This window comes from Conger conger, chromosome 11, assembly GCF_963514075.1.
Source record: "Conger conger chromosome 11, fConCon1.1, whole genome shotgun sequence".
Lineage (NCBI taxonomy): Eukaryota > Metazoa > Chordata > Actinopteri > Anguilliformes > Congridae > Conger > Conger conger.
The window spans coordinates 10,243,075-10,378,107 of record NC_083770.1 but is presented as its reverse complement, the minus strand read 5'-3'; the positions used below and the strand labels follow the sequence as shown (position 1 = coordinate 10,378,107).

General features: G+C 46.2%; 6 protein-coding genes across 8 annotated transcripts; 1 reads left to right on the top strand and 5 right to left on the bottom strand.

Moving 5' to 3' along the window:
- Nucleotides 1-37,464: 37,464 nt before the first annotated feature.
- rasef (RAS and EF-hand domain containing) lies at nt 37,465-52,153 on the bottom strand. Its single transcript, XM_061261191.1, has 17 exons — nt 51,567-52,153; nt 49,843-49,989; nt 47,886-47,976; nt 47,105-47,206; nt 46,792-46,869; nt 46,007-46,122; nt 45,192-45,260; nt 45,008-45,092; nt 43,673-43,746; nt 43,311-43,530; nt 42,918-43,058; nt 42,486-42,633; nt 41,530-41,611; nt 41,128-41,242; nt 40,158-40,277; nt 39,545-39,621; nt 37,465-39,270 (listed from the first exon to the last, which is right to left on the bottom strand). The coding sequence occupies exons 1-17, from the start codon at nt 51,893-51,895 to the stop codon at nt 39,165-39,167; spliced, it is 2,100 nt and encodes a 699-aa protein (XP_061117175.1). The 5' UTR covers nt 51,896-52,153; the 3' UTR covers nt 37,465-39,164.
- A 691-nt stretch (nt 52,154-52,844) lies between these two features.
- LOC133140538 (mucin-2-like) lies at nt 52,845-67,485 on the bottom strand. The gene is made up of 18 exons (XM_061260551.1): nt 67,421-67,485; nt 66,828-66,860; nt 65,973-66,206; nt 65,551-65,636; nt 65,307-65,468; nt 64,475-65,256; nt 63,925-64,036; nt 61,793-61,866; nt 59,330-59,394; nt 58,525-58,669; nt 57,381-57,544; nt 56,973-57,176; nt 56,634-56,803; nt 56,317-56,506; nt 55,854-55,981; nt 55,612-55,728; nt 54,382-54,489; nt 52,845-53,291 (listed from the first exon to the last, which is right to left on the bottom strand). Exons 1-18 carry the CDS (start codon nt 67,445-67,447, stop codon nt 53,165-53,167), a joined length of 2,928 nt encoding a protein of 975 aa, XP_061116535.1. The 5' UTR covers nt 67,448-67,485; the 3' UTR covers nt 52,845-53,164.
- A 361-nt stretch (nt 67,486-67,846) lies between these two features.
- Nucleotides 67,847-107,457, bottom strand: frmd3 (FERM domain containing 3). Of its 2 annotated transcripts, XM_061261264.1 has the most exons (14): nt 106,945-107,457; nt 93,712-93,816; nt 92,439-92,481; nt 90,292-90,370; nt 86,835-86,932; nt 86,326-86,449; nt 85,338-85,425; nt 84,386-84,474; nt 84,206-84,269; nt 81,764-81,852; nt 81,480-81,554; nt 80,874-80,942; nt 79,920-80,044; nt 67,847-72,491 (listed from the first exon to the last, which is right to left on the bottom strand). In XM_061261264.1, the coding sequence occupies exons 1-14, from the start codon at nt 107,047-107,049 to the stop codon at nt 71,815-71,817; spliced, it is 1,830 nt and encodes a 609-aa protein (XP_061117248.1). In that variant the 5' UTR covers nt 107,050-107,457; the 3' UTR covers nt 67,847-71,814. The 2 variants fall into 2 exon arrangements, with proteins under 2 accessions (XP_061117248.1, XP_061117249.1); XM_061261265.1 differs by lacking the exons at nt 93,712-93,816; nt 106,945-107,457 and adding an exon at nt 91,164-91,191 and having other exon boundaries at nt 92,439-92,482.
- A 340-nt stretch (nt 107,458-107,797) lies between these two features.
- LOC133140947 (probable gluconokinase) lies at nt 107,798-114,246 on the top strand. The gene is made up of 6 exons (XM_061261266.1): nt 107,798-108,043; nt 108,659-108,689; nt 108,776-108,862; nt 111,089-111,132; nt 113,103-113,490; nt 113,743-114,246. Exons 1-5 carry the CDS (start codon nt 108,006-108,008, stop codon nt 113,455-113,457), a joined length of 555 nt encoding a protein of 184 aa, XP_061117250.1. The 5' UTR covers nt 107,798-108,005; the 3' UTR covers nt 113,458-113,490; nt 113,743-114,246.
- A 513-nt stretch (nt 114,247-114,759) lies between these two features.
- On the bottom strand, nt 114,760-125,256 carry LOC133140573 (ubiquilin-1-like). Its single transcript, XM_061260592.1, has 11 exons — nt 124,847-125,256; nt 123,076-123,227; nt 122,383-122,498; nt 121,504-121,748; nt 119,574-119,705; nt 118,552-118,741; nt 117,961-118,100; nt 117,311-117,394; nt 116,849-116,964; nt 116,504-116,648; nt 114,760-115,740 (listed from the first exon to the last, which is right to left on the bottom strand). Exons 1-11 carry the CDS (start codon nt 124,964-124,966, stop codon nt 115,594-115,596), a joined length of 1,587 nt encoding a protein of 528 aa, XP_061116576.1. The 5' UTR covers nt 124,967-125,256; the 3' UTR covers nt 114,760-115,593.
- A 908-nt stretch (nt 125,257-126,164) lies between these two features.
- On the bottom strand, nt 126,165-132,427 carry gkap1 (G kinase anchoring protein 1). 2 transcript variants are annotated; one of them, XM_061260893.1, is made up of 12 exons: nt 132,349-132,427; nt 130,918-131,153; nt 130,584-130,718; nt 130,009-130,086; nt 129,564-129,696; nt 129,244-129,272; nt 128,855-129,007; nt 128,361-128,447; nt 127,885-127,948; nt 127,007-127,077; nt 126,620-126,700; nt 126,165-126,418 (listed from the first exon to the last, which is right to left on the bottom strand). In XM_061260893.1, the coding sequence occupies exons 2-12, from the start codon at nt 131,140-131,142 to the stop codon at nt 126,377-126,379; spliced, it is 1,098 nt and encodes a 365-aa protein (XP_061116877.1). In that variant the 5' UTR covers nt 131,143-131,153; nt 132,349-132,427; the 3' UTR covers nt 126,165-126,376. The 2 variants fall into 2 exon arrangements, with proteins under 2 accessions (XP_061116877.1, XP_061116876.1); XM_061260892.1 differs by having other exon boundaries at nt 132,312-132,417.
- Nucleotides 132,428-135,033: the final 2,606 nt, after the last annotated feature.

Below are 135,033 nucleotides of genomic sequence, written 5' to 3'. Positions count from 1 at the left end.
TTTGAAAGGCAGCTGATAAAAGGGAATATTAAATGGTGTGTTTTATACACACCCACTGGCAGGAACTCGGGGAGAGGAAGAGAGAATGGAGTGGAAGAGAATAACTGCCAATGTATTCTTCTTCTTCTGTTCTTTCTCTGTGCAATACTGTGCATTCAGTCCTTAAGCACAAAAGAACAAAACATATTTTTGTGTATGTGTGTGTGTGTGTATTTGTTTGTGTGCGCACTGCATATTCTAATCACTACAAAAGATCCATTGTAAGAAGTCAACATTATTTGAATTCATCCGTTTCAAAAGCATTCTGAAAGTGTAAACACTCTGTGGCCTTTTGCGGTCCGCATGGGCAATATCCCGAAGTTCAGACAAATTATTTATGAAAGACCCAGAGCAGGAACAGGGACAGAGGAATACTGTTTTAAGTGTTTGGAGAGTGCGGTCGTTCCTGAGGGCGTGATGTGGGGTTACCACAGGGCAGAGAGTCCATGTGTCTGTCCTGTAACCAGTGCAGGAGCAGTGTCAGTTATCCAGTGCAAGAGCAGTGTCCGTTATTCAGTGCAGGAACCGTGTCCGTTATCCAGTGCAAGAGCAGTGTCCATTATCCAGTGCAAGAGCAGTGTCCGTTATTCAGTGCAAGAGCAGTGTCCGGTATTCAGTGCAAGAGCAGTGTCCATTATCCAGTGCAGGAGCAGTGTCCGTTATTCAGTGCAAGAGCAGTGTCAGCTATCCAGTGCAGGAGCAGTGTCCATTATCCAGTGCAAGAGCAGTGTCCATTATTCAGTGCAAGGGCAGTGTCCGGTATTCAGTGCAAGAGCAGTGTCCATTATCCAGTGCAGGAGCAGTGTCAGCTATCCAGTGCAAGAGCAGTGTCCATTATCCAGTGCAGGAGCAGTGTCCGTTATTCAGTGCAAGAGCAGTGTCAGCTATCCAGTGCAGGAGCAGTGTCCGTTATTCAGTGCAAGAGCAGTGTCAGCTATCCAGTGCAGGAGCAGTGTCAGCTATCCAGTGCAAGAGCAGTGTCCATTATCCAGTGCAAGAGCAGTGTCCGTTATCCAGTGCAAGAGCAGTGTCCATTATCCAGTGCAGGAGCAGTGTCCGTTATGTCGTGCAAAAAACAAACAAAAACAAAACCCAACAGTGTCAGTTATCCAGTGCAAAAACTGTGTCAGTTATCCAGTATAGGAGCAGTGTGAATTATCCAGTGCATGAGCAGTGTCTGTTCTTCAGTGCGGGAACAGTGTCAGTTATCCAGGAGGTTGCAGGTTCAATGTCAGGTCCTGTGCGGTGGTTCTCTGTTAACAGCAGCTGTCTCAGTGTAAAAATCCAGACTTTTAATGGGAAGTACAATAACCAGAGATTATCTTATGTGACAGTCATGGGAAAGAGCTGTTTTCTGAGATATCATGGCTGGTTTCAGGCTTACATAAGCAGATATATAATAAAATAAATAGGGAATCTCAAGCAAGTAAGGTGTCCTTATTAAAGGGGGAAATATTCTCAATTGAAAACCGGCTGAAACCAGACTGAATCCAGACAGAAACTTGACTGAACTTGACTTGCCTGAACCCGCAACCAATCTAGGATGAATCTCCAATGCAAACTTAAAAAGGCTGTCAGTCCCAACCCCTGTCACTCATTCTGTATTTACTTCTGTAATGAGAGGTTCAGAGTTCAATGATTCCCCAGCTTTTAGAGGTGAGGAGAGGACACACCCTATCAAGGCAAACTGTGACACAAAGCCCCAACAAAGCATAAATTACACTCTACACACTAGAACCTGTACGCTGTACCCTGTGCCCTACAAACTATGCAGTATCCTCTGTGCCCTACACACCACACTATACATTACATGCTACATAATGTGGTCAACACACTATAACCTGTTCCCTCTATACAATACCCTGTACCTCAAATATTAGATCCTATGCCATAAAAACAACACACTACACACTACACCCTGTTCTCCACATAATACAATATGCCATATGCCCTACATGCTGAACCCTATACTCTGTGCACTACACACTATTCACTACACACAGTACCATACACAGTGCACCATACACACTGTGCACTACCCACTATACACTACATCCTGTGCCATGCACACTACACCCTACACTCTGTGTGCTACACACTATACACTGCATCCTGTGCCATGCACACTACACCCTACACTCTGTGTGCTACACACTATACACTGCATCCTGTGCCATGCACACTACACCCTACACTCTGTGTGCTACACACTATACACTGCATCCTGTGCCATGCACACTACACCCTACACTGTGTGCTACACACTATACACTGCATCCTGTGCCATGCACACTCCAGCCTACACACCACACAGCAAATGCTCCAGGCGTGCCCATCCTTCTCTTCTAAGATGGCTGGACTTTAGCCAGAGTCTCACTCTCCCTGTGAAATACTGCCCGTGTGAGTCTGCTCTCATTATAATCACTCATGTTATAAATGTATTTCCAACTGAATGTTGTTACATAATGATGTGTAAAATAATGTTCAGGGCCACGGTGGCGCACAGCTAAAGTAACAGACCTTGAGGCATCAGTTTGTTACAGTTGCACACCGAGGACCGGGGTTCGATTCCCGGTCCTGTCAAAAGCTGAGTTCGGCCGGCTTTCATGGAGCGGCATAATTGGCTCGCTGCTCCAAGGGAGGGACTCAGCAGGGACTCAGCAGGGACTCAGCAGGGACTCAGCAGGGACTAGTGGGGATCGCCGCCTGCATGCACCGCGATGCGCCTCGGAATCACGGTCGCAGGCTGTGAGACGAGACGGCTTGAAGAAGGCGTGCTGTTCTCCCTCTGGGCCGCCGAAGGGATGGGGTCATAAGCAGTGTATCCCCAGCTAACACTAATTGGATTAGATAGGGTACAATTGGCTACCAAATTGGGAGAAAAATTCCCCAAATTGGGAATAAAAAATAAATAAATAAAGAAATAAAATAAAATAATGTCCAAAAACACTTAAATTATTGTCCAGGGTAAATGTTAATACTAAGTTCAGTGTTACTATGTGAATGTGTACTAATATGATACACACACACAGACATAGGGATAGGGATATGGGAACCATTACACACACACATACACACATGCACACACACACACACACACACACACATACACACACACACACAGGGATAGGGGAACCATTACACACAGGCACACACACACACTCATGCACACACACACACACACACACACACACACGCAAGGATGGAGCCATTACACATGAGGGACTATACTCACAGAAGAGGAAATGACTGGTGTAATTATGTGAACATAATTCACTCACCCTCACAGATGAGTCAGGGGATGTTAGAGCAGAGAAGCTGGCCCGCTGGGGAGAGAATCGCATATAAGAGCCCTGATCAGCCAACCACCAAGTACAGACCAAGGGCAGGCATCTCATTCACACACACGTACGCGCACACACACACACACACGGGCGCAGGCGCGTACACACACACACACACACACACACACACAGACACACACACACACACACACACACACACACACAGACACACACACACACACACACACAGACACACACACACACGCACACACAGACATACATACACGCATGCACACACACACATGCACAGGAGTGTACACACACACACACACACACACAGGGATAGGGGAACCATTACACACACGCATACACACACAGAGGCACGCACAGACATACATGCACACACACACCCACACACATGCACAGGCGCATACACACACGTGCGCACACACACGCACACGCACACGCACACATGCACAGGTGGATACACACACACACACCCACACAAATGGGCACGCACCCATTGGGCACGCATCCCTTGGAGCACACTCACAAACACAAACACAAATAGTATTGGGACCTCTCCCTCTTTCTCCTTCCCTCTCTCCCTCTCTATCTCTATCTCTCTCCCTCTCTCTCCCTCTCTATCTCTATCTCTCTCCCTCTCTCTTCCTCTCTATCTCTATCTCTCTCCCTCTCTCTCCCTCTCTATCTCTATCTCTCTCCCTCTCTCTTCCACTCTCTCTATCTCTCTCTCTCCCTCTCTCTCTATCTCTCTCTCTCCTTCCCTCTCTCTCTCTCTCTCTCGCCCTCTCTCTCCCTCTCTCCGCCCGTGTTCAGTAATGCGCTCAGAGATGCTGGGCGTTATTTATGTGGAAAGTGGGAGAGATTATTTTCACAGCGCATGAACATTCCGGGAGCTCGGGGTGAGGAGTGGAGACTGCAGCGGGCGTAAGGAGCTTGTGTCCGGTTATTAAACACTCCGGCCAAAGAGGCTTGTGCTTTAATTCTGCTGCGTCCCACCAAATCCATCAGCTCACATTAGATCAGCTGCACCAAAGGGCAGGCGAAACCTCTCTTTCGCTGAGTTGCTGATTCATTTAATCAATAAAGAGGGGCCTCAGGATGGGGATCAGGGCTGAGTGTGTGTGTGTGTGTGTGTGTGTGTGTGTGAGTGTGTGTGTGTGTTTGCAATCAGATTAGTGCTTTTCAGCTATTAAAAGAGAGGGAGAGATTTGTTTTTTCATTCCAGATTTGAGAGGAAGAACAGAGAAGTAAATAAACAGCAGGTCTGAGAAAGAGAGAGAGAGAGAGAAGGATAGTGTCTGTGTGTGTGTGAGAGAGTGTATGTGAGAGAGAGAGTGAGAAGGAGTGTATGTGATAGAGAGAGAGAGAAGGAGAGTGTATGTGTGTGTGTATGTGTGAGAGAAAGAGAGAGAGAGTGGGAGAGTGAGAGTGAGAAGGAGAGTGTATGTGATCGAGAGAGAGAGAGAGAGAAGGAGAGTGTGTGTGTGTGTGTGAGAGAAAGAGAGAGAGTGGGAGAGTGAGAGAGAGAAGGAGAGTGTATGTGATCGAGAGAGAGAGAGAGAGAGAAGGAGAGTGTATGTGTGTGTGTATGTGTGAGATAAAGAGAGAGAAAGAGACAGAAAAAGAGGTGGGCCTGGTACAGCGTTATGTAAAAATCTGACCGGTAGTTTTCCAGGTGGGTGAACCGAGAGCTGACTGAGGTGGGAAGAGAGTGCGGGGACTCCAGCTGTCTTTCACCTGGATGAGCCAATCTCACTCACCAGAGAGCATGCTGGGATTGCGTAGCAGCCCGTATGAACAGCACCACATACAGTCGATGATGTTTCCATAGCACTCATACGAGACTCTGGGGGAGACACCAAACACCTGAAGGTACACACAGGCGTTGGGTTGAGTTTGCGATCTCCTACTCTAACACCGAAAAAGAAAACTCAAACTTTATCAACGGCTGCCGGTTGCTTTCACCGGGTACACAGTTACAACTGCACTGACAGGAGTACGTGAGAAATCTGCAGGTTTTGGAGACGCTCAGGACAAACAATACATTTTAGAGAAGAAAAAGAAAAGGAAATATGCCTGGGGCTTCCGAGGCGAACCCGTTTCCACCCCAGGCCTGCGCGCAGCAGCGGAGCCGGGGAGATTTAAGATCCTCCGCCCGGGCCCCGCTCAGCGAGGCTCAGACCTTGGCAGGCTCAGCGGTAGTGAAATATTGGACTGGATTAATTTCATGCAGATTATGAAACCCCCTGGTCCCGCACGATAATCAGGCTGATTTCACTAGGCTTTCTCATGCTTCTTTAAGGCCGTAATTCTCTGTGAAAACGCATTACGTGCCTGCCGAGGCTCCTCCTATTGGCCTACGGGACGGCCAATCCCAGGGCCGGCACGGGGGTCACGCGTCTAATTCCGGGAATGAAAAAAAAAATCAGGGCTTGATTAGCATGCCTGTCACCTGACTCGGAGACGCAGGGGAAAGGAGCCTCGCTCTAAAGACATCAGAAACGTTTTCATCTTGAAAGAGCGATTGCTTTTTTTTCTGCGTCTGACGTGTTTGGCAAATTGGCCTCGGTTCCAGCCAGTTACACCACATGAGCGCAATTTATACCCAGAGAGCTTCCAGCCCGACCTCCTGTCAGACTGACACGGTGTTAAAATAAAAATAATATTTTTAAATGACACTAAAAGATGTAAAATATATACCTCTGGAGATCCTGGAGAGCTGGGCCTGAATTTCAGCGCAGCTGCCAGTTTGCCATTAAATCACAGGGGTTGTTTTTCTGTGTTATAAAGCAGCTATTCATGGGTAATTACATGGTTATGATTACAAACACAACTCAGAGGCACCGGAGAGACAGTACCTCGTGTGAAAGACTGAGAGAGAGAGAGAGAGGGAGAGAGGGAGGGAAGGAGGGAGAGAGAGAGAGGGAGGGAGGGAGGGAAGGAGGGAGAGAGAGAGAAAGAGAGAGGCGGAGAGAGAGTGAGAGAGAAGGAGAGAATGAGAGAGAGAGGGGAGAGAGGGAGGGGGAGAGAGTGAGAGAGAAGGAGAGAGGGAGGGAGAGAGAGAAAGAGAGAGAGGCGAGAGAGAAAGGGAGAGAGAGGGACAGAACGAGAGAGAGAGGGGAGAGAAAGAGGGAGAGGGAGAGAGTGAGAGAGAGGGAGAGAGGGAGGGAGAGAGAGGGGAGAGAGAAAGGGAGAGAGAGGGAGAGAGGGAGAGAGGGAGGGAGAGAGAGGGGAGAAAGGGAGAGAGAGGGAGAGAGCGAGAGAGGGAGGGGGAGAGAGTGAGAGAGAGGGGAGAGAGAGGGAAAGGGAGAGAGTGAGAGAGAGGGAGAGAGAGAACACTCATGAGAGATCAGGCAGAAGGGAATTGTACAACCTCTTTATAATGCATGAATATCCAATAAGGATCACTAGTAGATTTAAATTCCCTTCCCCTTTTAACAGTAATCCCTCCAACAACACAACCTACTTCCCTCCTACTATATTATTCCAACATTATCCAACACTGTTGATGTTTTGTTATGTTCTCGTGCTTGATACTGTTGGGGTTATTGTACAATCTGACTGTAATTCGTCTTTCCTGTCAGTTTAATGGCTGTAAATTGTTATCACTATTTTCTGTGTCATTGCTTTATGTTGTGTGCCGTGCAAATGTCCCAGAGCCTGGGAGGTGCTGACAGGAGTTTGGAGAGGCTGCTGACAGCCTGCCCCTCCACCCCCCCATCACCACCCCCAACGCCCCTCTCCCCTCACCCCTAACACCCCCCACCCCCTAACCCCCCGCCAACTCCAGTACACTGGGAGGCCTGTACAGATAGCAAGTCTGAAGCCTAGTGGCACTTTGATGAAGTGTGAACGACATAGAGAGGGGAACGGAGAGGGAGTCACACTACTGTGGTAAGAGTTCAGGCACAAAATGGCTGCCGTTGCATCACCCAGGTGGGTGCTGCGCATTGGTGGTGGTTGAGAGTTCACCCTCATCACTGTAAAACATTTTGAGTGTAAGAAAAGCACTACATAGTATATCTATGTATCTATTTATTTATCTATCTATCTACTGTATCTATCTATCTAGCTCAGCTGTTGTGGTTGAGACAGGCTTACAGCTGGGTTAAGCAAAGCAGTAGGGTAACCCACAACGGAGAGCTGGGAGCCATACATCCCCCCTCCGGCAGAAAACCTCCTGACCAGCAAGTTATCAAACACCACCAGGTGATCTGGCATGATGAGGTCACCACCCTGCCCCCGGATTCCATGACCTTAATTAACACAACCTCATCTCTGTCCAATCCAGGATTAGCTCCAATCAGCACTGTTTCACAACCTTCAGTGAGTGTTGAGCAAAGGCCCGGATCTACTACACACGTACCCTGGGCCCGGTTTAAAGCCATAGTTCGTACAAACTCACTAGAGACTATGGGTGGAGAAGCAGGAAGAGAGATACCCACTGGGTGATGGACTTGGTTTCCCCCACCAGTTTACACTCACGGCTGGCACATGCTCAGAATCCAAAGGTCCAGCCGTACGTAAACAATAATGAGTGCAGTAACGTGTGTAGTGCGGTTAACGGGCGCATTTAATCTGACTGCTGTCAATGTCAGTGCAAAACATGATATACAGGAAGTGCGTAATATACAGGAACCGTATTATAAGGAAGTGTGATATGCAGGAAGAGTAATATACAGGAAGTGTGATATACGGAAAATGTGTTACACAACATTATACAGGAAGTTTAATATATATACGAGATGTGTGATCTAGAGGGAGTGTGTTATATACAGGAAGTATAATTTATACAGGAAGTATTATATAAAGGAAGTTTGTTACATACAGGAAGTGAGACATACAAATGTGTCATATAAAGGGAGTGTAATATATAAGAAGTGTGTCACACACAGGAGGTGTGATATACAGAACGGCACTTTCGAAGAGTTCCCCTCACAGGCTACAGGTGGCATAATTAGCTTGTGTGGCTAAAACAGGCAGCGTCGCTAAAGTCTTTGTGCTCTATTTGGGGAGCGCTAATGGGGATGAGCAGCTCAGTGTTTCCATTTCGGCCCGCATGTCGTAGAGCAGGGGAGGGGGCTGCGTTTTATCGCTCGCTCTTTAGCGCGATGCGTGGGCCTCCCTGCAGCTCGTCCACCGCTTCTGGTGCCGGTTACACCGTGGATCATTAAGGCAATTAAGGGCAGCTTATCCACGAGCCAGACGCCGGGCATTAGCTGCTGGTACCTTTAATGAGGAAGCATCGGTCCGGCTCTAACAGGTTCACCTCAGAGAGGGAAGCCCTTTCCATGAGCATCTGAAACCAGGGCTAAATTTATCAGGCCCGGGATAGGCACTCAATTAGGAAGGCTAATGCCATATGTCTGAGTTACAAGTTTAGCACTCCCTGCTATGGGTGTTAGCTGTTGAGGGCAGTTACTAGTTGTTGAGGATGGTTCTTAGCTGACAAAGGTAGTTGTTGAGGGAGGTTGTTTGTTGTTGAGGGCAGTTGTTAGTTGTTTAGGGCAGTTGTTAGCTTTTGAGGACAGTTGTTAGTTGCTAAGTTAGGTTATTAGTTGTTAATGGGATTAAGGATGGCACTTTTATTAGTTACTGAGAGCCAAACAGATTTTTTTTCCCTGCTCAGTCACCTTGACCCTTTCAGTCCAAACTGAGACACTTGCAGTCCCTCCACTGGCTGGCCCAGCTGCAACAGCGCCCCCTGGTGCCAGAATGGAGAGGCCTGGGTCCTTCAACACAACTCTTTCTCACATATTGCCCTACTGTACTGCTCTCAGATCAGTACAGTCGACCAAAAGCTGGAGAGATCACATCCAAACACTGACCTGACCTCAGCAGTCACCTAGACAGACACTGAGGTCACAGCTTAGCCATATGTGGTCATTAATACTGAAGTGTGACTGCCCGGCACGTTGTCATTTTCTCTCGTTGTCAGACTGAAGTGATTAAATGCAGGTACTGAGTGAAAGCCCTTGAGCCGCGGAGATAAGAGCTGGTCCCCGAGATACGACGGACAATCTGAGGAACAGAGACATCCCTCTGTCCACCCTGCCGTCCGCTTCCCCATCTGGATTTAACCTTTATTAATATCTGATTCAATCTGCCAACACGGCGAAGTTCTGGAGTAATTTGGCAGGACGGAAAGGTTACACTGTCTCCGAGTTATGGAAATAGAATCGTGAGATTGCCATCTTTACCTTCTGAGTAGAAATGCATTATTGCTCCGGTAACCACGGAGACAAACCACGCCGTGCTGCACAGATACATTAACATGCATTAATACGCTGTCCTCATAAAACATGTCCTCGCACGGTGATATTACAGAAACACTCCGGCACCCCTGGGCCCGGCGTGTTTATATTACAGCACTGAATTCATAATAAGACACTGCTTTAATAACAGCTACAGCTGCTTTGCCACGCACACTCAGACACACACACACATACAAACACACACACACACACACACACACACACTCAGACAGACACACACACACACACACACACACACTCAGACACACACACACAGACAGACAGACACACACACACAGACAGAAACACACACACACACACACAGACTCAGACACAAACACACACAGATACAAACACAAAAACACACACGCATACACACACAGACAGACACACACATACACACACACACTCAGACACACACACATACAAACACACACAGATAAACACACATACAAACACAAACAAACACACAGACACACACACAGACATGCACACACACAGATACACACACACAGACACACAGGCCTGCGAACACATACACACACACGCACACACACAGATACACACACACGCACACACACAAACACAAAAACACACATACAAACACAAACACACAGACACACACACCTGCGAATACAGACACACACACAGACAGACACACACACACGCACGCACACAAATGCACACACATTGCACAGACATATTCATTGTAGGTATGTACTTCTTGATTGAGAGGACTCTCTCTCCAGCCCAGCATTGTGGAGTCAGGACCATGTACGGACGACAGACAGACACCATGTCCAAATTAAAAGATACACACCTTCAGCCCACAGACACAGGAGGAACTCACCCAGAGAGCCGAGAAGTAACAGAACAGGATATTTCCCACAGCAGTGGAAACCGCTGTTTCCCGAAGCGGTTGTGCGCAGAAACGCGCGGCCTACAAACTCACTAAAGCCAGCGACACACACACAGCACAGCCCGACACGTACGGGTCGAATTAGATCCCTTTTTCCAGAACCAAAGAGACCGCTCACTTCTCACAGCAGGACATCTGGAGGATAATGTTGGTCAGATCTGAAAGTAGGGCAGAACATTTTTTAAATTAGCAACATGTTTTGATTAGTCTGTTCTCTTTCATGCGTTGGAGAAGGGGGAGTGCGGTCTGGTTCCAATGCAGGCAGTAAGTGAAAACAGAGCAGATCCTGCATTCCAAACCAGCATGTAACAATACGACCAAACTGCTGTGCCTGCTAAATCCACCCCCCATTATCTCTCGAGTGGCTAATAAATACAATCAGCATGTTGCCGTGGGATCAAAATGCATTTGCATCATATGCAGCCTCTTCTATGTGCTTTACTGGACGTATGCCTACACAGGGTAACTGATTATTTTAAGTGTTATTACAACATGTTTTTCAGCTTCAGAATGGAACAGACAGCTCTGTACTGTAAATGTTCACTGACGCACCAGGACAATATGCTCTCCAGTCAATAAGCTGCTCCGGAACTATGTTTCAGATTAGGGTCTGAAGCAGGAACTGTGTTTCAGATCAGAATTAGAATGCGTGCATACACACACACACACACACACACACACACACATACACACACACTCACACACACACACACATACACACACACTCACACACATGCATGCAGGCACACACACTCACACACACTAAAACGCATGGACGCACACACACACTCACACACACGCTCACATGCATGCATTCACACATACACACACACACATACATACACATTAAAATGCATGGATGTACACACTTACACACACACACACCTACATGCACACTCACACTCATACACACTCGCACACACACACCTACATGCACAAACACACTCATACACACTCGCACACACACACCTACATGCACAAACACACTCATACACACACAAACCTACATGCACAAACGCTTACACACACACACACACACACACACACACACACACACACACACACAGCATCAAACACGCAGAGAGCAGCAGTCTCAGTCACACTGCCCATAGTAAGCAGCAGAGAGCCTATAGTATGTGTGAATTCATGAGTGCATCACGCAGAGAGGACACAGACCCCTGCAGGGACAGGCCAGCCATGTTTCCCAGCATGCTCTCTGTCCTTAAATCACAAGCTGAAGCAGGGAGCAGAAATGCATGGATACTCCCAAATTGGGCCACGCCTCCCCCTCACCTCCCCTGAGGCCAGTGTGTCAGACCACCCTCCCTGGCAGGATCCCCGCTGTCTCTCCACTTGATAAAAAGTGTGTCTAACACGGAGCCGAGAGGCGGAAAAAGTGAAAGAGACAGAGCGAGAAAGACAGGCGGGGAGACAGAAAGAGGAAGAGTTTCTCCCTCACGGTGAGGAGCAGTCAAAAATCGTTCAGCAGGAGTCAGATATCTCTTCAGCTGCATACCCCGTCGGTTCCGTAAAAACAACAAACAAAAGCCGTCAGCTTCGCTGGGGAGGGACCGACCCCACTGTTCTGATCCGCAGATCTTATGAATGTGTTTGTGTCTAATACGTGCCGAGCCGGTGGGGGGTTCACAGAGTCTGTCCTCCTGACAGTTACGCCCTTTCCGACCGACGCTAACCAACTGCATCCCGCTTGCTATACAGCACACCCATTCCACCAAGGCATTCACGTTTTCCATTTTTCCAGTTGAGCCAGTTTGCTTACGGCCTGTTAAATGGCTGATTTAACAGATCAGTTATGTCCCTGTGTGCTAGACCAGTATTCCCCACCAGGGCTGCTTTTAGAGACCCAGATGTTTCTCCCGCTAACAGCTAAAGCATTAAAACACTGAAGCTCTTTAGCTGGGATTCAGAGAGGCGTCCATTTTAACACAGCCTGGGGCATGAACCCTAATGTTACCCCTGGGGGCGCTGTGCCTGCAGGTGTGCCCCCTGTCCACACCCCCAGTGTGGACATGTGAAGATATCTGTCTTCTCCCAGTTATTTTACCAATATCTGCACCAAATAAGACATTTTCAACCTTGACATTAGCTGGTGAAACACTGCCCACTTTTAGTAGTGCTAAATCAGAGAGCGCTTTCATAAAGTCAATTAAAAATGAAGCACACAAGGAACAAAACCAGAGAGCACATTCATAAAGCACATTACTAAAACATGGAGCACACAGAGAACATGAATGTATGAATATATAATTCTGCTAAACCCATCTAACACCCCAACATTCACTACTAGGGCTCCCAATTGGTCTCCCAATTGGATTTCCTCACCCTTTGGATCATGGGATGTGACATGCAGCCAATCAAAGTGCCACAAAGAGCCCAAACATATTTCTCTAGGTGCGCCTGAGCTCGGGGTTTTGGCCCAGGAACACCACAGCTCAGATTCCCCATCTGCACTTACTACAGGGAGGGAAAAAATCTGTTTTATAAACTTTTAAAATGTATTTGATTGAGATATAATTCATTGCGGGTTTTCCTTGGAACAGTTTAACTCTAGTGTAAGGAATTTTCCAAAAAAGGGGTTTAGTGGTTTTTGGTGCTTGTGTTGTGAGTATGTGGGAATGGTGGGGGGGGTTGTTGGGGGGTTAGGGGAGGGGGGAGAGTGTTTAATCACAGGCCAGGTCTGCAGCTGGTCCTGCAGTAGCGGGCTGTAATGCATTACAGGACTGTTAAAGCCAGATTTTCCACAACTGAGAACAAAGCGAGGACAGTTAGCGGGAGGACAGCCTGTGCTTGTTGCTAATGTGTTTTAAAAGTTGCTGTGGCTAAGTTGCTGTGGCTAATTGGGAACAGATCAGCAGTGCATTCTATTTCAGGGTGTAGGGGGGGGGGGGCGGATAGGGGTGGGAGGCATTTAGGGGTTCTGGATTTCTGTTCAGGGTTAAATGGAAACCAAATGCTGGGATACAGATTATGAGCTGATAAACCAATACTTCAGTGTTTAGGGATTTTTACCACACTCCTGTCAAATACTATAGAATTAGACAGAGTTTGTCTTCTTTACAAGACTTGGATGCAGTTCTTGCCTTGGTCACGGCCTGCAGTACAACTTTTACATAACTGGAAACATTTTAAATTCTGATCTCCGTGGCCTCCTCACTTTTTATCACATTTAGAAACCACTTTTAAGAAACAAACAGCATCTTGTCTACATTAAAAAGAGTCTAAATATGTCTGCTGACATGGACTTACAGTGGGCTTCCCTGTAGAGACAAGAACATTATGACATTATGAACACTGTGCAAAGGTTTAAGACAAGTACCTATTAAAATACTGTTAAAACACCAAGATACACATGGCATTATCCGCATTTACTAAATTAATTTGGTGATTATATGTTTTGAAAGCACTCAGCACATTTCAGTAAATTAGTAACTGAGTCGTGTTTGATGTGTTTTGGCAGATGTGGCCAACTGTTGCATGTTAGTGAAACAGCACTGCAACCCATTACACACACACATACACAGTGAGCACACATAAAGACACACAATACTGCACAATGATGTGGCAGTGAAGGGGATATTCATTCTCTGTCTGATGATGAAAAGGTATTCATCAGAAAGAGCTGCTCAAGGTCATTAAGGCTAAAAGGTTAGCGCCAATGTTCACAGTGAACCCAGCCTCATGGTGCTATAGAGCCCAGTCACATGGTCCAACACAGCCAAGTCACATGGTCCAATACAGACAAGTCACATGGTCCAATATAGCCCAGTCAAATGGTGCTATAGAGCCCAGTCACATGGTCTAATACAGCCAAGTCACATGGTCCAATACAGCCAAGTCACATGGTCCAATATAGCCCAGTCAAATGGTGCTATAGAGCCCAGTCACATGGTCTAATACAGCCAAGTCACATGGTCCAATACAGCCAAGTCACATGGTGCTATAGAGCCCAGTCACATGGTGATAGTGCCCACTCACATGGCCAAATACAGCCCAGCCACATGGTCTAATACAGCCCGGTCACATGATCCAATACAGCCCAGCCACATTGTCCAATAGAGCCTTATTGTCCCATTTTATTGTCCAAATAACATTGCGCTATGGATCCCATCCTTCTGCCCAACGTATACAATCCGACAATAACTAAATGCAAAACATCTTTACATTTGGAAGGATTCACAGCCTCAATTCAACACATGTTCTATGGGAGCTGAAAATAATCAACCCTCAGTCTGAGACAAACCCCACTGCACATGTGCTGCTGACTCCTCATGAGGAGAGTAATGAGAGGACTGCATGAGAAACAGGCAGCAGCCCCCACTCTTCCCAGCGTGGGCTTGATAACGTGGATGTGTGGTATGGTCTTTGGACCAGAGACAATAAAAACAAATCTTTGGAAAATCTGCAAACATAATAAAAGCAAACAGCTGTCACCATGCATCCAGTCTGGTTGGAATTAAACACTTCATTCCTCAGCTCTGTGGTGCTTTTAATGATGTAATATCATTATTAGTTCCTGATTACTATTCGACCAAATAGGGCTAAAACAATATACATTACCTCAGACAATGTCCTGATGCATTGTGGGAGAGCTGCAGCACAGTGTCCTGGTGCATTGTCAGAGGACTGGTGCACCGATTTTGTAGTCAGTATAGAGCAGAGCAGCAAGTCTCCAGTTTAATATCTGTTATTCAGAGATTAACATCAACATCTATTTACATCTGAATTATAATCAATTCAGACATAAATAGAATATAACTCAAATCTCATTGCAGAGATCCTGGGACTCTAACTCTAACCCTAAACCTAACCCTCTGAAACCCTTGGTTCTGAAACACAGTGAGTCTCTGCCATCAAACACAGCGAGTCTCTGCTCTGAAACACAGTGAGTCTCTGCTCTGAAACACATTGAGTCTCTGCTCTGAAACACAGGGAGTCTCTGCTCTGAAACACAGTGAGTCTCTGCTCTGAAACACATTGAGTCTCTGCTCTGAAACACAGGGAGTCTCTGCTCTGAAACACAGGGAGTCTCTGCTCTGAAACACAGTGAGTCTCTGCTCTGAAACACATTGAGTCTCTGCTCTGAAACACAGGGAGTCTCTGCTCTGAAACACATTGAGTCTCTGCTCTGAAACACAGGGAGTCTCTGCTTTGAAACACAGCGAGTCTCTGCTCTGAAACACAGCGAGTCTCTGCTCTGAAACACAGTGAGTCTCTGCTCTGAACCACAGTGAGTCTCTGCTTTGAAACACAGCGAGTCTCTGCTCTGAACTACAGGGAGTCTCTGCTCTGAAACACAGGGAGTCTCTGCTCTGAAACACAGGGAGTCTCTGCTCTGAAACACAGCGAGTCTCTGCTCTGAAACACATTGAGTCTCTGCTCTGAAACACAGGGAGTCTCTGCTCTGAAACACAGTGAGTCTCTGCTCTGAAACACATTGAGTCTCTGCTCTGAAACACAGCAAGTCTCTGCTCTGAAACACAGGGAGTCTCTGCTCTGAAACACAGGGAGTCTCTGCCCTGAAACACAGCGAGTCTCTGCCTTGAAACTGCTGTAGGCAACAGAACAGCAAAGAAAAATGACAAGCTTTATTTTCTGAACCATGCATTCTCACAATATCTTCTCTATGAACAAAGTTATGATTTAACTTTGTTAACGGCTATTTCCCTTCAAGAAGCATAGCGATGCTCATCAAACAAATGCAAACATCACTACTGCCATGAGGCAAAGCTGGTGCTTTCACGTAGGCCTGGTCTGACTACGCCCCTCTAGAAAGCAGGTCAGCAGTTTGCCTTTAAACTGACTGTAGATTAATATATTACTTCTGAATTTCACATATTAAATTAATCGTATCATAGCCATTGCTTGTTTTTTGTCGATTGCGTAATTAAAATCCACACAACGCAGAGCAGGGTGGAGGCACCGTGTTTGTCCTTCGTGGCGAGCAAGACAATCACGATCAAATAAATAGATTCAGGATTAAAGAAAATGCAAATTTTCTCATTGTCTAGAGGAAATTAAAGAATGAGCCTGGCTGCTTATTCTTTATCAGCATATAAAATTAATGAATTCACCCTCGGAATTTACATTTACAGAGAAATCTTTTTATCTTACAAAGTCTATAATAACATGGAGTTCCTTGTAATTCAAAATGCACACACAGAGAAAGAGAGAGGGAAAGAGAAAGAGAGAGAGAGTGAGAGAGGGAGAGAGAGAAAGAGAGAGAGAGCCTCAGGGCAATGATAAATATTATTCCTTCAAACAATAAAGCCATTTGTGTGGGTATTGGAAGAAGAAATAACTGAATGCGTGTATATTTATGAGTCAGTCGTTGGTGATAATATTTAAAAAGTGGGCCCCAGGAGAGCTGGCTGTAAGACTCCTCCTCACCAATAGGGGGAGATATGGGGCAGTGAGCATGATATTGACCCACTGCACAGGAAACAGCCTGCCATAATCACACACAGTCACACAGTGACTGTTAACAGATCCAAGCTACAAAATGAGCAAGCATCAAACCTATTTCTGATTGACAGCCTTTAGAGAGGGTTGGGTATGAGGCTGAGGAATGAGGGCGGGGTCTGCGTTTCGTTTCCAACCGCAACCTGGAGAGGATTCAGCACCAACAGAGGAGAGCTCATAAATAATTCAGCAGCTTCAGGACAGCGAATCAAAGCACAGTCGAATAGAGTGTTTTACACTTCTGACAGATCTGGGCCAGAACTTAAGAATCTACACTGTCTGGCAGGGGAAAGGGGGGCGGGGGGTCTGTCCTGTGGACGGGGTGAGGGCGGCCCAGTCGACCGGGCGTGGTCAGTCCTGTTTGGGGAGTGGGGTCTGTCCTGTGGAGGGGGTGAGGTCGGTCCAGTCGACCGGGCGCGGTCAGTCCTGTTTGGGGAGTGGGGTCTGTCCTATCAGGAAGCAGCATCAGTGCTGCACTCATGAGCTATTCCCCGTCCACGAGTGGGGCATATAAGTATCTCCCTGCTCAGGTAAAGAGCAGTAACTCTGCAGACAGACCCAGTATCCGTGACTGAAGCTGAACGGGGGACAGGTTTAAAAGGGTGCATGAGCGTGCACCGCCGCGTGAGAGATGTCCTTTCCTGTTGAGTGGCTTTCAGACGAGTGGATGTGTTTTTAACGACCAAACGCTGCGCCGTGTGTCCACTGCGCACTCACTGTGCTTCAATTACCCTGAGATCTGGCATCAGGAATTAACCCTGTGTGTGTGTGTGTGTGTGTGTGTGTGTGTGTGTGTGCGTGTGTGCGTGTTTGCGCGTGTGCGTGTGTGTGTGTGTGCGTGTGTTTATATGTGTGTGTGTGTGAGTGTATGTATATGAGTGTGTGTGTGTGTGTGTATATGTGTGTGTGTGTGTGTGTGTGTGCGTGTGTGTGTGTGCGTGTGTGTGTGTGTGTGTATATGTGTGTGTGTGTATATGTGTGTGTGTGTGTGTGTGTATATATGTGTGTGTGTGTGTGTGTGTGTATATGTGTGTGTGTGTGTGTGTGTGTGTGTGCGTGTGTGTGTGAGTGTATGTGTGTGAGTGTATGTATATGAGTGTGTGTGTGTGTGTGTGTGTGTGTGTGTGTGTGCGTGTGTTCATGTCTTATGATTAATTGATGGCATATGTCATGATAGTTGTGTTTTCATTGTCTGTGAATGAAGCCAGCTATATGTAACTGAAACTGAAACTTTCAACATTGGATAGCTCAAGACTGCACAATTCAAAACATTTTTGACAAAACCCCATTATTTTGGAAGATTAAATGCATTACTGGTGTTGATCTTGTGCTAATAGATAGATAGATAGATAGCGTTGCTAACAAAAATACTAGTAAGTAGCTAGCTATGAGAGTTAGTTAGCAACTGAGGTGCATTGGCCTAGCACAGGATTGTACAATATGAAAGCTTATGTGCTTTCATATTGTACATATCACAATGGCTAGCTGTTCAGTCACATTACAAGCGTAGTGACCATGGTAACTATGGCGATATTCCTTTCTTGAAATTCAATGCTGTTTGTTGTCATGAAAATAGCTCGCCAACTCACACAAATCAAAGGTGCTGGCCTTCCTCAAAATCACATGTGGACATCATCCTCGGTGAACTCCATTTCGTTGAGGTTATCTTTATCCTTTAAAATGAAACGCATTTAACTGCCAGTGTTTTAATTCGAATAGCTCTGCATAAACTAGCGCGGGAATGGCATAATCTGGCATGATAATAATCAGCACTTTGTATATATTCATATTAATTCCTCTCTCTTTCTCTGGCTCGCACCCCCGCCCCCCTCTCCGGCGTGTGTGAAGTGGTTGACAGAGTCTCTTTGCAGGCACTCACTCTCCACAGCGCCTGTCATGTTTCAATGCTGAGCAGAGCTCAAGAGGGTTACGAACCCACAATGCAATTCACGCCTCAATGGGCCGTTTTCAGGTAAAGCTGAAATAATTTACCGCTCTTACCTTGTAGTCCAGCGCGGGTTATCATAACAGTTATTACAGAAATTGTTTGGATGGGTTGATTTGCATGGAGTGAAGTGGAGCACTTAGAGCCACTGAGATGTGCGAATAAATCAGATAACGCTCACGCTCGTAGACGCGCGTACGCACACGCGCGCGCGCGCACGAGTTCACGAATGCGCTGTGAGTGTGTGTGGGTGGCGTGCGGTGTGTGCGCGCTTGTGCAGGTGCGTACAGCGTGGGCTCGTAGTCTCTGTGTTTAGTGTGTGCGTGCCTCTCATGTAGTGTCATTCTTCTTATTTTTTTGTTTGTTTGTTATTATTAATAAGAACCAACCTGGTCCTGCATATTTTTCATTTCTTTTTTTAAGCCCTCCTACCACACTTACAGGCAGCCAATCAAAGTCTGCCCTTCATTCCCTTTGATGACAAAACCTGATTCAGTTCAGGTTGGGGAAGAGAGGAGAGAGAGAGAGAGAGAGAGAGAGAGAGAGAGAGGGAGAATTGCAGCCAGACCCTGACATGAGTGGGGGAGAGAAGATGGATACCCAGACACCAAACGCATCCACACACACACACATACACACACACACGCATGAAATGGACAGAGGGGTGAAATGGACAGAGGGGAGCCTGAAGTATCTGAGATCTCCCAGCCACCTGCTGCAAGGCCACACAGACCTCAGCATCACATCCAACACCGCTATCAACCGTTGGGCAACCATGAACATTAAACCATGAACAAAAAAGGAAAAACCATGAACTATAAACCACAAACCATAAACCATGAGCTATGAACTACAAGCCATGAATTATGAACCATAAACCATGAACCGTGAACTATTCACCATAAATCACAATCCACACACTATAAACCACAAGCCATGAACTATTAACCAAACATCACAATCCACACATTATAAACCACAAACAATGAACTATTCACCATAAATCACAATCCACACACTATAAACCAAAAACCATGAACTATTCACCATAAATCACAATCCACACACTATAAACCAAAAACCATGAACTATTCACCATAAATCACAATCCACACACTATAAACCACCAACCATGAACTATTCACCATAAATCACAATCCACACACTATAAACCACAAACCATGAACTATTCACCATAAATCACAATCCACACACTATAAACCACAAACCACGAAGCAAAACTATGAACACATAACTCACAAACCATTACCTATAAACAATGAGCCATAAACTGAACAATAAGCCACAAACCATAAAGTTTAAACCATGAATTCTAGACATAAATCACACTGACAGATCAATCCCTATCCTGTACCTTCTGCGGACTCCTCCTCTCCCAATACCACTATATTACAAACCACTCTTCCCAGTGCCACTCTATTACAAACCACTCCTCCCAGTGCCACTCTATTACAAACCACTCCTCCCAGTGCCACTCTATTACAAACCACTCCTCCCAGTGCCACTCTATTACAAACCACTCCTCCCAGTGCCACTCTATTACAAACCACTCCACCCAGTGCCACTCTATTTCAGAGCACTATACTGTACATATCTGAGTGGCACTCTATTTTAGAGGCAGCAGCACATCTAGCAGGTAAATATTTTGACTGAATGAGTAAGATAGTAATAGTAATATTATTCCCATTCTCCTGCTTCTGTCATTTTAGTCAATGGCTTGTTTTCAGCATCTCCCAAGAAACAAAAACACAACCGGGTGCAGATACACTCACACACGCACACACTCACACACAGACACATATACACATACACACATACACACACACACTCCCGTACACATACGCACAAACACTCCCAAACACACACACACACACATACATGCACAAGCCTGCACACAACAGATGCATTTGACTGCATGCGCGCACAAGCTAACTCCGAGATTTAATGATGATGTCACACAGTAAACAACACTGACAAGATCATACAGAGCCTGCATCGGCACCAACACCACTCCGATGAAGCCATATGGATCCATTACCTCCTCTACATCCGCACAGGCATATGAAAAATAATAAATCCATCTATTATGCAATAACCTCTCTTGACATTCTTTAGCCAAGCCTATTCTGTCAGAGTGAGGGCTCTCAGCCTGAAATAAATATGCTCTTAAATGAATGATCTGTAAAAACATAAACCAATCAGAGTGTGGTAAACAGCAGAGACCCGGGCCTCACGCGCAGGTCCTCTGTTGGCCACAGAGGGGCGCTGCGTCACACACTCCCTGCTTCCACAGACAACCCACTGAGAGGTCACTGTGGAGTCCAGGCTGGCTCAGTCAGGGGAGAGATAAAGATGGAGAGAGAAAAAGAAAGCCAGTGAGTGACAGAGAGAGAGAGAGAGAGGATGAGTGAGGGCGAGAGGGTGAGAGCTCTGTGTGAAATCGTTTGGGTTTTTCACACTTTAAAAGCCTCTCTGGGACAGCAGAAGTGAGAGGGATGTGGAATTGATGTTCCCTTTCTGCAGGGAGAGAAGAACAGAGGAGAAGAGTCCACACACAACCCTCACACTCCTCACAGTCTACACACAGAGTCCTCACAAAGTCTACACACAGAATCCTCACAAAGTCTACAAACAGAATCCTCACAGTCTACACACAGAATCCTCACAGTCTACACACAGAATCCTCACAAAGTGTACACACAGAATCCTCACAAAGTCTACAAACAGAATCCTCACAGTCTACACACAGAATCCTCACAAAGTGTACACACAGAGTCCTCACAAAGTCTAAACACAGAGTCCTCACAAAGTGTACACACAGAATCCTCACAAAGTCTACACACAGAATCCTCACAAAGTCTACACACAGAATCCTCACAAAGTCTACACACAGTCTCAAATGTAGCTTTTGTCCTTTCTTTTATTTTGGGCCCGGTACAGAAATGTTATTTTGGCTCTGTCAGAATGCGTCCTCTCCCCGTGGGTCAGTAGGGGTGCTGGGGCGTGGCAGGCTGGGTCACACAGAGGCAGCAGAGCGCTCACTCATGTCACACTTACACACGGGGGACCAGAGGGTGCACACGCAGCGCAGCCCCTACATTAGCACACACCCGGCCACACGTCCCAGGTGGGATGGGGCGGGATGGGGCAGTGTGAAGGGGGGTAGGGTGGGGCAGGGCAGGGTGGGGCAGGGCATGGAGCAGGGCGGGGTGGGGCATGGAGCAGGGCAGGGTGGAGCAGGGCGGGGTGGGGCAGGGCATGGAGCAGGGCGGGGTGGGGCAGGGCATGGAGCAGGGCAGGGTGGGGCAGGGCATGGAGCAGGGCAGGGTGGGGCAGGGCATGGAGCAGGGTAGGGGCAGGGCAGGGCATGGAGCAGGGCAGGGACGGGGCCATAGTTCTCTGAGTGCTGTGCTGCACTGAGACTAATTTCTTCTGTGAATCATGATTCAGCACAAAATAACTCCCATGATTAAAAGACAAATAAAACCATGGGGGGGGGTCTCTCCGAGTGGAAGTTCCAGGGGTTTCTCTGAGCAGAAGATCTGGGGGGTCACTCGGAGTAGGAGATTTTGGGGGGTCTCTCTCCATTAGTGCTGTTGTTTTTGGCAGTGCAGGCTCCCAGCCACATGAAAGGTTTCCAATTTCAGCCTAAAAAGCTTTCCTGAAGGCTGCCGGCCATCCAATCATCAGCCTGCGTCAGCATTATCTCAGCGGCGGCCTGCCTCGGCTGGCCAATCGGCCGCCTGATCGCTCCTCCAGATGGGCTCCTCTGGGGTGGGGGCGGGCCAAGGCCCGGAGGGTACAGAGGCAACCGGGACAGGCTTAAATCAGCATGAGAAAACACAGCGCTCCCAGGGCAGATAATTTACTGCCCCCGTCAGAATGAGTTAGGAGTCCCGGCACAGGCCCAGGACAATAAGGGGGTTCTCCAGCCCGGTGCCACATGTGGGGGTGCTGCACGGCCTAGTCCCACCGCAGCCATAAATTACAAACACAGCTCCGACCCAGTTTGATCCTGGAACATCTCCCCACCCCTCACTGTGAGATGAAAGGATCACAGCTCACTTTACAGAGGGGACTAATATGTATGTAACGAATAGAATATGTATTGGAACTGCGCTGCATAATTAAATCTTCATGAGCAACAACAACAACAACAGCAACAACAACAAACTAGCAAACTGTTATTTTAGCAAACAGCAACTGTGCCAAGGTCAGTGAGATCTGGACTTGTTTTTGTTCAAATGCATATTCATACATGGTTCTGGTTCTGGGTACAACATATCGTTATGGGAATTCACTCGTCCCCAGCTTCAACATGCACCAACATGCACGTTTGACCTGTGGAACACTGCCAAGGTTACTGTATTAATTTAATATTTTTCATTGAATAATTAATAAATCACCGCCTGCACGTCATATTATTATCTGGATATGTAGCATGTACTGTATGCCTGTTATTATGTATTTTGTAAGAATATAGTCATGATCAGAACACATTGGTCTGTCTGTGAATTTACTGCATAAACCCTCAGGAGCTGACAAGGCCAAAATAACAAACACAATACACTCTCCGAGAGGTGTTTTGTCCCAGCATCACAAAACAAAATGCATACACACTTCTTTCCTGACTCCTTCTCAATCAGAAACAACATGGCATCACAATCCATTACTCTCAGTGGTTCACCAGTGAAGACTAATATATACGTACAAATATTTACACACAAATATAGTATGAACACAAACCTTTACAATAATCTACAATCAGCATACAGAGCAAATGCGATGGGAATAACATCAAAGCAAGCAAATGTCATACATGATTCACAATCAGCAAAATGGATTTGCAGAACTTGGAGTCAAGAGAACAAGTGTTAAGGTGGTAAGGGTCATACACATATTATAATCAGCAAACAGAGCAAAAACAAACCATACACCCAGTCCAAGGATGTTCACATCTGTTCACATGCCCAAATCTACCCACAGGAGAGAACCAGTAGAAACAAAACAACTTATGACCAACAACTTATGACCAAGCTCATAACACTTTGTATGTAAGGGCATTTGATATACACTCTGTGACCACTTTACAAGGTAGGCCTGTAGCTCCTTAATGCAAATATAATCAGCCAATCATGGGGCAGCAACTCAATGCATAATAAAATGCAGACGTGGTCAGGAGGTTCAGTTGTTGTTTAACAAACATTTACACTGAATGGGGCTGAAATCTAGAACAGTGTCTAGAGTTTACAGAGAATGGAGAGCGGTGCAAAAAACACAAAGTGTCAGTGAGAGCTGTTCTGTGGGCAAAACGCCTTGTCGAGAGGTCAGAGGAGAAGGGCCAGACTGGTCAGAGCTGACAGGACGGTGACAGTAACTCAAATAACCGCACGCTACAACACTAGCATGCAGAAGAGCATCTTTCAAAACAAAACGCGTTGAACCTTGAAGTGGATGGGCTACAGCAGCAGAAGACCAAGAAAATATTTAACCCATAGAATCCCCATAAAAAGGCCAAGGAATCACAATGCATTTCAACGGTCATGTGTCTTGAAAAACAGTCATATGATCAAATACAACACTGTGCAGGTCACATCCGTCTGTTAAGGGAGATGTAACGTGCAGGTCACATCCGTCTGTTAAGGGAGATGTAACAAGCAGGTCACATCCGTCTGTTAAGGGAGATGTAATGCGCAGGTCCATCCGTCTGTTAAGGGAGATGTAACACGCAGGTCACATCCGTCTGTTAAGGGAGATGTAATGCAGCCATTGCATCTGTCTATTAAGGGAGATATAACGTGCAGGTTGCACCCACCCAAGACGTTATTTAGTTGAAAAGATGAATTGCGTGAATGCATCGTTTCAGAGTGCGGGTGAGCGTGCGGTGAGTGTATTTGCAGCGACACTGATCAGCATGACATCCTGTCCTGATAATGCCACTTCCTTCTAAAGAGCAGATCAATATCCCGTTCCTCCACCAGTCAGCGCAGGACAGAGCGTTTAGCTGTTAAATTGGTGGAAGGAGATTTTATGAAGTCAGTGTGGATCCAGACCCAGCGCCGCCTCATTCTCCCTCGATATATCACAGACATGACTGGGAGGCCTGACCGTTTCTGTGCCTGATGTCTCGTTAATGATCTTCTGAGCTGCGTTTCGCTCTGTAACGCGGGTGACAGCGGGGCTGGAGAGTTTTGTCAATATTTAATGGTTTAACGGTCCACTGAAACCAAACGTTCTGCCTGAGTGCGTGTGAATGAGTGGGCATGTGTGTGTGCGAGTGTGTTAGTGTATGTGTGCATGGGTGTGCTATTGTCGTTATCTATACTCACTATTGTTTTTGTCCGATTGGAGTGTTTGTGCAGTGCTCATTAACAGGATTAGATTTGTTAGAGATGTTATCAGCCCCGAAATACTCCCCAACTACTCAAGACCACTCCAAACTACTTCCAACCATTCACACCTACTACCAACCACTCCGCACTACCATGGAATATTACCAACCATTCCCATCGACTCCCAACCACTCCCAAACGCTCTCAACTACCCCAAAATGGACCCAAGAACACACAACAGCTTATAATAAGTTATAGGTGCCTGGACAAACTCCCTGTTTTCTGTACTCCAAGTTAGTGTTTTTTTTTATTTTTTATAAGGCCGGTCTGTGTACTGAGGGCTGTCTGTACTGATGAACATGTGAACAGGGCATTTGCGGAGGCACAACTAAGCAGATTTACCTGTGCTGGAGGGGGACGAGGGTCCTAGCTGCGGCTCATTCTACGATCCCCTTTTAACCAGAGAGATCGAGTTTCATCAGCGCCAGTTTTATCAGTCAAAGGCAAGGTGACACCATTCAGGGGAACGCGGGGAAGAACCGGACCTCACACAGATGGCCAGAGGCAGAGCCGGCCCGTGAGACTGACCCAGGATCAGCTGTGACATCACTGCCGAATGACCTCACTGCACTGAGAAGCACAAACAACAGCTTGTGCTCCGGACCCCCATCTTTACGCCCGGCCCCTTGGGGGGGATCTCCGTATATTACATACAGAACTGATGAATATCATATTTCCGCCTGTAAATATGACTTCTAACAAAGTTCCTCACATACTACATTAGACATACAGCTCCTGATCCATATGGGAAATATATTTTCATTTCGTTTGTATTTTTGGGCCCGCTCTGTAAGACAGACAGATCTCCACGGCAACCTCGAGCATACAAATACCTTCTCTCATCTACGCGCTCATTCGTGCCTGTTATAAGGGGATGATATGAGAGATGTTTCTGGAACTTTTATTATTGCCCCCTCCCCAGGGAAGAGGCTCCCATTTTATTACAGAGCCTCACACCATGGAGATGGTGCACTACACCTCATAATAAAACATCTTATTAAACCTCACACATGCATCTGAAATATAATAAAACCATCAAAATAATAAAATAATCAGATTTCTAAACATGATCATTACATTATTACATTATTGGCATTCGGCATCTTCCAGAGCGATGTACAGTTGATTAGACTAAGCAGGAGACAATCCTCTCCGGGAGCAATGCAGGGTTAAGGGCCTTGCTCAAGGGTCCAACGGCTGTGCGGAGCTTATTGCGCCTACACCGGGATTAGAACCACCGACCCTGCATGTCCCAGTCATTCACCTTAACCATTACACTACAGGTCACCTCTATATATGATCAGAAACAGGTACGACAATTTGGAAACCGCAATCAACCCGGCTCAAAAAGATCATAATGAATTCTCATGAACATCCAGCCAGCAGAACTCCTGAGCATCACCAATAGTAGAGACACAATACCCCATTTTAAGCACAAGGAATCCAATCTTTTTATTTATTTATTTAATTAATTATTTAATACAAATAGAGACATCGAGACATTGTACAGATGCACCCAGGCACAGGCATGGTGACTTTACAATAAAAGGCCCAGGCACACGCATGATGACATCACAATAAAAGGCCCAGTGACAGACATGATGACATCACAATAAAAGGCCCAGGCACAGGCATGATGACATCACAATAAAAGGCCTAGTGACAGACATGATGACATCACAATAGAAGGCCCAGGCACAGGCATGATGACATCACAATAAAAGGCCCAGTGACAGACATGATGACATCACAATAAAAGACCCAGGCACAGGCATGACGACTTCACAATAAAAGGCCCAGTGACAGACATGAAGAATTCACAAAGAATCTCCAGCTTAGCAGTTTAGAGTGGTGTTAAAAGCTCAGAAAAAATCCGCTACTCAGAGCAATTAACAAGTGCACCACATTTGAGAGAGAGAGAGCAAGAGGAAGAAAGAGAGAGCAAGAGAAGGCGTGAGGATAGAGACTGGAATACTTTCCAGTTTAATGATTATGTGAAGCTTCGTCAGTTTAAGAATGTAATCATTAATAATGGAATAATAAATATTTTTTTATTTGTAATATATCACGCCAATAAAGCATACTTGAATTGAAAACAAACGAGAAGAACAGATTACACACACACACACACACAGCCGATAAGGCTTGGGGGTGTTGAAAGTGTTGTTATTTTAGGTTTGCTGCAGACAGAGAGTGCTAACTGCGTGGGGCCGTAGATGGCAGCGACTCATTTCACACATACAGAGCGTCCCATAGCAGGAAATTACACACAGCGGTGCTCTGGACTCCGCCGAGCACCGCTCCTCCTCCTCATCACGCCTTTCGCGGCTACGCTCAGTGTGTTACCGGGGCTCGTCGAAACTAAATCAAACTCATTCCCCCTTGCTCTCCCCCGTGTGCCGTTAGCCGGCTGAAACTGCGCCTGCGAGTCTTCGAAACAGCCCAATTTATGGCTGTAATTGAAGACGGCGGTAATCTGGCCCGGGAAGCACCTTTGTGTACTTTCATAATTACGATATAATGACCTATTTATCTCCTCTCATTTGCATGAGCCACGGCGCGGCGGTGCTGTGGGAGGAGGCAGCCTCTCCAGCGCCGGGCTGCAGAGATAATTACACCAATCGCACCTAGCCGCGAATCAGCCAATGAGCTATCGGCATCTGCAGCTGGAGCGCAGCAGGTCTGAATCATCAGGCCACCACCACCCCATTAGCATTCTTATGATACTCTTTTAATCTAAACAGTTGGCACATGCAGTAGGCTATATATACAGCATAGCCCTGGTTTCATTTCAAATACAAACATTATTAGCACAGAGGAAAAACAACCCATTTGCAACGACTGTCCCAATACTTTCGCTTTCAACAGTTCAACTATACACTCACCAAGCACATTATTAGGTATTTACTTCTACTGCTGTAGCCTATCCACTCAGAGTTATGATGTGTTGTGTGTTCAGAGATGCTCTTCTGCATACCACTGTTGTAATGCGTTGTTACACATGTGTTGTGTTGTATTTGCGTTACTGTCACCTTCCTGTCAGCATTGACCAGCCTGGCCATTCTCCTCTAATGTCTCTCATTAACAAGGTGTTTCTGTCTGCAGATCAGCAGTTTCTGAAATACTGAAACCACTCTGTCTGACACCAATGATCATTCCACGGTAAAAGTCACTTAGATCACATTTTTCCCCATTCTGATGGTTGATGTGAACATTAACTGAAGCTCCTGACCCGTATCTACATGATTGTATGCATTGCACTGCTGCCACACAATTGGCTGATTAGATAATCGCATGAATAAGTAGGTGTAATAAAGTAAAAATGTTCCTAATAAAGTGCTCGGTGAGTGTATATGCATATATAGATTTATATATCCCATTTTCTATACATAGTCTCCCGCGTCAAGGCACCATAATATTTGGGACACATGGCTTCTCAGGTGTTTTTGTTTAGTCAGGTGTGTTCAATTGCTTCCTTTGGTACAAGAGAGATGTCCGGATCTAATCTAGTCTTGATTCTGGCCCGTTATTGGTGTTTGTCAATATGAGGCCCAAAGTTGTGCCAATGACAGTCAAGGAAGCCATTTTGAGACTGCGATAATATCAGAGACATATGCCAACAACAGGCTCACCAAAATCAACTGTTTGGAACCAGGCTTGTGAAGAAGAGGGTTTTTTGCACATTTTATGTATCAAGTGTCAAATTATGTTCTTTTTTATTTAAGAAAAACAAATAATGGCTAAATTTTTTTAGATGAAAAAGAAAATCACAATTTCACAGGTTACTTAAGGAGAAAAAAAAAACGTTTCTGTGAATACTGTGAATAGCCAGAGAAATGAGCGACATATTTATGCCGAAGCTCATCCGCAAATTACCGCAGAACCACTCATGCATGCTGGGATGCCCTTTGTTAAACCGATATCGCCCAATACTGAAATTCACAGCTCTTTGCGTTTTACCATAAAATCACCGTGTTTAATTAAGCCACAGGATCAATACCGTCTAACTCCCCTCGATTTTCTCTTCTCACTGGAATCCGTTCACTTCGTCCTCGGCAGATTGAATTCCCATTGAACTTGTTCATGGGGAAAACGGACCGTTGAAACCTGCCAGTTCAATAGCGGGTCAATGTCACTGTTCATACGCCGAGCGCTAAGCTAAGCACTGTGACGCGCGGTACAGCTGGGTGCTAAAAATGGTCCGTCGGATGTTTAATATATCATCAAATAAAACAAATGAGCCATTTTTACTGCAGGGATCATCATTTCGCGGTAAAATTGTGTTTATCCGTGATCCTTTAAACCTGCATATTCGGGGGTGCAGGAAGCGTCCCCATGGGGGTGTGGAGCCCTGAGCTCTCATTTTTGAACAGCTCTGAATGTCCCACAAACATTTTCTACACATTAATTAATATTTTCATGAACCGTATTAGCAAGTATTTTAGCACCCTCTCTGGAATATGTCCCTCACCCCTACTAAATGGCAAAGCAGCTGGACTAATGGCGCACAGAGTAAATGTAATGGCGCACGGTGTTCCTTTGTGCAGTGTTAAGGTTATGGAGTTCATTCTGGTGTGTTTTTGTGCACACTAATCCTCCATGAGTTCACATGTTTACGTTGCTGCATCTCTCATCAGCCACCCTGCAGGTGTCAGCCAGATGTAACAAGTTTTAACAGTCTGTCTGTGCCATCACAACTGTTGTGATGTGTCAGTAGTTTGTGTCTGTGCTGTTTATGTCTGTGCTGTCAGTACAGTTTGTGTCTATGCTGTCAGTAGTTTGTGTCTGTGCTATTTATGTCTGTGCTGTCAGTACAGTTTGTGTCTGTGCTGTCAGTAGTTTGTGTCTGTGCTGTTTATGTCTGTGCTGTCAGTAGTTTGTGTCTGTGCTGTTTATGTCTGTGCTGTCAGTACAGTTTGTGTCTGTGCTGTCAGTAGTTTGTGTCTGTGCTGTTTATGTCTGTGCTGTCAGTACAGTTTGTATCTGTGCTGTCAGTACAGTTTGTGTCTGTGCTGTTTATGTCTGTGCTGTCAGTACAGTTTGTGTCTGTGCTGTCAGTAGTTTGTGTCTGTGCTGTTTATGTCTGTGCTGTCAGTAGTTTGTGTCTGTGCTGTCAGTACAGTTTGTGTCTGTGCTGTTTATGTCTGTGCTGTCAGTACAGTTTGTGTCTGTGCTGTCACTAGTTTGCATCTGTGCTGTCAGTATTTTGTGTCTGTGCTGTTAGTATAGTTTGTTTGTACTGTGTAGTTTGTGTCTGTTTGAGTCAGTACTGTTTGTGTCAGTAGTTTAGTTTGTGTCTGTGCTGAGTCAGTACTGTTTGTGTCTGTACTGTCAGTAGTTTGTATCTGTGCTGTTGCAGTAGTTTGTGTCTGTAATCTGTCAGTACTGATTGTGTCTATACTCTGTCAGTACTGACTTGTGAATAACGACTACACTCCTGCTGTTCTGCACACAGCTCCCCTTCCGAGCTTCTGTGTAATTATCCTTTTTAATGACTTACACTCCTGTCTTGTGGAGTACAATAACAGTTTAAAATGAAACAACCGCCTCACATCTTAGAGCTTAATTAGTTTGCGGGTCAATCTAGCGAGCTTTGATCCCGCTTTAAAAGGCTGCGTACTTAACGAGCTGACACCGTCCTCTGCCGCGGTGCCTCTTAATTAGCTCTCATTACTTCAGACGCTCGTTTGCCGCGCCTGTCGCTCTGATTTAGGGACTGCTGGAACAAACGACATCATCTCCGGAACAATCCGCCAACTCTTCCCTCATCATTCACCTGCTGTCTAATTACCTGTGATTACTGTAATCTACCAAACGCAGGAGGGTCCGCCGTCAGAAGCGCACTCAGATCTACCTGCTGGGCGAGAGAGGGAGAGGAGGGAGAGGGAGAGAGGAGGGAGAGAGGGAGAGACGGAGGGGGTGTGTGTGAGAGAGAGGGGGGGGGGGGGGAGGGAGGTGAGAGAGGACAGGACTCAGGGTGTCATACAGGCTGTTGGCATTCACCATGGCAACACCCCCAGATCATACTCACTGCCTATCCGCCAGGATGAATTAGCGCTTCAGCGACAGCCGGAGCAGCGTCTCCCCACGCCGTCCACACTTCTGCTGGATTAGCTGCAACACCCCGGGGCACAGATGACAAAAAAGACAAAGAGTAAGACAAAGATGAATTAGATGAAGAAGCCTAGAAGAAAAAGAGGAATGATCATTACTATGATGAATTGTTGTTTTTTTGTTGCTGTTGCCATTATTTAGTTGCAGGCAACGCTTGTTGTCTGACAACACAGAGAGAGTCTGACTGCAGAGAGAGAGTCTGACTGCAGAGAGTCAGACTGCACAGAGAGAGTCTGACTGCACACAGAGAGTCTGACTGCACACAGAGAGTCTGACTGCACAGAGAGAGTCTGACTGCATACAGAGAGTCTGACTGCACACAGAGAGTCTGACTGCACAGAGAGAGTCTGACTGCAGAGAGTCTGACTGCACACAGAGAGTCTGACTGCACAGAGAGAGTCTGACTGCACACAGAGAGTCTGACTGCACAGAGAGAGTCTGACTGCAGAGAGTCTGACTGCACACAGAGAGTCTGACTGCACAGAGAGAGTCTGACTGCACACAGAGAGTCTGACTGCACACAGAGAGTCTGACTGCACAGAGAGAGTCTGACTGCACACAGAGAGTCTGACTGCACACAGAGAGTCTGACTGCACAGCTTCCTATCTAGCAAGACTCTCCCTCCCCTTCCTCCTCTCTCTCAGTAAATCATATTTAATGCACATTAGAGTTGAACTGACTGATATTCCCAGCATTAATGCCAGAGGAGCTGCACTGCACTAATTTAAGGACATCAAATATTAACCATCATACCTCACTCATCAAATAAAAATATTATCCATCTCCATCAGAACACACACCCCCGCTCCAGTGCCTCTCCTGCTCACATCGGCCAATATTAGGTCAGTTACTGACGTCTGGAAGGATGAAACATTCATACTCACTCAGCCTTCAGCTTTAGGACACGTACTGGATACGGTCAGCTTAGCGTGCAGCACCAAGACAGCACCACATGTATTAAACATTTATAGATATGAAAGATAATATAAAAGAAACATGTATATGTTGCATAAACAAGAGACGGTCATGTTTGATAATGTTATATTTGTAATTCTTTTGTGATTCTACTCTATACCAGAGTCTCCCATTTTTAAATTCAGTTCTACATGTAACTCACTTTCTATAAGGGATTCCAACCTCCAGCCATATCATTTTTTATATGTACCAAGAGAAAGAGTGAGATGCAGAGAGATAGACAGATCTGAGAACCAAAAGAGAGGAGTGTAAGAGATTTCAGTCATCCGACTCTTTAATCAAACTTTCAGATCACAAATCAATACCTGCTCACCACACCATTGCTGTGTGTGTGTATATATATGTATGTGGCACATGCACTCTCACACACATACACACGCACACACACAGACGTTATCTCTCTCTCTCTCTCTCTCTCTCACACACACACACACACACACACACACACACACACACACACACACCACAGAGCAGCAGAGCAAAGCTGCACTCAATCAGAGGATTTTTCTGCATCACAGATTTCAATTACAACCTGAGAGAACTCCTGTGGAAGCTCTGACATCATCAAGCAGCTACATCCCTCCAATTGATCACCACTCTCTCTGCTACACTGATACTTTACACTGTTTCATACCGAACAGTGTGGTTTACGCACTAATAAACACATGCACAAGTACACACACACGCAAGCACAAAGCTCTGTCCAAAATGTTCCTGCTCTTGGCTCAGTTCAGCCAATCAGAGGCAGCTGTGAGTGTCATCAGGTGAACTCTGCTTGTTGTGAAATTCATCGATGCAGCAGTTGTGGTTTATTACTGTTTCTGTACCCTTCACACAGCCACAGGCCCACAGCAAAGAAGAAACAGGCTTTTCTGAAACGAGAAAAGGATTAAGCCCTTTTCAGACGGGAAGATGCCTTAACTATGAATACACACAGAAATGAAGCGACAGTGGAGGTACATTCTTCTTTGTCAAAGATCAAATTTCCCAAATGTACCCTGAAAGTACAGTAATGTTCTTGTTGGGTACAGATCAGTATGTTTTCTAAGCAAACACATTAATTATATATTGCTGGTGAGGGGTTTAATTTCATATGTTAGGGTCGCCAGATTTACAATTTGTCTAAACTGGACAACATGCGAGCAATGGGGTTTCTGTTGGAACCAATGGCCAACTGGGGGGTGAGACTTTTTTTGGAAAGTAGCAGGGACTGGGGAGTGATTAAAACGTGAATTTATTAGCGGTAAATGTTTTCCATTAATTACTCAGATCAAAAAGTGTATTGTCCGGTCTGGAGACCCAAACCAGAATTGTAAAGACAAATCGAAATTTGAAAACTAGACAAACCTGACAGCCCTAACTGCAGTGCTGAGACTGTGTTCTTGCTCGTTAATGCATTTTAAACGTACAAACTCTGCCCGGTGACTCAGCGAGTCTCAGCGTGCAGTGGAAGCCGAGTTTACCCCCGCAGGCCGCCGAGCGGATGTTCTCTGCAGCCTCGTCTGCGCTTCCGCGGATAAACTCTGAGCTCATTACCGGCAGGACTGGCACCAGGAGGCCTGATACAGGCGGAGAACAGAAAACGCGAAACTCCAGAGTAAAGTCACTTAACGATGTCGGACCAACGTGTGCGGCCAGTCAACTCGCTGTCAGGCTGAAGCTGGAAGCAGTGTCTCAGGCATCCTTCCAGAACGTTCCACAAATGCTCACCTGGGCTCCAGTGGGGCCGACTGAGGCCATGTCTCAGGAGAATCGGCGAGCTGCGGATCATAATGACAAAGTGGCTCCGAGGGAGAGAATCTCTCCACGTCTGTGTTGCTATGCTACACTGCACTAAGCCCCTTCTGCTAATGAAATCACACCTTCCTCCTTTCACTCAAATTGAGGAATCCAGATATACTACAAATTCATAAAAAAATATATATTATGTTAAATTCGGACACAAAAAAATGTTGATGAAGTAAAGTAAAATAAAAGCTTAGTGAGGGGAATGAACTGTGGACAGTGTGACAATACTGCCCTCTGGTGGGTTTAAGAGTTATTAAAACAACACCGCTGTTATTTTAACCTTCGTATCCTTAGTTATTCTCCCCATAGCTCTTTGCCCATTATGAATATTGTATAAAATTGTATAAAATTCTTCCAATTTAATGGCGATAGTAAGAGAGAGCATGAGGCACACAGATGTATACGTGTGTGTGTGTTCGTATGTGGAATGCGTGTGTATGTGCAAATGTATTTGTGTATGACTGCATATTGAGTGAGTGCATATGCATGTATGACTGAGCATGTTGAATGTGTGTGTGTGTGTGTGTGTGTGTGTGTGTGTGTGTGTGTGTGTGTAAATGTGCAGGGACGAGTGTGTGTAGGTGAGTGTGTAAGTGAGTGTGTGTGGATGAGGGTGAATTCATTAATATAACAAATTTTCCCAGCTTCAAATGCACAAAATGGCCGAGTGCTAAGCTAAGCTCCCCGCACTGCTGTGTTGACCTGTGCTAGGCTCCACTGTGCTTAGCTCGCTGCTCACTGTGTTGACCTGTGCTAGGCTCCACTGTGCTTAGCTCCCTGCTCACTGTGTTGACCTGTGCTAGGCTCCACTGTGCTTAGCTCCCTGCTCACTGTGTTGACCTGTGCTAGGCTCCACTGTGCTTAGCTCCCTGCTCACTGTGTTGACCTGTGCTAGGCTCCACTGTGCTTAGCTCCCTGCTCACTGTGTTGACCTGTGCTAGGCCCCACTGTGCTTAGCTCCCTGCTCACCGTGTTGACCTGTGCTAGGCCCCACTGTGCTTAGCTCCCTGCTCACCGTGTTGACCTGTGCTAGGCCCCACTGTGCTTAGCTCCCTGCTCACCGTGTTGACCTGTGCTAGGCTCCACTGTGTTGACCTGTGCTAGGCTCCACTGTGCTTAGTTCCCTGCTCACTGTGTTGACCTGTGCTAGGCTCCACTGTGCTTAGCTCCCTGCTCACTGTGTTGACCTGTGCTAGGCCCCACTGTGCTTAGCTCCCTGCTCACTGTGTTGACCTGTGCTAGGCTCCACTGTGTTGACCTGTGCTAGGCTCCACTGTGCTTAGCTCCCTGCTCACTGTGTTGACCTGTGCTAGGCCCCACTGTGCTTAGCTCCCTGCTCACTGTGTTGACCTGTGCTAGGCTCCACTGTGTTGACCTGTGCTAGGCTCCACTGTGCTTAGCTCCCTGCTCACTGTGTTGACCTGTGCTAGGCCCCACTGTGCTTAGCTCCCTGCTCACCGTGTTGACCTGTGCTAGGCCCCACTGTGCTTAGCTCCCTGCTCACCGTGTTGACCTGTGCTAGGCCCCACTGTGCTTAGCTCCCTGCTCACCGTGTTGACCTGTGCTAGGCTCCACTGTGTTGACCTGTGCTAGGCTCCACTGTGCTTAGTTCCCTGCTCACTGTGTTGACCTGTGCTAGGCTCCACTGTGCTTAGCTCCCTGCTCACTGTGTTGACCTGTGCTAGGCCCCACTGTGCTTAGCTCCCTGCTCACTGTGTTGACCTGTGCTAGGCTCCACTGTGTTGACCTGTGCTAGGCTCCACTGTGCTTAGCTCCCTGCTCACTGTGTTGACCTGTGCTAGGCTCCACTGTGCTTAGCTCTCTGCTCACTGTGTTGACCTGTGCTAGGCTCCACTGTGTTGACCTGTGCTAGGCTCCACTGTGCTTAGCTCCCTGCTCACTGTGTTGACCTGTGCTAGGCTCCACTGTGCTTAGCTCTCTGCTCACCGTGTTGACCTGTGTTAGGTCTCTGTACTCCATTGTGCTGTGCTGATTCTACAGCACAGTGAGGCAGTGCTATGATCCTAAACAAATCACTAAATGTTTACAGCCCAGCTGCCAGAGTTAAAACGAAAGCCTGATGTGAAGACCCACAGCGCTGTGTCTGCGTGTTTGTGTGCGTGTGTGTGCATGTGCGTGTGTGTGCGTGTGTGTGCATGTGCGTGTGTGTGCGTGTGTGTGTGTGTGTGCGTGTGTGCGTGTACATGTGTGTGCGTGTGTGTCTGCATGTGTGTGTGCGTGTGTGTGCATGTGTGTGTGCGTGTGTGTGCGTGTGTGTGTGCGTGCATGTGTGCGTGTGTGTGTGTGCGTGCGTGTGTGTGCGTGTGTGCATGTGTGTGCGTGTGTGTCTGTGTGTGTGCGTGTGTGTGCGTGCGTGCGTGTGCGTGTGTTCATGTGTGTGCGTGTGTGTCTGTGTGTGTGTGTGCGTGTGTGCGCACGCATGCTTGTGCGTGTTCAGATGAGACATTGAAAAGAAGGTAGACACACTAGCTTTGTCTGTCTGTGAGTCTTCACATTGAGTTGTCCTCACTGTAACAGTCTAATCCCCTCAACATATGGAGAAGTGGAGTCTCAAATTACCTGCGCGTGCGGGTTAAAGGGTTAATAATAATTACCTGTGGGTACAGGTGAAGGGATTAATAATATTGAGGCTGTACTTTAGTTTGAAGGAGAGTGGCTGCAGAATTTAAAGTGATTGTTTAATTTGTCCCCACGCATTGCTGAATTTATTACCTGCATTAACCTTGCCTGACACACATTTTCCGTGTTTAATTAAAATATCCAGCTCCCCCACGCACTTGTTGAGACAAATGACTGCGCGCGGCTCATTAGACCGGTGACAGTGTAAACAGATGGTCTCGCAAACCCGCGACGCTCACCAGCGGGAAAGCAGGGACGCGTTCTCCGGAGATTAAATCTCCATTTGCGCGTTCGTTTCAAACGCTTCGCAGTCGACTGCCAGCGCCACAACGTGCTGCTTCGAACAGAGAAATAAACCAGCGACATCTGTACACACGAGGCCAATGATTTGCATTAAACATGCACAGAATAACTCACCAGCAGCGCAGCTATAAATATGGTAAATGCATTAGAGTACACAAATATGTACTGTATGGTTTGTATATATACATATATTCCAGACATCTTAGGCAATAATAATAACAATTTCCTTTGGTGGTTTATTTCAAAAGCTCTCGGTTACAAGAACACGCTAACACTTATGATTTCTATAAGAAAATGGCAACTGATTAAATAAAAAAAGGTGGAAGAACTGCAGAAATGACAGCTCATTTTTTCTGGGTTAAAACATTTTTGTCTTTATACAACCTGTTGATCTGGCACAGAAAATATTTTCAGTTAAAACAGTCAGATTAGGAATAGAAAAACTGAAAAAAATAAAATAAAATAAGAACAGTAATTATTTCTTTTTTTACCAGAAGTTGTACAATAACTAGTTTCACAAATGCATCACTGAGGTCAGTTTTTTTAGATACAGAAAATATTATGCTTGAGACAATTCAGTAGAATAAAAAGCCAGCCGTTTCTTTTTTCAAAACACCATGGAGAGACGACTGAAAACTGATCTAAAGGTATTATACTGTCAGTAGTCTTTTGGAAAGAAAATAAAATCTGTCTGAATGTCTTTAATGGGTAAATTCTAAAAATAATACTTATTTGAGGAAATGTCATAGGGTCTTATTTATATACTACGGTCCACAGAAGAGTACTGTCCACAGACTCAAACGGCACCAGAATGGGCCTACAAGGGCCATATATAAGAGATCTACATGGGGCATATGTCGGGGATTTACATGGGACACACAGGAGGCCTACAGAGGAGATAGTATATACAGGGATCTACATATTACATTACATTACATTATTGGCATTTGGCAGACGCTCTTATCCAGAGTGACGTACAGTTGATTAGACTAAGCAGGAGACAATCCTCCCCTGGAGCAATGCAGGGTTAAGGGCCTTGCTCAAGGGCCCAACGGCTGTGCGGATCTTATTGTGGCTAGACTGGGATTAGAACCACCGACCTTGGGTATCCCAGTCATTTACCTTAACCACTACGCTACAGGCCGCCCATCTTAAGCTGAATTAGCACCAGTGTCATTCTGCTAATTGTTGGCAGTCAAAATTACAGGACAAGCCCACTTAGCCATCAGTCTCATCTGTGCAAAGCAGTGCCCCCTACTGGAGGATCACGAAACCCACAATCGCTGAGGACTCTCGAACCCTTCCATAGAACTACCTTTCACGAATAACAGGAGCTTATAATGTATAATAAAGGTTAAATATATCAAAATTATCAGAAATAAGGATGAAGGTCCAGGTGCCTTCAATGAAGAGTACTGTAATAATGAAACAAACTGCACATTTCTTTCACACACGTCAGTGTGCACGCCTTGTTCGATGGCATTTGGTTTGGTTTTGGAATCTGTCCATGTGAAATATGAATGGAAACAAAGCAGAGCTACAAAACTCAAATAAAATACAAAATGATGGCGATAATAGGCTTGTAAACAGGTAGGTAGGGCATTTGGTGGTCGGCTGTATTTCTTTTGCTGACCACCAGAGGGAGCCGAACCCAAAAAGCTGTGAGGAGTGCGAGCGTGAGAGAAATATGGCTCCAGTGTAAAAAGGACTCAGCGGGTCATGTGATGGTCACGTGTCTCCTCCTGGAGAGGCCTGTAAACATGCTGCAGGTACACTGAGATAAAAACACTCATGCGCGCATACACACTCACCCACACAGTCACACAAACACACGCAAAGTTCTGTGAGGGGCAGCCTCACACACACAGGTACAGTTCTGTGAGGGGCAGCCTCACACACACAGGTACAGTTCTGTGAGGGGCAGCCTCACACACACACACACACACACAGATGCAGTTCTTTGAGGGGCAGGGTGTGCGTGTTTTATACGGTGCAGCAGGTGAGGTTGGAGATCTTCTTGCTGTGCGCACTGGACAGGCTGGTCACTGAGTCCTGATCCTTGTCCTCACGGGACTGCTTCATCATCAGCCTGTGGGGAGAGGAAAGTGTTTGAAAAGGTAGAGGTAGACACTTGCGAGTCTAAAGTCTGCCAAAGGCAAAATCGCCCATAGCCAAGGGCAATAACATTCATTTTGATTTTCAGGGTTACGTAATCAGAGTGTAGTCACGGTAACCTGCTTTACCCCACCTACCTAGCTTCACTAGCGAACTAGCTGAGCTACACCCGCTATACCTACAGGTGCGTTCAGGTGAGGTTAGGCCTGCTGATTAGAGTCGGGGTTGTGTTCAGGTGAGACCCTTACCTGGCCAGGTGCAGCACAGCCTCGATCACATTGGAGCCCTCTTTAGCACTCGTTTCACAGAACAGCGAGTTATACGTCTGGAGAGGGCAAACAGCCATCAGTACATCTGCACTATACCTGAGTCATTTGTATAACTACAGCATACCTGCATTATACCTACAGTGTGCCTTTATTACACCCATAGTTTACCTACACTATATTTTCACAATATCTGTAATTTACTTGCATTACAAATGTATGTGTCTATACAATATCTCCACTACACCTATACTAAACATTAGTTTATCTGCACTTCCTCTGTAAGCACATTAGTCAATAGGGCTCTTATCTGGCTGTTGGATTGAAGACAGGTAAACAAGGGGCTTAGTACATTTATGTAACTTTCTGTCATGTTGTGTCCATGGTGTGGCCATGACATGTAGTCATGCAGTATTTAGCATGTTGCATGTAATATGTAGCATGCTGGATGTAGTATATTGTCATGCAACATGTTGGATGCAGTATGTAATCATGTAGTATGTCGCATGTAGCATGTTGGATGCAGTATGTAGTCATGTAGTATGTAGTATGTAGTATGTAGCATGTTGGATGTAGTGTGTGGCAGGACTCTCACCATGGCGAGCTTCTCCCCAAAGCCGGTGGGAACACACGAGGTTCCTTCCTGTAGAGCCTGCTGCCGGAGATCAGCCTTATTCCCCACGAGCATGATGGGAATGTTGTCCTGCGATACGTCCTACACACACACACACACACACACACACACACACACACACACACACACACATACACACACAGACGTGTTAGGGTAAGGGCTTCAAATTACAGTGAGCTTTCAAGGATTTTGGTTTAGGGGTGTTATAGTTCAGGGTTATAGTTCAGTGTTATAGTTCAGGGTTATAGTTCAGTGTTATAGATCAGGATTATAGTTCAGTGTTATAGTTCAGGGTTATAGTTCAGGGTTATAGTTCAGTGTTATAGTTAGGGTTATAGTTCAGTGTTATAGTTCAGGGTTATAGTTCAGTGTTATAGTTAGGGTTATAGTTCAGTGTTATAGTTCAGGGTTATAGTTCAGTGTTATAGTTCAGGGTTATAGTTCAGTGTTATAGTTAGGGTTATAGTTAAGGGTTATAGTTCAGGGTTATAGTTCAGTGTTATAGTTCAGGGTTATAGTTCAGTGTTATAGTTCAGGGTTAGAGTTCAGTGTTATAGTTCAGGGTTATAGTTCAGTGTTATAGTTCAGTGTTATAGTTCAGGGTTATAGTTAGGGTTATAGTTAAGGGTTATAGTTCAGTGTTATAGTTCAGGGTTATAGTTCAGTGTTATAGTTCAGGGTTATAGTTCAGTGTTATAGTTCAGGGTTATAGTTCAGGGCTGGGATATTCAAATATGGCTCTTGAGGCCAGAATTATCGCCGGTTCTCATTCCTCCCCTGTAAACCTGAACCTGAGTGAAATCTCTGCCCAATCAGTGACTTTACTGGACTATCAGGCAGAAGAGAAAACCAGCAGTACTCCTGACCACGAGGGTGAGATATGAGTTTAGTGTTGTAGTGTATGGTTCAGGGTGCACAATTGAGGCTGTACCTCGATCATGTCTATCCACTCTCGGACATTGAGGAAGCTTGTCTCACACGTGACGTCATACAGCAGAAGGACCCCATCAGCTCGTCTGAAGTAAGACTTGGCAATACTCCTGAACCTGTGAATCACACACACGCATACATAAGGACTTAAACACACACATGCATACATAAGGACTTAAACACACACATCCACATACACACACACACGCACACACACACACATGCATGCATGCATGTATGTACATACAAACACACACATGTGCACAACGCAAAACGCATACAAATACACACACACACACACGCACACACACACACACACACGCACACATACACACACACACACACACACACACACACACACACACGTACACACACACACACACACACACACACACACACACACCTCTCCTGCCCTGCTGTGTCCCAGAGCTGCAGGACTGTAGGTTCCCCGTCCACCACCAGACTCTTCATCTGGAAGTCCACCCCTGAGAATGACATCACTATTAATGCAGCCACCCACCACTGTATATGACATCACTATTAATGCAGCCACCCACCACTGTATATGACATCACTATTAATGCAGCTACTGACCACCGTACATGACATCACTATTAATGCAGCTACGCACCACTGTATATGACATCACTATTAATGCAGCTACCCACCACTGTATATGACATCACTATTAATGCAGCTACACACCACCGTACATGACATCACTATTAATGCAGCTACGCACCACTGTATATGACATCACTATTAATGCAGCTATGCACCACTGTATATGACATCACTATTAATGCAGCTACGCACCACTGTATATGACAACATCACCCTTATGATGTGGCTCAGGCAGTAAGAGCAGTCGTCTGGCAGTCGAAGGGTTGCCGGTTGTGTCCCTGAGCAAGACACCTAACCCCTAAATGCTCCTGACGAGCTGCCTTGCATGGCAGTCAAACGCCGTCAGTGCATGAGTGCGTGTATGAACGGGTGAATGAGAAGCATCAATTGTACAGCGCTTTGGATAAAGGCGCTATATAAAAAATGCCAACCAACATCATTACTTCAGCTATCCCAGCATGCTGATTGTGTGTGAACATGCCTTCATGTGTGCATGCATGTGAGTGTGTGTGTGTAAACATGCCTTAATGTGTGCATGCATGTGAGTGTGTGTGAACATGCCTTCATGTGTGCATGCATGTGAGTGTGTGCGTGAACATACTTTCATGTGTGCATGCATGCATGAGTGTATGTGCATGTATGTGTGTGTTTGCATGCATGTGAGTGTGTGTGTGTGTGTGTGTGAGTGTGTGTGTGTGTGTGTGTGAGTGTGTGTGTGTGTGACTGTGTGCATACCCAGCGTGGTGCTGCCGTGCTCTCTGAACTCGTTCTTGCAGAGTCGCAGCAGGAAGCTGGACTTCCCCACAGCAGCGTCGCCCGCCAGCACGATCTTATGCACGCGCTCAGACCCCGTCAGTTTCACCCTGCCGTCCTGAGAGTCCACCTGCAGGAAACAGTAACGCTGCATATCAACGCTCCTGTCCGATACCCTCATACTCACACCGCACCTGATCATACAGGCACCACACTGCATAACATGAGCTTTTTAAGACTTTTTGCTTGAGAAGTTAAATTTTCTTACCCCAGTGACAAATTGTGAAATTACCAAAACTGCCTCACCTCATTGGCAATCTTTTTGTTTTACTTAGCAAAATTTTTTTTAAAATAAGGGTAAAGTACTGGTTAAGACTGACTGCATATTCACAGTGCACCTGGTCACACAGGTACCTTAGCAGATATGGGAGTCAGACATTTCCGGGTCAAGGCTGCAGGGCTGCTGCTCCTGACTGGTTCTGGGTCTGGAGGCTTCCAGTCCAGAACCGAGCCACTGTCCGACCCAAACGGCACCTCATCCGGGAGATCCAGAACCTGGGATTACACAAACATACAGAACATTACAGAAGCTGAGTGAGTAAGTGTGTGTGCATATGTGAGTGTGTGTGCGTGCATGTGTGTTTGTGTGTGTGAGCCTACTGTATGTGTGTGTGTGTATGTGCAAGCATTTGTGTGTATGTATGTGTATGTGTGTGTGAGCCTACTGTATGTGTGTGTGTGTGTGTGTGTGTGTGAGACTGTGTGAGCATATGTGTGAGCGTGTGTATGTTTCTGTCATGTTCTTACATCTGTATCATAGTTGTACTCTGCCGGGCTCTCCGGTTGCCGTGGTTTGTGTTGCCGGGCGTCGGCCTCGGAGTCGTATCCGTTGGAGCCGCGCAGCGTGGACATTCCGCTGTCGAAGCAGCTCTCTGGTAGGCTGTCCACCTCACAGCTCCGCCTCCGCATGGGGTCACACAGAGCCAGCGAATCATAGTCCTCATCATGGAAGGAACACCGGGACATCCTGTGCGTGGGGCGGGGCAGAGGGGCAGGACATGTTAAAGAATCATACAAAAAAATGTCAGATTCCCCAAAAGCTATAATGAAAGTATCGCTACACACCAAACCACTGTAATGTAATAGGCACAGAGCTCATCATATCATACCGGTCATATGAGTGCAGGTGTCTTAATTTGGGACTGCTCATGGAGACATTGTCGTCTGGCGTCATTTGACCACGCTGCAAATTACAACACAACACTGGAATCACATCATCAATCGCAGACAGGAATTACATCATCAAGCAAAGCAATGACATCATCAAATCATGGAATTGCAGTATATAGCTATGTGTGGGGTACACTTTTGGCAACCAGCTTTGGAATGCCAACTGCATATTCTACTCTTTGGAAACATAAAGAAACATGAGCTGGTCAAGGAGGGGATATAATGGCAGACTTTAGCTACCCCTTCAGCTACACAAAGGTAATCAAGCCACTCCATGACCACATCTTAAAACTTCACAATTTCTAACTTCAACTGACTTTCATGAATTATGAGCGAATTTAAGTAACAAAAGTAAAATTTAAAATTCAGATTTCAATTAAATTTGATGTTAAGAGTATACATTGAAACTTTAAGTAAGAATAAAAGTAGCCTGTACAATATAAGAATAAATCTTCATGGATACTGGTTCAGTCACAACACTGGAATTACACAACTCACACTTGAGTTTAATCCTCAATCTTGATTTACAAGAATCAAACTATTTACAATTTATAAAAATTAAATGTTTTATTTGTCATATATGTCAATAATACTACTATTATAAACACTTCACATATAAAGTATGTATACTACTATACTACAAGCATGTACAGTGCTGGGCAAAAGTTTATTTCAAAAAGAATTCAATGAAAGGTCCTAAATAAACGTACTATACATTTTACATTACATTTTAGTAATTGGGCAGAATAGTTAAAAACTGAATCAAATCAATGTTTTTTGTGACCACCCTTCGGAGTTAAAACTACATTACTTCTCTGAGATATAGAACTGCAGGACAGCGTTGGACAATCAGCAGGGAGGTAGTTCCAAGCATGTTGGAGAACTTGCCAGAGTTCTTCCACAGACTTTGGTGGGCTACTTGCTTCTGATCTCAGACAGCCATGATCAAGTTTTTATGTAAAAAGTAGTAAATTGCTTAAAGTTATATGTTACTTTTTAAAATTAAATACAAAAATTAAATCTTTTGGAAAATGAATATATGGAAATCTCAAATGTGTTCTTTTATATTAACACACACAAAAAAAACATATATATAATAAAGCCTAGGGTGCCTAAGACTTTTGCACAGTACTGTATGCCAACAATGATTCTGCTTTTCTGCATTCTAATGATTAGTAAAGTTCAGTTACATCAGTGACTGGACTACAGATCCCACAATGCAACAGGATTACACTGCCCTGAGGTGCTGATAGGTTCTTTCCGGCTGTTCTCACCAGTGATTGGTTATATTTGCTAAAGCTGCTCTCCAGGGCCGACCTCAGACCGTCATTACTGTCATGGAGCTTCCGATTGGCTGACCTGAAAGACGGCAGAGCAGTCAAACCAGCACAAGACAGATAAGGATCAGATGTCAGTGTGTGTGTGTGTGTGTGTGTGTGTGTGTGTGTGTGTACTTACTGCAGTATCTCTATCTGTCTCTCCAAACAGTCTCGTTCATCTGTGTATCCTCTCATCAGTGCCTCTTCTCTGAGGAGAAATAAAATCCCCAAATTATTTATCTTATACAGATGCACACTTTTGCTCACACCCCCCCCCCCCCCACACACACACACACACACATATGTACACACATACTCACACACACACATATGTACACACAAACTCACACACACACACACACACACACACACACACACATACAGACACACACATACACACACGCACACGCACGCACACACACATACAGACACACACATACACACACACACACACACTAAGGAAAGGGCCAGGTTGATTCCCCCAGGCGTTGTTGCCAGGTAACACAGAGCAGAAAAGCTCTTTGCCAGAGAATCTTTGTGAGTATTAGGTCACTCCAGGATATCCTGTTACCACCATAGCAAAAGCAGACATCACATGGTCTCCCGATCAGTGACACTGCCTCCAGCTCACTGTCACAGGACACTGTAAACTGGGACATGTTTACCCACTGCCGATGGCTAACCCACACAACACATGTTCCTTATCACAAATGGAAACAGAACAGGACCCAGTCTACCAGCAGGCCTAAAGAGTGTGTTTGTGTGTGTGTGTGTGTGTGTGTGTGTGTGTGTGTGTGTATGTTTGCATGCATATGGATAACAGTGTGTATAACAGTGTTGTGTGTCTACAGTGCTGTTACTCCGGTGACTGTAATGGCATGCGTGACACTGTTGTTGTGTAAAGGCAGGCTGTGTAACCGTGGTAACAGTGTTACGGGGCTTAACACCGCGTACCTCTCGCAGTGGATCGAGCGATCGGTGTAGTCACTCTTCAGCGCATCCAGCTCGCTCTGTAGGAAGGCCATGTTTGTGCGGGACTCCAGCAGTTCCTTCTTTAGCCTCTGATTCTCCTGAGATACACACATACTTCCCGTTAGCCCTGTCTTAACACTATTCACATGAATATACTGTTAATGTGAGCCACAGCTTACCCATTATGTTGACACGGATCTGCTTTTAAACTGTATGGTTAGTTAGCCTAGCCAGTTTAATACCTAATACCTTGCTAATACCATTTTTCTATCCTGTACCACCACCTAGCTGTATAATTAAAACTGCATTTGGCTTGATGGTAACGAGTAAGATGAATATGATAGCCACACATGGCTAGCCGACTTCACCTTACTTTTTATCTTAAAGTAAACAAGCATGTAATGTTAGATGTAAGTATATAAGTTTCTTTTAGGAAACAAGAACTCCAGTTAACATCCAGAAATTCCCCTATTTGCATGACTGTCAGTCAGTTTCATTTATTTTAGCCGGCTCTTCCTGCTGAAGAAAGAGCCACAGAAACAGCCATTGCTTGGTAGCTAAACATTAACCATCCTATAACCAATAGGCGTTGACCATCCTATAACCATTACGGTGTGGTGACTTGGTTTCATTGGAGGGGTTTCAAGAGTTTACGTGCCGAAAGGCACAACTAATTCTGGCATTCCAAGTAACCAATGTTCCACGTCTCTAGGGTCTCTGAGCAGAAGGCCTTTCCTGGACAGGGCAGGGCAATAAAAAACACTCACCATATTCAATTCACTAATTTTTCTTTTGAGTGCAGCCACCTCTTCTTTCAAGTTGATATTCTTGTACTGATCTTCAATCTGTGAGAAGATGGGAGTTTCAGAAGACTACTCAGCTATTATTATTATTCATCATATCATTATTAGATAGATAAATAGATCATATATCGCTTTTCTAGACACTTAAAGCACTTTACAGTCATGAGGGGGAATCTCGCCTCAACCACCATCTATGTGCAGCACCCACCTGGGCGATACACAGCAGCCATTTTGCGAAAGAATGCTCACATGAGCTTATTGTTATTATCATTTTTACCATCTGCATCTTCTGAACCTTCAGCTGCAGCTCGCAGACCTCAGACTCATACTGCCTCTTCAGCTCACAGAGCGTCATCTGCATCTCCACCCTTTTCACTTCCTGTGAAACAGGAAGTCACTTTACCTCGAGGAGGTGCCACGTTTTGGATGTGAGGGCAAAGGATTGGGTTTATATCCCCGGCAGGGTACATATTGTGTTGCCATGGTATCTTTGCCAAAGGCTAAGTCCTATCTAACCCCAGGGTTTTGTTGGGCTGATAAAGCTGGTGTGATGCGTGTGTGTAAGTGTGTGTGAGAGAGGGAGAGAGAGAGGGAGAGGGAAAAAGAGAGAGAAAGAGGGAGAGAGAGAGAGAGAGAGAGAGAGAGAGAGAGAGAGAGAGAGAGAGAGAAAGAGAGTGTATAAGCATTCAGGTGCATGCAGGTGTGGCTGTTCTCGGGGGCAGAGCAAACATCACGGCTCCAAAGCAAACAGCCGTCATTCAGACCAAGGCCGAGCCACTGCATACTTACATAACAGCCCCAGTTCCACTGAGCTTAGAGCAGCTCTGACCTACTGAACATCCTTAACCCCAATCAATCACTGATCCAGCACCAATCAATCACAGGCCCAGCACTGATCAATCATAGACCAGTAGATCATATGTACGTACATGCAGAGCTGGTGTGTATGATCGATTATAGGTAGAGATGTTGTGTGTTGCAATGTATAGGTAGAAGTGGTGTGTATTGCACAATAAAGGTATAGGCGTACTCTACAGTAGAGGTACAGGTAAAGGTACCTCTTGCTTAGTGTTAGTCTCGGCTGCTTTGATTCGCTGATCCATCTCATCCTCCATCTCACTGAGCTGCATGGCAGCCTTGTCCTGAGACCTGTGGAGAGAAACCCAGCAGAGCACACCTTTACTCAATACAGCATAACTTTACTGAATACAGCACATCTTTACCCAATATAATACACCTTTACTAAAGAGAGTATACCTTTACTGAATGCAGCATACTTTCCCAAACTTGATATTGACTCTCCCCAACTTGATATAAAATGTGGAGTTCCCCTAGGCTCTATCCTTAGACCTCTATTATTCCTTATTTATATCCATGATTTTTACAAAGTCTCTGATATACTTTCTCACAGTGATCTCTGGCATATTATCAGAATTGTCAATAATGTTCTACATACGTTTTCTAAACGGTCCAAAATTAACTAATTGCCTGAAACAAAATGTCAATGTGAAACAAAATATTATTTTTCACAATACTAGAATTTAGTTTACATAAATCCTTGAGGTTGAGGTAAAGACTGACAACGTTTCAATTTCCTTAACCTCTTCATGTAGATTTTTAGGTATCTTATTTGGAATCCTCAAACATCACATTACATTAATGGACGCTCTTATCCAGAGCTACGTGCAGTTGATTAGACTAAGCAGGAGGCAATCCTACCCTGGGGCAATGCAGGGTTAAGGGCCTAGCTCAAGGGCCCAACGGCTGTGCGGATCTTATTGTGGCTACACCTACACGGGGATCGAACCACCGACCTTGCGGATCCCTGTCATGTACCTTAACCACTATGCTACAGGCTGCCCTCATGAAAAAGCAAAATTTAGGTAAAATGTGTTAAACTCTTAACAACAAAACAGCACTAAAGTAGAATTACTCCATGGCTTTCCCTGACATTACTTATAGCAACATTAATCGGGCCAGTACCCATCATAATAAATGGGACCGTGTCCATCTCCTATGATTCAAATCCCGTTGCATTCGAATCATATCACATGCAGGCTACACAGCTCATTCACAACCTCTTTTTAAGAAATTCCGTAATTTTCAGCGTTTATCAACATTCTCCACACAGTACAGTTTGTCTTCGGTGCCATTCATAATCACCCCCCCCCCCCCCCCCCCCCACTCATGTTTAATAGCTTCTTCAGAAGAAATGTGGAAAATCATAACAATAACACTAGAGGTAAGAGACAACATCAACCATGAATGACTGAGTTGCCTCTTACTCAAACAACCACGTCTCAGTTCAGTCTCCATCGCTTAGGAGCTTATGTTTTTAATCAACTCCCTTCCCATTACTTTGACCCATGAGTTTAAAAACTGATATGTCTAATTGTCTGAATTGTGCAATATCTGCAATGTAATCCATAACATTATGTCCGTCTTATCTAGTGAGTCACTAGATAAACCCCTCGGGTTTCTTTGGTGTTCTTTGCACAGCTCCTTATTACCATAACTACTCGTGATTACTGTTAAAACGTGTGAGTGTACTTATGTAGCTATATATATTTTTTGTGGTAAATAAACAAAATAAAAACATACCTTTATGAAACAAAGCATATCTGTACTCAACACAACACACCTTTACTCAACACAGCACATCTTGATTGAATACCTGAGCCAGCTGCTGACATAGACACTTTCAGTCATCATTTAGGGCCACAAGTTTAAAAGGGTTTTTAAACATTTTAAACATTTTTAGACATAATAACTGTACAGTATTTATATTTATGTGTCCATGGCACTCAGTTCCCCAGCCCGACACCCCTGCTGTATACAGCACACCTTACGCAACACAACACACTCTCATTCAACACCCATCTGTATTCAAGACAGCAGAACATTTACTCTATACTACACACCCGAATGAATGACACACATTTTCAAACCACTGAACTTGCGTGCCTATGCGCGTGCATGCAGGTGTGTGTGAGTGTATGTGTGTGTAATACATACCTCTTCACAGCGAGCGCCAGGTTCTCCATCTCGGAGCTCTGTAGCTTGATCTCTCTGACGAAGTTCATGATGACACGTTCGTACTGCGGTAGGATGCGTGGCTCGGTCAGTTGGATGTTCTGGTACAGAGTGGCCGCTTGCTCATTCCTACAGTATGGCATTTTTACTATTATTCGTAGCAGTATTAATATTATTTAAACTTTCAATGCCACAGACACATTAAAGGACTCAATCCCAGACGCACTGATGTGGCACCGCACGCGTGTATGTCCGCAGCACGTTTCCATACAGGAACCGAGTGCCTTTCTCCCGCAGCGGTGGGTGGCTTCAACTGGCTGGGTGGGTTTGCTGAAGGTAAACGCTGCAGGCGGCGGTGATGAGCAGTGATGCAGTCTCACGCTTCTCACCCGACAGGTAGCACACCTGAGAGACTGCAGGACAGCGCACCGCACTGTCAGCTGGGCCTCACAGTCATCCCACCGGAGGTGGACAACCCCTACCCAAAAATCAACAGCGCACTTCACCCGGCTGTTCCCCCCTCAGGGCTGTGAGAAGGGAGGGGAAGGCTCAGTCAAGGCTCAGCCAAGGCTGTGATTAAACAGCACTGGGTGGGTCTGAGTTTACTGAACCGAACAAGATCAACAGACTCAACAGAGTCAACAATCGGTCAATCAACCCTTATAATCGCACCCAAAGTCTGGGGACGGTGAGGAGCGTAAACAACTCCACTGCCATGATCTTATTTCTGCCTTACATTTGGAACAATGATAACAGGAAACACAGTGCAGCAAAAGGGTAGTTTCCACTGGTAGTTTCAGTACAGGTAAAATGGCCGCTCGCCGTTCTTGTATATATATATATATTGGCTTCAAGCTTCAAAAATGTTCATTTTGACCCGAGAAAGAGGTTTGGAGTAATGGAAAACCTCAGTTGATCGGCCTGTATCGCGCAGGGTCTCAGCAAGGGAATCTGTTTCCCATGGTGATATACAAGGAATGTACAATGTTAAAAATATATATATTTTACTGAAGATATAAGTATCTTCAGTAAAATATGTAAAATATGAAAATGAATGTTATCCAACACTCCGAGGATCATTCAATATTTTTGAGAATGAATTACATAACACAAGAAATGGGTCGAAACAGAATAGGACCCAGTCTACCAGAGAGAGAGGGAGAGAAAGAGAGAGAGAGAGAGAGAGAGAGATATACCCACCCCGCTGAAAATTCCATCTTAAACCAGCCTATGCTGATCCAAGCTGGTTTAAGACAGTTTTTTTTACACTTCTACCTCATTTTAGCTGGTTCACCAGCTGTTTGCCAGCTGAACAGCCTATAATCAGCCAGTCAAATAGTTTCATCACCAGCTTAATCTACCAGTTTAGCCAGTTTTGACCAGCTACAGACCAGCTATGACCAACAAGCCCAGCTTAGAATCCAAGCAGCTCTTAGCTGGAATTGTTGGCAAGGCAAGCAGTTATACAGTTACAGAAATCCAATTTTGTAGAGCCTTAACAGTAGAATTGGGCCGGACTCATGCTTTGCAATAATTTATTAGTATTACTTTATTTTATTTTGGTGATTATTGTTTTCTTTTTAAGATGCGTGTATAAAGGTCAGTTCATGTTTTAAAGTAAGTAGGCCTACATAATAATAAATAACAATAAAATCACATTAATTAAAATGATTAAGAAGAAAAAAAACACGAGGTTTATACTTCACCTGGGGATGAATTTTGCCTGTTCCCCAAGCTGGCTCTGGAACATCTCCCAGGCCTGAGCGAGTCCATCGCAGTTCTCAGCCTCGCTCTCCATCTCTCCCCAGAGCACGAAGTCCGAAACACCCTGGAATCCGCTGCTAAACTCCTCAAAGTTAATCGATCCGTCTCTGTCCAGATCTAGCTGGGAAAATATTGTCTCTACTTCCGCGGGCCGTACGCGCAATTCTGAGCAGACTTTGAAGAACTCCTCTTTTTCAATTCGTCCCGAATTATTCAGATCACAAGCGTGAAAGAGCAAGCGCAGCTGGTCCTCGGCAACAGCTATATCCATCAGGAAAATGTCAGTTGATTTACAGAAGTTTCTTGAGGTTATATTTCTTCCCAATCCACCACTCCACAAAATACTTCCGACTACAAAATTAAACTTGAGACACTACAAGTGTCAGCATACAAAACGCTGCGCCACCCGATTGTTCATTAAAATAAGCATTGTGAAAAAACCTGAAAGTATCCAAAAGTCAAGCACTTACATATAAAAGCTATTTATGGCGACATAATTTCGCGCGTCACCTGTTAGAACCTGCTGTATTTCGACTGTTCCTATCACCTTGTGGGGCGAAAACCAGGACCTTGCTGACGCCACGCACCTCTCGCGGTTTACCTTCTTACGGAAAGGAACACAGACCACACCAAACTGGCATCCATCCAGGAACTGCAGCGGAATGTGCGCTAATCTGGTTGATAAGTACGTTTATCCAGTATGTACAATATACAACATATTTTCCGTGCCTTTTGACGCTGTTGTGTAGGTCCGTTTTCACACGCTTTTGTATTCCTGTCCTAAATATTCTGCTGCTTCAAGGGGTCACCGTTCAATTCATGCAAAACGCATGGAAATGATTTTAGTACACGGTTTGAATTTTCGTTCAAGTGTAACGACGTTTATCATATGTGTGAATGGAATAAGATAAATGTTTAACGTTATTTTTAATACAATAATATAATAATGTGTTTGTGATAGACCAGACACTTGTTACTCGTAATATTTTCCTAATTTTCTTTCATCTTGGCCAGAATGGCCACTGGCAGCACTACCGGATATACTGTAACCCAAGTAGTTATTGATTGACTCGTTCCTTCCATTTCAGTTATATGCACTTATTACTCCCGCGAGTTCCTGCTCTAAATTCAGGAATGCTAACAAAGTATCTTTGTAATGTAAAACAGCCGACAATAGACGCAAAATTATTTAATAGTTACTTACAAAAATAAACGCATTCCAAAGATTTCTCAGCAGATTGAACAGATACATGATTTTCAGATATTATACATTGATAATGTAATCACGTAGTTTTCTAACAATTACAATTATCTGGCTTCTTTATCAAACAATTACCAGAGCTAGGACTTTTAACAAGAACTTGAATTACAAGTATGCATATACAATGCATATACAAACCACAGTGCTGAACTGCACAAACTATAGGAGCAGTATTTAACTACACAAATGACACGTGCAGTATTTAAATCCTCGAGCGTGTTCAGCTTTAATGACTGACTGAGTGCCAGCCGGCAGGGTTAATGCGGTCCAGCTGTGTGATTAATGCGGCAGCCCGGGTGGGGTCAGGCAGGCGAGATCGCACTTCATCTCCAGGCTGGGGTTGATGAGTCTGAGCTCCTGGACGTTGTGGAAGTCACAGGCTCCATAGAGATGCAGCAGCCTCAGCCTGAGAAGCACAGACACTGCGGTCAGTTACACCTGAGGGAGCGAGCATTAGCCACAGTTATACCTGAGGGAGCCTGCATTAGCTGCAGTTACACCTGAGGGAGCCTGCATTAGCTGCAGTTATACCTGAGGGAGCCTGCATTAGCTGCAGTTACACCTGAGGGAGCCTGCATTAGCTGCAGTTACACCTGAGGGAGCCTGCATTAGCTGCAGTTATACCTGAGGGAGCGAGCATTAGCCACAGTTACACCTGAGGGAGCGTGCATTAGCCACAGTTACACCTGAGGGAGTGAGCATTAGCCACCGTTAAACCTGAGGGAGCCTGCATTAGCCAGTTATACCTGAGGGAGCCTGCATTAGCCACCGTTACACCTGAGGGAGCCTGCATTAGCCACAGTTACACCTGAGGGAGCCTGCATTAGCTGCAGTTACACCTTAGGGAGCCTGCATTAGCTGCAGTTATACCTGAGGGAGCCTGCATTAGCTGCAGTTATACCTGAGGGAGCCTGCATTAGCTGCAGTTATACCCCACACGCTACACTACACACTGGGTACTCAGCTCCAGTGCTTCTTCTCTCTTCTCTGGTTCTGTACAGAACATCCAGAGCCACGGCTTTGTTCAAACTTTTATGAGACCGTCAAACTGAAATGTTTTTGGCTTCAACGGCGAGTCTGTTTCAAGGTTGAGACCAGAACACGAAGCTGAGTGTCTGGCTGAACATGAATAAAGGCTCCCTTTCATCACTTGGTTTCATAAGCACGGGGACCAAGCGGAGTCAAGAGCCTCATTCAACTGAGTCAACGGTGTTTATGCATGTCATTGTGCTCTTCCAGGGGAATACAGAGGGGAAATGCAGTCTGATCTGAATTCTGCCACAACCAAACACTGTGTACACTGGGTGAGAGAGAGACGGTGAGGAGAGAGAGGGCGAGAGAGATAGAGAGGGACAGGAAGAGACAGACAGGGAAATGAGAGAGAGAGGGAGGAGAGTTGGGAGGAGAGAGGGAGACGGGGAGGAGAGACAGACAGGAGAGAGAGACGGGGAGGAGAGAGATCGGGGCGGGAGTTATGAGACGGGCAGGAGGTTTACCCTGTGTGGTATCGGCAGAGTTTTCGGAGGGAGTCCTGGCAGATGTAGCAGAAGCTGATTTTCACAGTGTGCAGGTGCCTGGAGCCGTAACTGGCCAGGACCTGGACCCTGTGCAGGAGAGACTGAGCGCATGTAATACAACACACAACAGCACGATATACAGCAATATAACACCTGAACACACTGAAGAACAGACACTCTTCAAATAAGAGTGTGTCTAATGATGGGGTGGCCTGTAGCGTACTGGTTTAAGGTAAAGGACTGGGATACGCAAGGTCGGTGGTTCTAATCCCGGTGTAGCCACAGCAAGATCCGCACAGCCGTTGGGCCCTTGAGCAAGGCCCTTAACCCTGCATTGCTCCAGGGGAGGATTGTCTCCTGCTTAGTCTAATCAACTGTTCGTCGCTCTGGATAAGAGCGTCTGCCAAATGCCATTAATGTAATGTAATGATGGGTTCTTTATTATAAGCAGAGCAGGAGAGACAGAGGGCATGTAATATAAGACAGGACAGCGTGATATACAGGAATATAACACTGAAGAACAGACACTCTTTAAATAAGAGTGTGTCTAAGAATGGGTTCTTTATTATAAGCAGAGCAGGAGAGACAGAGGGCATGTACACACAACAGCGTGATATACAGGAATATAACACTTAAAACGCACAGAAGGACACATTTTAACACATTTATTATAGGGACAGGGACAGGGTATTTAGAATAAGCACACTGCCCTGTTACTGCGAACAATTACCACCAGCAGGAGAAGGGGAATATGTCTGTTGGCATAGTTACGGGTCAGGGCTGCCTCGGAATTGTGATGCGGTACAGCTTGCTGATCTGCGGGAGCCATGGTTACTGTCACCGGGGGCGTAATAATGAGCATGTGCTCTAAATAGCCTAGAGATCAGAGCAGGACCTGCTGGGTCCGGGGGTGCACTCTGAGCCCTGAAACGCCCAGACGCACTTCAGTTCTGCTGAACTGTGCCCCACTGATGCTCTAGCCCATCTTACAGACTGGGGCGCTGTTCAGCTGTCCGTTTGTCTGTCACCAGAGCATGTTCCCTACTCACTGCACAGCACAGGAGACCGATGAAGACAGACAGATTCACAGACAGACACACACACACACACACAGTCAGATAGACACACATACAGACAAGACAGCCAGACAGCTAGACGCAGAAAGACAAATAGACACATACACAGACAGACGTGTATGCAGGAGCGTACCCTTTGTTGCTGGTTTTGGTGGAGCTGAGGTCCAGGTACTGAAGACCTTGGCAGGCCTTGGAAATCGCCTGAATCCCCAAATCTGTCACAGCTGAACAGCCACTCACATCCAAGAACCTGTAACACACATATACTCACATATAGGTTTTTGTAACATACACAAACATACGCACGCAGTCTCTCTTTCACACACACAGGCACCTGATTGGCTTGGTAGCTATGACTGCAGTACAGTTCATGACCTGATGGAGGTGCTGTAGGTGCTAATCTCGATCAGACTGCGGTCGGTGACGGAGGGACAGCAGCGGAGTGTGAGATCCTGGAGCTTGGGGCACTGCCGTGCTATCTGGTGCACAGTCTGATCCCGTACCTGCGGGAGAGGAGAAAGCGGTCCTCACAAGACAGACCAGGAGGAAACGGTCCCCACAAGTCAATCCTGGAGGAAACGGTCCCCACAAGTCAAACCTGGAGGAAACGGTCCCCACAAGTCAGACCTGGAGGAAACAGTCCTCACAAGTCAGACCTGGAGAAAACGGTCCTCACAAGTCAGACCTGGAGGAAACGGTCCTCACAAGTCAGACCTGGAGGAAACGGTCCTCACAAGTCAAACCAGGAGGAAACGGTCCTCACAAGTCAGACCCGGAGGAAACGGTCCCCACAAGTCAGACCAGGTGCAAAGCGGGGACACTGAACACAGAGCCTCACCACAGCGAGTCCTGTCAGGTCGAGGGAGGTCAGCTGCTTCAGGCGGCCGATGATGAAGGTCAGACACGCCTCTGTGACGTTCGGAAGCTTCCCAAGGTTCACCACTTTCAGGTTGGGGCAACACGTCGCCATGAGGCCCAGACACGGGGCGCTGAGACTGCGGGACCCAAAAACCTCCAACCTGCGGAGACTAAAACACAGACACGGGGGGTTTGTGAATTAATTAGCATATGTGCAGTGTGTGTGTGTGTGTGTGTGCAAGGAGTGTGTGTCTGCATATGTGTGTGTTAGTATGAGATTGATAGTGTGTGTTCTACCTTCTTCCATGTCGTTTGACGATAATTTTAAAGACCCTGTCAGTTATACTGCATCCATTGACCACCACACTCTCCAAACTGCAAGGGAAGAAATACGCTATCATTAGACAATGACATCGCAGTGCCACATGGGGACTGACCCAACCCACAGCGTATGGATGCGTTTCTGACTTCCATATCAGTCAGCTTTCCTTTACAAAAGACTGAACTGCATTCCCGTGCCCGTCACGCTGCCAGTAGCGGTGCTACGCTAACAAACGCTCCTCTGTGTGCAACAATAAAGCACCACCTCTGTGCATCAGATTCACTGCGATCACAGCTGTGCTACAGACGCCCTACACTTGTGTGTGTTAGCGAGCTCAATGCTTGTGCTGTGTGAGGGCCCTGCCTGCTGGTGGCGCTAGCGAGCGCAGCAATGCCGGTGTCCGTGGCGCCGGTCCAGCTCACGTCCACATTGGTTAGGCGAGGGCAGTACCGACTGCAGGGGAGGAGGAGCTTGTTTCCATGGAGACCGGGTCCACTGCAGTTCACAATCCTCAGCTCCTGAAATGCACCAATCAGCACGTCTGTAACAAAACGCACCGACAGGCATGATGGGTCCCCTTGTACAGTAATCCTCTGAAGAACTGAATGATCTCCTGTGGGTTTCTACCGTCGCAGGACAGCAGGGGGCACTCCTCTGCAGACTGTCCACAGTGAGTGGAGGCGGGTTCAGTGCGGGCGACTGGCATGTTGTCGTAGCCGTACCTTCAGGGAGCCGCCTGATTGGGCGAACAGCTCCTCCAGGCCCCGCGGAGTGACATGCTCGTCCGTACACCTGCACAGGGTCAGGCTGCAAGGGCCCCGCCTCCCTATACTGCTCAGCCAATCAGCATTCAGACACGCACTGTTCTCAATCCTCACCACCTGCCCTGCAGAGAGGCAGAAAAGAGGAAGGGAGGGAGAGCGGAAAAGAGAGCCTGTTAATCCTTGAAGAAGAGGAGGAGGAGAGTTATGCCTGCCTAAACTGCCTCAGTGTGACCAGGCTCGGATGGACTCAGGGCCAAAACCGGGCTTTGTTTTTTAAGCTCACTTTTTAAGCCAGTATATGTGTTTCAGCCACCAGCTTCAGTGTAAATCAATGGTAACAACAGTCAAAGTAGAAAGTCTATATTTTTTTCCCACTACAAAGTGTAAACCCAATAGGTGTTTTTTTTCTGTGTCTAATGTCTCCCCATGTGCCAATTTAAGTTACTGTGTTGTTTGTACACACAAATTCTGTGGATGAATCAAGAGCAGTTTATGTCATTGCTGAGTCGCTGTATCACATGTACTTAGTGGACAACTCGGATTCTTCATGTCCATGTCATGTCTCCTGACTGTCTCCGGCTCCAAATTGTACAAAATGGCGGTGCCTGAAAATTGCACTTACGCTTTTCACAAGGGAACGGGTGACATCTGCTTATAATAAATTGTTTCTACAGCCTACGGCTTAGGCGGGGGAACCACAAGGCTGTGCTGTTCATTTCAGACCCACTTGCCTTTCACCACAGAGTGTCCTGGAGAACATCCTTCAACCAGAACACCCTGGCCTCTCAACAGGAGTTACTAGAGGTCATCCCAGAACACCCTTGTCCCACAACACTGGTTACAGAAGGTTGTGCAGAACATCCTGGCCTCTTAACACAGGTTACTCAAGGTCATCTCCCCAGTGATGACATTGAGTGTGTGCATGTGCCTGTGTCTGTGTATGCATGTGTGTGCATATGAGTGTTTTTGTATGTATGTGTATGTGTCTGTGTGAAGGGAGGGGCTTGAGACAAAGGGCTGAACACCCTGATCACTGCGCAGTATGTCACTGTCCCGTGTCCTGTGATTGGCTGGGGCGGCCCAGTGAGGCGGTGCAGCTTACACAGTGTCCTGTCATTGGCCAGTCTACACAGGCGATGGCAGGTTTGCGCTACATGGCACAAGTCACTGTGGGACATCAGCTTCAGGATGGCCATCCACAGCTCATCAGGAAGAGACAGCCACGGCTTGGAGACGGTGCCCCCTGGCTGCAGGTGGTGGAAACAGCATTACTCGACAAAGTGACATCACTGATCCAATCTAAAATATGGAAGCGATCACATTCAGCCCAAAAAGGAGAACAGTGGCAAAGCGCTCCTGAGATAAGACAGAATTCCTGACGCAAGCCCACCGCGGTGGAGCACAGTTAAGGCATCAGACTTCGACCCAGGAATCAGTTTGATGCAGCTGCACACTGAGGTCCAGGGTTCACGCCCCGGTTCTGCCAGATCAGAGTATGGCCGGCGCATGAGGGAGGGGGGAGGGAGGGGGGAGGGAGGGGGAGGGAGGGGGGAGGGAGTCGGCGGGGAGGATCGCCGCTTGCAACCGTCCCTGATCACCTCGGGATTACAGTCCGAGTCGCACGGCTTGAAGAAGACGTGCCGTTCTCATTTCAGCAGGGTTGTGACGGTGTTTCATCAATAACACACGGGAATTGCCGATAAACAGGGTACAACTGGCCACCAAATTGGGAAAAAATTGGGAAAAAATATGAAACAAATAATAATAAAAAAAAGAATTCCTGATGCAAAGCCTCTCACTGGAATTAGGTTTGGCTTAAGTAAGAAACACTGTGCCATGTGCCATGCAGGGTGCGGGGGATGGGGGCTTTAAAAATGCTTAAATGAAGCATGCAGAGGATCTCTCACCATGTGATGCTGTGGAGCATTTGTTCCAGGGCAAATTCTGTCTTTCAAAGGACTGGAGTCTGAACCTGAAGAAGAGCAGTGGGGTGCAGTTTCAGTGCAGTGTGGTTTCAGTGCAGTGCACTTTCACAGCAATACAGCGCACTTTCACTGCAATACAGTGCTGTTTTACATCAGTACAACACAACTTTCACTGCATTACAGTGCAGTTTCACAGCAATGCATAACACGTCACACTGCACAATACAGCTCATATTACACTGCATTACAGTGACATTTCACTGCAATACAGCACATGCTCACTGCTTTCCAGTGCAGTTACATGGCAATACATAGCAAAACCCGTGCACGTTATTATTCTGAAAAGATTTACCAATGTTTGGGTTGACTCGATGTGAATTCGCATTTCACAGCAAGATATGCAAATTCATCCACAAATGTATTTTTGTGTTAATATCTTGGCTAGAGTAGACTCTAAGTCTAAATATTATTTTGAGATAAATTTGCAGAGCGTGCTATAAGCAATGTCTCAAAAATCCATGTGTACCAGGTAATGCGTAAATGCACACTAAGTCATAGTGAAATTAGTGCCCAAACATTGGTAAATCCCAAAAAATATTGCCTGTCAAGAAATATATTATTGACAGATAGTTATTAATAACATGTATTATTACATTTGTCTGTTTGAGAGAGATCTAATAGCGAGTGCAAGAGTTTGTGAACCAAATATGTTCTCTAAGATTCAGAGATATTTGTGAATCTCATTTTATTTGTGTACGGTTCATTTAATTTATTTAGAGATTTATGAGACGATAATATCTCCACAGGTTTAGTGCAGTTTTAGTGCAGCACTGCCATTTTTGAGATATGGGGAATTTTGCATGTATTTCATATTTCCATATTAAACAGGCTTAGCTAGAGACACAAGGTACGCTGCCTGTTTTTTTTTTTTTTAATGTCCCCAGAACAGGTTGTTAATGCGAGAGCCCGGGCTCATAGTCAGCACAGAGACAGGCTGCGTGGGTCTCATGACCGCAGGGGCGGGGTGACATGGCACAAAAACAAAAACAGGCCGCTGGTGTTTACGCCAGGGACAGAGAGCAGTTAACCACAAACATAATCCGATTTACACCCCTCAGAGTAGAGTCAAAGGGTTCACTCCCAATCGCTTATTTTCACTCCTTGCACCTCTTCCTCGTGTCCTTGCCTCACTCGTTAGCTCCACCAAGCGGAGGACCCGAGGAAGCAAGGATGAGATATGAGGACAGAGGAATCAAGGCATCGTGTAACAGGCCAATGGAACGTATTTGCTCATTCAGTCAACCACAGATGTGGCAGATGGATCCACAGGTGGGTGGTGTACATATCACACGCTCTGTAAAAAGACGTCTGTAAAGGCTGCATTTAAGTATCCCGGTTGAAGCATCCTCCAGAAGCATTTAAATGTTCTCAAAGATGGCAGATCTCAACCAAATCATGTGTCATGCGTTATGTGAGGACTCAGGAGACAAGGACGGATACAATTGAGGATTGGAATGAACCCCATATCCCTTGAACTCTCATTGCTGATATCACCTGAAGTCAGCACTTACTGTATATCCACAAAGCTCTCACTGCTGATATCCCCTGAACTCAGCACTAAACAGTATATCCCCAAAGCTCTCATAACTGATATCCTCTGAACTCAGCACTTACTGTATATCCCCAAAGCTCCCACTGCTAATAACCCCTGAATTCAGCACTTATTGTCTATCCCCAAAGCTCTCATTGCTGATATCCCAAGAATTCAACACTTATTGTATATCCCCAAAGCTCTCATTGCTGATATCCCCTGAACTCAGCACTTAGTGTATATCCCCACAGCCCTCATTGCTGATATACCCTGAATTCAGCACTAACTGCATATCCCCAAAGTTCTCATTGCTGATATCCCCTGAACTCAGCAATTACTGTATATCCCCAAAGCTCCCACTGCTAATAACCCCTGAATTCAGCACTTATTGTCTATCCCCAAAGCTCTCATTGCTGATATCCCCAGAATTCAGCACTTATTGTATATTCCCAAAGCTCTCATTGCTGATATCCCCTTAACTCAGCACTTAGTGTATATGCCCAAAGCCCTCATTGCTGATATCCCCTGAACTCAGCACTTACTGCATATCACCAAAGCTCTCTTGACCTGAGTGTGTTCACAGGGTGGAGATCACCAAAGCTCTCTTGACCTGAGTGTGTTCACAGGGTGGAGATCACCAAAGCTCTCTTGACCTGAGTGTGTTCACAGGGTGGAGATCACCAAAGCTCTCTTGACCTGAGTGTGTTCACAGGGTGGAGATCACCAAAGCTCTCTTGACCTGAGTGTGTTCACAGGGTGGAGATCACCAAAGCTCTCTTGACCTGAGTGTGTTCACAGGGTGGAGCGTCACACCTTCCACAGAGGGGGCCGGGGGCAGCTGTAGTAGTACTCACTGAGGGCAGAGTCCTGGGGAGTGCAGGCAGCCACTGAGCATGAGGTCACAGCTGGCCGGGCGGAGGGTTTCACTCTGCAGCCAGTTAGAGGATGAAGGGGGGGAGGGATAGAGGGAGAGGGCAGGAGAGAAAAAGAGAGTGAGAAAGGGAGGGAAAGAGAGTGGTAACTGAGCAATTTCAATGATCGGTGTACCTCCCACAGACCGTCTAAATATTTCTCCTTTCACAAACTCACCAGCAGATGGAACCATAACCATGGAAATTCATTCCTGCTCATGTTTGGTTTGAAATTTCAGAAAGCTTTAAAAGGATTAAAGGATTAAAAAAAGATTAAAAACTGTAAATATTGTCCAATCCCAAAAAGACAGAACTGATAATACAGTTTGATAAACACAAGTAGAGATGAGTACATATCACTACCCTGCTGATAAAAAGGTTTTGAAACAGCTGGTAGCTGGTTGACAAGTAAGACCAGCTACGGCTATGTTTTGAAACAGCTGGTAGCTGGTAATTCAAGCTAGTCATAGCTGGATTTTACACCTGGGTATGCTAACATCTAAGTGAGGAAATAAGTGAAGTGAATGTGTAAAAGGTGAACACATGAACATTGGCCCTCTCTCCCACACATCAGAGAGATGAGAAGCTCTTTGAAACGGGGATTTTGTTCATCACTTACATCGAAAACTTCATGAGAAACCCAGAAACCATGCATGCAGCGAAAGCACACTCATTTACACACAGTTCATACCCTTGAGTTACACAGACACACACTGCGCTCTGTCTTCTCTGTGTGCTCTTACAGGGAAACTGCGCAGATGTTCTGAATCACACTGCGCATTACATATGCCTCTTCTAATAGGTGGAGACAACTGCAGTTTCCCCAAGAGCTGAGGCTCTCAAATCAAAAATCAAAAGCATTCTGGCTGACTGTCAAATGGTTACTGTGTCTCCAAGGCAACTAGAATGCAGGTCTTCCTGGTGACGGGCAGAATCAGGGCAATGGGCAGTCCACAGAACAGAATTACCCCTGTAACAGCCTGCTGTTAATCTGCACAAGAATATCAACTAGAGTGGACTATCACCTGCGTAGAGAGGACTATCAACTGCATAGAGGGAGATATCAGCTGCGTAGAGGGAGATATCAGCTGCGTAAAGGGAGATATCAGCTGCGTAGAGAGGACTATCAGCTGCGTAGAGAGGACTATCAGCTGCGTAGAGGGAGATATCAGCTGCGTAGAGGGAGATATCAGCTGCGTAGAGGGAGATATCAGCTGCGTAGAGGGAGATATCAGCTGCGTAGAGAGGACTATCAGCTGCGTAGAGAGGACTATCAGCTGCGTAGAGGGAGATATCAGCTGCGTAGAGGGAGATATCAGCTGCGTAGAGGGAGATATCAGCTGCGTAAAGGGAGATATCAGCTGCGTAGAGAGGACTATCAGCTGCGTAGAGAGGACTATCAGCTGCATAGAGGGAGATATCAGCTGCGTAGAGGGAGACATCAGCTGCGTAGAGGGAGATATCAGCTGCGTAGAGAGGACTATCAGCTGCGTAGAGAGGACTATCAGCTGCATAGAGGGAGATATCAGCTGCGTAGAGGGCGATATCAGCTGCGTAAAGGGAGATATCAGCTGCGTAGCGAGGACTATCAGCTGCATAGAGGGAGATATCAGCTGCATAGAGGGAGATATCAGCTGCGTAGCGAGGACTATCAGCTGCATAGAGGGAGATATCAGCTGCATAGAGGGAGATATCAGCTGCGTAGCGAGGACTATCAGCTGTGTAGAGGGGACTATCAGCTGCGTAGAGGGAGATATCAGCTGTGTAGAGGGAGATATCAGCTGCATAGAAGGCGATAACAGCTGCACAGAGGGAGATAACAGCTGCACAGAGGGAAATATCAGCTGCACAGGGGGGAATATCAGCTCATCTTGTTTGTTGATGAGGCTTACAATTCTGCTTCAATGCGCAGTATAATGCTGAGGAGGTAACCTCTCTGGGTGTATGGAAATCTTGGACCACAGACCTCTATCAGTTACTTTTGATTCCGTAAAGGTTTATCTGATAAACCGTACATAGCTGTATGAAAATGGGGTGGGTTACGGTTCTGTGACTGGCAGGTTTTTGTGTCTCACCTCGGTAGCAATGTGCCTTCAGCGTAGGATGACCACAGCATGCTGGACTTCTCCCAGAACCTCCTGCGGCGAGAGGAGCCTGAACTTACTGCTCGCCTGGGCCATGACGACCCTGAACACAGCGTTACCAAGAGACAACAACAGTGTCAAACTGACCCAGAACACAGCGTTACCAAGAGACAACAGCGTTACACTGACCCTGAACGCAGCGATACCAAGAGACAAAAGAGTTACACTGACCCTAAACACAGCATTACCAAGAGACAACAATAGCGTTACACTGACCCTGAACACAGCGTTACCAAGAGACAACAACAGCGTTACACTGACCTTAAACAAAGCGTTAACAAGAGAAAATAGTATCAGACTGACCCTGAACACACCGTTACCATGATAAAACAATGTTACACTGACCCTGAACACAATTTTACCAAAACACCAGTATTATGACCCTGAACAGTGTTACCAAGAGAAACAGTGTGTGTGAACTGCATTAAACATTAATGTAACAGGAATAGAGGAGGTGGCTCAGGGTGTTGTATTGTGGTACCTGGTGGTTTCTTTGCTTCAACAGGCTGCTTCTTTTCAGAACTGCTGCGACACCCGTCCTGCAGTCCTGTGTGTGTCTCTCTCACTGGGTCTTCTGCTTGGGCAGGAGCAGGTAGCTCTGCAGTTGTGTGGTTAGCAGGTGTGTTAGTGGTTAGCTCTGCGGTTGTGTGGTTAGCCGGTGTGTTAGCGGTTAGCTCTGCGGTTGTGTGGCTAGCAGGTGTGTTAGCGGTTAGCTCTGCGGTTGTGTGGTTAGCAGGTGTGTTAGTGGTTAGCTCTGCGGTTGTGTGGTTAGCAGGTGTGTTAGCGGTTAGCTCTGCGGTTGTGTGGTTAGCAGGTGTGTTAGCGGTTAGCTTTGCAGTTGTATGATTAGTAGGTGTGTTAGTGGTTAGCTCTGAGGTTGTGTGATCAGCAGGTGTGTTAGCCTCAGTGGTTGTGTGGTCAGCAGGTGTGTTAGCGGTTAGCTCTGCAGTTATCTGGTTACCAGGTGTGTTAGCGGTTAGCACTGCGGTTGTGTGGTCAGCAGGTGCAATTACAGGTGAAACACTCTTAGGGGGAATCTCTTCCAAAATAGATATAGGTGGATGTGCACTAGCTGCCAGGGCTCTCCTACTCTCTCCCCTCTCACAGTATAAATCCCTACGCACTCCAGTGAGATTCATACATCTGCTCTCACTGGAGTCAACATACTGAGACCGCAGTCTGCCTGCCCTCTCTCTGCCCACCTCGGTGCAGTCCTGCAGCTCCTTTCGGTTCAGCTGCACCTCCGAATGACCCTGTGTCTTCCTACAGTTCAATTGAGCGACACACATGAGGTAGGTCTCGTAGACGCTAACACCAGGCTGTGACAGGGGGCGGGGCTCAGGGCTGGGCTGGGAGAGGGGGCGGGGAAAGGGGTGGGGCTCAGGGCTAGGCTGGGAAAGGGGGCGGGGAAAGGGGTGGGGCTCAGGGCTGGGCTGGGAGAGGGGGCGGGGAAAGGGGTGGGGCTCAGGGCACGGCTGGGAGAGGGGGCGGGGAAAGGGGTGGGGCTCAGGGCTGGGCTGGGAGAGGGGGCGGGGAAAGGGGTGGGGCTCAGGGTACGGCTGGGAGAGGGGGCGGGGAAAGGAGCGGGGCTCGGGGCTGGGCTGGGAGAGGGGGCGGATAAAGGGGTGGGGCTCGGGGCTGGGCTGGGAGAGGGGGCGGGGAAAGGGGTGGGGCTCAGGGCTGGGCTGGGAGAGGGGGCGGGGAAAGGGGTGGGGCTCAGGGCTGGGCTGGGAGAGGGGGCGGGGAAAGGGGTGGGGCTCAGGGCTGGGCTGGAAGAGGGGGCGGGGCTGGGATGAAAAATACATTTGTGGGGACTCATGAACCTGGCTGGTGGGTAATTCTTTGCTGTTGGTAAGAGTCACATGACTGCGTTTTGTATGAGTCACATGATCAGAGTTTGTGGGAGATGCGTGACCCTGCCCCACAGCAGGTGGGACTGTGGGCCCAGTTCTGATGAAGTTCTGAGCCCAGGCTAACACATGCCTCAGCTTCTGGTGTTCTGGGACATCAGAGTCCTGTAACAGCAGCGGGTCCAGTTCTGCCTCATCCCGGAGCGGGTCCAAAGGCACCTGCCTGTTGCTCAACCCGTCCGCATGGGCTGCTGCCCTTTTTGGTTCCAATGAGTTCTGGATGCTTTGATTTTTGCAGAAGAACTGCAGGCGCTTGGTTCTGAGGGTGTCCAAATGTGGGGTCCTGGGCCCGTCTGCGGGGGTCTGGAAGCCAAAAATGTAGTAAGCACTACATAGCATAGCTCACACACTTTGTTTAATAAATATACAATATACACTCAGTGACTACTTCATTAGGTAGAGCTATACACCAGCTTGTTAATGCAAATATTTAATCAGCCAATCTTGTGGCAGCAACTAAATGCATAAAATCATGCAGATATGGTCAAGAGGTCCAGCTGTTTTTTCTGACCAAATGTCAGAATGAGGAATAAATGTGATCTAAGTGACTTTGATAGTTGGTGCCAGAGAGGGTGGTTTGAGAATCTCCGAAACTGCTGATCTCCTTGGATTTTCATGCACAACACTCTCTAGAGTAAACACATTGTTAATGAGAGATGTCAGAGGAGAAGGGCCACACTGGTCGAAGCTGCCAGGAAGGTGACAGTGACGCAAATAACTACAACATTATGCAGAGATGCAGAAGAGCATCTCTGAACACACAACATGTCAAACCTAAGTGGATACACTGCAGCAGCAAAAGACATAATGAGTCTAAAAAATAGGTCTAATAAATACCTAATAAGTGCTCAATGAGTGTAGACATACATTTTTATATATACAATATTTGTTTCTTTCGAATGTTGAAGGAATTGTTATCCATACCTGAGCTTGATTAGGTCCCCCGTCCTGTGCCACCTGTCCGTCAACATTGATCAAACATGACGTTAACAACCCGCCCAGCAACTTACTTGCACGCGCGTCTCATCATAAATCAGCGGAATTACAGTCAGGTCAAACCATTGAACTATACAATAACAGCGGGTCAAACAGAGGAAACTCAGACAGATGCTTTTTCGTTGACGTTCGCTCTCGTAGTGCGTCAACCCTTGCTTGGATTATTTTGCCAAAACTGAAACTCATATGAAGGCTAAAAGGGTGATGACGGAGCAACAACCTTCTATGTTCTATCTAACATTAGTTAACTCGCTAGTCAGATGATTCGGAATGTATTCCGCTAATTAATGTAAATTTGTGTAACTTAAGTTCGTTAGCTAGCTAGCTAGCTTGCGTTAATACTACATGCACATGCAATGGAGCTAGTTCGCTACATAGCCAAATTATTTTTTATAAATTAGGCAATGGTGGACAGGTTACTAAATACAACAGTTATGTATCCTTATTTAAAATAGCTGAAGTTAGCAAATACGCTTTGCAAATGCTTTTTTCAGCACTGGACATTAAAATAGAGGACATACCGAGAGAACCGTACGCTCAGACCCCATCTCCACTGGTGCGTCTAAACCCAGGTGTTACTATGGCGACCCAACTGGCAAGGCGGAAATCATAGCAGCTAGCTAACATGATTCTGGCTGCGAGAAGTAGCGAGTTAGCTAACATATTGCAGGTCAGCATTGTCGTTCGCTGCAGAGCTTTAACAGTGGACGAAATATGGATATCCGAAGATAAAAAGCAACACAGAACACGAACACAGGTAAAGGGTAGAAAAATAACGCTGAGGGCGAAAATGTTGATGTCAAAACAGCTCTTAGGATTCTGTGCAAGAGATACGCCAGTTGAGCATTGACTGCTCAGATGTCAACTTTTGAACACCTATTGTAGCTAGCTAATCTATTGGTACAGAATACTTTACATTGGAAAAATACAACACTTTCATACCAGCCTTTTCAATATTAATTTGGGATTTTATTGTGGCAGTAATAACATATAAAACAATCCATATTTTCTTTGAACGTACAAACATTCAAAATTCACTTTACAAAGTTCATAAGGCTATGTCCCAGCATCGGTACGACCGCGAAGGAACTTTTTTTCCCAATTCCTCCCAGAGTTAAAAGGGGTCAAATGACAAAACCGCTACTAAAAACTCATAACAAAGCACAATTCCTACAAACTGATAAACAACTACATAAATAAATGCTGTTAACCGTGCCAACACAATCTGTACACATTATTACATGCCCATTCAACAACAAAAATGCATAATTAGAGTCCTCCTTTATCAGAGTACAATTATTTAATACAAATGTCCCCTATTTGCCTGACAGTTTCATGTGAGGTGATCAGCGTTTGCATTAGTTTTTATTCATCCAACCATATTCACTGGGGATTGGACATGAGCAACATGATAAATAATAGCTAACAATGACTGATTTGTTCAGAACACAATGAAAGTGAGGAGGACAGTGATCAATAAACCTCTTCCAGCCTACAGACAGCAATTACATTCAACACTCACTCAACACAGGGACTGTTAAAACAGTAAAATAAAAAATGCCCAAGCACTGGGGTGTTTCAATATGCAGTATGAATGGGGGGTTACAAAACATGTATGGTAGCATTAATGGTGATTAAATATCTGGTCACCTTTTATCTATCTGTTACTATACAGAATTTAACAGCAACATTTCTTGACACATTTGTTTATCAATCTTACAGTTATGGAACTGAAGGCTAGCAATGTATGCTAAATTTATGTCTTCACACTTACTACTTGTGGTTATAGCATGTAGCTCTGTAAAATCTGTGGATAAGACATAGCATTTCGTTACATTATTAACAGACTGTACACCAGTGCATTTTGTTCCTGAATTTCTGAGCTGTTTTTTGGGGGGAAGGTACTGAAACAGGTATGACTGACACAACAGATTTTTCAGCACGCCATCTAAACAGGCAAACAATATTGAGCCGCTTTTATTTGAGATTTTTAAAAAGCAGAAACGTGTGTATAAGACAGGAATTTTAAGAGGTTTAGACGGTGAATTACCGTTAACCTTGTCATACCATGTGCATTTAACAAAAAAAAAAATGAAACATGTAAGACAGAGGAAGCCTATTCTAGTGTAAACTGCACACACAGAATTCATCCACTGTGTTGGTTTTATAGTATGTCTAATGCTTAGTTTACATATGGAATGCATGCATATATGAGATGGGAATAGACATAAGGGGAGATGCTACAGTGCTATAGTCCTCTATGGGCCTTATCACGTAACAGTATTTGCATCCTTCATACAGGCCAAAGCTTCATAAAACTGCTGGAAATATGCATGAACTTCACCCAAGAACCTGCATTTCCTTGCCTGACACATCATAGTATATATAAAGCATGTGGACATTTGTGTGTGTGCGTGTCTCTCTGTGCATGCATGTACACATGGTTTTGTTTGTGGACAGGTGCGTGCACACGCATAGTGTGTGTGTGTGTGTGTGGGTGTCTGATTTCTTCTCTTCACTGAAATGTTCTGTTCTGCAGATTTTGCAAAGCAGGGCAGGGTTTGTCTTTTTTGCAGAAATGCTACAGTGTACTAAACGTACAATATCATATGAAAGAATATCCTTATTTTACATTACAATGACACATTAATTCCATCATGTGATAAACAAGTTATTTTAAAAAGTGTGAAGATTAAATTATCAAATGTGGTAGAACTACACACATATTTGGGGCAACACCAGAGTAGCAGACACGCAGAGAACAGCCTGACTCATGATCATGCTCAGTACTCAGTGCTCCAGAATGAGCATGGTCAGTACTCAGTGTTCCAGAATGAGCATGCACAGTACTCAGTGTTCCAGAATGAGCATGCTCAGTACTCAGTGCTCCAGAATGAGCATGCTCAGTACTCAGTGCTCCAGGATGAGCATGCTCAGTACTCAGTGCTCCAGAATGATCATGCTCAGTACTTAGTGTTCCAGGATGGGCATGCTCAGTAGTCAGTGCTCCAGAATGAGCATGCTCAGTACTCAGTGCTCCAGAATGAGCATACTCAGTACTCAGTGCTCCATAATAAGAATGCTCAGTACTCAGTGCTCCAGAATGAGCATGCTCCGTACTCAGTGCTCCAGAATGAGTATGCTCAGTACTCAGTGCTCCAGAATGAGTATGCTCAGTACTCAGTGCTCCAGAATAAGTATTCCCAGTACCAGGGTCAGTGCTCAGTGCTCCAGAATGAGTATCCTCAGTGCTGAATCAGAATGCTCACTGTTGTATGGACTGAAAAAGAGACCTGTTGAGACAGTATTCACTGAGGAAACTTCAGTGCAGGAGAACATGTAGAACAGAGCAAGCTTATGCAGGAGAGGGTAAGTACTGTGTATATGTATATAAGATTTACAACAGGGCATTGTGATTGTTTGCTTTATGTTGTTAAATGTGCCATTCCTCATGGAACAGTATGGGCATCCTTAATTTGGTCCAGCGGGGGCCTCTGATGTCCTTCCTGAGAGACCCCACCCCATTGGCTCACACATTGGTATGGAATGCCACGTCCAATCACAATGCATGTCCATTGGCAGGCTGGCAGCATACCACCTGGGGTTCCTGACCCAGAACCAGTGTGTGCATCCAGGCCAGACCACCTCAGTTTGTATGCACGCACACACAGTTTAAAAAGCCTGAAATTACATGGCAAAAAGGCAATCAAGACTTTCCAAACTGCACAGAACCAGCGATTGGGTGTTAGAAATGTGGGGACAGATGGCACTGAGCTGTAACCCAATCAAAAGGAGCCCACTGCTTTGTTTTGACTTATGTTTAAAACAACACTAGAAGTATTTGAACAGAACGTCAACATTTTCCTTATGTTGCTCTAAAGACCTCCATTAATTCAGTGCCATGTCTGCATCATAAAGATTGTGCTATATCTAGTAAGAAACTTATCAGTATCCCCAGTCCTGGTAGCAGAACTCTGTACTTTAAAAATAGCTTCATTTCCCCAGACCCTGTCCAGCAAATCTGTACCTCTAAATAAGTTAAATTAGATTTTCTGACTGAAAAATTCCTGAAATACTTGTATTACATAAAAATGTACAAAACATTAAAAACAGCATAAACTTTGTCTTTTATTTTTTTTATATACATATATATCTATAGGCTGTGGTTGTTATTATTTTTTTTCACCAGGGTGGGGTGCTTTCAGGCCTGTCCCGTTCCTGTGCGGGTCACTCAGAACACTGTGTACAGCAGGAAAAGTAGACGAGCCTTCTGTAATTTCCTGATGACATATATTGCAATATTAGCTATGCATGGATATAAAATTAAGATTATTTGATATTGTATAATGTTCTCTTTGTCTGAATGGTTTCATTCTGTTTGTTCTAATTTAATCAGTCTGTTTAATTTACTGATATAGAAAATGCCATTACTGTGAGAATCTGGACATGATCGCATTCTCACAGACCACAGAGCAGGTTCTATCTCTGCTCCATCTCCCCACAGTGAAACTGCCACCCGTCTCTCTCTCCTCAGTGAAACCACAACTCTCTCTGCTACTATCTGACTGGCTGTGACGGACAGATCCAGATCCAGATTCTGACCGCCCAGTGCCTCTGAAACTTCCTGTATAGTGTGTTAGAGTTATTGACCTCTGCTGCTAAATGAATGAAAATTAACCTTAAAATGGAGCATTTGCTCAGTGCATATTAAGACTTTGCATGAGGAGGCTGGTGTTGTGCTTCAGCACACCGGACTGACTGGGACAGCCCCAGAAATGACCCTCACCACCCAATCCATGCCCCACCCATACTTCAGCCAACCCACACCCTGCCCTGCCCAACCCAACAGAGAAACCATGCCATGTCACTGTTCGTGGACACACAGAAGCAGGACGTGGGCGTGGCTCCACGGCCCTCAGTCCACGCCTAGCTTCTCCATGACAACATTGATTTTGCAGACGAGCCACCGGCGCAGCGGGCAGTAGTACTCGTAGTGGAACTGCTGGAACTCCGGTGTCTGCCGAATGTCCCGCAGGAAGGAGACGTCGATGTCGGACTCGAGCAGCACCAGCAGGAGTGGCAGGAGCACGAGGAGCAGGCCCAGGCCCACCACCAGCAGCCGGGCTAGGCTGCGCAGACAGGCGTTCGTCTGCGCGTTCCCCACCAGCCGCCGCAGCCTGCCGCCTAGCGCCCCGCCCACCTCCCGCAGCTCCGCCTCCTCAGCTCGCAGAAGCCCCACCCCCAGCCCTGTGTGCTCCTCCTCCAGCTCTGCCTCCAGCTGCCGGTTCGCATGGAGCTCCTTCAGCAGTTTGACGGGGCTCTGGAACAGCAGGTCCACGCCCCCTCCGTCCTCCACCGGCGTGGGCAGCATGCTGGCACACGGGCTGTACGCCAGCTCCGAGATAGTCAGTGCCTCCCGCACCTCCTCCTGCTCATCCTGATCACTGTGTGCCTGTTGCTCATCGGATGAAGATTCGAGCCCTCCCTGTTCCCCAGGAGTACAGACCTGGCTCCCCTCCTCCCGCGGACCCACCTGGCTGAGCATTGGCCGCAGGGGCGACAGGTGGACCGAGTCCTTCAGCACCAGCACACCTGCAGAGAAAGGAGAGAGTTCAGATTCACCACTGGGCTCCTCGGTTCCCTGGATTTGATCCATCCATTCATTTTCGAATTGCTTAAGTCAGGGTCATGGTGGCAACGGCAAGCAGAGCAGCTTAGACATCCATCACTCCAGCGACCTTCTACAACTCATCCTCGGGGATCCCAAGGCGGTCTCAGGCCAGGTGGGAGATTTAATCCCCCCAAAGAGTCCTGGTGGACGTGCCTGGAGCATCTGCAAAGGAAGGCCCCAAAGGGGCATCCTTATCAGATGCCAGAAACATTGATGGCTGAGCTCCTCAACCTATCAAGGAGAATAAACTGGCATACTGCAGAGAAACCCCATTTCAGCTGCTTGTTGTTGTGATCTCACTCTTACGGTCACCACCTATAGCTTGCGAGAGTAGGGACAAAAATCATCCAGTAAATCAAGAGCTTTGCCTTCCGGCTTCACCACCACCGTGTGGTACAACACCTGCATTACTACGGCCCTGGCACCTACACAGCAACCAATCCCTTTTTCCCTCCATCACCCGGGGCAGTCGCCCCCCTCCCCTCACTTGAAGGGAGTAAGCCAATTTTTTCCAGAAGAGAACCATGACCACAGACTTGGAGATTCTCATCCCAACTGCATCACAGTTGGCTGCAAACCGTTCTAGTACACATTGAAGGTCACAGTATGATGAGGGCAAAATTATGATATTGTCTGCAATAACAACCTTATGATATTGTCTGCAATAACAACCTTATGAGTGGACACACTCCATACCTCTGCTGCACCTTGAGATCTGGTCCATGAATACCAGGAACAGGAGAGGAGACAAGACACTCCCTTAGCAGAGTCCCAACACCCACATTGAACAAGCTTGATGTGAATGTGAACACAGCTTTCACTCCGAGTGTACAGGGAACATGGCGGTCCAATGGCTCGCCGTAGCTACCCTGGCACCCTATACTCCCGCAGCACCTCCTAAGATACCCTGAGGAACACGGCCATAAGCCTTCTGCAGGAGGTTGAAAAGCTGGTCTCCTGTCCACGGCCTGGATGAAACCTGCGCCACTCCATTGGACAAACGGCCCTCGGTTTGGTATCGACGCTTGTCACTCTTGTGACTCGGAACTGTACTATCCTCTCAGGTCCTCTTCGCACTTGTACTTGTGTTTGATCTGCTCTTCATTGTACGTCTGGATAAGAGCGTCTCCTAAATGCCAGGTAATGTAATGTAATGTTGTGAGGCGGCTGGTTGGGGACCTGTTGCCCTGGTTTGGTATCAGTGTGATACTGGCTTGTGAGGGGGCCGGGTGGGGCAGGGCCCTGCTTATAAGCCTGTCCTTTGTCTTCAGAAGGGGGAAACTCTGACATGCCCACAGCTGCTAAATATAGGCCTTCTGCCCCCTGCCTTGGTGCGCGGGATTAAGACACATCTCACAGGCTACACACGAATGCCTCACACCAGCCGTGGACACCATTCTGGGACACTAGCATTTATTTGGAACTTACCAGAACAACAAATTCAATAAAGTAATCACATGAGTCCTAGGGTTATTTAATTTAGTGTCACTCCATGTGCCTCGGATCCAACTCCAGGCTCTTTTGCTCCAGCATTTTTAAATTGAAAATTATATTATCCAACGCTTAGAGGTAACTGATATGTGAATATACGTGCAACCTTATTTTTATTTTATTTGTATATTTGGCACTAACACAAGAGACATTCCTCAAGATATTTCAGGAGTCTGATGCCATTTCACACACATCAAACATGAAAATCCGCTTCAGAAACACTGTAACCATGGCAACAGCTGCATCAGCGAGTGGGAACAGGGGGAACAACTGCTCCAGAACCTACGGCAACTGCTGCTATGGAAACAGCCAAAGTCAACAAAGGCCATGACAACCTCATGGTGGGGGTTCAAATAGAGATAGAGACAGAGGAGGGGGGAATGAGAGATAGAAAGATAGAAGAGGGGGTAATTGCCAATAAAACTAGAGAACCAAAGGATACACTGCCATAAGTGCCTCAAATCTATATTCAACTGCTCTGCTTCTCTCTCTCCTTGGAAAAATAGGCGCCATTTGTCCTTCAACGCATTCTCTCTTCTTCTCCCCCTCCCCCTGCCCTCTCTCTCTCTTATGCACCCGCTCATTACCCACAGTCTGAAGCAAGAGAATAAAAGATATTTTTGTCCAAGGTCCCAGGAGAGCTGTGTGTATGTGCATGTATGTGTGTGTGAATATATAGTTGTACACATGTGTATTTGATGTTTGAATGTGTGTACATGTAGGTTTATGTACATTTCATGTCTATGTGTTTGCGTGGGTGTTTGATGTGTGTGTGTGATTTATATGTGTGTGTTTGATCTATCTTTGTGTTTGATTGTGTGCGCTTGTTTGATGAAGCTTATATGAGTGTGTTTGCTCTTGTATTTGTGTTTGACGTATGTGTGATATAGAGTATGTGTGCATGTGTGTGTGTGTGTGTTGATGGATGAAGGCTGCTCCCTCCAGTCAGTGCCGTATTAGATAATGTAATCAACAGTGGAACTGCACTCTGGTTACAGCATCTACAAGCCGAGAGATTCCTGGGCCCCCTCTGTCATCACCCACAATACACCGATCTTCTGCCCAGACCCACACAGCTAAGAGCCCTTACCTGCAATGCACCTCATCCTCAATTACAGTCATCACAACTACTCTATTTACCGATAATGCACTGTCATGAAGTGTCACACAATCAGTCACACAGTCTCCGTTCCTATAATCCCCCTCTGCCACTCTATTTACGATCATACATCTACCACAGCTCAAGCAGCACTGAGAATCAAACTACCAATACCAACCGCACGCACTTACTCAGGCTGAGAGACGTACGCATACACACGCGCAGAAGCACTCACACTGACACACACACATGCTTAAACACATGCACTTACGCTGACAGACATATTCAAACGCACAGTCATGCAGTCATATATTCAAATACAAGCTCACGCACTTGCATCCACACATACTGACAGACACATCTATACACACTCACACGTGCTCTTACATACTCGGACACATGCTCCAACACACCGACTGAAACATGTATACACACTTACATGGCCACACATGGAGACACATGCCTATACACTCGCACACGGACACACACACACTGCCTGGGTGGTGGGTCAGTACCGGTTCCGGAGATGCGGGTGCCATGGCCCAGCAGGCGCACATAGACGTCGCGTGCTGTGTAGTTGGCCAAGCGCAGCCGCAGACTCTGCCGTGTGGTGATCTTCACCTGGCAGCGCAAGGCCTCCGCCCGCTCTGCCTCCTTCAGCCGCTGCTGCTCCTTCACCTTCTCCACCACCACACACTCCGTCTGCTCTACCCCGAGCTGATCTGTCACCCCAATCCGCCCCTCCACCTCCTCCCCTGCCCGCTCTGCCTCCTTCAGCCGCTCCTGCTCCTTCACCTTCTCCACCACCACACACTCCGTCTGCTCTACCCCGAGCTGATCGGTCACCTCAATCCGCCCCTCCACCTCCTCCCCTGCCTGCTCTGCCTCCTTCAGTCGTCCCTCCTTCTCCACGCCCGCCTGTTCTGTCTCCACCACCCCACACTCTGCCTCCTCTACCTGTTCCTCCTCTACCCCCACCTGCTCTGTCTCTTCTACCCTTATCCCATCTGCCTCCTCTACCTGTTCCTCCTCTACTGCCACCTTCTCCTCTTCCACCTCTTCCACCTGCTCTTGTTCCACTGCCTCCACCCACACCTTCTCCACCTCTTCCACCTGCGCTTGTTCCACTGCCTCCACCCACACCTTCTCCACCTCTTCCACCTGCGCTTGTTCCACTGCCTCCACCCACACCTTCTCCACCTCTTCCACCTGCACTTGTTCTGCCGCCTCCACCCACACCTTCTCCACCTTTTCCACCTGCACTTGTTCTGCCGCCTCCACCCATACCTTCTCCACCTCTTCCACCTGTACTTGTTCCGCTGCCTCCACCCACACCTTCTCCACCTCTTCCACGTGCACATGTTCCGCTGCCTCCACCCACACCTCCTCGACCCCCACCCTCTCTGCCGCCTCCACCCACACGTCCTCCACCCCTACCCGCTCTGCCGCCTCCACCCACACCTCCTCCACCCCTACCCGCCCTGCCTCCTCCACCTGTTCCTCCTCCACCCCCACCTTCTCCACCGCTTCCACCCATACCTCCTCCACCCCCACCTCCTCCGCCTCCTCCTCCCGCTCCAGTTCTACCTCCTCCACCCCTATCCACTCCTCCACTCCCACCCGTTCCTCCTCCTTCCTCTCCCCACAGCACAGCTCCTTAGATCTCCACATGCTCGCTGTCTCATGCGCCACTTCCATCCTGGCTGACTGGTCTGTCTCCGGCCGTCAGGCCCACACATTGACCTTCTACAGAGCCGCACTGTTTTTAAAGTGTGCCAGGGCCCGCCCCAACCCCGGGGCCCTCCCCCTTGCATGTGCTAACACCCAGAGGGCTTTAGGGACCAAACCCACCGATATTTATATCCCCCTCTCTCGCCACATCCTACCTAATCTCAAATCTGACAACAACAGCCTCACAGCACAGATACACAGCACAGACCAAGCACTGAGCAGCACTTTCACACAGCACAGACGAGAGCACAGGACTGTGCCTGTGCTCTCGTCCATGCTGTGCGTCTGTGCTGTGTGAAAGTGCTGCTCAGTGCTTGGTCTGTGCTGTGCTGTGCTGGGCAGCACTGACACCACCCCTGGATCTCTCCTTGGGATGAAAGTGTGTAAGTAAACAGGTAACAGGCCAACACACCAGTAAACTAACACACTAACAGACCAGCATACTAGTGCAATAAAGGGGGAGGGCGTGGGGGGGGGTGATGGATGGAGAGGACAGACCAGCATACTAGTGCAATAAACACTAACAGACCAGCATATTGGCATCAGACCTGGGTGCAAAATCAAATAGTATTTGTTTTGAATTGAAATACAGGCAGGGTTTATACTTTTTAGATCACTTAATTTGTTCCAGTACATCAGAAAAGCTTAGTCAAATGCAGAAGAATATTTGAATTCAAAACAAATAACATTTGAACCCAGGTCTGACTGTCACACTAACAGACTAACAGTGACTGTGGCTTCTCTGTTGGGGCAGGAGTCTGTGGTCAGCAGTGCGATTAGCCGGGTCTTCCCGGCCACCAGGAGGCGACAATGCACAACAGAGCAGCTTTGCAAAGCTCACACCTGGCTTGACTCTTGACTCAATGACTGCAGATACACCACACCTTACTGTCAGCCACATTCCACCTCATCCGTTCCACACAGTTCAGTTCTATAGGAACCACAGATGGCCACGAAAGGGAAATACAATACAGGCACTCTGACCACATTTCAAGACAGCAAATACAGAGTTAAATCAGGGGCCTGTCCCTTTAAAAGCAGGGACATTCCTCAATCTGAGATGGAAACAGAAACACAGAAATCACAGCCAAGAACAAACAGCCAAGACTAAATTGACAAAGAAAAAAAAACATTTAAAATGCTTGTGGCAGGACTGAGTCGGACTCATTTCCTCCTATGAATAGAGTGGAGAGTGCAGCCGTAATACAACACCATAAAGTGTGGGGGGGGGGGGGGGGCGTGGGTGTGGGTGATGGATGGAGAGGAGAGGAGAGGAGACTTGGCCCGTAGGAAATGTGATCGTCCCGGATTTTCCCGCTAATGCGCCTGTCATCAGCACATAGCAGTCCCTCCGGACAGAGCAGGACACAGGATCCCCTTCACCTCACAAGGACAATTACCTACCACCCCCCTCCCCCCTCATGAAGATACACACCACCACCCTCACAAGGACAAGTGTCTATGAGCCGCCCTCAACAAGATACACAGCACCGCCCTCAACAAAGACAAGTGTCTATGAGCCGCCCTCAACAAGATACACAGCACCGCCCTCAAAGACAAGTGCCTACCATGCGCCCTCAACAAGATACACAGCACCGCCCTCAACAAGGACAAGTGCCTACCCCCAAGCATTTTTCTAACATTGGCATGCACGTTGTGTTGATAATCTGACTTGAAAGTTCCCCCTACCGTCTGCAATCACAGTCCTCCCACTCTCCCCCCGAGGTCTGGGATTGCAATCCACCCCCCCACCCCCCCCTTCCAACCCACACCCGCAGATCCGTAATCTCTATGTCCTCCACTAACCCCTCCCCGTTTGCCATCACAGTCTCCAACTCTCTCATACAGTTGTGCCCATTTGATTCCCATCTCATCTGCTCACCCTTTGCACACCTCCACCCTCAGTAAGGACAAACCCGATGGGTGGAGGGCAAGAAGAAATATCACAGAAAACCCAGTCACCCAATGGCGACAAATCTCCTACACTGAACACTGTCTAGTGTCTAATTACCCACATGGAAGATCATCTATTAACCAATCACATCCATTCACCGTGTTAGTGAATCAGGATATGAGGATCTTATGGTGATGTTCAGCCCTCCCATACTACACTGTTCTGGGAACAGTTATAACACAAATGAAAGAGGGGGAGAGTTGGCTCTTTCTCTGTTAGACTGCACTGAGATCAGCTGTAAGTTGCTGAGGGAGGGGGGCAGCTGTGAGACCCCCAGTGCTCAGACAGCCAAATAAAGGGGCGCGAATGCACTTTTCATTAAACCCTCCGGACCTAGTGCAATTTCCATTATGTCATCAGCATGGTGTCAACCACAGGGGTTGGTTCAGAGGGGTAAATTTAGTCCCTCGTCATAGTGGGACATCCCAGCCTGGTGACGAATCTGCCACTCACTGCTCACCTGCCACATCTCTCACACCTGAACATACACTTGCCAAATCAAAGTCTCAGTTTCAGTGAAAAATGTCAGAGGCATTGTCCCCACCTTCACCTTAATTATAAACTATATACACTATACACAGTACACACTATGAACTAGTTATAAAGTACAACATCCACACTTCTTCATCAAAGTCTTTTTCTTCTAAAGCACACGAGTGCAATTAATTCATTTTGTGTGATTATAGTTTGTACAAAAGTTTTGATTGCGCTTGATTGCACAGTTTGTATTAAAGCCTTGGTCATTCACTTGCTGAATAGCGTCGGTGGAGAGGGACACGTTCACACCTGGGTAGCAGTACCGACTGCCTAATGTCTGGCTTGGTTGTTTTGTGACAAAAATGGCATACTCTGCCTGTATGTCTTTAGTGTTGTTAAATTTCAAAAACACAATTACTTTCAGCCTAAATATTTAGGAAAAGTTGTGGAAGGAACCCAGTTTAATTGTGTTGTAGAAGCCGAGCCCAGGCTTACCTTGTGTGTAACCTCAGTAGTAAAGGCATATTGTGTGTACTACTGTGGTAAAGGACAATGGGCAGGGTTAACTATGAGGGGTGGGGTTATGCAGATTCTCACCACAGTCTGTGTGAAGCTCCTCCCCCTCCATGGGGCCGGGCAGGGCAGGTTGCAGGGGCTCCATGTTCATGATGAGGTGCTTGTTGCTCAGGGAGTTGTAACTTCTGCTCTGGGCGAAGTTGGACCTGAAACACAGGTGTGACATTACCTTCATCCATCCTCTGGGTTTGCAGGAGGACATCTTGTACTACCCCAGGGGTCGGCAACCCTGGTCCTGGAGAGCCGCAGGGTGTGCTGGTTTTTGTTTTCGCCTTAATACCAGCAACTGATTCATACCCAAGAAACCAGGTGAGGCCAGTTAACTGAGTAATTGCGTGCTTTAATTGATCAATTAAGTTCTGAGTAACAATAAAAGCTAGCACACCCCGTGGCTCTCCAGGATCAGGGTTGCTGACCCCTGTACTACCCTGTTGTAAAATCCAGCTATGCCAGCTTAAAATTGGTCATAAGCTGGTCTAGCTGGATATGAGCTGGTCAATCAGCATGGCCAAGCTGGTCATAAGCTGTTCTAGCTGGGTATGAACTGGTCATGAATCTGGTCTAGGTGGGTATGAGCTGGTCAAAAAGCATGGCCAAGCTGGTCATAAGCTGTTCTAGCTGGGTATGAGCTGGTCATAAATCTGGTCTAGGTGGGTATGAGCTGGTCCAGCTTCAAAACCAGTTTCAAAATATAGCTTGAGCTGCTCAAACCGTGTGCTGGTCTCAACTGATCAACTGATCAACTGATCTGAACTGATCAACCAGCTAAACCATGTCAAGCTGGGAGCTGGTCTGAACTGATCAACCAGCTTTTTAAAGACCTAGCTTGAGCTGTTTTTTTCAGCAGGGTATCATTTCTACAGGACCGCCCTCATGTTTGACAGCACCACACTGAGGATCTAGAGAGCTGTGATTTCATCAAATGGAGGCCTTTCCCGATGATAAACATGAATACGACCGTGCTGTGATTCAAACCTGTGTACAGCGGGTGGGTCCCTCTGGATTTTGGAGCTTGCTTCTATCACCTCCTTTGCAACTCTTCCACTGTTGGAAAAACCCAACACAAACAGTGCTGTCATATATAGCAGGTAAATGAACACTAACAGTGCTGCCATACTTACTGTAGCAGGTATAATATAAACAGGAACAGTGCTGCCATAATTACTGTAGCAGGTATAATATAAACACTAACAGCACTGCCATACTTACTGTAGCAGGTATAATATAAACACTAACAGCTGCCATAATTACTGTAGCAGGTATAATATAAACACTAACAGCGCTGCCATACTTACTGTAGCCGGTATAATATAAACACTAACAGCACTGCCATACTTACTGCGGCAGGTATATAAACACTAGCATTGCTCTGATACTAAGCAGGTTCATACATACTAACAGTCCTGTGACATTTAGCACCTGGACAGTACAATGGTAGTCTTACAGGTGATTATAAATTATGAGTATGTGGCTTTATCTTGTTCAGCCTGTCAGCCTTGGTACGTTGAATTACTTCACATATGAGCACTCTTGTCATATAGCACATGCTTTAAATAAACAGGGTGGACCTGAACACCTCACCTGTATCTGAACCTGCTGCCTTTGAAAAAGACATTACTGCTGGACACCGTCCTGATCTGGCTGGACTTTGCACACCTGTCAGGGGGGAGATTCACACACAAGGGTAAAAGATTCAGTACGCAGGAGGGCAAGATGCTGAGTCTCTCCAGTGACAAACAGAAGGTGGGGTGAGTGGCACAGGATTTGGGGCAGAGGCAGGGGCCTGATGGAGTAGAGGGTGGGGTTGGGCAGGGTAAGGTGTGGTTGGGGCGGGTAGAGGGAGGGACTGGGTGGAGCAGACTCACTTGTAGAAGGCTTGGTTCTCTACACCACATTTCCACAGGTGCTTACAGGCAGCTGGAGTGGTGGTATGGAACGTCAACACCAGTTTCTTCTGCAGGTGCAGAGAGAGAGAGACAGAGGAGAGAGGGAGCAAGAGGGTGAGATAGGAAGAGAGAGGGAGAGAAGGAGGGAAGAAAAACGATTGAGAGGCCTTGAGATCGGGAGGTGTCACAATATCAAATACTGCTCTCTGTCATAACCTGCTCCTGTGCCAGGACCCTGCTCTGCGGACCTGTTGTGACACATCAGGGGGTGAGAGTGTGTCCGTGCCGAGGGAGGAGGGCGCAGGCTCAGGACTCACACACACCACCAGCACCAGCACTTCACAGACAGGACAGACAACAGAGATCTGCAGAGAACCATTCTGCATCTGTGATCACAACGGTGTGTGTGTGAGTGTGTGTGATCATAGGTGTGTGGGTTTGTGTGTGTGAGAGATCACATGTATGTGTATGTGTGTGTGTGTGTGTGTGTGTGTGTGTGTGTGTGTGTGAGGTGTGTGGGTGTGTATGTGCGCGTGAGTGTGATCATAGGCATGCATGTGCGTGATCACACGTGTGTGTGTGAGGTGTGTGTGTGGGTTTGTGTGTGTGTGTGATCACAGGTGTGTGGGTGTGTATGTGATCAAGTGTTGAGTTGAATTAAGGAGAGTTTAGGACAGACTGGCATGCTGCTTAGCGTGACCTTTGAGAGTGTGCTCCAGCAGAACCAATGAGGAGTCAGTATCCAGGGGAGACACAGATGTGAGCAGGGAATGGGGGTGTGGCATGACAAAGGAACACGGAAGAGGTGTTCTTCAGGCATGAGCGATGACGCGATGGCATGTATGTACTCACCAGTGATGAACATGAACACACGGAGAAGAGAAGCACAGAGACAGATACAGCGTTAAAGAGTGGATTTCATGAGCCAAACAACGATGACACACATCACACGCCAATGACACGCAGCGCTAGCATACACTAGCAACACTAGCGCTAACATGCGACGGTAACACGTCACTAACACATGGCGCGTACAGCTGGGACAAACACACAGAGCTAACCCCTGGCACTAACACACAGCACATGGCGCTAAAACACAGAGCTAACCCCTGGCGCTAACACACAGTACATGGTGCTATCACACAGAGCTAACCCCTGGCACTAACACACAGCACATGGCGCTATTACACAGAGCTAACCGCTGGCACTAACACACAGTACATGGTGCTATCACACAGAGCTAACCCCTGGCACTAACACACAGTACATGGTGCTATCACACAGAGCTAATCCCTGGCACTAACACACAGTACATGGTGCTATCACACAGAGCTAACCCCTGGCACTAACACACAGTACATGGTGCTATCACACAGAGCTAACCCCTGGCGCTAACACATAGCACATGGAGCTATTACACAGAGCTAACCCCTGGCGCTAACACACAGCACATGGTGCTATCACACAGAGCTAACCCCTGGTGCTAACACACAGTACATGGCACTAACATATGGTGCTAACACATGCTAACAGATGGTAGTAACACACAGGTAGGTAATACATGGCAGTAACGCAGGCTAACAACTGCCATTACCAAATGAGACACGGCACTAACAACAGTGGGCGCCCAGAGAGCCAGGTCTCCATGGGGATGGAATTGAGAGTCACAGCCCACAACTCAACCCCCCCAAGGCCCCCCCATTTCACATTTATGGTCTTAGGTGGGGCTCAGGACCCAGACTCAAAAATCATTTCAGAGCAGGACAGCTGATGTAGGATCCAGGTTCCCCTGTCCACATTGGAACCTTATCCATTAAAAACTAAAAGGTAAAACCAGTCCTACAATAGATCAGAACCTCTGATGCTTTGTAAATACTGATCCTGGTCTTAAGGTTTGTCTGTAGAGAGTGACAAGCATCTTAGGCCAACATGACTAAGAACCTACATACAGAGTATGGAAAGACAACCGTTCAACGTCACAGACAGATCCTAACTGAACACAATAATAGACAGAGCGCCAGCTGTCTACAGATGGACCCTTCAAGAGCCAAAATCACCTGAAGGAATAACAGCTAAAAAACACTCAAACACAGTGGAGTACAGCAGTAAAGATGATCAGTCATTCAGGACAATGTTAGGAAAGATGGAGAGTATCCCAGCACGATTTTAGCAAAGATGGTTGATACTTGTGTAGAGTAGTGAGTGCTTGAGTAGAATGTTTAAAAACAGGGGCCAGTACTCATGTAGTTTTAATAGAGGCATTCAGTTTCTTGTGTAAAATATTAGCAAAAGGGCTTGGCACGTATGTAAAGTGTTAGTAAAGGAGGTTAGTACTCAAATGGAGTGTTAGTAAAGCTGGACGGTAGGAGTCTTGGGTCAAGCCGTGTGTAAATGCTGACGCAGGCTAAAGTGAATGCTTACCTCTCTCTGAATGCCGATCACGTAGAACGTTTTGCCTTCAAATTTCAGCTTGCTTACATCAGCCCTGTAAAACACAACTCTCTTTCTGTAAAGTTTTAACCATGTTTAATGTCGCACTGCGTGCAGCTGCATCATATTCAGGGACACGTGCTGTAGCTGGGAGGTTAGAGGTGAAGTTACCATTTCAGGAGGTGAATCCTCTTGTTACCCTGAAACACCACAAAGCCAGTAGCTGTGAAGCCCAAGAATGCTGTCGAACCTGTGAAGTCCTGCAGACAAATAAAGCACAGCATTTACTATACACACACACACACACACACACACACACACACACACACACACTCCCATACACACACACACACACATAGCCATACACACACGCACGTACTACCATACACACACGAACACACACACACACACACACTATCATATACACTCACAGAGCACTTTATTGGGTATTTAGATTTCTACTGCTGTAGCCTATCCACTTAGAGTCATGATGCATTGTGTGTTCAGAGATGCTCTTCTGCATACCACTGTTGTAATGTGTGCTTATTTGCATTACTGTCACCTTCCTGTCAGCTTTGACCAGTCTGGCCATTCTCCTCTGACGTCTCATTAATAAGGCCTTTCTGTCTGCAGAACTGCTGCTCACTGGATTTTTGTTTTTGTTTTTTGCACCATTCTTTGCAAACTCAAGAGACTAGGGTGTGTGAAAATCCCAAGAGATCAGCAGTTTCAGAGATACTCAAACCACCCTGTCTGCCACCAACAATCCTGCCATGGTCAAAGTCACTTAGCTCACATTTCTTCCCCATTCTGATGGTTGATGTGAGCATTAACTGAAGCTCCTGACCTGTATCTACATAATTGTATGCATTGCACTGCTGCCACACAATTGGCTGATTAGATAATATTATATATATACTGTATATAGATATATATACACACACACACACACACACACACACACAAACACTACCATATAAACACACACACATAAACACACTGTGCCTCACTCAGCTGTCATCTCAAAAAGGATCACTTCAGGTTAGACACATAAGGGCTAGCAGTCTAGGCAGGTGACCTTTGACCCCTTTGTTTGTCAGGATCTCAAGCAGAACACTCCTACCTTGCAGGGATGAGGGTCCACTCCATATGTCTCCAGAGTCTGCGCTCTCTGGAGCAGGTTCAGTTCTGCTAGAGCTGGACACTGCCCCCTAGAGGGAGAGAGGAAACGCCTTAAACGCCTTAAATGTCACTGTCAATCTTAAGAGAAACCTGGAGCAAAAACACACACACTCACAGACATATTGTCCCATTAAATTAGGCAGATGTACAGCCTGCACACAGCAGCACAGTGAGTCAATGCACAAGGTGACCAGTACAGACAGTCTGGTAATCAAGCAAAGAGCTCTCTGGCAGATACAACTGCATGCAGCATCTCAGCAGCCAATCTAAAGGTTCATGAATATAAACACGAACACTGCTCAGGCAGGAGGCTGCAACCTATGTATAGTATGAACAAACTGAGATGTGTGGGGTGTGGTGGGTAAGAGGTGGGGTGTGCTGGGTGTGGTAGGTGGGGTATAGTGGGTGTGGTGGGTGTGGTAGGTGGGGTATAGTGGGTGTGGTGGGTGTGGTAGGTAAGAGGCAGGGTGTGGTAGGTGAGGTGGGGTATAGTGGGTGTGGTAGGTAAGAGGCAGGGTGTGGTGGGTGTGGTAGGTGAGGTGGGGTATAGCGGGTGTGGTAGGTGTGGTAGGTAAGAGGCAGGGTGTGGTAGGTGAGGTGGGGTATAGCGGGTGTGGTAGGTGTGGTAGGTAAGAGGCAGGGTGTGGTGGGTGTGGTAGGTGAGGTGGGGTATGGTAGGTGTGGTAGGTAAGAGGCAGGGTGTGGTGGGTGTGGTGGTAGGTGAGGTGGGGTATGGTGGGTGTGGTAGGTGAGGTAAATGGTAAATGGCAGGCATTTATATAGCGCCTTGATCCAAAGCGCTGTACAATTGATGCTTCTCCATTCACCCATTCATACATACACTCACACACTGACGGCGATTGGGGTATGGTGGGTGTGGTAGGTGAGATGGGGTATAGTGGGTGTGGTAGGTGCGGTAGGTGCGGTACCTGAGCTCGGTTCTGTGGATCTCCATGATCCTGCGCTCCAGCTTGTGGGTCTGTTTGGGGTAGAGCCTGAAGTGGCTGATGTAGTCAGCAGGATGCTCGTCCGGGTCGTAATCGCCCAGCTCAGCTGGAACCCAGCAGCAGCCATGCACAGAGTAATTACGCAATGATTTAAAGAACAGCACTGCAATGGGCCGCATTAATTAAAGCAGCATTAATTAAAAACCCAACGAGACAGAGCTGAGAGACAAAAAGGCCCCTCTCGCTGTTAATTAGAGCAGCAGATAACAGAAGATACTTAGTGGCCAATCACATGCTCCCTGATTAAACCCCTCCCTCAGGGGCGGGGCCCAGCCCTTCATCTGACCAAAGGACAGCCCTTCACCCACTCTCACTCTCACACACACACACAGTGTACGCACACACGTGCCCACACAGGCAGTGGGATAACTGGGCCAGGCTGAAGTGATGCATGCACACAGGTAGAATGGGAGAGCAGCAGGTGTACACACCCTGCACGATGCAGGCGCCCAGGTATGCCGCATCGACGAACGGACAGAGCAGTCGTCCGTGATACAGGTCTCTCTTCAGCTGGAGGTACAGCAGATATCTGCAGAGGGGCGGGAAAGTGGAAACAAAATCACCCTGCGGTTCCACATCCTGCCATCAGAGGGAGCACCACAGGAGACAGGAAATTGCTTCACCCCATGGAAGCATTATTCATCATCATAATTACAGTCCAAGACTCCACTTATGTTCTGAATGAGTTTTTAAACTCTGATCATATTTTAACATCTCCTTTATAACTTGATGTGTACAGCTAAAATAGTATCTTGCATGTGGCTTTTTACTGTGTACTCAACACGTTGGCATTTTCAGTCATTTTATTTTGTTTAATTTCAAATAAGACATCATACCGCTGTCACCATGGTATTATCATGTCACTTCATTTTTTCATTGATAAGCTGATGAGCAAACTAAATTCCATGAATGCCTGCGGTTGATATGGTAATTATGATGGGGAGACGAAGGGTGAAATGACAGAAGTTTGCGCTCAAAGGGAGGCTTTGCCTTCTGTGCTGTCAAATTACCCAGCACCACCCACTTCAGTCTGGCGATACGTCTCCAAGGCAACAGGTCAGCTGGTCAGAGTCTCAGTAGAAGGAAAAAAAACGACTTTCCAAAATGAAGAGCTGTGAGCCTTTTGTGTGTGTCTGTGTGTCTGACCAACAACCACAATCAACACCATTACCACAGTGATCAAAGCCATTTGGGCACCCATGTTAACACAGGGGTAGAGTCAGGGGTATGTTTCTGCCACTGACATCCAACACACACACACGCGCGCACACATATATGCACACACAGATGCACACACACAGCCATCGACTCATATACACATACATATACAGTACACATACTCTTTCTCTCCCTCTCTGCCTCTTTCTCACACACACACACACACACACACACACACACAGCCATAGACTCACATACACATACTGTAGGGAAGAATACATTTCCTGCGTCAGTGTTCTTGGATGGTCACCTAACACCTCAATCATACTAAATGATCAAGGGGGGTTAGGAAGCCAATACTGAATGATCAAGGGGGTTCATTGTCTGCTTTGCTGACAACGACCATTTGGTTTTCTTGATCGCATCACATGCATACAAAATCATCTGTATTTGATCAAGGGGGTTTACTGTCTGCTTTGCTGACAATGACCATTTGGTTTCCTTGATCACATCACATGCATAGAAGATAATGTGTATTCATCTGCCTGTCACCCAATCAGGGACAAGTACCTGCATATTACTTCAGGAGGTTTGGGGCATAAAAACATGATTTTGTAATTGAACTGCCTTGCTTTTACCCAGTATGCTTCATACTGTAATTAAAGACTATTTGTGCTATATTAATAAATTCTTGTTAACCTGAATATCGGACTACAAGTTTTACTTCACAAAGGACCAAATTCCTACACATACATATACAGTACAAATACTCTGTCTCTCCCTCTCTCCCTCACACACACACACACACACACACACACACACAGTAGTGATGCTACAGTGCTACAGTAAGCATGGTGAGGGTCATCACTGTACAGAACCAGGACTCACCGCACCCACCAATTAGGGCTGCAACAGAAATACACCCGGAACCACACACCTTTTACATTATTGGCATTTGGCAGACGCTCTTATCCAGAGCGACAAACCGATTAAACTAAGCAGGAGACAATCCTCCCCTGGAGCAATGCAGGGTTAAGGGACTTGCTCAAGGGCCCAACAGCTGTGCGGATCTTATTGTGGCTACACTGGGGATCGAACCACAAACCTTTGCGTGTCCCAGTCATTTACCTTAAACACTACGCTACAGGCCACCCTGAACTCTGAACTCTGAACTTAACACACCACAAACCCTAAACACCCTAAACCTTGAACCCTATACCTCACACACCTTGAACCCTGAACCCCATACTCCATAACCCTTGAACCCCCTACACCTTGAACCCTGAACCATGCCCTTCTGAGATTGTAATGTCAGGAGTGTTGCTCCAGCAGGACTGTTTACTGGGAACTTTCAACCTGACATTACGCAGCAGCGCAAAGCAGCAGATCACTGCACCCAGCCCATCTCCACGGCAACACGTGTGTGCTGCGTAATGCTCCTCATATCTGCTGTGCCTTAGTCACACATCTATCCTGTATAATCCCCCAACAGGGGAAAAGCAGATTAAAGATTAAACAGAAAAACAAGTTTTTTATTAATTTTTTTGTAGCTGTCCTTGCCTCTAGGGGACTGAAGGTAATTTCCACACACACACACACACACACACACACACACAGCTCCACTCCCACACCAGCGACCAATCAGCAGCTGTTTAAGCAAACTGCAAACTGAAAACTGTTTAGGCAAACTGCAAACAGCTCCTCCAATGGAAGATGAAGCGTAGCTGGAGCTCCCCCTATGGAAGCTTTAGGTACTGCATGTAATGCTAATATGTGCGAGTGAATGGTTTCTCATTCCCTCCTGGAGAGGAATTAAACAGCTCAGAGCTCGAGGAAAAGCCAGTCATCCTGAGAGAATACTCACTGGAGAGATACTCTCTGAACCTCCTACAATTAACCAGCACCAAATGACCTTTACTGACCCCACAACAACCAGCACTGACCCTCACAACCAGGGGGTGTTCCTCAAAGCAGGATTTCTGAGTTAAATTAATAACTGCACTGTGTAAAAACAAGAACAGCTCTTTACTTCAGTCCATGCTCCAGATTTTGGAGGGTTCCGGGTTTCATGCTGTGCAGTTATCCAGCTAAGTCAATAATCCTGCTTCATGAAACAAGGCCCAGCACTGACCACACTCTGAGCAGCACTGACACCCTCTGAGCAGCACTGACACACTCTGAGCAGCACTGACACACTCTGAGCAGCACTGACACACTCTGAGCAGCAGCACTGACACACTCTGAGCAGCACTGACACACTCTGAGCAGCACTGACACACTCTGAGCAGCACTGACACACTCTGAGCAGCACTGACACACTCTGAGCAGCAGCACTGACACACTCTGAGCAGCACTGACACACTCTGAGCAGCACTGACACACTGTGAGCAGCAGCACTGACACACTCTGAGCAGCACTGACACCCTCTGAGCAGCACTGACACACTCTGAGCAGCAGCACTGACACACTCTGAGCAGCACTGACACACTCTGAGCAGCAGCACTGACACACTCTGAGCAGCAGCACTGACACACTCTGAGCAGCACTGACACACTCTGAGCAGTACTGACACACTCTGAGCAGCAGCACTGACACACTCTGAGCAGCAGCACTGACACACTCTGAGCAGCACTGACACACTCTGAGCAGCACTGACACACTCTGAGCAGCAGCAGTGACCAGCAGTGAATCCCTGTCAGTGGTAGTTAGACAGCCAAGGGAGAGACATACCTGGTGAGCTCCTCTTTGATCTTCATGGGTTCATGGGGGTAAAACTTCACTCGGAAACACATGGTGTAGGGCTGGTGGGCTGAGAGACAGAACGAGGGGGGATGAGAGGTGGATAGTGAGAGGAAAGAGGAGAGAAAGAGCGTTAGAGTAGGTGAGAGAGGATGACAATATCTGAGCAATCCAACACTTATTATCATTAACTTGTAGTAATTTGTTGTGAGCTGAGTGCAGTATGGAGCTGCGATCCAGAGCCTGAAGAGGTGTGAATGGAAACATTTTTCCAGCACAAAGCCCTTAACACCTCATCAGAGCAGCAGGAAGTTCCACCCCACAGTCATTAAAGCACACGCTGCAGACTGCAGCTCTTCAGCACCCAGGTCCCACGCGAAGACACACAGACACAGACACAGACACAGACACAGACACAGACACAGACACAGACACAGACACAGACACAGACACAGACACACTCACACTCACACTCACACTCTCACTCTCACTCTCACTCTCACTCTCACTCTCACTCTCACTCTCACTCTCACACTCACACTCACACACACACACTCACACTCACACACATACATATACACAAACACATACACACACACGTACACACACAAAAAAACGCAGGACATTCTCAAACACCTGTACTGGAACACCCTTAATGCTTTCTCAGGACAGTGGGAATGCCTATAGGGTGGGAATGCGGGGCTGCTTGTGTGAAATACTACAGTAATTACATGGATTTAAAAATGACCATGTGATCCAAACGGGGCAGACAGTGAATGTTGAGGCAAACCGCATGGCTCTCCCAGGGCATCCTGGGATAGTAAGTGCATATGTAGATGAAGTGTAGAGATGTCTATATTTACCAGACAGCTGCTGCACAATAGTCAGCAACTAAAATCACCGCAAGGGAAAATGAAACATTTAAAATGGATGAATTTAAATGCTGATGACATTCAAGCCTGAAGGAGTTCCAGAAATACCCCCCCTCCGCCCTCCCTCATTGCCCCATGTCTGAAGCAGCAGTTTCTCCTGTTTAATCGCCACATACCCAGAGATGGCAGAATATTCCACAGGAAGCCTCATAAAACACAGCTCTTCAGCCGAACTAAAAACTAAAAAACCCTTAACACAACCCCTGACTCAAGAAATCCATAACCCTGGCTACCCCTAATCCAGAAAACCCCTCACCTCGACTACCCATGAACCAGACAACCCATAATCCAGACTACCCTTAACCCAGACAAACCCATAACCTCAACCACCCCTAAACCTGACAACCTAGACTCTAACCCTGTAGCACAAGCTTCCATTACCCTCCCGAGTTACAGTGACTCACTCATCTTATCTAATTACACACTTCATAGCAGAGGGCAGACTCTGCTGATTGGTCTGTATGAGTCAGAGCTCCACCAGATTGCAGCATCTCTCACTTGCTTCACTCGCCATACAACCCAGATCCGTGGTCCATAGTCCCCACACCCTTTTCATTCCACCATGCCCCCTCTCCATCACTTTCCCCTTTTCCCTCACTCTCTACCCCGCCCCAGTCACTCTATCCCTCCCCCCTCCCCCCTCCCCGACATCAAATCTTTAAAACAGTTCATCACCGTCTCCTGCGTTCAATCCTCACGCTCTTTCTGCATACTTCTGTAAAATGAGTCATGGATTTTTTTATTCATTTATGTGGAAGAAGACTGAGCACATCAAAAGAGCTTTAAAAAGAAGCCAACAAGTAAATCTGCTAAATCCAGCTTACGCACAACACCAGCATCAGTTCAGCAGCCTTTTACTCATATCTTCTGCCAAGAGCCGTTTCAAAGCATTTCAAAGCTATGCCTGACACATAAATACATCAATACGCCCCCGAATTTACAACCATATGTATCATCTTTGCATGAATATGATTACATAATGAGGACTGGAGATTCGGCAGACTGGGAACACAGTATTTGTGTACTGGTGTTGTGTGCAGGTGAGTACAGGTTTGTGAAGGTGCATACAGGTGAGTGCAAGTGCACACAGGCCAGTGCAGGTGTATGCAGCTTAGCGAAGGTGCATGCAGGTTAGCACAGGTGAGTGCAGGTGAATGCAGCTAGTGCAGGTGCAAGCAGGTGAGCCCTGAAGGATCAGATACTCACACTTCATCTGCTTCACTATGCACTTATTAGGCTCCAGCCAGTGCTGTGGGGAGAAGAGATGAGTGTCAGTTACTCCGCAGCGCTAGTTACTGTGCAGTGTCAGTTATTGTATAGTCAGTGTAGAGTGTCGGTTATTGTACATCACTTATTTCAGTGCCTAAGGGTGTGCTGGCTTTATTTCCTGTGCTCGAGACCTAATGATGCTCCGCCCATCCACCTCTCTCTCCCTCTCTCACTCACTCTCTGTCTCTCTCTGTTTGCCTCTCTCTGTCTCTGCCTCTCACTCTCACTCTGTCTCTCTCTGTTTGCCTCTCTCTCTGTCTGCCTCTCACTATCTGTCTCTCTGTTTGCCTCTCTCTGTCTCTCTTTCTGTCTGTTTGCCTCTCTGTCTCTCGCTCTCTATCCCTCTATCTCTTTCTCTCGCCCTGTCTCTCACTTGCTAGATCTCTCTCTGTGTTTGCCTCTCTCTCTCTCTCTCTCTCTCTCTCTCTCTCTCTCTCTCTCTCTCTCTCTCTCTCTCTCTCTCTCTCTCTCTCTCTCTCTCTCTCTCTCTCTCTCTCTCTCTCTCTCTCTCTCTCTCTCTCTCTCTCTCTCTCTCTCTCAGCAGGCTGGGCTCGGAGAGTGATCAGACGGAGGAATTGCAGTGAGGGCTGAGGGCTGAGTGCTTGCAGACAAACAATAAAGTAGAATAACAACAGGCGAGACCCCCATGAAACCTACTTAAGATGTGTACGAATCCTGCTATAAATAAATCCACTGCAGAGTACAGCCGTAATCCAGGCTGATATGTTTGTGCAGCAGATTACACTCTGAGAGCAAATGGACGGGGGTCCCTGAGGGCTCTCTTCCACAGGCTTTTAGGGTGTACTTTGGGGTGAGTTTTAAGGAGCAGTTTAAAGAGTCTAGTCCTGTGAGGGCACAGCAAACATGTGTGCTGAAAGGGTTTCTGTAGTCAACATGTTCCACCGGCCTGAGTTCAGTGCATTGGAAGCGTCTTGTGGGTCATACGGAGTACGTTTCGAACATAAAAGCATTATTATTGCATTGTGAGGAGACTTAAATAATTCATCCCACCGCCCAGGTGCATTCTGGGAGATGTGCCGTTACTATTTCTTTACTGAAAATAAGTCACGTGGAAGGCTAAGGTGGAGAGAGAGTTAAAGATGAGCATGGTTACATGGTTACTAGGGTACAGGAGTAAAGGTAACAGGTATGCAGAATTAAATACCGTCAGGTTTCAGGAATGGGAGTGTTTGAAAGCGTTCTCACTCACCCTCTGCTTCTCGGGGTCAACATATCTGATGCCAAAGTAATCCTTCTCCAGTAGGCTGTAATGGTTACACACGTGGTCCAGGAGGAACTGACCTTTTGTGTCTCTCTGCAGGGACACAAACAGACCACAACTCAACCAAGCTGGTCTTCCTGGTCTTGTCGAGAGACGTTGCTGACTAGAGCCAGTACGGTTGGCATAGGTGTTTCAGCCACCAAGTTCACTGTAAGTCAACGGTAATGATGCAGTAAAAATATGAAGGCAATATTTTTTTCCAACAAGAAAATGTAGATGCATTTTTTGTCTTTATTTAATGTCTCCCCATGTGCCCAGTTATTGTGCTATTTGGACAATATAGACATAATTTGTTGACAAACCGGGAGCAGTCTGCGTCACTGCTGAGTCATTGTATCTCACACACCTAGTGGACGACTCTGATTGGGTGGAAATTGCCCAACACAAGGCCCATCTCCAAGGCAACACATCTCCCACTGTAGCTATGCTGAATAATCAGTCAGATTCACTGTATTTGTGGAGAATCATTTCTCCGTCATAATGAGGGCATAATCAGCAGCAAGCAGGTGTGTAGGGGCTGAGACATAGGGCATTAAAATGTAAATAACACATTTCTGTAACCCATCTTGGATTACAGCAACAAACACCCTCAAACCACAACACTGTTTATCCCTCCCCCTTCTCTGTGAATGCGCTGACGTTGAAACGCCATTGGCTGTGGCAATTAGAACCTATTTTCAACAAATGAGCTTGAATAATTGTATAGCTGTACAATGTTTTGGTACAGAGTGTCAGTGCGTCAACTGTATATTCTGAAACCTGAATTTAAGGACTAGAACACAGGCAGAGAGTGAGTCAACATGTCAGAGAGCTGGTGAGGTCGGTTGTTGGGCTGATTTAACACGCAGTCAGCGTGGTTGGTTGTTGGGCTGATTTAACACACAGTCAGCGTGGTTAGTTGTTGTTGATTTAACACACAGCCAGTGTAGTCTGTTATTGGGCTGATTTAACACACAGTAAGCGTGGTTAGTTGTTGTTGATTTAACACACAGCCAGTGTAGTCTGTTATTGGGCTGATTTAACACAGTCAGCATGGTTAGTTGTTGTTGATTTAACACACAGCCAGTGTAGTCTGTTATTGGGCTGATTTAACACACAGTCAGTGTGATTGGTTGTCGGGCTTATTTAACACACAGTCAGTGTAGTCTGTTATTGTCGGGTTGGTTGTTGGGCTGATTTAGCTGTTCTTGTGGAGTTTCCCTGTTAGGCTCTCTGTCTCACTGCTGGGCCTGTGCTGATTTGACACTAAACGGAGAGTAACGGGGCGTTTGCCACGGAGAGCGCGGGGAGAGAGAGAGCGTTAATGGCAAGTTATCGATCGGTGCAGGCAGGGCTGTAACAACCCGCTGGGGTTCCGCCGCGGACCGCACAGCTCAGCAATCAGCACAGTTATAACTCACCCTCTGCGCAGAATACGTGACCTGAACAGGCCCTGATACCAGGGGGTTTACACACACTCACAGGGCGTCCTACCCCTCCGTCCAAATACTTTGGGAGAAAAAGGGTCTGCAGCCAGTCCCCTGAGGTCGCCTGTGGTCCCGTGTGGTCGCCTGTGCCTTTGAAACAACCAACGCACTTTCAGACACATGGACTCTAACAGGCTCACAATGCTACACACACCCTTATACACACGCACATGCACACAACCAACGCACTTTCAGACACATGGACTCTAACAGGCTCACAATGCTACACACACCCTTATACACACGCACATGCACACAACCAACGCACTTTCAGACACATGGACCCCTACAGGCTCACAATGCTACACACACCCTTATACACACGCACATGCACACAACCAACGCACTTTCAGACACATGGACCCCTACAGGCTCACAATGCTACACACACCCTTATACACACGCACATGCACACAACCAACGCACTTTCAGACACATGGACTCTAACAGGCTCACAATGCTACACACACCCTTATACACACGCAGATGCACACAACCAACGCACTTTCAGACACATGGACTCTAACAGGCTCACAATGCTACACACACCCTTATACACACGCACATGCACACGCACACGCAGACACACCCTCACACATGCGCACACCCATGCACAAACACATACACACACACACACACAGGCCATAGACTGAAGACTAAAGACAGACTTTCTGCCTAGGGTGATATCAAAAACCAGAGTTAAACTGCAGTTCAACAGAAAAGATCTCTCTCTCTCTCTCTCTCTCTCTCTCTCTCTCTCTCTCTTCAAAGCACAAATATCTTTATTATCTTTTTATATTTATCTTCTCCGAGCAAAGACCCTGGATTAATCTGACAGCTGCAATGTCACACTTTTAAAGCCGTTTCAAAAAGGTTCCACATCCCATAAAGTAGACTATCATGCTTAATGATCCATTTTAGTATCACAGAATAAAATACCTCCCTAAAGTCACCTTCTGAAAGGCCACCTTTTATAAAATTCAAACTAAAACCAATACGTGCTTGTAAAATTATAATAATGCCCTATCACAGGTAATCAGTCGGAAGGACCAAATACAGTATATCTGCTTATAAGGGTCATTATGCACACCCATTTCAGTCAAAGGTCTTCCTTTGATTCAGCTGCCTACCCACTCATACCCAGAACAGAACTTGTCTTGACCTCAGATTAACCATAACCTTTCTTACTTAGTGAATTATTGCACCTGGTGACTGACAGAGCAGTTGTTTTTGCAGAAATATCTAGCAGACTGGTTGTGTGATTAAGTACTCTTTTCTTCATTGTTTGTGTGGTTAGTCATCCTGATCTTGATCGGTTCTTCAAGAACCCTGTGTAATAACTCAAGAGATTAAAGCTGAACTGAGCTGAACTATGTTCCAGTCACTAGTTTTAGCATCATTATAGCAGCCAATGGCAGTGAGTCGGCAGGGAGGATTGTAGGGACGATTGGAGGGACGGGTATCAGGCAATATTTAGCAATGACATATGAACAACAGGGGGGTGTGCTATGTAGCTGGATTACGTGGTTAGCGAGCTAACCTAAGCGCTAACCGAGGGTTTTCCGTCCGACGAAGTTCAGTGACTTCTTTAAATCGGGGTATATCGCTGGGGCAACGAATGCTGCACCGCTAACATGGTCCGGGGCATGTTATGTTTAGGCTATCGGCTTATACAAGCACTGCCCTTTCACCAACCAACGAGTTGGTTGGTCAAAGGGCAGTGCTTGTATAAGCCGATAGCTTATACAAGCTATCGGCTCCAGGATGTTCCCCTAGAACTCGGGAGTGTATGATAATTTTAGACTGTCGAGCAGTTTTAATCGTCAACACCATCGTTAAATGTCTAGCACTCTGAATTCTGAACACAAATTCGTCAGCAGGTAAAAAAAATAACTCACTTAACCAACATGTAAAATATGCTTATTTAATTATGCGCTAAGAAAAGTATGATAGCCTAAATAAGATAGAGATAACTAACACATTCACACCAGCCTATTAGCATATTTTGCCAACCCTTGTCCCTGGCCTTGCTCATGGAACCGGGTTAGTTCGCCTATGAGGCGATATTACAACATATTGTGCACATTATTTTGTTTGACAGACACTTGAATAAACCGGGTGATCGACCATTACTGCCTTCTTCAACAAAGTAGTCAGCGCTTGGTGCAGAAAGGACTTAATAGGAATAATGATCCTCTGAGGCGGCACGGATGGTGCAGTGGGGAGCACTGCCGCCTCGCAGCAAGGAGGTCCTGGGTTTGAATCCCCGTCGGCCGGGGCCTCTCTGTGTGGAGTTTGCATGTTCTCCCCGTGTCTGCGTGGGTTTCCTCTGGTTTCCGGTACTCCGGTTTCCTCCCACAGTCCAAAGACATGCAGGTTAGGCTGATAGGAGAGTCTAAATTGCCCGTAGGTATGAGTGTGTGAGTGAATGGTGTGTGTGCCCTGCGATGGACTGGCGACCTGTCCAGGGTGTATTCCTGCCTTTCGCCCAATGTATGCTGGGATAGGCTCCAGCCCCCCTGCGACCCTGTTCAGGATAAGCGGGATAATGAATGAATGAATGATCCTCTGTTGGTGGAGATACTCGCAGAAATTATGCACGTTATATTTGTGACGGACTGGGAAGGGATATTTTTCAAACCGCTGTATAATCAGTAGTAATACTAAGTGTGGTTAAAAATGCTGATATTCGTGCAGAAAACATACTGCTAGCTTCACACCTCTATTCATTAACAGATTCTGACTTTCGGGAAGAAAACTTGTAAGGTCTGGACTACAGTAGTGTGAACGGATTTACTAACGCGCACAAGGGTTATTTTCAATATCATTTCTTATTTATTTAGAGGAGGCTGGGGATATTGTTATTGATGTTTATAAGTAACTGGGAATACATATTTCAAGACAAAGTGATTGGTATTGCCAGAGGAAATCACAGGAAGGGTATTCGTGGTTGGTACCCCAGCAGGTGACAAAATCTTACATTTCGGAACTACACCTATGAATCTCATTTTGTTTATTTATCAAAAAGTTATTTTTACTGCATGAAATTGTTTTAATTGTCTCTGGGATAAATACATTTCGACATACCTCCATTACTTCATTAATTCATTTATTTTTAAATACAAATTAAAAGGGTCATTGTCACCCAGTTGGCCTATGGCCCATGCTGTGCTGCAGCTCACTCATTTGTGTACAAATGCGCACAGCTCTTGATTAAAAAAGCCCATCTTCACTTAGCAAGGTGGTAACCACCTTCGTAGTACCAGTTAAGCCTGATTGTGGCTGTTTGTTTTTGTGAAGCCAGGTTACGCAAAGAATCCCTGGGTATGTTAAGCTCCCTTCCCTAATTACCCTGCTCAGATCCTTTAAACATAAAAATAGGCTCAGCGCAAAAATGCAGCCTGTATTCATAACACAGCTCAGCGTTGAAACACAGCCTGTATTAATAAAACAATCAATGTTCAAACACATTAAACGGGCAGTGTCAATAATATTTAGAATAAGAGTTACCTTTGTAGTGAGTGTAAATACACACAGCGCACAAACATAAACAAACACAAACACACTGAAGTGGGATGCATGATAAATACAGGCCATATGGAAACAGTGAATTTGCCACAACACAGCTCTAGGCTTGGTTTTCAGCATGATCACACAGCTACAGTGGGGCATGATCTCACAGTGGGGCATTATCACACAGCTACAGTGGGGCATTATCTCACAGTGGGGCATTACCACACAGCTACAGTGGGGCATTACCACACAGCTACAGTGGGGCATTACCACACAGCTACAGTGGGGCATTATCTCACAGTGGGGCATTAACACACAGCTACAGTGGGGCATTATCACACAGCTACAGTGGGGCATTACCACACAGCTACAGTGGGGCATTATCACACAGCTACAGTGGGGCATTATCACACAGCTACAGTGGGGCATTACCACACAGCTACAGTGGGGCATTACCACACAGCTACAGTGGGGCATTATCACACAGCTACAGTGGGGCATTATCACACAACTACAGTGGGGCATTATCACACAGCTACAGTGGGGCATTATCACACAGCTACAGTGGGGCATTATCACACAGCTACAGTGGGGCATTACCACACAGCTACAGTGGGGCATTATCACACAGCTACAGTGGGGCATTACCACACAGCTACAGTGGGGCATTATCACACAGCTACAGTGGGGCATTATCACACAGCTACAGTGGAGCATTATCTCACAGTGGGGCATTACCACACAGCTACAGTGGAGCATTACCACACAGCTACAGTGGGGCATTATCTCACAGTGGGGCATTACCACACAGCTACAGTGGGGCATTACCACACAGATACAGTGGGGCATTACCACACGTCACAGACATCCATGTAGGGAACAAATGAACGTTCGTCACACTGGTCCGAGAGCAGTGCTTGTTGCGCAGTCACCATGGGGACAGGAGCCATGACGCACACGCTGCGTTTGATCTCCTGCGCGGGGAGAACGCAGAGCCCCAGAACTCCACCTCCAGCTCCACAAGAGACGCGCTCAGCATTCCTGCGCTACATCCCTGAGAAACACGCAACGCAGCACAAACTGCAGCAGCGAACGCTCGGATAATCAAGGAGAAACCATCGATCCGTCTACATCAGAAACCCTGCCACGCATTACCCGGGCCCAGGAAACACAGCATACTGGCAGGCAGGATGGTTTCTGGGTCCAAGGGAAGGGAGATATACACTTTAAAGTGCTCTGGGTTAAATATTAAACACAGTCATGTTTCCCTCGACCACTCTGAATTGCAACATGCTAACACAGCGTGTGGAGGGAAGTCCACAAGCACGTAAGAGAGTTGAGAAGGGATAGTACAGTCTAAGATAAAAAAAAACATCACTTCCTCTCAGGGGAAATTTATCTCGGCCATTCAACTGCGTCCTACCCTGAACCCTGAACTGAAAAATGAACAGTAATGCTGGTTAGGGTCTGGCAATCCTCTGTAGTGTATGTGAGATCACCCAAATGACCCTCAGGGGTTGCTGATCGCCGATCACATCTGGTCCATTTTGCCATCAGCATGACCCTAACGATGCTCTTCAGCTTCCTCCTCACCCTGCCTCCTCTTCTGCTGACTGCGTGTGATTGGCTGCCTCTGTGTGATCGACGGCCTACCTGTGATTGCCTGCCTGCATGTGATTGGCTGCCTGTGTGTGAACAACTGCCTGTTCTGACTGGCTGCCGGGGTGTGATTGGTTTGCCTGCATGTGATTGGCCACCTGCCTGTGACTGGCTGCCGGGTTGTAATTGGCTGCCTGTGTGACTGGCTGCCTGCGTGTGATTGGCCACCTGCCTGTGACTATTTCTGTGTGCATCAGGATGCTTTACACGCACTCCGGCCCCTGCAGACGTGCCCAGGCTTGAACCTGTTCCCACTGAGAGCAACAGCTCCATTAATCTGCAGTAAACATTAGCACTAGCAACCACACACAACGCTAGTGATGCTGCCAATACTTTCCATCACACATTTAACACGGAAACAGGAACGCACCTGCAGCGAGAGGAAAACACTGCAACCTACAGCAAACAGGCAGCTGTGTGGTAAAGGGCCAGTTCACACAAAAATTTCATTATTGGATGTTTTATTGGAGTGCCATCTATCCAGTATATCTATCCCATCAACACTATTACACTGCTACTATTAGATAACTGCTGCAGCTCCCCCGGATACAACAGACCTTAACAGATCAATAGTTGCCTGGGGTTAAGTGCCATAGTTTTGTGGCACTCAATGTGCGGAAAATGTACATTCAGAAAACTCAACAGCAACATATCGTTCCAAATATAGGCCCTGGTCCTTATCTTTGTTGTACAGGTAGCAGTTGAAATTGTACCTCCCTCTAGGGTCTTTCAGCGCACTTATCCCTGGTTATGGGTATGCACTTTGTTGTACATCGCTCTGGATAAGAGCGTCTGCCAAATGCCATTAATGTAATGTAATGATATGTAAATATAATGCCACAACTACTCACAAACACCCACAGAGCTGAATTTGTGCAAGGTTTCAGCAAGAACTTCTTCTTCCAAAGTCAAGCAAGTGTACACTGCATTTAGAAAACTTTCTAAACATTGTCAAATTTCCGTGAAACTACCAGGATGGATAGATAGCAGCCTACTCTGGGTAAGTGGAAACACACCTTCATTTCATTTTTTGGGGAACTACCCCTTTAATACTCTAAGCTGCGCAACTGCGCATGTAAGGTAGGAAAGACATCCTCAAGATGGGCATTTGTTAAACAGATAACAGTAACTGACAAGGTGGTTATTCTAAATGTGTTTGGATATTTCAGTGTATTTTGCAGGCCTCCCTGCTCCATGATCACACCAGTCTGCCCCAAAATAAGGACACATCATCAATCTTTCATCCCCCATTTAATCACCATCCTAGCCAGGCTGCAGAGAGATGGACAAATAACAGCACTGAACCAGAGACACTTTCTCCCCTGGATGCAGTTTCTAGCTGTTTGAAATTTAACAGAAGCTCCTGTCAAAAAAGCAGAATTAGCAAGAAACTGAATGTTAAGAGAAGAACCCCCAAAGACAAAAAAACACCAAATAATTCTACAATGATTAGATATGAACATATAATATAGTTATATAATATATCATATTTATACAAAAAGAGCAAAAATATCCAAACTTCCAATCTACAAGCGCACTGCACATTCTTCTGTGTTCTGTGCTTTTGATGATTTCCAAAAGTAAGAAGCGCAAAGAACAGGACAGAGCTCATAGAGACAGGCCTTGTGAACCATTTTCTGGCCTTTCACACACACACTGATTTGAACTCCACCAGTCCTGATACAAAGCTGTGTCTCAGACAAATTACTCTCACATTCTCCCCGGTCTCACTGAGGGGCTGCTTTTGGCATGCAGTGCCAGCCGCAAAGCAAGGGATCTGTATCAGAGCCCAGAGACAGTACCGGGAACACCATGTCCCAGCATGCATTGCTCTCAGAAACATAGACAACTTCCTGCACCATATCCCAGCATGAATTTTTAAGAACCGACTGCTTTTATTGAGGATATTAGACAAAAGAAGTGAAGAGGAAAGATTTTGTTGTTGTTATTTGCACAAAAATGTTGCCTGTGGCAACAAGCCGGCATCACATTGATGGGCAACTTCTGTACACAATGTAAAATGAAAAAAACATGTCAGCCAGAATGCTCCAGCAATGAAGGTAAAGCCTTAACCTTATTATAGGTTAGTGTGTGAGAGAGAGGGAGAGGGGGAGGGAGAGAGAGAGAGTGTGAGACAGATGGAGAAAGTGTGTCTGGTATTTTAGGCTCTCAGTGGACTCCAGAGTGATAAAGCAGGTTAATGGCATTCAACAGAGAACAATCAAAGCTTGCATTCATTCAGTGTGCCTGCTGTTAACACTGAATACAAGCAGAAAAACTACGCATATTTACAGCTGACAAACCTTTACCTCAAGAACTAGATAAACTCGTTCAGTTGTGACTGATATATTTCCCGAAATGAAAATTGTGTGGTTGGATATGAGGCCCTAAAAGTGGAGACTTTACCATATTAAGCACAATGGTAAGCACAGTGGTCTGACTGAGCTTACCACTATTAGCCAGCGGTCTGACTGTGTTTACCACTATTAGCCAGCGGTCTGACTGTGTTTATCACTGTTAGCCAGCAGTCTGACTGTGTTTACCACTATTAGCCAGCGGTCTGACTGTGTTTACCACTAAAGTCTGACTGTGTTTACCGCTATTAGCCTGCGGTCTGACTGTGTTTACCACTGTTAGCCAGCGGTCTGACTGTGTTTACCACTAAAGTCTGACTGTGTTTACCGCTATTAGCCAGCGGTCTGACTGTGTTTACCACTAAAGTCTGACTGTGTTTACCGCTATTAGCCAGCGGTCTGACTGTGTTTACCATCGTTATCCAGCAGTCCTCATATCCTATTAATGACACCAGCAGCTCACAATCTGTGTGAGTCTGTGTGAAAGAAGATCTTCTCCATTCTGTTAGTTTTTTAAATTCCTGTAATTAGTGTAAAACCCACAGGGGGGATTCATTGGGCAGGTCCAGGTGCTCAGTCAGCCTGTGAATTCTCCCGGGAGTAGGAGCACAGGCCCCCTGCCGCTCAGCCTCCATAGCCTGACGAAGCAGCTCCTTAACTCATCAAAGGACAGAGGAGGGGTATTAATAGAGGAACTGGGCTATATTTAGTCATGCACAATGAAATATGAACACAGCATCAGCACGCTTATTAATATAAATACAGGCAAGGTGACATTATGCAGGAACGGTTATATTACTGAAAGATGAGCTGTAGACCGTGGTGGGGGTGAGGGGGCGGGTCGTTACACTGTATCCATCACTGGGAGCAGAATCAACAGCACAGCACAAACAGGGCAGAGTCTCCCTGCCTCTCACCCTCCTTCTCATCTCTCACCATCTGTACTTTTATCCCCATTCCTCCAGCCTTCCTCGTTTCATCCCTAACTCCTAATATCTCAAACCATGATTCTTCCTGTGTAAAGGAATGTGACACAAACACACATTTGTGTATGCACACACAGACACACACATGCACACACATGTGCACATGTACACACATACGCACACACATATGCACACACACACACACAGTGTAACTGCACACTGTGCTAAATCACATGGAGTCAGCACTCTATTATAGAGCCGAATAATTAAATATTCCTGTTCCACGATTCCTATTCCTCCTGGTTCCTGTTCCCCCTTCTTCCAGTTCCATTGGATTCCTGTTCCCCTGTTTTTGGTTCCCTCTGATTCCCGTTCCCCCAATTCCTGTTCCCCATCATTCCTGTTCCCGATTCCTGCACCCCTGATTTATCTGCCCCCCTGATTCCAATTCCCCCCTGTTCCCCGATTCCTATTCCTCCTGGTTACTGTTCCTCCTGTTTCCTATCATTCCTCTTCCCCTGATGCCTGTTCCCCATCCTTCCTGTTCACCCTGATTCCTGTTCTCCTGCTCTAACACTGGGTTAGATATAGAGTCACCGCTCTGGAGCAAAATGGTCCCCCAGGTGTCATGTGATATCCGTCTCAGGCATCTGGGATGGGACAGGGAGGTGATCTCACACAGTTTCTCCAGGGAAGAAAACGATCTGCTGTGTGTGTGTGTGTGTGTGTGTGTGTGTGTGTTCATACACACGTATGCATGTGCATCCATGTTAATGCAACACTTGTAAATGGCTTGTGTGTATAATTTTTTTTTAATGTATTAATTAACATTTGTGGGTTCACAATTTAAGAACAAAATTATAATGTTTTTCTTTTACAAACCATAGAAATCCCTGCTGATTTGAAGCAGCTGGCAGCTGTAAACAGACATTCTGACTTGTCATTAAGCCACACCTGAGAGGCCATGTTTGATTATCTAAAGAGCATTTTCATCAGATGGGACGCACTGTCATCTGACCCTCCCAGCTTTCGAGCATTCAGTCTGAACGCCACAAGAAAACATATGCATAGTAGCCAGTATCTCACACACACACACACGCCGTTCTGATACACACACATTCATGCAGTTATGACACACACACGCATAAACACACACAGCTCTAATACACCCACAACCACAAACATCTCTCAATCACACACACACACACGCGCACACCTCATACACACAGACCATGGAGAGATTGTGTTTATTTTCTTTCATCGTGACCTATATTAGATGAAAACTGCCTCTCACGCACAGTCAGCGAGTGTTGTGGGTAAGGAGAGAACGTGTGTGTGGATGAGTATGAAATATAGATGTGAAAAGCCAGAGGAACAGGAAGCCATTAAGGCTTTATGATTACTTAAAAAATGTATACGACTAAACACAAGTTTTCCCCCATTAGGCCATCAGGAGGAGCAAGGTTGCAGCTCTTTAAATATTAATGAGAGGGACGCATCTGGACTGAGCACGCTCCAACCAGACAAGACAACTGAACACAAGGTACAGTTCAGAGAGAGAGAGAAAGAGACAGAAAGAAAGTGAGAGAGAGAAGGAGAGAGATAGAGATTTAAGATTTCCATTGCAGCCTGAGGGTCCTCTCAGGGACTGTTACAGCCCCACATCTTAACCATCCAGAGTTGCATTCCCCCACCAAGCATGATGTCACTGGGGTATGGGCACAGGTAGGACAGACTACCCTGCTTCAAAACAGCAACACACCCTTTGACTTCACCGGCATCACCGGCACCCCGTACTGAACTAAAATTACCTACCAACTCCAAGCATTCTTCATGGCAGCCACAGAAAGCAAACAAAACCAGGACAAGCTAAGCATACCCAACTAACCCACCCAACGCCATGCTGAACACTCCCACCAACGCTATGCTAAATGGTACTCTAAAGACACAGAACCAATTAGACATTTAAGCAAGCATCCACTGCTATGTTAAGATAACCACCCAATGCTATGCTAACATATTCACACATCCATGGATAACACACATAAAAACACAGACCAGGAGGCAAGGATGTGAGTCATATGCTGACATCACATGACATCCCTTCACATTACATCACATCCTGTCACATTAAATCACCCCATATCATATGATATGAAACCCTGGGAAAATGCTCTTTAACCATGTTAAAGTTAAGCACTACATTCCCTCTCTGGGATCTGAAATCTGGGAGAACGGTGACACCAGATCAGGCTGATAGCATAAACACTATGACCTCATTATGGGCCACAACCATCCCTGGGCCCCACAATTTATGTTGTGCCACACCACTTAGGTTTCCCGGTCCACGATTGGTTCTGAGAACACCCTGGTCCCCCAGGCTTCTTTGCCATTCCCACCTTGAGTTTTCACCGCCAACCATTCCTGTTTAGGGCCACCAGAATCCTGGAAAATGTCTAGGTGACAGCCATGATTTTTGACCAGGCCTGTTCCAACCCAGACTGCACTCCAGCTCAGACTGTACTCCGGCACAACCACATACCAACACCCCAAAGCATCCACACCCCTCAAAGCAACCTCCATCACAGAACCTTCTCCCAGTATAATATCTGACTGATCTAATTCCACAGTGACGCAGGAGATCTGCTGAAAGAGTTTATGAAATGGCAATTAAAGACGCAACCCTTGGCTGTCTCATCACTCACCAAGTCTATTAGTGATCAAATCTACTGTTAGACACCCATCAATATCTTGGCCTTATCAACCCTCCAGCAATCAGTTTAATTTAGCCCTGAGAGGGTTGGCAGGAGAAGGGATGAGAACGTTCATCCAGAATTCTGCACTCAGCAACTTCCCGAAGTGCTCTGTTGGTTCGTACATCCCGAGGAACGTGCAGAACCAACATATTTCACGCTTCATCGACAAATCTGCTTCTCAAGAGCTCGTTGAAAGCGGCAGCCCTGATTAACATGACTGTTGTTATATTGAATTTCGCTCAGCAATGTGTCGCCTATACAGTCTTATTTGTACATGAATTTGTTTTTCAAATCCTAACACATGGCGCCGCACAATGTGAGGCACACTCGGTTGTTTGGTAAACGTGCGTGGCACATGTAAACAACGTTCGGTTTCGTTGGTGCAATTTGGTGCAAGCAGCATTAGTTTGACGCGTCCATCATCAGAATAAAAGCTTAGCAGGCAGAAGGACGTTGAGGAATGAGCTCGAGGCGCAAATGTCCATACCTGGATGCTGCACGAGATCTCCGTATCATCCAGCAGCCTCACCGTGCACTGGATCTCCTGATTTAAGGACCGGATGCTCGAAGTGCGAAATCGAAGCATTTTCATTCTTATTTTCTTATTTTCTTAATTCTACATGACAAAGCAGTGCTTTGAGAGGAACTGCTGTGCAGCGCTGCTGGAGGGATGAGGCATCGGGCGTTTGAGGTTCACAAGATACGGGAATGAGTCTCGCTGTCTTGTTTCTGTAATGGGAAAGCACTCTATTTCTCCCTCCCTCTCCTTCTTTCCTCACTCCCTCCCTCTCCTTCTCTGTGACGCCTGGGTCTGTGAGATTGTCTCCATCTACATAGCGAAGAACACTGCCCCCCCCCCACCCAGCGCTTCAGCGGTAGCTAACTTATATTAGCGTCTTTGCAACATCATGAACGTGCGAACCTTGAATGACAGTTCGTAACCCCATTTCGATTACATTCCGCCATTAAACAGCTAATCATAGATTTTCAGTGACACATGTTTTAGGATACATTTTCTAATTCATGGTGATAGTAACACTAGCTAAGCGCATTGGTGACCAGCACCACGCTTTCAGACGTTGCTGTTCAACAATATGCGTAGTTAGTTTTACTAACACCGTGAATGATCACGGTCATTTATATGCTGCTATGATATAAAATGGCAGGTGTCGTCTTAATTTATAGGACTAATTCATTGGTCATCTGGCAGTGATGCTTGGTCAGGTGTATGAGTGGCGTTCTCACCGTCACCCTACACACTACCGCGCGTTCACAGTGGCCAGCCAAATTCACAGATCAGAGATGTTTTTCCTAATGATGTTGCAAAGTGCCGTTTCTCTCACTTAATCTCATTTTGTTCCTGATGATAGGATGAGACGATGTGCCCGCGTCTGGGCTCGCGCATGCTGAGGTTACTGTGGCTTTAAATAGAACGTCACGGCGGACATGTTGCGCGTCACCGGGAACAACACAGCGAGCTGCCATTTGTGTTGTTAGACCGCTAAGCGTGGCACCTTCTGACTCGGTCCGTCCCTTGCTTTTATCGACATGATACTTATTATCATGGGGGTGTCCGGGAGTGGGAAGTAGGTTTGCATTTTATTTCAGTAAATTCATTGATTTAATGAAAATCCATCAGTGCACTTGTAATTATAGTTTCCCCGCAGCTGATAAATAATGTCCAGCCTGTGTAGCCATTGACAGAGGCAATAAGCGTTATTTAGTGCGGTGATCTTTCAGGACGTGATTGCCTACAACAGAATTAATCTCCCATGCCACTCGTAGCCTACTTGGCCCCGGTTCATTCGTTAGGACCATGTTTTATCAGAGCATACAGCATAACGTTATTTGTGGAAATGGCACGAACTCGAGTGGCGAGACGCAAGATTAAACGAAAGGCTGAATTTGACCAGTTCACGTGATTCTACATAAAATAACCCGAACACAACACATTTCTTGTGTCTTTTCACTTAGATAGATACGTAGATACTTTCTGTATGTGAACTTTACGGAAGTAGCTAGTGAACAAAACATACGCGAACAGTTGATCTTTGTTCCATTTGTAAATGTGTAACTTACGAAAACAAAAAATATGCATGAATCATTATCCAGTTGACGTATCTAACGTCATTCCATCATATGTATTGCAACTAAGATTCCCAGAGTTAAACTAAATAGTAATTTTATCATTTGTGTCACAGGACAACTGTGGGGTCTTTTCTCTCTGCGAAGGTAAGCTTAGAACATATTTACTATAGCAACATGAGTCAGTCTGCTATCAGTTTACGGTTTATACCTGTGCTCATACGGTTTTGCAGCTGGGATGGACGTTGTATGAAGGCGATGATTATCACCCTAAAGAGAACATTGAGAAAATGGCCAGTGGAGTTCCTCTGACTGATCAGGTGATTGCGATTTCTGTACAGACGCTACTGGTCAGCACTTTTAAAGCGCACCGTCAGCATAGTGAAAGTGAGATTCCGATCAATCAAGTTTTTGATCCATTCTGAAAGTTGTGTCTGCCTGAATTAGTGTGCACGCATATACAGTACCAGTCAAAAGTTTGGACACACCTTGCCCTTTTCGCTTTTTCCTATTTTCCTCTAATCAAACAATTCATACGTTTAAAATACACATGTTTTGTATTTGGTTGCATATTGTTTGCATGCCATGACTTCCTGAAGTGACCTATCAACATCACTAGAGTCTGGATATCTTATTCTCAGGTTGTCATACAAGTCATACAAAAATGTATTTGCATTTGAATAGATCTCTCTGAGAACTGGGGGATGGGACTAGATTCAGCTGTAAATTACGCCAAAACAGTACTGAATTACATTTGTTGGCTAAAAGGCTTTATCAGTTTCATCCATCTTCCCTCCATTGGAATTACATGGTACTGCTGGTGTAAGAATAGATCCCATGCATTTTGAAATATATTGAATGTAATATATTACATTCATGGCATTTGGCAGACGCTCTTATCCAGAGCGACGTGCAACAAAGTGCAAAGTGCATACCCATAACCAAGGGATAAGTGCGATGAAAAACCCTAGAAGGGGTAATGAATATGTTATATATAACAAAATATAATGAAAATATAATATGAAATTTCATTATAATTTCATATAATGAAATATGTTTTTGAAAAGTGTTTATAGACACTCTGCTGTCTGTCCTGGTCCCACGATGGTGGAATGATCTCCCGGTACATGTCTCTGACCTCCTTCAAGCGCAGACTGAAGACTCATCTCTTCAGGCTACACCTTTCCCCTCAATAACTCACCACCATGATTAGCCTTAGACTGTAATGGCACTTATGTATAGATTGTATAGATATTGTTACTTGTATAGGTATTGTTTTTTATTGGCTGTTGTATTGTTGTATTCTAGCTGCCAACTGTGGTATGCTAGTTTGGAAGTTGATTGTACTCTTCAAGGGTTCTGATTATCTGTATGTTTACACTAGGACTCTGAACTGTACTGTCCTCTCAGGTCCTCTTAGCACTCATACTTGTGTTTGATTTGCACTTCATTGTACGTCGCTCTGGATAAGAGTGTCTGCTAAATGCCATGTAATGTAATGTAATGTAATGTAGACAAGTTCATACAGTTTAAAGCATTTTTAATCATGAAAGATCTGGTTTAAGCAGATCTGGTTTTAATGTTGTGGCTGATCGGTGTATATCTAGTAGCAGCACGGTAGTTTGAGGCTGGTTTGATACCTCGGACCCTTGATGCCTTAAAGCCATTTCGCCAACAAATGTGTTCTATACTGTATCAGCATAATTTACACCTGAATCTAGTCCTACCTGCCAATTCCCATAGAAATCCCTTCAAATGCAAAGAGTTATAATAAGATATCCAGACGCTGGTGATTATAACATGTAAAGGTGTGTATGCATTTCAGGTGTATGTGTGTGTGTTTAAAGTACAGGTGTGTCTGTGTTCCAGGTGCAGGTGTATGTGTGTTCAGGTGCAGGTGTGTGTGTTCAGGTACAGGTATGTGTGTGTGTGTGTGTGTGTGTGTGTTCTGGTGCAGGTGTGTGTGTGTTCAGGTACAGGTGTGTGTGTTCAGGTACAGGTATGTATGTGTGTGTGTGTGTGTGTGTGTGTGTGTTCAGGTACAGGTGTGTGTGTTCAGGTACAGGTATGTATGTGTGTGTGTGTGTGTGTGTGTGTGTGTGTGTGTGTGTGTGTGTGTGTTCCGGTACAGGTGTGTGTGTTCAGGTACAGGTATGTGTGTGTGTGTGTGTGTGTGTGTGTGTTCAAAATGTATAAAAAACATGTTTTAATAAAAGCTGAGAATCTGCACTTTGATCACATATAAATTATTTAATTACAAACAGAGGAAATAAAACATTATTAAAAAAAGACAGAAAAGGGCAAGGTGTGTCCAAACCTTTGAGTGGTACTGTACGTGTGTGTGTGTGTGTGTGTGTGTGTGTGTGTGTGTGTGTGTGTGCATGAGTGACCGTGTGTGTTCAGGGTTTTCCAGTGTAGATGTAGTTTGCTGTAGGGGGTTGGGCATTTCTCATATCAGATGATGGGAGAGCAGGTGCGGACGTTACAAGCATAAATTATATTTGCATAGGAAGTGCTGACTGACTTTAACCTGTCTGTTGTTCCAGGACCGAACACCTTGGCTCCTCCTCCTGCATGACATAATACAAAGGTAACCAATCACAAAGCATCATACACTGTGAGTGGGGATTGAGCTTAGCAGTACAGTGTGTGTTGGCAGTATTGATAGCATAGCACTAGAGGGTGTTGGCAATATTGAGAGCTTAATGGTAGAGGGCATGTTAGCACTATTGAGTGCTTGGCAGTACAGGGAGTGTCTATTGATAGCAATAGCAGTACTGATAGCATCGCAATATGTCAGCAATAGAGAGCTTGGTGGTATAGGGTGTGTTCGTGGAATTGAGTGCTTTGGGGAAGAGGGAGTGTTAGTGATGTTGATAACAGAGCTACACAAGGTTTTAGCAGTACAGGGGGTATTAGAGTTACTGAGAGCTCAGTGAGCATTAGCAGCATTAAGAGTATAGCTGTACAGGCTGTGTTAGCAATATTGAAATTTAGCTTTACTGAATGTGTTAGCAGCATTGAGAGTTAAGATGTACGGAGTGTGTTAGCAGCATTGAGAGTTTAGCTGTAGGGAGTGTGTAAGCAGCATTGAGAGTTTAGCTGTACAGCGTGTGTTAGCAGTAGTGAGTGTTAGCTGTACGGAGTGTGTTAGCAGTAGTGAGTGTTAGCTGTACGGGGTGTGTTAGCAGTAGTGTTAGCTGTACGGCGTGTGTTAGCAGTAATGTTAGCTGTACGGGGTGTGTTAGCAGTAGTGAGTGTTAGCTGTACAGCGTGTGTTAGCAGTAGTGAGTGTTAGCTGTACGGAGTGTGTTAGCAGTAGTGAGTGTTAGCTGTACGGGGTGTGTTAGCAGTAGTGTTAGCTGTACGGCGTGTGTTAGCAGTAATGTTAGCTGTACGGGGTGTGTTAGCAGTAGTGAGTGTTAGCTATACGGCGTGTGTTAGCAGTAGTGAGTGTTAGCAGTAGTGAGTGTGTTAGCAGTAGTGAGTGTTAGCAGTAGTGAGTGTTAGCTGTACGGGGTGTGTTAGCAGTAGTGTTAGCTGTACAGGGTGTGTTAGCAGTAGTGTTAGCTGTACGGCGTGTGTTAGCAGTAGTGAGTGTGTTAGCAGTAGTGAGTGTTAGCTGTACGGGGTGTGTTAGCAGTAGTGAGTGTGTTAGCAGTAGTGAGTGTTGGCTGTACGGGGTGTGTTAGCAGTAGTGTTAGCAGTAGTGAGTGTGTTAGCAGTAGTGTTAGCTGTACGGGGTGTGTTAGCAGTAGTGAGTGTTAGCAGTAGTGAGTGTGTTAGCAGTAGTGAGTGTTAGCAGTAGTGAGTGTGTTAGCAGTAGTGTTAGCTGTACGGGGTGTGTTAGCAGTAGTGAGTGTTAGCAGTAGTGAGTGTGTTAGCAGTAGTGAGTGTTAGCAGTAGTGAGTGTGTTAGCAGTAGTGTTAGCTGTACGGGGTGTGTTAGCAGTAGTGAGTGTTAGCAGTAGTGAGTGTGTTAGCAGTAGTGAGTGTGTTAGCAGTAGTGAGTGTTAGCAGTAGTGAGTGTGTTAGCAGTAGTGAGTGTTAGCAGTAGTGAGTGTGTTAGCAGTAGTGTTAGCTGTACGGGGTGTGTTAGCAGTAGTGAATGTTAGCAGTAGTGAGTGTGTTAGCAGTAGTGAGTGTTAGCAGTAGTGAATGTGTTAGCAGTAGTGAGTGTGTTAGCAGTAGTGTTAGCTGTACGGGGTGTGTTAGCAGTAGTGAGTGTTAGCAGTAGTGAGTGTGTTAGCAGTAGTGAGTGTTAGCAGTAGTGAGTGTGTTAGCAGTAGTGAGTGTTAGCAGTAGTGAGTGTGTTAGCAGTAGTGTTAGCTGTACGGCGTGTGTTAGCAGTAGTGAGTATTAGCTGTACGGCGTGTGTTAGCAGTAGTGAGTATTAGCTGTACGGCGTGTGTTAGCAGTAGTGAGTATTAGCTGTACGGCGTGTGTTAGCAGTAGTGAGTATTAGCTGTACGGCGTGTGTTAGCAGTAGTGAGTGTGTTAGCAGTAGTGAGTGGTCCAGGGGGAACAGGGCCTGTTGTAATGTGCATTCGCTGCTCTGCAGAGAGATGGCCGCAGGGACGAACGCCATTGTGATCTGCTCAGCGCTGAAGAGGCTGTACCGGCAGCTGCTGCTGTTCGGGCGCTGTGCCCTGGCGGGGGCGGGGGCGGGGGCGGGGGCCGAGGCGCGGGACACGCTGCAGGGCGTGCTCCTGGCCTTCCTGCAGGGCTCTTTGGAGCAGATCCAGGAGCGTGTGCGGGCGCGGAGCGGCCACTTCATGCCCGTCGCCCTCCTGCAGTCGCAGTTCGACGCCCTGGAGCCTCCCTCACCTGCCGAGAACGCGCTCACCCTCGACATCCGGAAGGGTCCACTGGAGATGGCCTCGGAGATCGAGCGCGCTCTGTCCGCGCACTTGTAGCCATGGGAACACACCGAATTTCCGGATGGGAAGGCAAGCATTATTCCGATAATTTTTTTTCTCCCACTTGCTTTTTTTTATTTTTTGAGGTGGCCCACCACCTCCTGTTCCCTAGCATGTCTCTCTCTCTCCTTCTCTCCCTCCCTCCCTCTCCCTCCCTCCCTCCCTCCCTCTCTCCCCCTCCCTCCCTCCCTCTCCCTCCCTCTCTCCCCCTCCCTCCCTCCCTCCCTCTCCCTCCCTCCCTGTCTCTCTCTCCCTCCCTCTCTATCTCTCTGTCCCTCGCAGGGGGGACCGATTCCCAGACAGTGACTTTAATGGGCCAACAGCTCTGCATTCCATACGCTGTCTCTGGAAGGCTGTTTCCATAGCGACAACGGGACAAGGTGACAATCCTCAGGATGTGAGGGATGACTCTGTCTGGCTGTTTTTGGGGGACTGACTCAAGGGGGGGGGGGGGTGGTATTTCAGACCCCCGCCCCTCCTCAGCCAGGACAGCAGCTTTTGGCCTTTTCATGACAAACTATCGGATTCCCAGCAAGGGCTTTGACCAATCCTGTCTCAGCACCAAGAGAAGACCTGCACACTCCGTCAGAATCAGCTCCACACAAGGATACATAGAACAGTGATAGAGCAGAACAGTTTCATAATGGTGACTAACATTGCTGAAGTAAGCTGCCCTGAATACTTGCACTGAGACACCAAAATTCAATGGGACAGTTGTGACCCTAAATGACTGCAGTGTTTATGCAAGAATCTGGCTCTATATCTAATAAAGCCTATGTTCCTTAATGTTGTTTTCTCTTAATGTTAAAGGAGATATTGGTTCAGGCACTGGTACCATTTTAAAAGCATCATTTTTCGCAAAATCTAAAGGAAGACCCATCTCTAACTGACAGCAGTGCTCTGACATGCAGCAGCTGCAGTGAGATGCCGCCAGCACACTGAGGTGTGCGAACAGGCTCGGCTGGTTTGTGTCTGCAGGAGAGATCAGAGCTGTGAAGGATACTACAGCTCTCAGTTACACAACAGCACAGCAGCTAAACGACCCTGAACAGTGACTCGGGTCATTACTGTCCCCAACCAGGATATGCACACCCACGACCACTAGTGGCAGCACAAAGTACTGCTCCAAGGAATCTAGCTAAGGAACATAGCTGAAATCGAATCCACACACACACACCCCATAAATACACATGGATACACCCACAACCACACATCCTTACACACACAGACAAGCACGGACACACTTCTCTCTCTCACACACAATGGTCTGTAAAAAGAAGATTAATTCAGATTCAGATATCTTTTCACTATACTTTATTTGCCTGTACACAGAAGAAAGCAGCTTAAAACTCAAGATGTTACAATTAACATGACACGTGTTCTTTATACAGGCAGTTTAAAAGCAAAGAGGATTTTCACATCTGACACATTTCTAAACTCCGGCAGGGGGAGGTTCCCTGTGATCCCCTGAGGGCTTGTCTAATCAGCACAGCCGTGCTTTAATACCTCGTCCAATAGATGTGCAGATGTGCTTTTACACCATCCAATCAGCAGAGTGCAAAGAAGCAGCCCATTCAAACCTTCCTGTGAGTATCTGAGTGACCTACGCAGGTCTGCCTGCAGCTTAACACGTTTAACTTCTCTTACCCAGGCGTAAGTGTAAACCAGCGTAACAGGTGAATAAATATATGGCTGTCTGTGTTTAAGGCTCGGTTAATGCCTGTGAAATCATGGTGCAAACAAGCGTGGTTCTGCAGCAGTTGTCTGCTTATTTTAAAGGAGTCTAAAGAGTTTAGGCTCTAAGCACAAGTGTGTCTGTGACTTCCAGCAAGTGGGGCTAATGAGCAGGGAGAGACGGAGTAGCGTATGCCTGTGTGCGTGTGCGAATAGCGCATATGTATGTGTGTTTGTGTGCACGTGAGTGAATAGCACATATGTATGTGTTTGTGAGTGAATTGCACACGTGTGTGAATAGTGCACCTGTGTGTGCATATATTTGTGTCTAAATTGCACACGTGTTTGTGTGTGTGTGTGTGTGTGTGTGTATGTAAATTGCGCAATTCTATCCAGTCTCACCTGCCGATGTAATTAAAATAAAGCAGGTGTGTTTCTGCTCTGCAGGGCGGGGCGGGGCTAGGAGGGCTGTGAGCCCAGCAGGTGCTGGATGGCAGCGCTGATGTCACCGCCGGTGGCAATCAGGGCCTGCAGATTGGCCTCACTATTCAGGAAGCCCATCCCACTCAGCTGCTCCAACTGCTGCTGGAAGCTGTCCTCCAGAGTCTGCAACACACACACCTGTACCTGAACACACACACACACACACCTGCACCGGAACACACACACACACACACACACATACATACCTGTACCTGAACACACACACACATACCTGTACCTGAACACACACACACACCTGCACCGGAACACACACACAACACACACACCTGTACCTGAACACACACACACACATACACACATACCTGTACCTGAACACACACACCTGCACTGGAACATACACACACACACACACACATACCTGTACCTGAACACACACACCTGTACCTGAACACACAGACACACCTGTACTTAAAACACACACACATACACCTGAAACGCACACACACCTTTCATGGAACACATACACGTGCACCTGGAACTCAGACACACCTGTACCTAGAACACACTCACCCGTACCTGAACACACACCTGGAACACACACCTTCAGAAGGGGCATGTCTGGCCTGTGGGTTTCAGAGGGGGCATGTCTGACCTGTGGGTTTCAGCAGGGGCAATGCGTCTGACCTGTGTGTTTCAGCAGGGGGCGGGTCTGACCTGTGGGTTTCAGAGGGGGCGTGTCTGACCTGTGGGTTTCAGCAGGGGCAATGCGTCTGACCTGTGTGTTTCAGCAGGGGGCGGGTCTGACCTGTGGGTTTCAGAGGGGGCGTGTCTGACCTGTGGGTTTCAGAGGGGGCAATGCGTCTGACCTGTGTGTTTCAGCAGGGGGCGGGTCTGACCTGTGGGTTTCAGAGGGGGCGTGTCTGACCTGTGGGTTTGTGGCAGCGAGTGCCTGGAGCATGTCCTGCACAAACTGCTGCTGGTCCCCCTGGGAGTCAGCCTGGGGCTCTGCGGGAGCGGGGCCCGGCACCAGGGCACTGCTGCTGCCTCCTGCCAGCTCTCCTAATCCAATCCTGAGGAGACACCACACTGAGCTCAATGGCCAGCTAACACGTAAACAACGCAAAAAACACAGGAGATACCACAAAGAGCAGATACTGCACACACACTGGAGAAACCATTAACACAAAGGAGAGATATCCACACACACACACACACAGGAGAAGCCACACACAGACATGCTGATAAACTGTGTCACGGGACAAGTTGGTACCCTGGGATGAACCCGGGAGCTTCGCTGGCGAGGGTTTGGAGACCCTGCTGGATCTGCATGAGCGCCTGCATGGCGCGCGGATTCAACATGGCAGTCAGTATCTCCGGGTTCTGCATCTGCACCAATCACAACACATTTAAATCCCATCAGCACCAATCACAAAGCACTTCAATTCTAGGCTACACCAATGGTTTGGTCATATCTGTTCCAGGAAGACCGGGGGCAGCAGGTAAACTAACCTGCAGCAGGAATGCTGGGAGTTGTCGTTGCACAAACCTACAGCAGCAACACTGGCGGTTGTAGTTTAACTAACCAACCTGCTGTAGGAACATTGGGGGATGTTGTTCTCCAAACTGATGCAAGAATGCAGCGTTGTCGTTTCAGTAACCTGCAGTAAGAACACTGGAAGTTGTAGATTCACTAATCTGTAACAGGAAATCAGGGAGCTGTTGTGCCACTGACCTGCTGCAGGAACACTGGGAGTTGTAGTCTCATCTGCTGCTGCAGCTGAGGGTTCCCCGCAAACAGTGGATTATTCAGCATCATCTGCAAGGCAGCAGCCCATTACAAACACTGCAGGGAGTGTATCTGCGTGCGCGTGCATGTCTACAAGCATGTGGTCATGTGAGAATGTGAGAACTTATGTGAGAACAGTATATGTGTATGTACAATAGGTGCTGGATTATGTGTATGCGTTTGTTGTGTGTGTTGTACTGTGCCCGTGTTTGTGTTGTGTGTTGTACAGTGCCCATGTTTGTATTGTATTGTGTGTTGTACTGTTCCTGTGTTTGTGTTGTATTGTGTGTGTGTTGTACTGTGCCTGTGTTTGTGTTGTATTGTGCATTGTATTGAGCCTGTATTTGTGTTGTATTGCATGCTGTACTGTGCCTGTATTTGTGTTGTGTGTGTGTGTTGTATTGAGCCTGTGTTTGTGTTGTGTGTGTGTGTTGTATTGAGCCTGTGTTTGTGTTGTATTGTGTGTGTGCTGTGCCTGTGTGTGTGTGTGTTGTATTGTGTGTGTGCTGTGCCTGTGTGTGTGTGTTGTATTGTGTGTGTGCTGTGCCTGTGTGTGTTGTACTGTGCCTGTGTTTGTGTTGTATTGTGTGTTGTACCTGTGCTGCCAGGTCTGGGTTCTGGCTCAGGCTGTGCATTAGGCTCTGTATGTACGGGGCAGACAGCATGCTCTGCATCAGCTGCGGGTTCTCTGCCATCTGCTGCAACAGTGCTGGCATCCCCGGGGTGCTCAGCATACCTGCACACACACACACACACACACACACACATTATACACACATTATATATATATACACACACACATGCACACATTATACACACACACACATACATACACATGATATACACACACATACATACATATTATATACACACACATGCACACATTATACACACACATTATACATATTATATATACACACACGCACACATTATACACACATACACATACACACACATACATACACATTATATACATACACACATTATATGTGCACACACATTATACACACACACAAACATACACATTAGACACATACATACTATACACACACACATACACATTATACACACACACAGAAACATACACATTATACACACACATATTATACACACGCACACACACACACACACACATACACACACTATACACACACTCGTATGTGCGTGAGTTTGGATGATAACTGTACCTCCAAGGATAGATCCCACATTGGGCGGGGCAGAGCTTGAGGTGGGGGCAGACGTGGGTGTGGCAGAGGGAGTGGTTGAGGATGTGGGCGGGGCCCTGAGGTCAGGCAGAGGGTCTCTGCTCTCTGTGCTAGAGGGCGGAGCCGAGCTGCTACTGCTACTCTCCAGCGGGGTGGAAGGGTTCCCCCCAACCTGCACAAAAATAACGCAGTCAAACGCAGAAACTACACAGTGTTTACAGTGTGTGTACACTGTACCATGTGTACCATGTCTATGTGTACCACATGTGTGTAGTGTATAGTTTGTATAATGTGTGTGGTGTGTGTTTGATGTGCATGTAGTGTACTATGTGTGTGATATGAGGGGTAGTATATAGGTATATAATGTATACATATACTCAGTGAGCACTTTATTAGGTAGACCTGTACACCAGCTTGCTAGTGCAAATATATAATCAGCCTATCATGTGGCAGCAACTAAATGCATAAACGCATGCAGACGTGGTCAAGATGCTCAATTATTTTTTCAGACCAAATGACAGAATTGGGAAGAAAAGTGATCTAAGTGACTTTGACCGTGGAGTGATTGTTGGTGCCAGAAAGGGTGCTTTGAGTATCTCAGAAACAGCTGATCTCCTGGGATTTTCACACACAACAGTCTGTAGAGTTTGCAGAGAATGTTGCGAAAAACATCCAGTGAGCAGCAGTTCTGTGGGCAGAAACACACTTCATGAGAAAGGTCAGAGGAGAAGGGCCAGACTGGTCACAGCAGACAGGAAGGTGACAGTAATACAAATAACCACACATTACAACAGTGGTATGCAGAAGAGCATCTCTGTACACACAATTCATCAAACCTCTAAGTGAATCGGCTACAGCAGCAAAAGACTTCATTTTAGACGATTAAAAGTCTAAAAAAGAAGTCTAATAAATACCTAATAAGTGCTCAGTGAGTGTAGGTAGACCATTGTGTGTAAGTAGCGTACTGTGTGAGATGTGTGTGTAGTGTACAGTATGGCCCTTACCTGTTCCTGGCTGGTGCTCATCACCCTGTCAGTGTTCATCCTGGGGCGGGCGCTGTCCAGGTTGCCAGGCGCCCGGTCCGGAGTCCGCATCACCTCCCGCATGGTGGCAGGGTTCCGTGCCAGCTCCAATGTCTGGTGGGAGGCGGAGGAGAATATACAGGTGACATACAGGTGCATCTCAAGTTCATTTTTTTCCGTAATTTAAAAATCCAGTACCTTCAAATATTAGAATATTACATAAGCCCAATCAAAAAAGGATTTATAATACAGAAATGTCGACCTTCTGAAAAGTATGTTAATTTATACTCTCAAAACTTGGTTGGGGCTCCTTTTGCACATATTACTGCATCAATGCAGCGTGGCATGGAGGCAATCAGCCTGTGGCACTGCTGAGGTGTTATGGAAGCCCAGGTTGTTTTGATAGCGGCCTTCAGCTCGTCTGTATTGTTGGGTCTGGTGTCTCATCTTCCTCTTGACGACACCCCATAGATTCTCTAAGGGGTTCAGGTCAGGCGAGTTGGCTGGCCAATCAAGCACAGTAATATCATGGTCAGCAAACCAGTTACTAGTAGTTTTGGCACTGTGGGCAGGTGCCAAGTCCTGCTGGAAAAGGAAATCAGCATCTCCATGAAGCTTGTCAGCAGACGGAAGCATGAAGTGCTCTAAAATCACCTGGTAGACGGCTGCGACTCTGGACTTGATAAAACACAGTGGACCAATACCAGCAGATGACATGGCACCCCAAATCATCATTGACTGTGGAAACTTCACACTGGACTTGGATTCTGTGCCTCTCCACTCTTCCTCCAGACTCTGGGACCTTGATTTCCAAATTAAACGCAAAATGTACTTTCATCTGAAAAGAGGACTTTGGACCACAGAGCAACAGTCCAGTTCTTTTTCTCCTTAGCCCAGGTAAGACGCTTCTGATGTTGTCTCTGGTTCAGGAGTAGCTTGACAATAGGAATGCGACACTTGTAGCCCATTTCCTTGACACATCTGTGCGTGATGGCTCTTGATGCACTGACTCCAGACCTTTTCATACCACACTTTTCCCTTCCAGTCAAGTTTCCTTGAACAGCACTCTATGAACAGCCAGCCCTTTCAGTAATGACCTTCTGTGGTTTACCCTCCTTGTGGAGGGTGTCAATGAGTGTCTTCTGGACAACTGTCAAGTCAGCAGTCTTCCCCATGATTGCCCGACCAAGTATTGAGTGCATAAATGAACATACTTTTCAGAAGGTCGACATTTCTGTATTATAAATCCTTTTTTATGTAATATTCAAATATTTTGAGATACTTAATTTTTTTCATGAGCTGTAAGCCATAATCATCAAGATTAAAACAAAAAAAGGCTTGAAATATTTAACTTTACTATCAAATCAAGATGTGCTTGTATAGCGTTTCACAAACAGTTGTCAAATGCACTTTGCAGAATCCCTGGCCTAAAGCCCCACAAGAGCAAGTCTAAAGCAACAGTGGCAAGGAAAAACTCCCTGGAGGAAACCTTCGGAGGAACCAGACTCATGGCGGTGTCATATTCTGATGAGTGATGCCAGCAGTATGTGCAGCAGGAACCTGCAGTAACAAGCTGTGGCCATCAGGGGGCCAGGAGACTGGCCTGTCTCATGACTACATTACATTACATTATATGTCATTTGGCTGACGCTTTTATCCAAAGCGACTTACAATTGATTAGACTAAGCAGGGGACAATCCTGGAGCAATGCAGGGGGTGGTGCTCAAGGGCCCAACGGCTGTGCGGATCTTATTGTGGCTACACCGGGATTAGAACCACCGACCTTGTGGGTCCCAGTCATTTACCTTAACCACTACGCTACAGGCCACCTCAGGTCAGGGTTGTTGAGCATGTGGCTGATCTCGGGGTTACCTGCAGTAACATGCCGTGGCCAGCGGGGGGCAGTACTTGCCTGTCTCATGATGTCAGGGTTGTTGAGCATGTGGCTGATCTCTGGGTTGCGTTGGATGAGCTGCTGCATCTGAGGGTTCCCCAGGATCAGCTGCCTCATTAGGTCCGGGTCCGTCAGCATGTTCTGCACAAACGGGTTCCCCATGATCTGTCCCAGCATTTCAGGGTTTGACACCAGCTGTCTCTGCATCTGCATCTGCAGCTCCCAAAAACTGCCCGAACCCGGACCCAACCCAGCCAGGCCACCTGCAACAAGCAGCCAACCAATAAATCAACCGATTAGCCAATCAACCAATTAGTCCACCAAATAATCAACCAACCATTCAAACAACTAACCAGTCAATCAAACAATCCACCACCCAATCAAACAGTCTTTAATTTTGTACAGCACCATTTATGAACAGGTCGTTGTACAGTGCTTTTCAATGGATAACCTTTTTTTTTTTTTTACGTTTGAATTATTCTGTGAACCTTTAGTACATGATCGAGCTGAGGTCCTGGAAAATGTTGTGATACAGAAAGAACAGTGCAGTAAACACAAACATACTGGGGCCAATGAAGGCTGAGTAAACAGTCTGCAGGGGTCTGATGGTTCAGAAGAATGGAATTCCTCTTCAGCTGTCGGGCAGGGGTGCACCTCCTCCTTCCAAAATCCAAAATGGTGATGCTGAACATCCCAGAACATCCCAGGGTAAACAAAATGGTGCAGCAGAACCACACCCCACCAGCAGAACCTCACTGACAACTCAGCAACAGAACCACAGCCCGCCAGCAATTAATTGCCCGACCAGCAGAACCTCACCAACAGATCTCAGCAGAACCACACCCCACCTGCAGAACCTCAGCAATGGAACCCAGCAGTACGTCAGGGGAGTCTTACCCAGGCTTGATGGGGTGCTGGAAGAGGAGGTGGGGGCAGGAGGTGCAGTGCTCCCAGGCTCTGTGGACACGCCCACGCTGCTGCTGGAGGGAGGGGCAGCAAGGTCCTGGGACCTTCTGAGAGAAGAGCAGCAGCCAATCAGAAGCCCTGAGTGAATTCCACTCTGTCTGGTGAAGTATAATCTTAGCCAGGGATGGCCAAGGCAGGCTGTATCTGTTTTCTGGATTTCAGGCCAACTTAAGGAATTAGCCCAATCATTTACAAGATCTGTCATTTATGTCCACATTCTGTGACATGAACAGCAGCTGATAAATGTTCTTGTCTTGGAGCATTGCATTGAGGTCTAATTTATGAGTGAATCGGCGATAGTGCATAAGGCTAATCAGCTGATTGAGTCAGGGTAACTGGTGGCAGCATAAGCATATGTGTGTATTTACATGATTGTTTCTGTGTCGGAATGTGTGTGTGTGTGTGTGTGTGTGTGTGTGTGTGTGCATGCATGCTTGCGTGTGCATGTGTGTTTGTTGTGTGTATGTGTTGTGTCTGCATGTGTGCGTGCGTGGGTGTGTGTGTGTGTGCGTTCCTGCGTGTGTGTGTGTGCATATGTGTGCATGTGCGTCTGCACGTGTGCGAGCTTGTGTGTGTTTGTGTTTGTCCATGTGTTTGTGTGTGCGCGTGTGTGTGTGTGTGTACCTGCTCTGGGTTTTGATGACCAAGTGAAGAGTCACTCCATCCTGGATGCCATGCTGAGTCAGCAGATCTGAATCTTTCAGGATCTTCCCAGCAAAGATCAGAACCAGTGGTTCCATTTGTGTCCGGAACCGCTTGGAGATGACCTCTTTAAACTGAGGGAGCAATACAGAGAGGAGGGGACGTAGGTCTCAATTTAGGAAGATGCATAATTTGAGTCATTGTTCTCTTGTGAAAAGGTTTCACAGACATGTGAATCTTCTCCAACAGCATTGCCATTCCTGCAGCTGCAGAGGGTACTGACAGACTACACTCCTGTCAGCAGGGAAGATCAAACAATTACAGAGTATACTGATCTCACAAAGTCTGACCCCAGAGGCCAGAGGTCAGAGGCTAGGTGGAAACAGCACTCCCAGCATGAAACAGTTTGAGACGTTCTTGGATTTACTACAAGCAGGCTGGTATCGCCATCTTCTGGTGGGTTGTCCTGATTACAGTAACCTGTAAGGTTGACCATGGGGGGACGAGATTATGGGGCCAGGGAGCTAACGAGGTTTAACCCTGAGTTTTCATTATCATGTTGGCGACTCACTTTTAACCGGGGTATATCGCCATGGTAACCTTTGTTACACGGCTAACCTGGTCCTGTGCAAGATACGAACGCATTGAAAAATATAGAAGCACTTTAACGAATCAACTCCAATTAAATTGTTGGCCTACATTACAATATATGCACACATGCACTATAAGCAAATATAAAATATGAATGAGTGACATAATATCTAAAACATAACACAAAACGTCCAATATTATGTTCTGATCTTTTTTTAGAACAAGTAATATGGTATTACTTGTTCTAAAAAAAGAACAGAACATAACAAAATAATTAGGCCAGAACAAAATGCGCTTCACATACACACAGGTCCTGTAAATCCTGGTTTGTAGGGACAGATATTATTAGAGTGGGAGAAGAAGAGAGAGGTTAGTGCAGCTGATGAAAGGTGTAATCCCAATATGGTTAATATTCGACCTTTCCTCTTTTTCTGAAGAAATCTGCATCAGGCTGAATACTCGGCCCTGCAAGGACATCGCCCGCTGCCGCTGCAGCGCTGCGTTACTCTGTCAGACACACCTATATTCAGCACCGCTGACAGATATTCCTCTCAGACCTGAAACTACGGCGCCCACACCCCGGCTAATCTGATCTGGTAGCACACATACATGCTCAGACTACTGTTTACCGAGCATCTGGCTGCTCACTCAGCATCAGGCAAATGTGAAATATCTTGTGCAGTCGATAACTCCAGAAACCTGTCAACCAATATGCATCGCAAAAAATCACAACAAACTCCTTACTTTCCTTACTTTCCCCTTCTGCAACCTATTAGAGCATATTAGACATAATTTTACAAAGGCTGATTTTTACATCAGTTATATTTTAAGAGTCAGATAGGCTATACTACCATTGAACTGTTATACATTTGAATGATGATACAGTCGCATTCGAGTTTACAGAACTAAGTTACTCAGTGTAACAGCGACAGGACTTGGATATCTAGCATTCTAATGTTACTTGCGTTGGCTAAGTGCAGAGGATCAAAAGCTAGGTTTTAGAATAACCTGCGCAAACACCAATTTCGTTAGATGTGTACAAAAAAACAGCGTTTTTTTTACTGGAGCCGAACAACGGAATTTTTGATCCTGTGGATGTTAGTCATAGTAACACATACGGACAGTATTGATGAATTATCAATGACAGCTCGTGATAACGGACCTGTTTGATGGTGCTATTTTCTGCCACTGCGAACTCTTGTTTTTCCTTCGGAGTCTTCACTGTCAATGTAATAATTTTTGGGTAGACAGAGCATTCCGGTGTCTCCCCACCGTCCGCCATGTCCGGTCGCTTAATTAACAAGCCTTCTCTGTCAGTCCAAGCGCTGACGAAACAAAAACTTTCAAATTAAAAATGTAATAAAACGTCTGTGAATCTAGCCCCTTAGTTGTGCTTCCGAAAAATTGCGCAAGACACTACTGGCAATGAGGAGATGTGCAGCTATTGCCCGGTTTGCGAATACCGTATTTTCTTCAGACATGTTGACAAATAAATGGCAGCATTTTGTCGAAACAGTACCGCTGATGTTCAAGTTAAAAATTGATATAGATACAGATGTTTCTAGATGGCAAGGCCACTCCTCCGTTGTAACACATTGCGCATGCGTGAATTTACTTCGCACACCATGCGGAGGGAGCGTCCAATGATTACAATCGACGTCTGCAAACATGAAACGCTAAACTAGAACCGCTTTAACTTATTAGGGTTTACAATAATGATATGATTTTTAGATTCGTAAATCCCAATTTTCTTATGTTGAAACTTTTATTTTTACATTTTAATAACCTATTGATTGAAACCAAAGGAAATATCAAAAGTATATAGTGTAAATGAAGTTTTATTACATAATAAAAGTAGTATTCAACGTCATTTATTTTGGAGCATGTCATTTTCAAGTTTACAGATGTTTCAGAAAGTCATTGAATATTATGTTTTTTATTAAAAACACAGAAGCGTACCGATTATCCTTCATTTGCAGTTATTGAAGTTGAGTTAGGATTCTGACACACTGGCGGATCCATGTAATTGCTTTACGTCAGCCCTGATTGGTTCAGAGTTTAAAAGGGCTCTGCCTATGGATGACCGTAATTTTCTTGTGCAGTATCTGGGGGAAAAGGCTATGTGACACACCCATACCACACCAGATCAAATGAGAGCAAGAATATATGTGTAGACAGCCACTTGTTCTTAACAATTAGGCTCTCGTGGTGCAATGAGTATCACACCTGAAACATGAGTGACTATGGTTGAGCCCTCCGCGTGTTCGCGCTCGCACACACACACACACACACACACACACACACATGCAGGCACACATGCGCACACACGTGCAGGCGCACACACACACACACACACACACACACACACACACACACACACACACACACACACACACTGCAAAAGTATCCCATTGTCTTCGCATTGGAAAAGGAAAATCAAATGACAGCACCTGCATTTGGCATTTCAGAAAAAAAAGAGATGAACTGGAAAACTTTATTGATGAAGGTATGTGAGTCAGAAACAGTGGCTCGACACTGCCCCCGGCAGGACACACCCCTTGCCCATAAACCCCTCCCCTCGAATTAGATCAGCCCTCAGAGCACCAATCGGTATCTGCAGCAAGACAGCAGGCGTGTGGAGGAGTGTGTGTGTGTGTGTGGGGGGGGGGGGGGGACCGGTCCGGCTCTCTTCTCATAGATCCGCCTCCAGAGCTTTCTTGCCCTTCTTATTCCCCTGCAAGAGAAGAAACCGGAAAGAACATCTCTCAGAATGAGCGCATCTCTTACAGCGTCCTCTCCTCCCACACTGCCCGGCACACAGCCTGTGCGGAGGAGGAACAGCAGAATGGAGGAACATGCCGGAAGAGATGAGCAGCGATGCTGCATGCGGGGGTAAGCAGAGCCACAGAGGGACAGGACTGATCGATCGCTCTACCTGATGGTGTTTGGGCTGGTCTGACTGGAGGCCTTTCACCTTTGACTTCTCTTGTTCAAGGGATGCGTGCAACTGAGTCACCTGCACAGCAAATACATTTTTCATCAGATAGGTCACAATTTTATCAAAGAAAATTATCACCATTGCATGTTAAATTAGTACAGCCACACCGCCGTCAATTCAGTGTTAGTCAGTCATTAACATAACAATATTACAGTCATTATAACATGGTAAATTCAATATTAGAGTCAGTAAACACCAACATGATCAATTTAATATTCCAGCAAGTCATCACATTAAAACAATCAACTCAATATTAATCCAGCACAATAATAGGATTTGAGATATTTAAAATATGGATACACGAACAAACACACACACACATACCTGTGAGGAAAGCTCTTCTTTAATGTTCAGAAGCTCTTCCACTTGTAGCAGAATCTCAGCCTTGTCTTTCACTGAACGCATGTAAAATGAGTGTCAATATGCTGCAGTAGCACACACACACACACACACACACACACACACACACACACACACACACACACACACACACACATACATATACACACTTCTACAAATACACACACACACACACACACACATATACACACAAACACACACACACATACACACTTCTACAAACACACACACACATACATACACACACTTCTACAAACACACACACACACATACATACATACATACATACATACACACATACAAACACTTCTACAAATACACATACATACACTTCTACAAACACACACATACACACACTTCTACAAACACACACACAAACACATATTCCAGTGATGTGTTTATAAGTGTTAATTTGCTTCCAGTGAAACATGTAAACTGAGCGATAATGTGCCATAATGAGTGTTAATGTGATGCCAGAGAAGCACACTGTTAATGTGATGTCAGAAAAACACAGTGAGTGTTAATGTGATGTCAGAGAAGCACACTGTTAATGTGATGTCAGAAAAACACAGTGAGTGTTAATGTGATGTCAGAGAAGCACAGTGTTAATGTGATGTCACAGAAGTGCACAGTGAGTGTAAATGTGATGTCACAGAAGTGCACAGTGAGTGTTAATGTGATGTCAGAGAAGCATACTTTTAATGTGATGTCAGAAAAACACAGTGTTTATGCGATGTCAGAGAAACACAGTGAGTGTTAATGTGATGTCAGAGAAGCACACAGTGAGTGTTAATGCGATGTCAGAGAAACACAGTGAGTGTTAATATGCTGTTTGTACTCACTCTCTCCCTGCTGCAGAATCTTCAACAGCAGCGCGTTTCTCGCTTTTACTTCCTTATATTTACTCTGGGGAACAAAACAAAAGTGAGGAGTTTTCATCTGCTAATCCCAGTTTGCTAACAGCAGTGCAGAATGACTGTGCTAATCCCCCCCTCGCTAACAGCAGCATAGCATCTCCATGCTAACCCACCCCTTGCTAATTGCAGCGTAGCATCAGCGTGATAATCGCCCCTTCACTAACAGCAGGGCAGCATTGCTTGCTAATCGCCCCTTCCCTTGCAGCTACACATCATCACTGTGATAATCCCCCCTTCCCTACCAGCTACACATCATCACTGTGATAATCCCCCCTTCCCTACCAGCTACACATCATCACTGTGATAATCCCCCCTTCGCTAACCGGAGTGCAGAATCACTGTGATAATTCCCCCTTCCCTAACAGCAGCACCTTAACCCTTACAGTCGCAGTGGTACTGACCTCCCACTGCGTGATCACAGTCTTCAGCCTCTCTATCTCCAAGTCCTTCTTCTCCACCTCGTACTTCAACTGCTCCGCCCTCACGTCCTGCAGCAGAGAGGAGAGGAGAGGAGCCATCAGGCCCCGCGGTTACCTCCACTTCGAAACTACAGTTCTGTGAAATCCAACTGAGAATCACGGTCACACACAATGATTTGTGGTTACTCGCATATGTTCGCACTCAAACTCACCGCATCATACTCTGTGCTAGTTGTTAAACTCACCGGTTCATGTTCTGTAGATGCTGTTAAACTTACTGGTTCATGCTCTGTAGGTGTTGTTAAACTCACCAGTTCATGCTCTGTAGATGTTGTTAAACTCACCGGTTCGTGTCCTGTAGATGTTGTTAAACTCACCAGTTCATGTTCTGTAGATGCTGTTAAACTCACCGGTTCATGTTCTGTAGATGCTGTTAAACTCACCGGTTCATGCTCTGTAGATGTTATTAAACTCACCGGTTCATGCTCTGTAGATGTGGTCACTTCCAGACCGCTGCTGTTGCTGAACTGTTCCCGCCGTTTCTCCCGCAGGACAATCTTGCTGACATCATCCTCCAGCTTGTTAAAAAACCTGTCGTCATGGACGGCTGGACTGACAATTTTGGGCTCCTGCAGAATGAAACATCAGTCAGCATTAGTTCCATAGCCATAGTTCCATAGTTCCAGAGACATGGTGGTCAGTTCTGAATCTAGGGAGCCGTTTCAGGGAAACAGTACAATCTCCATTAGACACAGACTGTATGTACACACTGAAAGGGACACAGCACAATCTCCATTAGACACAGATTGTATGTACACACTGAATGGGACGCAGCTCTAATGGGAAGATGGCAGTTGCTCCTCACCTCTCTTTCCGGTTTCTTGTTCAGCTGGTCTGAAAGAATAATTACATTTTCATGAATTTCTACTGCTTTCGTGGTCTAATTTAGATTTACTGACAGTAGATATAGTATATATTAGCCATGGTGATAGCCATAGAGTATTGCTAAATTGTTGCTAATGGTGTTATATAGTTGCCGTGGCAACGTATTGGAGTTGTGTGGTTTCCGTGGTATTGTAATGAAACCGTATAAACAGGCTATATGCCTGTTGTATGGTTGCAATGGCTCTGTATTGGTGGCGTACAGGTGCCATGATGCTGTAAGGTTGCCTTGGTGCTGCTCACCAATATTGCTCTCTGTGTGGAAGTCTTTGAGAGACACTGTGACCCGCTGTCGTTCTTTGCCCTGCTGGTTCTTTCGTTTGTCCTTCTTGCCTCCTTTGGCTGCAGCGGTCGTAGTGTCCACACTTTCATAATCCTGTTCGGAATAGAATCCGTCTCTTTACTTAAAGCCATCCATGGTACACAACACAACCCAAAACCAGAGGGAAAAACAATCTGACAAGAGTTTACATTTAATGGTCACAAAAGACAGAGACTGAAGCAGAGACACACTGAAGCAGAGAGACATTAACACAGACAGACTGAAGCAGAGAGACAGAAACACAGACAGACTGAAGCAGAGAGACAGAAACACAGACAGACTGAAGCAGAGAGACAGAAACACAGACAGACTGAAGCAGAGAGAGACAGAAGCACCACAGATGTTGGCCTTCAGTGATGCCAGTACCTGCTTGTGTTCCTCATAGTCCAGTTTGCTCAGCATTAAGGCTTTCTCCAGATCTGCTTCATACAGCTCACTTGTTAACTGGGAACAATATGACATCCTTATTCACTGCACACTGCACATTGCACACACACACACACACACACACACACACACACACTGCACATCACAAAAACATTAATCCACTGCACATCACACACACGTGCACACACACACACACACTGCACATCACAAAAACATTAATTCACTGCATATCACACATACACACTAATCCACTCCACATCACAGACACACATACCCACTGTACAACACATACTTATCCACTGCACATCACATACACACATCACACACACTTATCCACTGCACATCACATACACACATCACACACACTTATCCACTGCACATCACACACACACATCACACACATACTTATCCACTGCACATCACATACACACATCACACACACTTATCTACTGAACATCACCCACACTCTTGCCGTAAATAACACACACACTACAAATCGTAAAGTACGTAAAACAGCGTTGGAGCTGGCACAGCTGAAGTAGATAGTGTCTTACCTGTTCGTCTCTCTGTTTCCATTGCTGCCAGCCCTCCTGTGGGAGTGGGCGATCACCAGCCGAAGGTAGGGGAACCGTTGCGGTTTGTGGGGCGCTGGACTTCTGGGGGAGCTTCTTAAAGGCCAAACTTCTCAACTGTATGGAAAGAACACTGTCATCATGAACAAGCTATATGCAACAAACAAACCAGCTATATACTGCACACCAATCCACTACATTCAGAACAGCAACCAGCTATAGACACAGCACCACCTTTAATCATGCAAGCAAAGCGGGAGTGCATTTAAGTGAGTTGCATTATTTGTCCAATTCAAAGTGTATGTTTATGTCTCACCTGGTTTGCCTCACTCTGTTGCTGTTCTTTCCTCTTCTTCCTTTTCTCCTTCCGCTTGTCATTGTTTGTGTTTGTTTTACCTGCTGCAGTTTTGCCGGCCCGCGCCCCCCCCTGCCGGCCGCTCTTGGTCTTTCCCGGTTCCGAGTCCGAATCCGAGTCTGAGTCCATCTGCAGCAATGCGAACCGCGAGGCGGTGGTCGTCACGGAGATCACTTCTGACGTCATCTCTGTATCTGCTGTCGTCACACCCACATAAAGCACAACAACACGTCATGCCAAAAGACTTTAACCACACACCAACATAAGCAGATGATAGGGTTAAGTGAAAAGACTACTCTAATTACTGTGACAGATCAAGTTTTATTTTCGTCTTTATAATCCGACTTGACATCAGAACTCTATTTTCCCCAGATGCTATTTTAAATTCAAAATATGGCATCGAGGAACAAAGTTTAACGAATGAAGTGTAACTAGCTCGTAACCCGGCTATTTATACCTGCATTGAAAAATCATGAACTAACGCCTTACATTACTGACATCGCCAAAATAATCATCATTTTGTGTAGAAATATGAAAATACATTTAACATCGTCGCTGCTCACAATGTTGTGCAAGTGAAATGACAAAACCTACAAGCTGCAACTCAAAGACAACCGTCCGATACAAAAATTATATTGCAGCGTTAGGTTACTACAGATGTTTCGGACAGTTTGTGAATGTTTATCGTTAGCTCACGCGGCTAGCATTAACGTTACAGTTGCAACTACAGACCTCCCCCATGTCCTTAACTAACCGGTCATTTACGACATGTGATAAGAGTTCAGAAGTTAGTGCATGCTTGTAACACATCAGACATGTTGTGGGGGCGTACATTGAAATCATTACAACATTTACTTGGCAATTTTTTGTTACAATATGGGTAGCCGGCTATCCACCCGACTCGACATACGTTACTGCAAGCCTGTCCTCCAGCGTTATAATACGAGCCAGTCTTCAAATAAAGCTAGCTAGCTAACCTTAGCTACAAGCCGACTAGGGGGATAGCTACCCAACTTATCAACTAATGCTACTTAGTGTTTTAAATTATATTTAACAGACATTTTACCCCAAATATAAACCAGACAACGCCTGGCCAATTTCGCTGAAGAGATACACCAGCACACACTTTTGGTTTTATTTTAAATTAACGTATTTCTTCGTGAGCATATTAGCCAACACTGGATATTCTAGGTTAGCGGGCGAGCTATATAAAGTAAGTGTTTCAGAATAGCCTGGTAAAATACATTACGGGAAAAAAATTAAATAGACAACTAAAGGAGTCTGTTCTAATATAAACGATATACGCCTACACCGATTTATTTGAACGTATAGCAATATTTGAAACCAAAATGAACCTGTTTTAGCGTCTTCGGCGAACCTCACTTCACTTACAACAAAGTCGCAGTAAAACTATGGTTACCGAGAGAGACAAAAAGCACGAAAGCAATTGAGTGTTCGGACTCTGATTTAGTCATCTGACTTTCAAGTTACTGTGATTATTTTGAGTTCACAGTATGCAATAGGTTTTCCATATCATCACTATCCGATTTATGAAAGCTCCACAGAAGTAACATTTTGACATACCCTGACATACTTATCGTTTACACGTTTTATAGTGCAACAGCCTTGTGAATTATTAAAGGAAATTTACAAAAAAAGGTTACTGCTAAAACCAATTGGATTTAAAATCAATAGGAAGGCTACAACATTAAAATACTTGTGTGTTCCCGGCTGAAAATTCCAGCTAAGACCAGCTGGGATTCTAAGATGGTTTAAGATGTGTTTTTGACAGTCACTGAGCACTTTATTAGGAACACAGACATACTAGGTTACAGACATACTCAAACCAGTCTGGCACCAACAATCATGCCACAGTCAAAATCACTGAGATCACATTTTTCCCCCATTCTGATGGTTGATGTGAACATTAACTGAAGCTCCTGACCCGTATCTACATGATTTCATGCATTGCACTGCTGTCACACTATTGGCTGATTAGATAATCGCACGAATAATAGGTGTAAAGGTGTTCCTAATAAAGACTCAGTGACTGCATTTTCATAGCTGGTCATGGCTCGTCTGTGGCTGGATAAAGCTGGTAGAGTAGGCTGGTGGTCAACTGGTGGAATAGCTGACAAGGCAGGACAGCTGGTGGACAGCTGGTTGACCAGCTAAGTGTCAAAAACACAGCTTGACCAGAGAAGGCTGGCTTAAACTGGAATTTTCCTTTTGACTCACACAGAAAATTGAAAACAGACCCCTCTTTAATTTATTTTGAATCAAGTAGTTCTTACCACTAGCGCCTCTACCTAACCAGAGAATCTCTAATTTTCCTGAGGTACCCACCTTCCCCCGATATGTGGCCTTGTTTTCCGGGTCCAGTCTGTGTCAGCTTAGGCTTACTGCAGGTTAAACTACAGCTGTTGGGAGCAGGTTAACATGAAAATGAATTTCTGGGATGATCCAACGCAGCACTAAGAGTGAGGTTCCTCCACTAGGTGGGTTCATGAGCAGCTCACGCTTAACTGAAGGCAGTGTGGAGGCAAGCTTCTTCTGTGCCATGGAAACAGGACTTCCTCAGAAAGTTGATAATGCATTTGGCATTTTTAACATTCACCTCCATTTCACATTGTGACTGAAATTAGTTCTTTACTGGTGGTGCTGTGTTTTCAAAGGATAAATGAGGTGCAATCTCATTTCTCAATAGGGATTCTCCAAATAGTGCTTTACGCTGAAGATCCAGTCACACTGCACCAAACCAACTATCATTAGATTATATATAATATAATATTATATACATTACAATGATGTTCAGCCCAATTTAACATTTTCTGCTTGATACACATGTAGGAGAGTAGATACTAATACTGGGTTCACAGATCAGGACTTTGCTCAACTCTTAAACGTATTATGAATTATGACAGAATCCTCTATTTATCATCTATGGCAGAATTCTCTATACCTTAGCAACTCATGAAGTACTGCCTGACTTACTCAAAGTCTTACGCACACATACACATGCACGTCCACACGTACAAAACTGCAACTGTGATGCGTTTAACCTTAAATAATAATGAGAATGTTGCAACTGATGAGTGATAGCCAGGACGCTCCATAAGTGATGACTGGGATAAATAATCAGCGACAGGAGAAGCAGGATCACAGGATCATAAATAATTTTATACAAAGCAATTTCATACAAAGCATTATATGACACATACAGTATATAATGACTAAATGTTACTATAAAACATAAAAAATGACAAGCAATAAATACAAAAAAAATACACTTCCAAAAATAATTGTAATATTAAATATATAATAAAATTGAAGACATGACGCTGGTTGTGTTTCTCAGGACCAGCGTTCACTCCCATGGTGCACACCTCATCAGGGCAGGAAGCCAGGGGTGAGAGGTCAGAGGTCACTGATTTAAGTGAGACAGGCCTGTTTGACCTTCAGTGGGAGGGTCTGACCTCACAGATGGACACAGGTTCATATGCACAAAACACACACAGCAGGAGGAAACACACACAGCAGGAGGAAACACATACAGAGCTGAGCGGTATGTGGCAGAGGCCAGTTCCACTGGCTACACATATGCACAGGGTATTTCACAGTTTAAGAGAAGGGAGCAGGGGGCACTTAACACACAGTCTCAGTGTAAGACCAGGGGCCACAGAGTCTCAGTATAAGACCAGGGGCCACAGAGTCTCAGTGTAAGAGCAGGAGGCCACAGAGTCTCAGTATAAGACCAAGGGGCCACTGCACACAGAGTCTCAGTATAAGATCAGGGGGCCACAGAGTCTCAGTGTAAGAGCAAGGGCCACAGAGTCTCAGTATAAGACCAGGGGCCACAGAGTCTCAGTATAAGACCAGGGGCCACAGAGTCTCAGTGTAAGACCATGGGCTGCAGAGTCTGAGTATAAGACCATGGACCACAGAGTCTCAGTATAAGACCAGGGGCCACAGAGTCTGAGTATAAGACCATGGGCTGCAGAGTCTGAGTATAAGACCATGGGCTGCAGAGTCTGAGTATAAGACCATGGGCTGCAGAGTCTGAGTATAAGATCAGGG

What these genes read in the sequence shown, in the direction of transcription:
- rasef (XM_061261191.1), bottom strand. Translation starts at nt 51,895, where the DNA reads ATGGATATAGCTGTTGCCGAGGACCAGCTGCGCTTGCTCTTTCACGCT. An exon ending in AGACTAACACTAAGCAAGAG is followed by an intron (nt 47,207 to 47,885) that starts GTACCTTTACCT and finishes CCTGTTTCACAG; the next exon opens with GAAGTGAAAAGGGTGGAGAT. An exon ending in TGACTCCCATATCTGCTAAG is followed by an intron (nt 42,634 to 42,917) that starts GTACCTGTGTGA and finishes TGTTTCCTGCAG; the next exon opens with GTGGACTCTCAGGACGGCAG.
- LOC133140538 (XM_061260551.1), bottom strand. Translation starts at nt 67,447, where the DNA reads ATGGGGTCTGAGCGTACGGTTCTCTCG. An exon ending in TGAAGCAAAGAAACCACCAG is followed by an intron (nt 64,037 to 64,474) that starts GTACCACAATAC and finishes CGCTGTGTTCAG; the next exon opens with GGTCGTCATGGCCCAGGCGA. An exon ending in ATGCTCCACAGCATCACATG is followed by an intron (nt 58,670 to 59,329) that starts GTGAGAGATCCT and finishes CACCACCTGCAG; the next exon opens with CCAGGGGGCACCGTCTCCAA.
- frmd3 (XM_061261264.1), bottom strand. Translation starts at nt 107,049, where the DNA reads ATGAAAATGCTTCGATTTCGCACTTCGAGCATCCGGTCCTTAAATCAG. An exon ending in CATAGTGAAGCAGATGAAGT is followed by an intron (nt 90,371 to 92,438) that starts GTGAGTATCTGA and finishes TCTGTCTCTCAG; the next exon opens with CCCACCAGCCCTACACCATG. An exon ending in GGGCGCCTGCATCGTGCAGG is followed by an intron (nt 86,450 to 86,834) that starts GTGTGTACACCT and finishes GCTGGGTTCCAG; the next exon opens with CTGAGCTGGGCGATTACGAC.
- LOC133140947 (XM_061261266.1), top strand. Translation starts at nt 108,006, where the DNA reads ATGATACTTATTATCATGGGGGTGTCCGGGAGTGGGAA. An exon ending in GGGGTGTCCGGGAGTGGGAA is followed by an intron (nt 108,044 to 108,658) that starts GTAGGTTTGCAT and finishes TTTGTGTCACAG; the next exon opens with GACAACTGTGGGGTCTTTTC. An exon ending in GGTCTTTTCTCTCTGCGAAG is followed by an intron (nt 108,690 to 108,775) that starts GTAAGCTTAGAA and finishes ACGGTTTTGCAG; the next exon opens with CTGGGATGGACGTTGTATGA.
- LOC133140573 (XM_061260592.1), bottom strand. Translation starts at nt 124,966, where the DNA reads ATGGCGGACGGTGGGGAGACACCGGAATGCTCTGTCTACCCAAAAATT. An exon ending in TCCCAGTGTTCCTGCAGCAG is followed by an intron (nt 116,965 to 117,310) that starts GTCAGTGGCACA and finishes TGATTGGTGCAG; the next exon opens with ATGCAGAACCCGGAGATACT. An exon ending in TCGCTGCCACAAACCCACAG is followed by an intron (nt 115,741 to 116,503) that starts GTCAGACACGCC and finishes TGTGTGTTGCAG; the next exon opens with ACTCTGGAGGACAGCTTCCA.
- gkap1 (XM_061260893.1), bottom strand. Translation starts at nt 131,142, where the DNA reads ATGACGTCAGAAGTGATCTCCGTGACGACCACCGCCTCGCGGTTCGCA. An exon ending in GGAAACAGAGAGACGAACAG is followed by an intron (nt 130,087 to 130,583) that starts GTAAGACACTAT and finishes TATTGTTCCCAG; the next exon opens with TTAACAAGTGAGCTGTATGA. An exon ending in ACCAGCCCAAACACCATCAG is followed by an intron (nt 126,419 to 126,619) that starts GTAGAGCGATCG and finishes CTTCTCTTGCAG; the next exon opens with GGGAATAAGAAGGGCAAGAA.